We start from the raw sequence: 144,179 nt of genomic DNA on the forward strand, positions 1-144,179 counted from the left end.
CCAAGAAAATAAGATTTTTTTTTTTTCATTTCCACAGCTACTTGGTCATAGGTGGAAAAAAAACATGGCCTGTTTTCCCCTCAAAATCTCCGAATGAGGACTGCACACCCTGCATCAAAAGCCTAGAGAAATAAAGAGCCCAAATACAAATATTAGAATTTTTTTTCTTCTGGCCACTACAATCATTTTTTCTTCAAAATTCAGGTTTTCCCGCTGAAATGTTCTGATGATGTCAGCAGCAGTAACGCTGTCCTAAGTCATTACAATAACAAAAAACAAACTTAATAAAATAAATAATTATGGCTTTTTAAAAGTATGGTTGCATTCTTACATCAATTTCACTGTTAGGATACACAGGTGAGGTCAACATGACCACATCCTCCTCATCTTCAGAATCTAATTCGTAGACTTCACTGTAAAGTACAAAAATTGAGGTATTTTTTTAATTGCGTAACAGTCTAGACACAAAACCACACAACAAACTGTATTAAACTTAGGGCCAGATTTACTAAACAGGGCAAATTAGCGTGAGAGCACAAATCCATAAAAGTGCCGATGGGAGTGGAAAGCGATGATCTATTGACGACACACAAATCAAAGAACGCAGATGCAGATCATTTCCATAATGACCAACTATGAAGAACAGAAAATTACTTTTTTGACCTTTTTTTTTTTGGCCTGTAAACAAAGGCACAAATACCAGTAAATTTATAGTGCAAAGTGAAAACCTTAGTAAATCAACTTGCATGATTCCTTTAAAATATAAAATATTCTCCTCCCATAAATTTTGCGTCTGAAAGGGAAACTCCTACAAATGCATATTGAATAATGTCAACTGCAAAAATAACCCTGTCCACACCTTTTCAGAGCTAATCTTTCACTGCGCGTCTTTGGTAAATCCTGACAGTAGTTTTAACAGTTTTAATGCCAAAAGAGGGTTTGCACTGGAGCAAGCTGTTAGTAAATCTGTCCGTAAGTCTTACATTTTAAAAACAAGAACAATCGTTTTCAATCCCACAGCTCTGGAAATTTTGTATTTCTCTCTTATCTGACACAGTTGGTTCAGTTAATGGAGCTTTCACTTAACAAGCTGATGTGAATCAAATGTGTAAAATAAAAGAGACAGACAAAATGTACAGAGCGGCAGGTTCCCGGTATGAAGACCACTGGGCAAGGAAGTGTGGCAATAGTAAAGGGAAAAAAGAAATCAAAGACCATGGTGGTGTCGAGGGTGAAGAACCAGTATGCAGTTGCATAAAGGGAGAAGAATTGTCAATTGGTAGTCAAGAAGCTGGAACAGGGCAGGGGGAGAAGCCCACATCCTGATCACTGGAATGGATGGGAATCGGGATGCTTCCTGTGACTGTGTTGGAGTACCCCACATCCTGATCACGGGAATGGATGGGAATCGGGATGCTTCCTGTGACTGTGTTGGAGTACCCCACATCCTGATCACGGGAATGGATGGGAATCGGGATGCTTCCTGTGACTGTGTTGGAGTACCCCACATCCTGATCACGGGAATGGATGGGAATCGGGATGCTTCCTGTGACTGTGTTGGAGTACCCCACATCCTGATCACGGGAATGGATGGGAATCGGGATGCTTCCTGTGACTGTGTTGGAGTACCCCACATCCTGATCACGGGAATGGATGGGAATCGGGATGCTTCCTGTGACTGTGTTGGAGTACCCCACATCCTGATCACGGGAATGGATGGGACTCGGGATGTCCGAGTGCCATCAGGGTACTGAAACTGTATTGCAATGCCGTGCTCCGGCTCAACAATCTGACATACATGTGCCCTCCTTTCAGCAATTTTCTTTGAAAAGATGGATAAATGTTAAACACACACATACGTATACATTATATCATATTAAAACTGAAAAAATAAATAGAAAAAAACCTCTCCTCGCCTTTGTTCTAAGGATTCAAACTGGCACCACTGATGATCCTTTTAACATAATGAACAGATAATTAAAATCATTACATTTATTAAGTTTATAACATTTTTCAAAGTTATCACAAAGTACAAAACAAAATCTTATTTTGAGAACATAATATTCTTTAATTAAACAGTACAGCAAACTACAAAATAAATGTACATGTTTCACCTGATGGATGATGAGAATGCTGGTTACCCAGCTACTTGTTCCTGCATTACCTAAAATTTCTACGGTTCCACAGATTGGATCCTATCAACAAAATGACACTAAATCAGAATACAAAAAGGTCTGAGAAATAATGAATATTTTACACTTTAGAATGAACATTTTAAAAAACAATCACAGTTTGAAAAGAGGTGGTTTGTCTTTAGCAATATTGTAATAAATAAACGTATCATGTATATGTGAAGAATCACAAAGTGAGAAAAACTGTGCCAGCCGAACTGGATGTGTTCTGTCAAAAAGGCAGCATCGTCTTTCAAACAACAGTTTTCTTTTTAATTAAATATAATTAGTAACAATAGTAATAGCATCCCAGTAAAAGCAATGCAAGATAAGCAAAAAACATTTATTTTTCCCCAAAACCAAATACTTTGCTATCCACATTAATTCCAGAGCTCTATTCTTTTACTTTACATCAACAATTACCTTGTTTGTGTATATTTATTTCTCATAAGCAATTTTATGAGGACCATCTGAAACAAAGTTGATACTTTATGAGCTCCAGCCCCCTAAGATATGAAAAAGCAACCTGTGAGCAAGAAAACTGTCTTCTGGGAAGCTTCAAAATAGGAATCAGAGGTTGGATCTGTTGTCAGGACCATTCAATGGTCTGATATGTAATCAGGGAACTTAAACCAAAAAAGGGGTTTCCAGTTGTCCATTTACATGAAGATCCAGGATCTGGTTCCAGCCACATCACTGATAACAGCGGCTGCAAAGAGCTCAGATGAGTCTTTGTCTGATCTACATTAGCTCTCTGATTTGACGAGTATCTATGTAAATAAAGAAAGTGAGGAAAAACTTACAGTAGTACTGCTTTGACAGTTCACCTCATTACTGCTCTCATGTTGTGTGCCAGCCGAACTGGATGTGTTCTGTCAAGAAAAAAGTCTTTCAAACAACTTTTCTTTTTAATTGAATACTAATAGTAACAATAGTAATGGCATCCCAGCTAAAGCAATGCAGGATCAGCAAAAAAAGAACATGTTTGTTTTTATAGCATAATAATTAATTTGGGATATATATTTGGTTGAATACTTTGTTGTTCTTACCTTAAGCCTCACATATACCGCTGACCTGCCAAACTGTGGGCATGCTTTTATAGCTGAAGGGCAAACTGAGCTCAGCTCAACAGGTATTACCCTTCTCCTCCTGTTAACTCTGCAGATTTCAATTCCACCCTCTCCTATTATTGGAAAAGCTTCCCTAATTTTCTGATGAAATGCTCTCTCATCCATTGAAAATGGCACAACTAGTTTTTTAACCGTTGTACCTGTTTAAAGAAAAAAAAAAAAATGATGATGTCAAATATGAATATCACAAATAATGATAATAATGGTCACATAATAACCACATTTAATAATGTCTCATTAGACACAACAGAAAGCACTTATGTTGTGTTGTGATGAGATGCTCCCCACTATTTTCAATGATAGAAATCCTAATGATGCTCTGCCTAGCAGCTCTTCTCCTTGTCGTGGCTGAGGCTTCATCGGGGATGTTGCTTTGGAACATTCTCAGTCTGATAAGAAAGCATTTATTTCATAATGCGTGCAAAGACATGGTGGGTTATATTTTTGAAGCCCAATGCATGTACGTCTTATAAGTGTTAAATCCATGTGTATTTGTTCTTATTTTTCAGCTTAGTAAACTGTTGTGGAGGTTTGGACATGTTATGAGAAATGATCAACGATAATGAAGGACTGTACTGCTGTAAATCCATTCTTACGATATACTTGGTACCATGTTAATAAATTAGGTAACACTTTACTTGAAGGGGTGTGCATAAGACTGACATGACACCTTCATAATCATGACATGGCAGATGTCATTAATATGAAGAAGGTTTTATGCATGTTTATGACAACTGTCATTAAGTGTCATTCGCTCAATTGTGTCATTTTTAATGCAAATATGATATTGTTTGAGATGTCTTTGTTATGACAACTTGACATAAACCAATACATCATAACCTGTCAGTGTCTTTGTCATGACAACTTGACATTACCAAGACAACATAAATTGTCATAAACATGACATAGCAGATTAACTATCAAACTTAAGAAACCACTTAGCTTTATGGGTTAACATTTCATTAAACTGTCAGGTGGTTAGTTTTGACATTGGCTGTCATGAGGCCATTATAACTGTGTCATGAATGTTTTTCTTGACCTCAACTACAGTGATACAAATTTAACTTGTCATTATAATGTTTTATACTACAGGGCCGTTGAATGCTTGAATCTGATTGGTTGACGAACGTTCTAAGGTGTGCATTATTTTCAGGGAAACGCACGGCTAAAGTAGTTCCAGGCAGGTCTTGACCGCATTACAGCTCCATATCACTTCGCGTAGTCAACTGTAATAACGGAAAATAGGATACAATTCATATCAAGAAAAAACATTTAGCCCCATGCGCTTGATCTGCAATTTTCAATGTCTAGCTTCACAATCAATGGAAACATGCAGTTTAATTTTAATAAAAAAAGTATATAGTCCTATATAATCAATAGAAAATTAAACTGAATATAGGCTAAATAAATGGATAGTCCTGCAGCACAGATTTTTATTGCAGATAATTTAACAAATAAATAATTATTGATAGGCCTTACTTGTTAAAAGGGCTTTGTGTTTCATTTATTTGGCTAGTCTACTGTTATCTGTCAATAATAGAAACAAAAGAATGAACGAATTAATTAAAACGAATTGAATTAATAAATAAATAATAATATTGACGCACATGCTTTTCTGTCTCATTATTGCAACATCTCTCTCTAATAACTGCATTAATAACTGCATAAAGCCGGGGACACACTTTAAGGCCGGTTATGAATGTTATTTGATTCTTATGACTGATCATGCCCAAACGCGTGTTCAAAGTCGATGTTTAAAATCTGCTGCAGTCGATGAAAACAGTGTCAGCTAGTCATGTGTCCCAGCATTAGTCTGCTATCAGTGGCTCAAACCTCCGTTACTAACTCTAAAATGACGTTTTGTAATTAGCAACGGAGGCATGGGATTAGATGCGTAAGAAATTAGTCCTACATACAAGAGCTTTTTAATGACAAAAACATTACAAACGTCTTGAAATACATAATCTGAACAATGTTTCGAGGTGTGGTAACTGCAGTATAAGCGGAATAATTGACTTCAGGCCGTTGAATTATTAGAAAAATAATGCACACCCGAGGTGAACGGCCACTCCGCTTCGCGTCGTGACCGCATTACCACCTCGGGTGTGCATTATTTTTCTAATAATTCAACGGCCTGTCGTCAATTATTCCTTACATAATGGCTTCATGACAGCCAATGTCAAAACCAACCACATGACAGTTTAATGAAATGTTAACCCATAAAGCTAAGTGGGTTCTTAAGTTTGATAGTTAATCTGCTATGTCATGTTTATGACATATTTATGACATATTGTGTTGTCTTAGTAAAGTCAAGTTGTCATAACAAAGACATCTCACACAATGTCATATTTGCATTAAAAATGTCATAATTGAGCGAATGACACTTAAAGGGATACTCCACTTTAAAATGAAAATTCTGTCATCATATCTACTCACCCTCATGTTGTTTCAAACCTGTATGAATTTCTTTCTTCTGCTGAACAGAAAGGAAGATATTTAGAAGAATATCAGTAACCAGACAGTTTCTGGTCTTATTGACTTCCATAGTATAGGCCTATATTTTTTTCCTACTACACTTTCTGGTTCCCGTAGTGACCGCTCATGTGGTGTTTGCATTCTTTACCACAGCTGAAGTGAAATATAAATGCAATATTTGCCAAATAATACACAGATGTTTCAGAGACATTTTCATTCAATACTTTATGTAGGCTACTGCTTCATATAGCGTCTGTTTGAACAAGAATAAAGTTCAAACAAGAATAAAGTTCAAACATAAGCTACTATCAATGAAGTGGAGTCTATGTTTTTTAATCATTTTTATTTGATAAACATGACACAATATAACATCGCAACTACATGTAAAGAGTGTTTACTGTTATTAAAAAAAACTGATTTGTGAGCTTTAGAGGAACTAAATGACAATGTATGTCTGATGATGATCATGATATTTTACATGTGCGTAAGCAACTTCTGTCCGCTCCTTCTGGTTTACACAGATCTTCTTCTTTGCTTGTGTTTGGATCTGGAGATTCTCTTCCCTTTCTTATTCATACACGCACACTCTCTAGTCATTATTTTCCCTCCTGACGCTGGCCACAAGTGACAGACTGAACCTCCTACTTCTGGTTGTAAACTTCCGACTTTAGTAGCAGAAACTTCCTGCAGTGCAAGTATTGAGAAATAGATGCATGCACATGGACATGAATGCGCTTCCTGCGATCTGATAATGCTGTGGGAACTTCCCGATCCCGTAAAGCTTCAGTGGATTACAGCAGTAAATCAAGTCATGCTTTGAAGACGCGCCGCTGACTGGGAGCATATAATAGTGTGTTGATGGATGTCATTCTTCTGATTCGTCTCTTTCTGAAAAACTATTTTCTTTATGAAAGTGAAAGAGATTTCAGTTCAACACGACAGCTCAGAGGAAACAAAGTTCTACAACATTATCTGAAGTGAGTGTTTCATCTTTCTTTAGTTGTTTTCATGTATGTGTGTCGTCTTATGTGTCATTGATAACTTTGTGCTTCTGAGACTAATGATATTGATGATTTTATTTTAACTTCCTCATGTCATGATCGAACAGATGAACAGAAGTGTGTCTTAGTGAATGAATCAAGCCGATATTGTTGTCACATACTGTGAAATCACTGTTTCGGTGTTCATTAGTGAGATTTCTCAAACAGTGTTTCTTAAAATGCCTTCTAATCTCTTTGACGCAGAAACTATCACTCAACAGCTTCATGTCCTTTGCAGACAGTTTTGATATAATACTGCCTCCTTCTGTCTATATGATAAACTCTATAACAAGAGTCATTCAGTGAAACCAGCGAGTAGTATGAAGCTGCAGACTCGGAGCCTGCTGCACCCAGAGTCCCGCATTCTCAGACCCCTCGTTTTTCGAGACAGCGCCTCCTGTCAAATTAGATCGGATAAACATGTGAAGAACGTGAGTAGGTCAATTTTATTTAGCGAATCATACCTCATTCGGTTTCTTTTTTAATCAAACTACTTTATAGCTCATCGATACACCAACATATGAATAGTCAATTTAATATTTGTAAAGATAGTTTGTAACAAAATTTGAGCCGTTAATGTATGTTTTTTTCACCTTTTACTTAAATTAGTTCTTATAAAACGTAAGTATTAAAATGAATCAATATTAATTTAACTGATATGAAGTTGTTGCCAGCCATTTCCTCCGTGGCCCGACTTATCACCCTAGATATGCTTGTAATTTGCATTTGCAAAAAAATATTATTTATTATTACACAATATTTTTGACAATGGCATTCATCTTTTATTTTAGTGAAGTCGAGGAATTTGACAGAGTGATTGCAAAAAGAATTAAAAAAGAAGGAACATTCGCCTACCAGAAAATATTTTACCTTATGCATTTACATTAGCCTACATTTTACATTTATTCATTTAGCAGACGCTTTTATCCAAAGCGACTTATAAATGAGGAGTTTTTTTTTAATGCAATTGAAGACGAAAAGTAAAGTCACTAACACAATTCTTTCCTTTTTTCTTTGCTTTGTCCTGTTTACAGCAAGATGATGTTTAGGTGATCGTTAAATAAAGTATAGAATTGTTTATTAGCCTATTGGTGTTTTGTCTATTCTTATTTGAGTTTTGCTTCGCATTCAAAATATCAAAAAACAGGTTTTGTAATGTTAGCATGGTATGGTAATTACCATTATAGGTTGAACTGAAAGAAAAATTGGAATTTGAAAAAAAAAAACGTAGCAATATAATAGGCTATCACATAATATTTTTCAGAAGATAGTTCAATCTGCAATTGCGACTTTATTTCTCAGAATTACGACTTCATATCTCGCAATTGCGACTTTATTTCTCGCAATTCTGACATCATTTCTCGCAATTCTGAGAAAAAAAAAGAGTCAAAAACTCTGACTTGATATATCGCAATTGTGAGGAAAAAAAAGTCAGAAGTGTGAGATAAAAAGTCACAATTATTATTATTTATTTATTATTCAGTGGCGGAAACAAGCTTCCATAGTAGGCTAATTGTATCCCTTCCATCAGTAATTTTCTTTCAATTACACCCACGCTCAAAAACTACTGGGTAATTTGTTAGTCAGAGAACACAATAAGTTTTTTTGGCACATGCAGGGAACGCAAATATTTATTTGGATAACTTTAAAAACGAGACTGTAATATTGCATCCTATTGTTTTCAATGGCATTTGGATAAGGGTGTTATACGATCTTCTGAACAGCAGGAGGCGCTGTCTCGAAAAACGAGGGGTCTGAGAATGCGGGACTCTGGGTGCGGGACTGTAGATGCAGGCTCCGAGTCTGCAGCTTCATAATATTGAAACCAGCAGCACTTAAATTAACTGTAAGTGTTGAACACAAGAGAGTGGTAAAAATATAGAAGTACCTCTCAAATATCATTGCGAAAATAAAGCAACATAAATACATACAACATGCAAAATGTGTGATTGGAAATTTATAGCACAAAAAAGCATAATCTGTGTTTTTACACATTTGCTGAAAACCTGTGCAGTTTAGAGGCATTTATCTGAACTTAAACTAAAACTGACAGTTATGAGATAAATCAACTACTTTGATAAAGAAAACATTTTGATCATGTGAACTTTCTCAATGCCTAATAAACAATACTCTGCCATCTTAAAGGGATAGTTCACCCAAAAAGGAAAAGTTGCTGTTTATTTACCCACCCTCCGCTCATCCAAGATGTAGGAAGGGTTGCCAACTTCAGAAAAGGAAAATATGGGACAATCATGGATCATTATAGGAAAATAAGGGACACTCAACCACATGGTGTATGTCATTTCAGTGTCTGCAGTTAAGTGTGTGTACAAAAGATTATCAGGTATAAGCACATTTGTTTTGCTTAACCTATTTATGGACACTTTAATTCTAAAAAGAATTTTAATGTCATTAAAAAAATGTCACATTACACACAAACCATCCTTAAAAACAGCATTTATCTGAAATAGAAAGCTTTTGTAACACTACCGTTCAAAAGTTTGGGGTCAGTAAGAATTTTTTTTTTTTAAGAAAGTAATACTTTTATTAAGCAAGGATGCATTACATCGATCAAAGGTGGCAGTAAAAATAATTATAACTTACTAAAGCTTTCTTTTTCAGATAAATCTCTTTTGAGCTTTCTATTCATCAAAGAATCCTGAAAAAAATGTTGATTGTTAACATTGGTAATAATCAGAAATGTTTCTTGAGCAGCATATCACATCAGCATATTATTCCCTCGGGTAGACTGCATGTTTTCTGTTTATTAAACCAGCTAATAAAGCATTACAGTAATCTAGTCTTGAGGTCATGAATGCATGAACTAACTTTTCTGCATCAGAAACTGATAGCATGTTACGTAGCTTAGCAATGTTTCTAAGGTGGAAAAAGGCTGTTCTTGTAACATATGAAATATGATTTTCAAAAGACAAGTTGGGGTCTAATATAACACCCAGGTCTTTTACTGTAGAGGATAAAGTAACAGGACATCCTTCTAAATTAAAGTTGTATTGTAAGAGGTTTTGTGGGCAGTTTTTTGGGCCAATAAGTAGTACCTCCGTTTTATCTGAATTTAATAGCAGAAAATTACACGTCATCCAGTATTTTATATCTTTAACACACTCTGTCAATTCAGATAATTTATTGTTTTCATCTGGTCGTGATGAAATATATAATTGAGTGTCATCAGCATAACAGTGGAAATTAATTCCATGTTTTCTTATAATATTTCCAAGTGGCATCATATATACTGAGAATAATAGAGGGCCTAACACAGATCCCTGCGGCACTCCATAGTTTACTGAAGTTATCTTCAATTTTTCCCCATTTAAACAGACAAAATGGTAGCGGTCTGATAAGTACGATCTAAACCAGCTTAATGCCTGTCCCTGAACACCAGTGTAGTTTTGTACTCGATCTAAGAGTATTTTGTGATCTATAGTGTCAAACGCAGCGCTAAGATCGAGTAAAACTAGTATTGAGATACAGCCTTGGTCAGAAGCTAAGAGTAAATCATTTGTAATTTTAACGAGCGCAGTTTCAGTGCTATGGTGCGGCCTGAATCCTGACTGAAACTTTTCATAGATATCATTTTCTTCAAGAAAGAGCCCAGTTGAGCGGACACCACTTTTTCTAGTATTTTAGACATAAAAGGTAGATTTGAAATGGGTCTATAATTTGCTAGGTTATTATGATCTAATTGTGGTTTCTTAATGAGAGGTTTTATAACTGCCAACTTGAATATTCTTGGAACATGACCTGAAGATAAAGATGAGTTAATAATATTGAAGAGAGGCTCTTCCACTACAGGTAACACTTCTTTCAGTAGTTTAGTGGGTATTGGATCTAATAAACATGTTGTTGGTTTAGATGAAGTGATAAGTTTATTTAGCTCTTCCTGTCCTATAGTAGTAAAGCGGTGTAGTTGTTCTTGAGGGATAATTGAGGCTGAATCATAAGACACCATTAAAGATTGTACATTTACAATTGTGTTTCTGATGCTTTCTATTTTCTCAGTGAAGAAATTCATGAAATCATTACTACTAAACTGTAACGGAATATTTTGCTCAGGTGACATCTGTTTATTTGTTAGTCTAGCCACGGTGTTAAATAAAAACCTTGGATTGTTTTGGTTGTTTTCTATTAGTTTGCGGAGACGCTCAGCCCTGGCTGCTTTTTGGGCCTTTTTATAACGTGACATACTGTCTTTCCATGTGATTCTAAAGACCTCTAAATTAGTTTGTTTCCATTTACGCTCTAAATTACGGGTTTCTCTCTTGATAACATGCGTAGCACTGTTATACCATGGTGCTTTAGTTTTCTCTCTAACCTTTTTGGTGCAACGATGTCTAATGTACTAGAGAAAATTGTGCTCATAGTGCTAGTCATTTCCTCTAGTTCATCTGTTTGTTTGGGTTCACTGAGCAGCCGAGATAGATCAGGTAAGCTATTTGAGAATCTATCTATAGTGGTTGGAAGGATTGTTCTGCCTGGTCGATAACATGGCGCAACGTGACAAATTTCAGCAGTACGTAGTATGCAAGTGACCATGTAACTTTGGTCATCACTTTGCGGTATAATATCTATATCGGTTGGATTGGTTCCATGTGATATAATTAAAGGAGCCGTATGTAAGATTGTGGCCAAAACTGGTACTGCAATCACTTTCAAATTACTGTAGAGCAGTGTATCCCCTCCCCCTCCCCCCTGACTTGAGGTTGCCAGATAGGCTGCAGGATCCAGCACGAACATTTGTAGCTGCAGCTGTGGTAACTAGAGCAGAGCTGGCAACCTGGATGCCGAAACACTACTGACTTCGTGATTGGTAGATAGGTGGAGGGTGGAGCATCAGGCCAAAACACAAGATGACAACATCAACATCAGTTGAGGGCTGCAACTTCACTTTTTAAATGACAATATCCTGGCCGGACTACTGTTGTCAGTGATATAAGTATTTGAAATGAACATGATTTCTTAATGTCTAGTGACATATCAGGGCCATTTTATGATTAATTGAAATACATTTCTTACATAGAGAAAGTCTGCAAACTCTTTTAGGAAATCAGCATAGGGCCCCGGAGGTCTATATACAGTAGCCAAGGCTAGAGATAATAGGGATTTCTTTCTTACATCTAAGAGCGTAACATTTAGCACAAGTACTTCAAACGAATTAAACCTGTGACCTGTTTTCTGAGTAACATTGAGAATATCTCTATAGATTGTTGCAACACCGCCGCCACGACCAATCAGACGGGGCTCATGCTTATAGGAGTATCCTGATGGAGTAGACTCATTTAGACCGAAATAATAATAATAATAATAAACTTTATTTTAATATAGCGCCTTTAAAAGTAGCATCTCAAAGCGCTTTACATAAAAATATTAAATGAAAAAGTACACATAATAGTGCAGTCAGTAAAAAACTAACCAAACAATTAAAGTAAAAAGTCAATAAAATAGCAAGCATAGTAATGACATGAATCACACAAGCGCTACCCTAAAAAAGTAAGTTTTAAGGGACGATTTAAAAACACTAAGGGATTCTGCATTCCTAATCTCAGAGGGCAGGGAATTCCACAATTTAGGAGCCGAAAAAGCCCGATCACCCATAGTTTTTAGCCGTGTTGTTTGGACAGTTAGAAGACCATCTTCAGAGGAGCATAGGGCACGTGTAGGAGTGTAGGGGGTGAGAAGCTCACACAAATATTGAGGGGCCAGATTATTCAAGGCCTTATAAGTGAGCATGAGAATTTTAAAATCAATACGGAAACTAACAGGAAGCCAGTGCAGTTTCTCCAGGACAGGTGTAATGTGCTCCCTTGCACTGGTCCTTGTCAGAATTCTAGCAGCTGAATTTTGTACCAACTGTAATTTGCTTAGGGTAGCTTTAGATACTCCAGCCAGCAAAGCATTACAGTAATCAATACGTGAAAAAACAAAGGTGTTGATTAATTTTTCAGCTACAGAGAAAGTCAACATGGGACGCAATTTGGCAATGTTTCTGAGATGAAAAAATGATGTTTTGACTGTGTTCCGAACATGATGGTCAAATGTTAAATTGGCATCAAATATCACCCCCAGACTTTTTTGTTTAGTTTTGAATTGCAAAGCAGAGCCATCCACACTTAAGGTTATGGACTCTATTTTACGCAACTGATGAGGTGAACCAATAAGCATCGCTTCAAGTCTTGTCACTGTTTAAACAGAAAATTTTCAGACATCCATTTTTTAATCTCAGTAAAACATTGAGAAAGGAAAGACACAGGCATATTGACATCAGGTTTTGAATGTATATAGATCTGAGTGTCATCAGCATAAAAGTGAAAGTTAAGACCAAGTGTTCTTAAAAGTTGGCCAAATGGAAAAATGTAAATACTAAAAAGTAAAGGGCCCAAAACTGATCCCTGGGGAACACCAGAGTGCACCACACCGACCTCAGACTTGCAATCACCCATCACAACAAACTGCTTACGATCAGAAAGGTAGGACTTAAACCACTTTAATGCAGAATCGGAAACTCCAAAGATAGTCTCTAAGCGGGTGATTAAAATAGAGTGGTCAATAGTGTCAAAAGTGGCACTAAGATCAAGATGAATCAGTATAGATAGACGGCCAGCATCAGAAGCCATTAACAAGTCATTAGTGACTAACTAGTGCTGTTTCAGTGCTGTGGAGTTTACGGAATCCAGACTGAAGTGGCTCAAAAAGATCATTGGAGGAAAGATGAGAAAGCAATTGAGAAGCCACTGTTTGTTCTAAAATTTTGGCGAGGAATGGAAGATTAGAGATGGGACGAAAATTATTCAGATTATCAAAGTTCATGTTGTTAGTTTTTGGTACAGGGGTGACAGCAGCAATTTTAAGTGCTGCTGGCACAATACCAGGGCACAGAGAGTTATTGATAATTCTCAAAACAACAGGAGAGAGGGAATCAAAACATGATTTAAAAAGACAAGACGGTATGGGATCAACTCTAGAAGTTGAAGCTTTCAGTTTTGAAACCATATTACATAGAGGCTGGGGGTCATGAATTGCAAAATTAGAGAGAGAGATACCATAAAATGCAGCAATATTTAAGGAGGCGGCAGCAATAGTATGAGTGGTAACAATGTGGTTACGTATATTATCAATTTTGGTGCTAAAAAACTCCAAAAACATATTACAAAGGTGAGTTGAAGCAGGAACATTAGAGAGGCTGTGATTTTTAAGCAGCTTGTTGATTGAGTGAAACAGTTGTTTGGGGTTTCTCTGATTGCTGACAATTATCTGAGAAAGATAAACAGATCTAGCTGACACAATTTCAGCCTTATACTCAAGTAAGCTGTCTTTCCAGGCTTGGTGATGAACAGTTAAACCTGATATGCGCCATCTACGCTCCATCTTGCGACACAAAGCCTTCATAGCACGCAGATCATCATTGTACCAAGGAGCGGAGCGTGCAAAAGAAACAGATCGTGATTTCAAAGGAGCCAGCGTGTCCAGGCCAGACAACAGCACAGAATTCAGCACAGAAACGTTATCATCCAGATCATCAGATAGAGAATCACAACTTAAAAAAGTGTCAATTAAATCTGAAAAGTCAGTGGGTTCAATCGATCTCCAATTGCGATAATTAATGATACGAGAAGTGGAAGTGTTCATGACAGGTAATTCCATGTTAAAGAAGACAGCCTGGTGATCAGACAGACCCAAATCAGAGGTTGACAACTGAGACACAAATGAACCACTGGTAATCACAAGGTCTAAAGTGTGGCCTTTGTCATGCGTAGGACAGTCCACGAGTTGGTCTAATTCAAAGCACTCCAATATGGACAAAAAGTCTTTTGTTATTGCATTGTCTTTTATATCCATATGGATGTTGAAATCCCCCAGGAGAAGAATTCTTTCAAATCTGAGGCAGATAAAAGACAACATATCTGATAATTCAGACAGAAAGTCTTTATTTGTCTTAGGAGGCCTGTAGACTGTAGCCACTGCAGTAGAGAGGGGCGCAGAAACACTTAGAACAAGACATTCAAATGAGTCAGATTTGGGAACAGCCACGGGACACATGTTGAACTGTTGACTATGCAGCACAATTATACCCCCACCTCTACCAGAAGAACGCGGGAGATCAAATAATCCATAGCCAGCAGGAGTCAGTTCATTAAAAAGAAGACTGTCAGATTCTCTGTGCCATGTTTCAGTTAAACAGATAAGGTCCAACTTTTGCTCTAAAATAATATCAGATAAAATAACGGCTTTATTGTTGACAGAGCGCGCATTAAACAGTGCTGATTTCAGCAGACGCGGGGGAGAAGATGAATCCGATGCAATCTCCACACGCCTGAGTGCTGATAAGTTATTAAAATTAACCCCTATAGGTCGAAACAGCAGTCTATGGGGTTTGCGCAGCAATCTCGGATAAGCGACAGGTTTAGATGTTGAACATAAAAAACTACGCCTTGAAGAGCGATGTAAGTAACGCTTAGGTCGCAGTATTCCAACATGACTGCAGAGAGCACGTATGTCATTTGCCGTATCTAAATGTCCGTTCAGGTTCAACAACTGGTGAGCAGTGTACCTGAGAGCCATTCGGGGAGGGTCCACACCAACAGCAGCCTCACAGCGGTGTAAGCAGTGTACGTCCTGGGCCAGGCGACAGAAGAGTAAATTTCAGTAAACAGCACTCAGAGATAGAAGCAGTAGTCCAGCATGCAAATCGTGATTCCACATCACGGTAAAATAACAACGACAGATAGTCTTCACTGGTTTCACTGGCTCATAGCCAAATAAACTACTAAGAATAAATTAAATAAATAAAAAACGGGGGAAAGGAGCGGCAGCCAAACGCGCCAGCATGCCCTTTCAACCGGTATGAAATAATTCAATGAAATAATCATTTGGTTTAAGCCAGGTTTCAGTAAGGCAAAGTACATCGAAACTATTATCTGTGACCATTTCATTTACAATAACCGCCTTAGGTGTGAGTGATCTAATGTTTAGAAGACCTAGCTTTATAAATTGTTTTTGTTCATTAATATTGAGATTTTCTGGTTTAATCACAATTAGATTTTTCCTAGATCCTACAGTAGATTTAATGTTTGACCTCACTAAACGAGGAATAGACACAGTTTCAATATAATGTTCTACATTGGTACTTATATCAATTAAGTTTGGACAACAAAGAGTGTGATTTGGACTTTGACTTACTAGTCATATGGTGTGTAACGCCTTGGAGATGTTGTCCGACAGAAGAGCCGCTCCGATTCTGCTGGGGTGAAGGCCATCAGCACGGAAAAGCCTAGGTCGCTCCCAGAACAGATTCCAATTATTTACAAAGAGCAGTTTCTGTTCATTACACTATGACATTAAGCATTCATTTAGAGCAAATAATCTACTGAACCTTTCATGTCCTAGTCGGTACGTGGGAAGCGGTCCAGACACGATGATTGTTGTTTCAGGCGATGTGCTGCGTACCGTCTCGATCAGGCTCCTGTAGTCCTTCTTTAGAACCTCCGTCTGCCACAGCCTGATGTCGTTCGTTCCTGCGTGCAGCACAACAGCTCCGACGTGCTTGTCACTGTTCAGGATCTCGGGGACCTGCGCAGCGACATCGAGAACACGAGCACCAGGAAAGCAGTGAGTGCGCACCTTACCTTTACCTGAGGTAGCGTGGACATGCCGGACGATGGAATTGCTGATGATCACAGCGTTGCGTTCCGTCTCGCGTAGAGGGGAGAAGCGGTTCCGGGTGGAGATCTCGAAGGCCGGGAGGGGCGGAGAGGTCCTTGCTCTGGTCCTGGCTCGCGTCTTCCGCTGTGGAATCACCCAGGGTCCATGGTGTTGTGTCGGTGCCGGAGTACTGTAATGACACTAGTCTACAGTAATGTTTAATCAGGAATTTTGAATTGAAATTCTTCTGTTTTGCTTGTGGTGTACTGGTCAAAAATGACCAGCCATTAAAAATGAGACTGAAAATAAGAGAAAAATTTAGTTTTCAGGAGCATGTTCATCATGTTCACTTTACATATGTACATGTGTGCATGCAAACATACAGGCCTTGGTCCTGTGCGTGTGTGGATACATGCATACACACACTACCAAACACACACACACACACACACAAACTGCAGTTTGACTAAAAATAATGACTAAAAGTTGACAAAAATGACCAAAATGTGACTAAGAATAATAAGCATTTTCATCTGAAGATGAAGACTAAGTCCAAAATTTTCGTATGTGTTTTTTCGTATTCGTCATTTGATGGCTGAATGTCAAAACACCATTCAAACTGCTTGCTACGGATGCGAAAAACGCAGAAAATTTAACATGATCCGATTTTTTTTATGACTGACGAAAGTTTCGGAGGCAGTGTGTAAACGTGATTGACAAAACGTGAGGTCGTATTTATTTTTTAACATGCGCAAATTTCGAACATGGATTTCAGACTCCTTAAGAGGTCCTTAAGACTAAATTAAAAAAAGTCTGTCAAAATTAACACTGATAGTGAAGGATGCCTTACACCCAAAAATTAAATATTTGTCATCATTTACTCGCCATTTACTCGCCATGAGTTTCTTTCTTCTGTTGAACACAAAAGTTATTTGGTAAATTTGTATTTGATATTTTTATTAATATATTTATTTTCATACAATAATAAAAATGAAAAATGCAAAGGCAAATTAACCAAAGAAATATTATAATTATATAATAATACTAAAATGCACGGAGCCCATTAGATACTGTAAAGTATGGACTAGTGGTTCGTTTTAGGATGGGAGCACTACAGAAAGAGAGAATCCAGAGCCAGAGAATCCTTTATCAGCTTTATTTTTAAGATCAGGATGCCAATATACAAGTTCAAGTGTATGTGGTCTAAACAGGGAGAAAGAAAAAGAAATAATGCAATGGTAAGAATAACTGATTAATAAACAAATAAAGGAATACTATACTATACTATGCTCATTGTCATCATTCACAAAACAGTACAGTACAGAAAATAATAATTGACGTTAATACAGTGCAACAAAATATGTCACTATATGCCCTTTAATATCTGTACTGCCGCACCTTTAAGTGGCTATGCAGCATGACACTGTATCACTATAACACTCAATGCAGGTAGCACCAAATAAACAGTAAATGCACTGCACTCGAACACAGAAGCATATCTCTAAATAACTAACACAAATAAGGTCTACATCGACATATAGAGGGCTAATTATTGCACACAGGAAACATGTCGCATATTACAGCACACTCTGGCATCATGACTACACTAATTGGTCACGCAGTTCAACAAATAAAACTAGTTCGCATGAACATACATAAATTTCACAACATTAATCACAATGCAGTACAAACATGCGATAGTAGTAAAACTTACTTGCTTTTCATAAAACGCACACGGAAGTAAAGAAAAGGGTCTCTCATCATCCCTGTGAGCACGAACAACTGAGCCGCCTGTCCAGGCGCAGTTCACGTGATGGAGCGTTCAAACGCACTTAGGAAACCTCAGCGCTGAACAAATAGGCTTTCAGACAGATACATTACATACCGTAAGGAACATGGTGATGGAAAAAATATGTATAGAAAAATATATATTTCAATGCTTTTGCCTTTGTGTTCTTTGGGAACGGCCACAAATTTTCTCTGGGGAACTTTTGCGAGAGATCATAAAAACATTGACATATGATTTTTCCTCCCATCTCATATGCCTTTCTCTGTAAATGTAATGAAGACTACTTTTGTTCTGGTGGAAAGTGAGCAGTCACAAGACGTCCGGTCAGTGACGTATCTCTTTAATAGGTGGTAATTTGTAGCCACATTTGCACAGTAGTGGTTCTAAATGAAATAGGAAAAAACAATATTCAAATTATAACATTTTCAAGATAACATTGTTCATATGGTTATATGCACAGAAGAACATAAGCATTGTAGTACTATGGTCATGTTATCCATACATTGTAACATCTAGAGTCATCAAATTTGGCTGAACGTACTCGCTAAATAAATACTACTATTAGTGATATTATGCATGCAATGACTCAATATTTCACAGATATACAAGTATCATCACTTAACATAATGACTGAAGCCCCTTTCACACAGCGCGATGATCCCAGCAAATTGCCAGAACGCTTTCTGTATGAACGCAAATGTGTTCAGTCCGGTACATAATGCGCAAGTTTTATGATCGAATCAGAGAAAAAAATGCACAAGCGTGGTTTAAACAAACTTAAGACGCCGCTGAGACATTACAAGTCACATCGATGTCACGTGTCTTACGGGATTTTTACGGGTTGTGTGTGAATGCACTCTGTGAATGAACCAATATCAAACGAACCCGGGTCAAATCCCTGTTTACTTTATCCGTGTATTTTCCGGAATCTCTGAGTGAAAGGGGCTTCAGATTGCTTGAGTGAAATAACACCGATAAAATAGTGTCACGTTCTCTGACACGTGATCTCAATCGAAGCGATCGTACAGAGATGGTATTAGGGTGACCAAATGTCCTGTCTTCATGTCCTGTCCTGGCCATCCTGGCTGTTTTTTATAAAGTGATGAAAATGTCCTGGTTTTCATTATTTTTCATTGGGCCATTAAATTGACCGGCACTAGGGCGATCTACACCTGCGGTGCTGCATGTGACGTAATCCCTGAGAGGCTGCCGTGTGGGCGGCTCTCTTTACACTCACAACGAGCGAGCAGACAGCCGTACGAGCACTTCTGCCTGCAACATGCCGAAGCGCAAATGCACATTTACCAATGAGTTACAGAAGAAATTCCCCACTTAAAGCTAAACTTTTTTTTTTTTTTCTTTAATAGTATTCTATTGTTGCGGGCCAAACATTGAATGGAAAGGATGTATTACTTTATGTTCTTTATTAGTAATTTTTTATGCATTCACCCCCCAACCACGCCCCCACCCCTTAACCACGCCCCGTCCTCTTTTCTGAAAACTAAAATATGGTCATCCTACATGGTATAATCATCATATATCCTTATTCTATCATAATCTTATATACATGTACATACTCAACTTTACTTAGAAATTGAGATTATATGCTCACAGATTGAATGCTCACATACTGAACTCTCTTTCACATGTATTTACTTCAGATTAACTCAGCGATGCAATAAACAAATGCATGTGTCGTAACATCAAAAGATATCAAATTACAGGTTTAACATAGTAATACTTGAAATACAACTCGTATGAGGTAATCAATAACTGAACAAAGATTACTCACTGTTATATGAACGCACTGTCAAATCGATCAAAACAAGCAGCATAACTCCATCAAACTTTCTCTGTTTATGCACTACAGACCACGTCCCAATAACTAGACTGTCCCGTTAATGCACTTCTTCTATCTCTTAATGTAATATTTATCTAGCCACAAGGGTAAATATAATACAGATTGGAGAGCCTTTTCAACAGTAAAAATGTGTATAGTAAATATTTCACAATTAAAGTGTCATCAGCTGCCGACTTCTGTCTGAAATGCTGGCGTTTGACAGGTTCATGACAGCAGAAATCTTCCTCTAACCACACATGAACATCGACTTGATTATCAAAGACATAACTTAATGATACTGTGACATTACAGAATGATAATGTGTCAATTCAATTTTCAATTAATATAATTTGTAACTTTTAAGTGTTTTGCATATAATAAATTATGTTTTGTTTGGAAATCCTGTGTTCTTTGCCTTTGACTGCTTGGTTCCTCACAGAGAGTATTTGTTTTTGAATGGGTTGGTTTAAAAGTAGACATTTTAAGCTTTATAAATCACAGCTGTAGATGTAATTAGTCAGTAGAGTTAGAAGAAACCAAAAGAAGCATTACAGAGGGACCCATAATCTTGTTAATCACTGCAAAGTATACAGAGGTTTCTCTTGTGATAGCCATGGTGTGAATAAAGGCTTTTTAACTTTTTGAACCAGAAGAAGTGCCTTGGATTCCTTTCCATAATATATGTTTGCAACCCAGCCAAAGAGCACCTTTTGGGATTATTTCACAGGATCATTCCAGCAAGTTGCGTTCCTAGATGCTTTCTTTGATCTGCTAATGAACTGATCCATATTAAAGATACAGAAGTGATTCAGTCAAAAGCAGTAAGTGATATTCTGTTGTTGTTTTGGATTAATATTAACTAATAAGTCTTTAATAAGTCTCCCTTTAAGAATGAATGCACAGCTCTAATATTCTGTTACACATCTGATAACAGACTGTGTTTATGTGAATACTCAACACAATGTGCATTTTGACAACTGTGTGTGTATTTGACCATTCAAGTGCAGTAATAAGCTGTGTAAGAGAACTGAAGTCGGGATCACATGCATCTGAGAGGCGGCATCTGTTCTCGTGCTTCGGTGTCTGTCAACGCAAGTCCTTTTCATGGCTTTTTATTATGGTATTTATTATTACCAACACTTTGGGGATATTTTAGGGATATTTAATTTGATTTTATCAACCAATAAATTCCACTAGAAACAAACCTTGTTGTATTATTTTAATTTAATACTGTGAAGCTGCTTTGATACAATCTGTATTGTGAAAAGCGCTATACAAATATACTTGACTTGACTTGACTTTGATCCACTTGGTATAGTTATATCAACCTAAAAACAGCAAGAACATTCAGGTAAACAAATACGCTTGAAACAGAGTGGAGTTACTTCTATGCTCTCTTATGGTTTTCTTAACATGGCTTGCTTAGTCACATTTCAGCATTCATACTACACTTATTGGGGACTTATGGTTTAAAGGGATACTCCACTTTTTTTGGAAATAGGCTAATTTTACAACTCCCCCAGAGTTAAACAGTTGAGTTTTACCGTTTTAGAATCCATTCAGCCGATCTCCGGGTCTGGCGGTACCACTTTTAGCATAGCTTAGCATAGATCATTGAATCGGACAAGACCATTAGCATCTCTCTCAAAAAAATGACCAAAGAGTTTCGATATTTTTCCTATTTAAAACTTGACTCTTCTGTAGTTACATCGTGTACTAAGGCCGACGGAAAATGTAAAGTTGTGATTTTCTTGGCTGATATGGCTAGGAACTATACTCTCATTCCTGCGTAATAATCAAGAAACTTTGCTGCCGTACCATGAGTCCAGCAGGCGTAATGATATGACGCAGGGCCTGATAATTGGCTACCGAGCTGGGGACTATTTTCAGGCGCTGCGTCATATCATTGCGGAGGGAGTGCTAGTGCTAGTGCCAGACACACACAGATACTTTTACACCAGCTTGCTAAATTGGCCTTATGAATTCCCCACAAGAACAGTATCGGTTAAATTCTGCTTCAACGATTGCTTGGTCAGAGGATTCAGAGGTTCATCTGTAATCTCCTAAAGAGGCTTCAATGCCATCACCCGGTACCCGTTATAGTTTCATAAAATTAAAATTGTACTATAAATAAAAATTAATTTTCATAAAACTGTTACATCTATAATTTAACTTATCTTTAATGCTTTATTAATTTAAATAGTATCAACACTAGAAAAGGTGTGACAGAATATACAATAAAACATGTTAAAATTATGTTAAAATAACTAATTAAAACTACTGAAATAACTTCACACTTACCAATAGCAAGGTGTAGTCTGTGGCCGAAGCACTGAAGTCGGGTCAACCATTTATTAACGCAGCTTTGATCATATTAGTTGCATTGTCCGTGGTAAAACACACTAGACGTGCCTGACTCCAATTCCCAGCAGAAAAAGCCTCTCGCAGTCCCAGAACTGTGTTTCTGGAACTAATGTACGGCTCTGTTGTCCTAATGGAGGAGAGGTCTGTCGTACACGCTAAATGTTCGACATCTCTCAGTTCCAGCATGACAGTCGCGAGTATACTCGTATATTTGGGGGAAAGCAGTGTGGGAAACATAGGACAGAGAGGGAATGTTGTACCGTTTGTCTATAGTATTCATCAGATGCACAAAACCTGGTTTCCCGACTGTGGCGATCGGAAGCAGACACTTTGCCAGATAGCGTGTTATGGCCTCTGTATCTCTCTATGACACCGGGAGCTTGCAGGATATGGTGTTCAAAGCTTGATGCTATTGTTGCTTAGGTTAGGGAATGAGGGTTGATTCACCTGTGCTTGAAGATTTTTCTGCCAAGTATAGCGGATACAAATTGTTGTGCTTCGCTTTGAGGTGATTGTAAAGATTTGTAGTGTTTCCCCTTTGCTTTGCCACTCAGGATTTACATGTTTTACATATAACTTCAGTATGCATGTGTTCATCTCTTTTAAAACTTTCTTTGAGGTGCTTCTTCATTTTGGCACCAAATCATTGGCCGGCTCATCTTATCAGATTAGCTTGTCATGAGAGCATCACAGGATTGTTGATTGTCTTGCTTCAGAGCACGCGCACGTTATCATTCACACGTGGTGGAAAGAGTACTAAACAATTGTACTCAAGCAAAAGTATTACTACTTAAGAAATAATTTACTTGAGTTCAAGTAAAAGTAATGGAAAATAATTTGACTATGAATATGAGTAAATAAGTAGTTTGCTGAAAAACTACTCAAGTTACTATGTTATTTACCTGGTAAATATATGGTAAGTTATAGTTGGTTATTGGTAATTACCACCGGTAACAAGTATGTAAATGCAGAGAAACTACAAACTAACTACTAAGTATTTACCTGGTAAATATATGGTAAGTTTTAGTTGGTTATTGGTAATTACCACAGGTAACAAGTATGTAAATGCAGAGAAACTACAAACTAACTACTAAGTATTTACCTGGTAAATATATGGTAAGTTATAGTTGGTTATTGGTAATTACCACCGGTAACAAGTATGTAAATGCAGAGAAACTACAAACTAATTACTAGGTATTTACCTGGTAAATATATGGTAAGTTTTAGTTGGTTATTGGTAATTACCACCGGTAACAAGTATGTAAATGCAGAGAAACTACAAACTAACTACTAAGTATTTACCTGGTAAATATATGGTAAGTTATAGTTGGTTATTGGTAATTACCACCGGTAACAAGTATGTAAATGCAGAGAAACTACAAACTAATTACTAGGTATTTACCTGGTAAATATATGGTAAGTTTTAGTTGGTTATTGGTAATTACCACAGGTAAGTATGTAAATGCAGAGAAACTACTAAGTATTTACCTGGTAAGCATATGGTAAATTATAGTATTTTAGTGTGTAATTACTTAAGGTGATTAGTATGCAATTACAGAGAAACTACCAGGGAAAAAAACACCACTGTTAAATATCAACTCAACAAAGTACTGTGTACTTGTTACCTGTTTAGGCTGGTAATAACTCAGATTTAATTGTGTACTTCCTCAGAATGTAGGCAGACTATTTTTAGAAACACCTCCAGTATTACCCATCAATTCAAGTTAGGTTTGTAGTTATCCTAGGGTTATGTTGGTAACAATTTCAAGATAGTAATAAATAAACATGGACTAAGATGTAGTTTCCAATAAATTACCTTGTCTTACATAGTTGTTGTTCATTGCTACACCCATTTATAGAGGGTTTATCAAATAATTTACCTTACACTTACCTGGTAACTACCCCGCAGGAACAGTTTTTCATAATGTCATGGCACATCTTAAATACTGGGTATGTTCTTGCAGATGTTTTTACAATTTACTCAGTAAGTAAAGTGCAACTGTACTGTAAAATGAAGCCTTGTTTATTTCCATGGTATTACCGGAATTGTGCCATATAACTTGATCATTCCCTTTTCCATAGTCACATTTTTTTTTTTTTTTTTTTACCTCGTATGTCCTGCAACGTTACCAAGGAAAACATGACAATTTACTCAGTAAGTAAAGTGCAACTGTACTGTAAAATGAAGCCTTGTTTATTTCCATGGTATTACCGGAATTGTACCATATAACTTGATCATTCCCTTTTCCATAGACAAATTTTTTTTTTTTTTTTTTTTTTTTACCTCATATGTCCTGCAACGTTACCAAGGAAAACATGACAATTTACTCAGTAAGTAAAGTGCAACTGTACTGTAAAAGGAAGCCTTGTTTATTTCCATGGTATTACCAGACTCTTACCACATCCTTTGCTACTGCTTAAACATTTTTGAAATCACAAACTTTTACCGTGTGTTCTGCAACTTAACTAAAACATTCCAGCCTGGTCTCATTAATACGTAGTATTAATACGTAATTTTCAAAGATAGAAAACTACATAGGCTACAGTTATGAAGAAAAACAACATAGGCTACGTGTAATCACAATAATTTATTTATTGCGAAAATGTCAAAACCGGTACCAAAAGTCGTTCACATGACGATGTGTTGCAGTCACAGTCCTCTCTTTCAGTATATAATAATTTTGAATGAGGTACAGAGCAGAATTTAAATGATTAATCCATGAAAATGTTAATCCGGCTTCGCTCTGTGTGAGTCGCGCGCGCTTCTCCATTTCAAATATAGTTTACCGACTGAAATACGACATGTCGCAATCTGTGACGAACATAGACGAACAGGCGAGAGCCAATGAGCGTTTGATATCACTGCCGTAAAACATATCGTAACGCTTCTTGAGGGCGCAATTTTTGAATTTGAATTCATCAACGAGCGCGGGTCCGCGGGATTTGACAGTTACAGACTGCGCTGTTGTTAAAGCCTGTGGAATGGAGATGAAGATCACTCACTGGATAAAGGGCTGAATTTGGATCTCTTTCTTGCAAACGTATGGATTCTAAAGATTTGGATTATATCAAGTAGGCTATAATAAAATTGATGTCTTTTGTGAATTTATGTTGGGTTTTGGTGTATTATTGTTCTATTGGAGAAAACGCATTTTGTGTCTCACTGTAAATAAACTAAATATTAAAATGGTTAAACGATTAAATAAGGTACTTTTAAGGTTTTAAAGTGTATTCTTGTTTAACTGCATGTATGCTAATCCTCCGAAACGAGTTTGCAGCAGAAGGCACGAACAGAGCGAAATGTTATTAGTCTATTTCTTGAGTAAACTGCATAAATGCGACTGAAAACGTAATTGATAAGACATTTGAATGCAATTGTCACGATGTAGTTTTGTGTCCTGTCATGTTTAGTGGTTCCCTGTTTGTCTATTAGTCATCCCAGGTGTTTCTGATTAACCACACCCCCTTGTTATCTTGTTTAGCTTGTTTGTCTGTGTATTTATACCTCTGTGCTTCAGTGGTTTGGGTGTCGGTCGTTGAAGTTGTTTGCTGTTCTTTGTAACCGTTCCTGAGTTCCTTGTTCTGAGTTCTGCTGTTCACCCTGTTTGTTTTCATTAAATTTAGTACTTGCATTTGGATTCTCTGTGCTGTATCCCTGCCTCAGCGTAACAGAACGACCGACCAAAATTATGAATCCAGCAGTACGGATCTCGCCTGATCATAACAGATTGATCCGGGAGTTCGCTGGACAGATCGCAGCCTTGGCTCTGGAGAGCTTTGATCTGTTCCAGTACACATGGGGTTTTGTTCCTCTCGCTGTCTCTTGCTCTCTGGGAGACGAGGCTATTAAGATGTGTTACCGGCTGGGGGCTAAGGAGGTTGACCCGAGGGAGCTCCCCGATCTCTCCGGTCTGGATTGGAGAGAGGCACTCTCCAGATGTCTAGAGAGCTTCCTCCCGTGGCACGCAAGGTCAACACCTGATCTTAACGTCCCGTCCAGCACAGAGCCTTCACCGCTGGTCCCGTCCAGCACAGAGCCTTCACCGCTGGTCCCGTCCAGCACAGAGCCTTCACCGCTGGTCCCGTCCAGCACAGCGCCTTCACCGCTGGTCCCGTCCAGCACAGCGCCTTCACCGCTGGTCCCGTCCAGCACAGCGCCTTCACCGCTGGTCCCGTCCAGCACAGCGCCTTCACCGCTGGTCCCGTCCAGCACAGCGCCTTCACCGCTGGTCCCGTCCAGCACCGAGCCCTCATCGCTGGATCCGCCCAGCACCGAGCCCTCATCGCTGGATCCGCCCAGCACCGAGCCCTCATCGCTGGATCCGCCCAGCACAGAGCCAGCTCCAGTTCCAGTGCCAGTTCCAGTTCCTGAGCCGGTGGAGTCTGTTCCAGTTCCTGAGCCGGTGGAGTCTGTTCCAGTTCCTGAGCCGTTGGAGTCTGTTCCAGTTCCTGAGCCGTTGGAGTCTGTTCCAGTTCCTGAGCCGGTGGAGTCTGTTCCAGTTCCTGAGCCGGTGGAGTCTGTTCCAGTTCCTGAGCCGGTGTCGTCTCCGCCGTGGCCGCCCGAGCTGCTCGCACTGCCTGCACCACCCCAGCGATCCGTCACGTCTACCCATCCAGAGACTGTTCACGTCACTTCTGCCCATCCAGAGACTGTTCACGTCACTTCTGCCCATCCAGAGACTGAGCTTCACGTCACTTCTGCCGATCCAGAGAATGAGCTTCACGTCACTTCTGCCGATCCAGAGACTGAGCTTCACGTCAATTCTGCCGATCCAGAGACTGAGCTTCACGTCGCTTCTGCTGATCCAGAGACTGTTCACGCCATGTATGCGCCGCCCGAGCCCTCAGTGACCGCGACACTGGCCATTATGGCCACAGCCATGTGGTGTGTGTGGGCTGCGCACACACTTGAGCCGGTGTCTGTTCTGGTGTCTGTTCCTGTTCTGGTGTCTGTTCATGAGCCAGGGTCTGTGTCTGTTCTGGTGTCTGTTCCTGTTCTGGTGTCTGTTCATGAGCCAGGGTCTGTGTCTGTTCTGGTGTCTGTTCCTGTTCTGGTGTCTGTTCATGAGTCAGGGTCTGTGTCTGTGTCTGTTCCTGAGCCTGAGCCGGTGGTGTCTGTTCCTGAGCCTGAGCCGGTGGTGTCTGTTCCTGAGCCGGTGGTGTCTGTTCCTGAGCCTGAGCCGGTGGTGTCTGTTCCTGAGCCTGAGCCGGTGGTGTCTGTTCCTGAGCCGGTGGTGTCTGTTTCTGAGCCTGAGCCGGTGGTGTCTGTTCCTGAGCCGGTGGTGCCTGAGCCGGTGGTGCCTGAGCCGGTGGTGTCTGTTCCTGGGCCGGTGGTATCTGTTCCTGAACCAGGGGCTCCTCCGTGGCCGCCCGAATGGTCTTCTCCGCCATGGCCGCCCGAGGGGTCGTCTCCGCCCTGGCCGCCCGAGGGGTCGTCTCCGCCCTGGCCGCCCGAGGGGTCGTCTCCGCCCTGGCCGCCCGAGGGGTCGTCTCCGCCCTGGCCGCCCGAGGGGTCATCTCCGTCCTGGCCACCAGATGGACTGTCTGCTCCGCCCTGGCCGCCCGATGGACTGTCTGCTCCGCCCTGGCCGCCCGATGGACTGCCTGATCCGCCCTGGTCGCCTGGACTGCCTGATCCGCCCTGGTCGCCTGCACTGCCTGATCCGCCCTGGTCGCCTGCAGTGCCTGATCCGCCCTGGTCGCCTGCACTGCCTGATCCGCCCTGGTCGCCTGCACTGCCTGATCCGCCCTGGTCGCCTGCACTGCCTGATCCGCCCTGGACTCCCATCCTTCTGCAGTCTCCAGGTCCTCTGCCGCCCCATGGGCCTGGCCCTCCATCCCGCCCCCAGGTCCGCCTCCGCTCCACCACCCTCCTGAACTATTGTTTTTTGTTTTGAGGGGCGTCAGGAGCCGGCCATAGGGGGGGGGCTATGTCACGATGTAGTTTTGTGTCCTGTCATGTTTAGTGGTTCCCTGTTTGTCTATTAGTCATCCCAGGTGTTTCTGATTAACCACACCCCCTTGTTATCTTGTTTAGCTTGTTTGTCTGTGTATTTATACCTCTGTGCTTCAGTGGTTTGGGTGTCGGTCGTTGAAGTTGTTTGCTGTTCTTTGTAACCGTTCCTGAGTTCCTTGTTCTGAGTTCTGCTGTTCACCCTGTTTGTTTTCATTAAATTTAGTACTTGCATTTGGATTCTCTGTGCTGTATCCCTGCCTCAGCGTAACAGCAATAGAGTCAAAACATTAATGCCACGATTTTAATATGCATAAATAAGAATGCGTACAAATATGTTATGTCGGTATAGAGTTGTTCATACGTAAATAATTTATGTTTTTGTGCTGTTAAAGGGTTAGTTCACCCAAAAATGAAAGTTCTGTCAGTAATTACTCACCCTCATGTTGTTCCAACCGCGTAAGACCTTCGTTCATCTTCGGAACACAAATTAAGATATTTTTGATGAAATCTGAGCCATGTCTCACTCCTCCATAGGCTTCTATGTGACCGAAACTTGCTGGCCCAGAAAAGTTATTAAAGAGATCGATAATATAGTCCAAGTGACTCCACTTGAGCCACTGGAGTCACTTGGACTATATTAACGATCTCTTTAATAACTTTTCTGGGCCAGCAAGTTTCGGTCACATAGAAGCCTATGGAGGAGTGAGACAAGGCTCAGATTTCATCAAAAATAGCTTAATTTGTGTTCCGAAGATGAACGAAGGTCTTACGCGTTTGGAACAACATGAGGGTGAGTAATTACTGACAGAATTTTAATTTTTGGGTGAACTAACCCTTTAATGCAAACATTTTACGTTTTAGTGCTGTAAATACTATACGTTTCTGTGTGTATAAAACGTAAGTAAATGTACGTATGGTAGAATGACACTTTACATAAAAATACACACGTATTCTCATGAGATCACGTTGAACATTCTCAGTAAGTAAAGTGAAACTGGAACGTTACTGTAAAAGGAAGCCTTTTTATTTCCATGGAATTACTGGGATCTTACCCTATAATCTGTAATAGGTACAGTTACGTAGCTATAACAGATTATAGGGTAAGATCCCAGTAATTCCATGGAAATAAAAAGGCTTCCTTTTACAGTACAGTTTCACTTTACTTACTGAGTAAATTGTCATGTTTTCCTTGGTAACGTTGCAGGACATACAAGGTAAAATTTTGTGACTATATGGAAAAGGGAATGATCAGGTTATATGGTACAATTCCGGTAATACCATGGAAATAAACAAGGCTTCATTTTACAGTACAGTTACACTTTACTTACCAAGTAAATTGTCATGTTTTCCTTGGTAACGTTGCAGGACATACTAGGAAAACAAATAAATAAAAATGTGACTATGGAAAAGGAAATGATATGGTACAATTCCGGTAATACCATGGAAATAAACAAGGCTTCATTTTACAGTACAGTTGCACTTTACTTACTGAGTAAATTGTAAAAACATCTGCAAGAACATACCCAGTATTTAAGATGTGCCATGACATTAGGGAAAACTGTTCCTGCGGGGTAGTTACCAGGTAAGTGTAAGGTCAATTATTTGATAAACCCTCTATAAATGGGTGTAGCAATGAACAACAACTATGTAAGACAAGGTAATTTATTGGAAACTACCGTCTTAATTTCAAGATAGTAATAAATAAACATGGACTGTTACCAACATAACCCTAGGATAACTACAAACCTAACTTGAATTGATAGGTAATACTGGAGGTGTTTCTAAAAATAGTCTGCCTACATTCTGAGGAAGTACACAATTAAATCAGAGTTATTACCAACCTAAACAGGTAACAAGTACACAGTACTTTGTTGAGTTGATATTTAACAGTGGTGTTTTTTTCCCTGGTAGTTTCTCTGTAATTGCATACTGATCACCTTAAGTAATTACACACTAAAATACTATAATTTACCATATGCTTACCAGGTAAATACTTAGTAGTTAGTTTGTAGTTTCTCTGCATTTACATACTTGTTACCTGTGGTAATTACCAATAACCAACTATAACTTACCATATATTTACCAAGTAAATACCTAGTAATTAGTTTGTAGTTTCTCTGCATTTACATACTTGTTACCTGTGGTAATTACCAATAACCAACTATAACTTACCATATATTTACCAGGTAAATACCTAGTAATTAGGGGACTGTAAAAGGAAGGGTTACCGACAACTGAGTGATATAAACAAAAATAAAGAAGTGTGAAGTCCGCACACTGACATTAACTGCTTCCAAATGGATTTTTTTAACTTTAACAAGGCAACGTTTCGACCCTCAGGTCTTCATCAGGCACAATATCAATGTGAAGTAAAAAACAACCTTAAATAGACACAGGTGATCACCCTAATTGGGCACACACACGCAAAAACATGACAAGTACAGATCATGTGACAAGTACAGATCATATTTAAAAAAAAAAAAAAAATAATAATAATAATAATAATAAACTATAATAATAATTAAGTCTATTCACTAAAGAAATAGTGAGGAAAAAAAATAAAAAAATTATAATAATAATAATAATAATAATAAACTATAATAATAATTAAGTCTATTCACTAAAGAAATAGTGAAAAAAAAAAAAAAAAAAAACCAAGGGGGAAATTAGTGTCAACAGATGAAATAAGTCACTATAAAAAAGGCTTAATATCAAAATCCTCATTCAATCCTAAAGGTTCCTAAAGTCCTAATGTTGCTACGATGTTCACTAATGCGAGTACGCAATTGTCTGGACGTTTTACCCACGTATGCAAGACCACAAGGACAACGGATTAAATAAATCACATGAGTAGAAGCACAGGTAATAGTACCCCGTATCGGAATATTACGACCAGTGCGTGGATGACTAAAAGATTTACATTTGTGTGTAAAAGCACACTGGGCGCAATTACCACACCTGTAATTACCTGGAGGAAGAGTAGGAATGCATTGTTTTATACGTGAAGGATATTCAGATTTTACAAGCAAGTCACGAAGATTGTTTTGACGTTTAAAAACTAGTTTCGGACCATTTTTAAAGACACCTGATAATTTAGGATCACTTGAAATAATATGCCAATGATTATTTAAGACTCTGCGAAACTCTGCACCTAATGCGGAATACTTCGTAGTACAAATGGGGGCATTAAAAAATTGCGTTTTATTATCATGCTTTGTTCGTAATACCTGCATTTGAGATGTCTCGTCGAATTTCTTTTTGGCATTCTCAATCCATTCTTTTCGGTAACCACGATTCAAAAATCTTTTTGTTAAATCAGTGGATTGTTGAGTATAAGATTCATCTGTGCTGCAAACTCTGCGCACACGCTTAAATTGACTGATAGGTAAACTCCTAATTAAAGGTCTAGGATGGAAACTATCGCCCCTTAAGATAGTATTACGATCCGTTGGTTTTCGATACAGATCGGTATGGAGTTTCCCATCACATATGTACACACGAACATCAAGAAAACTAATGCTTACTGGATCACATTCCATAGTGAAATTCACATGCTCAGTCCTTGAGTTAAGATAATCCAAAAACATCAACATCTCTGCAGGTGTAGCCTTAGTGATCATAAAAATGTCATCAATATACCGCTTGTAAAGCAAAATCTTAGGAAAAAAAGAGTTTGACTCATTTAAAATGAAGTCATTTTCAAAAACTCCCATATACAAGCAAGCATAATTAGGTGCCATTTTACTACCCATCGCAGTACCTTTCACTTGTAAATAAAAATCATCTTGAAAACGAAAAAAATTATTAGTCAAGACAATATTAGTTAAATCCAATAAACATGCTGTGCTGGGTTTTTCATTCACATATCTTTGTGTTAAGAATTGTTCTAGAGCAAGTAAACCTTCAGTGTGAGGAATGTTGGTATATAAACTCTGAACATCAAAAGTAGCAAGAAGCACATCATCAACAGAAAAGTCAACACCATATAATGATTCAATAAAATCCATAGAATCTCTTACATAAGATGACAACCTAGGTACAAATGATTTGATATAAAAATCCACATAAGAAGAAATATTCTCAGTGAGACTACCAATACCACTCACAATAGGACGACCTTTCAAAGGGGTATCTAGTCCTTTGTGAACCTTAGGCAAGGTATATATAATGGGTGTAATTGGAAAATCTACTTTGAAAACGGAGAGTTCAGTAAAAATGAATATGATTTTCTCAAAGTGTGACAATAACTTAGAATGAATACTCGCTTTCATTTTATTAGTAGGGTCAACAGGTAAGGCTTCATAAAAAACATGATCATTCAATTGTCTGCGAATTTCTTTTTCATAATCTGAAGCTCGTTGAAGTACAATCGCTCCACCCTTATCTGCAGGACGCACTATCACAGTATTGTCTTTGCTAAGATCAAATAAAGCATCCCTCTCCATTTTCGACAAGTTATTGTAGACTTTATATTGCCTTTTGTTCTTAAGTAAATTTTTTACATCAAATTCCACAAGCCTACAATAAGTATCCAAGGACGAATTTCTATTCTTAGATGGAATAAAGGTAGATTTTCTTTTGAAAGGAAGACGAGCCATGGACTGTTCAAGAGTAACACTGCCCTGTGTGGTAACAGACGGAACATCATTAGATGGGAACGATTGTTCATTTGTACCAAAGAACTCCCGAAGTCTCAGGGTTCTGAAGAATTTGTGAAAGTCAATCATAGTATCAAAATCATTGGTTTCAGTAGTAGGAATAAAGGAAAGCCCCTTGCTCAGAGCAGTAATACAAGGTTTTGAAAGTAACTTATCTGAGAAGTTCATTAACGTGTCCCCTGGTTGCTCCTTGTCATCCGTGGAGGTAGAGAAAAGCCTTTTTCGCTTGCCCCTTCTACATCTCTTCTTGATCTGTTTAACCTTCGATCCATTCGCTGACTGTTGGGCTGAGTACGGCCTAAAAAATTGGATCCATTTCGCCGTCGTCCAACAGGATCAGAGTCAGCGTCAGAGTCTTGCTTGTATATGGGAGTTTTTGAAAATGACTTCATTTTAAATGAGTCAAACTCTTTTTTTCCTAAGATTTTGCTTTACAAGCGGTATATTGATGACATTTTTATGATCACTAAGGCTACACCTGCAGAGATGTTGATGTTTTTGGATTATCTTAACTCAAGGACTGAGCATGTGAATTTCACTATGGAATGTGATCCAGTAAGCATTAGTTTTCTTGATGTTCGTGTGTACATATGTGATGGGAAACTCCATACCGATCTGTATCGAAAACCAACGGATCGTAATACTATCTTAAGGGGCGATAGTTTCCATCCTAGACCTTTAATTAGGAGTTTACCTATCAGTCAATTTAAGCGTGTGCGCAGAGTTTGCAGCACAGATGAATCTTATACTCAACAATCCACTGATTTAACAAAAAGATTTTTGAATCGTGGTTACCGAAAAGAATGGATTGAGAATGCCAAAAAGAAATTCGACGAGACATCTCAAATGCAGGTATTACGAACAAAGCATGATAATAAAACGCAATTTTTTAATGCCCCCATTTGTACTACGAAGTATTCCACATTAGGTGCAGAGTTTCGCAGAGTCTTAAATAATCATTGGCATATTATTTCAAGTGATCCTAAATTATCAGGTGTCTTTAAAAATGGTCCGAAACTAGTTTTTAAACGTCAAAACAATCTTCGTGACTTGCTTGTAAAATCTGAATATCCTTCACGTATAAAACAATGCATTCCTACTCTTCCTCCAGGTAATTACAGGTGTGGTAATTGCGCCCAGTGTGCTTTTACACACAAATGTAAATCTTTTAGTCATCCACGCACTGGTCGTAATATTCCGATACGGGGTACTATTACCTGTGCTTCTACTCATGTGATTTATTTAATCCGTTGTCCTTGTGGTCTTGCATACGTGGGTAAAACGTCCAGACAATTGCGTACTCGCATTAGTGAACATCGTAGCAACATTAGGACTGGAGATATGCGTAGTCCTATAGCATCTCATTTTAGACAAGTAGGTCACAATGTCAGCGTCTTGCAATATATCGGTATCGAAAAGGTCATAAAACCCTCAAGAGGAGGAGATTATGAGAAGAAATTATTACAAAGGGAATGTTTTTGGATCTACACCTTAAATACTTTGTCACCTTTAGGATTGAATGAGGATTTTGATATTAAGCCTTTTTTATAGTGACTTATTTCATCTGGTGACACTAATTTCCCCCTTGGTTTGTTTTTTTTTTTTTTTTTTTTTTTTTTTTTTTTCACTATTTCTTTAGTGAATAGACTTAATTATTATTATAGTTTATTATTATTATTATTATAATTTTTTTTTCTCACTATTTCTTTAGTGAATAGACTTAATTATTATTATAGTTTATTATTAATTTTTTTTTTTTTTTTTTTTTTTTTTATATGATCTGTACTTGTCACATGATCTGTACTTGTCACATGATCTGTACTTGTTACATGTTTTTGCGTGTGTGTGCCCAATTAGGGTGATCACCTGTGTCTATTTAAGGTTGTTTTTTACTTCACATTGATATTGTGCCTGATGAAGACCTGAGGGTCGAAACGTTGCCTTGTTAAAGTTAAATAAATCCATTTGGAAGCAGTTAATGTCAGTGTGCGGACTTCACACTTCTTTATTACCAGAATTGTACCATATAACTTGATCATTCCCTTTTCCATATAGTCACATTTTTTTACCTCGTATGTCCTGCAACGTTACCAAGGAAAACATGACAATTTACTCAGTAAGTAAAGTGAAACTGTACTGTAAAATGAAGCCTTGTTTATTTCCATGCTATTACCGGAATTGTACCATATCATTCCCTTTTCCATAGTCACATTTTTATTTGTATTTTACCTCATGTCAAGTCAAGTCAAGTCAAGTATATTTGTATAGCGCTTTTCACAATACAGATTGTATCAAAGCAGCTTCACAGTATTAAATTAAAATAATACAACAAGGTTTGTTTCTAGTGGAATTTATTGATAAAATCAAATTAGATATCCAGAATATCCCCAACTGAGCAAGCCAAAGGCAACAGTGGCAAGGAACCGAAAAACTCCATCAAGTGACCTAATAGTGTCCTAAAACTCCATCAGGTGACCCAATGGAGAAAAAAAAACCTTGGGAGAACCCAGGCTCAGTCGGGGGCCAGTTCTCCTCTGGCGTTTATTAACTAGAGGCCGGATTGTAATTTGGACTGTAAGATTAAAAATATTATATGAATGCCTGGCTGAAGAGATGCGACTTTAATCTAGTTTTAAACTGGGAGAGCGAGTCTGAGCAACGAACAGTATCAGGAAGGCTATTCCAGAGTTTTGGAGCTAAATGTGAAAATGCTCTCCCTCCTTTGGTGGTTCTGGATATCCTAGGTATGACCAAAAGCCTTGAATTTAGTGATCTTAAAGAGCGCGATGGATTATAGGGCGATAGAAGATCCGTTAAATAGACTGGAGCTAAGCCGTTTAGGGCTTTATAAGTCAGTAGCAATACCTTGTAATTAATACGGAACTTTATAGGTAACCAATGCAGTGATGATAAAATCGGTGTTATATGATCATATTTTCTTGATCTAGTAAGAACTCTAGCGGCGGCATTTTGGACTAACTGTAGCTTGTTAATTGAGGATGCAGGACAACCGGCTAATAAAGCATTACAGTAATCTAGTCTCGAGGTCATGAATGCATGAACTAACTTTTCTGCATCAGAAACTGATAGCATATTACGTAGCTTAGCAATGTTTCTAAGGTGGAAAAAGGCGGTTTTTGTAACATATGAAATATGATTTTTGAAAGACAGGTTGCAATCGAGTATAACACCCAGGTCTTTTACTGTAGAGGATAAAGTAACAGGACATCCTACTATATTAAAGTTGTATTGCGAGAGGTTTTGTGGGCGGTTTTTTGAACCGATAAGTAGTACCTCTGTTTTGTCTGGATTTAATAAAAGAAAATTACGCGTCATCCAATCTTTTATATCTTTAACACACTCTGTCAATTTGGATAATTTATCGTTTTCATCTGGCCGTGATGAAATATATATTTGAGTGTCATCAGCATAACAATGGAAACTAATTCCATGTTTCCTTATAATATTTCCAAGTGGCATCATATATACTGAGAATAATAGAGGGCCTAACACAGATCCCTGCGGCACTCCATAGTTTACTGGAGTTATGATCGATTTTTCTCCATTTAAATAGACAAAATGGTAGCGGTCAGATAAGTATGATCTAAACCAGCTTAATGCTTGTCCTTGAACACCAGTATAATTTTGTAGTCGATCTAAGAGTATTGTGTGATCTATAGTGTCGAACGCAGCACTAAGATCAAGTAAAACTAGTATTGAGATACAGCCTTGGTCAGAAGCTAAAAGTAAATCATTTGTGATTTTAACGAGCGCAGTTTCAGTGCTATGGTGCGGCCTGAAACCAGACTGAAACTTCTCATAGATATCATTTTCTTGCAAGAAAGAACACAATTGAGCGGACACCACTTTTTCTAATATTTTAGACATAAATGGAAGATTTGAAATGGGTCTATAATTTGCTAGGTTATTATGATCTAATTGTGGTTTCTTAATGAGAGGTTTTATAACTGCCAGTTTAAATGTTCTTGGAACATGACCTAAAGATAAAGACGAGTTAATAATATTAAGGAGAGGCTCTTCCACTACAGGTAACACTTCTTTCAGTAGTTTAGTTGGTATCGGATCTAATAAACATGTTGTTGTTTTAGAGGAAGTGATAAGTTTATTTAACTCTATTTGTTCTATAGTTGTAAAGCACTGTAATTGTTCTTGCGGGGTGATAATTAAGGCTGAATTATAAGGCGCAACTGAAGATTGAACGTTTACAATTGTGGTTCTGATGTTTTCTATTTTCTCAGTGAAGAACTTCATAAAATCATTACTACTAAACTGTAATGGGATATTTTGTTCGGGTGATGTCTGTTTATTTGTTAGTCTAGCCACGGTGTTAAATAAAAACCTTGGATTATTTTGGTTATTTTCTATTAGTTTGCGGAGGTGCTCAGCCCTGGCTGCTTTTAGGGCCTTTTTATAACGTGACATACTGTCTTTCCACGCGATTCTAAAGACCTCTAAATTAGTTTGTTTCCATTTACGCTCTAAAATACGGGTTTCTCTCTTTAGAACATGCGTGGTATTGTTGTACCACGGTGCTTTAATTTTCTCTCTGACCTTTTTTAATCTAATAGGTGCAACAACATCCAATGTTCTAGAGAGAATAGTGCTCATAGTGCTAGTTAGTTCTTCTAGTTCATCTGTTTGTTTGGGTTCAGGCAGCAGCTGAGACAGATCGGATAAGCAATTTGAGAAATTATCTATGGTGGATGGAAGGATTGTTCTGCCTGGTTGATAACGCGGCGCTGCATGACATATTACAGCAGTACGTAATATGCAAGTTACCATGTAATGGTCAGTGACTTCATCACTTTGCGGTATAATATCTATATCGGTTGGATCGGTTCCATGTGATATAATTAAATCGAGTGTATGATTAAGACGATGAGTTGGTCCGGTGACGTTTTGCTTGACCCCAAATGAATTTAATAAATCTGTAAACGCAGCCCCTAACGCATCATTTGGATTATCTACGTGTATGTTAAAATCTCCAACAATTAATGCTTTATCGACATTGACTAATAGGTCTGAGAGAAAATCTGCAAACTCTTTTAGGAAATCAGCGTAAGGCCCAGGCGGTCTATATACGGTAGCCAAGGCTAGAGATAATAGGGATGTTTTTCTAACATCTAAGAGCGTAACATTTAGTACAAGTACTTCAAACGAAATAAACTTATAACCCGCTTTCTGAGTAACATTGAGAATATCTCTATAAATTGTCGCAACACCACCGCCACGACCAATTAGACGGGGCTCATGCTTATAGGAGTATCCAGGAGGAGCAGACTCATTTAGACCGAAATAATCATTTGGTTTAAGCCAGGTTTCAGTTAGGCAAAGTACATCGAAGCTATTATCTGTGACTATTTCATTTACAATAACTGCCTTAGGTGTGAGTGATCTAATGTTTAGAAGACCTAGCTTTAGAAATTGTTTTTGTTTACTAATAGCAACATTTTCTGTTTTAATAACAATTAGATTTTTCCTAGATCCTGCAGTAGATTTGTTATTTGATCTCACTAAACGAGGAATAGACACGGTTTCTATGCAATATTCTACACTAGTATTTATATCAGTTAAATTGGTGCAGCAGAGACTATGATTTGGACTTTTGGTTACTAGTCAAAAGGTATTTAACATTTTGGAGATGTTATCCGACAGAAGATCTGCTCCGAATCTGCTTGGGTGTAAGCCATCGGCACGGAAAAGCCTAGGACGCTCCCAAAACAGATTCCAATTATTTACAAAGAGCAGTTTCTGCTCATTGCACCATGACATTAACCATTCATTTAGCGCAAATAATCTGCTAAACTTTTCATGTCCTAGTCGGTACGTGGGAAGCGGTCCTGACACTATGATCGTTGTTTCAGGCGATGTGCTGCGTACCGTATCGATCAGATTCCTGAAGTCTTTCTTCAGAATCTCTGTCTGGCGCATCCTGATGTCGTTCACTCCCGCGTGGAGGACAACAGTTCCGACGCGCTCGTCACCGTTCAGAATCTCGGGAACGTGAGTAGCGATTTCAGAAACACGAGCACCAGGAAAGCAGTGACTGTGCACCTTACTTTTACCTAACGTTGCGCGTACGTGCCGAATGATGGAATCGCCGATGATCACAGCATCGCGTTCTGTTTCGCGAAGAGGGGAGAAGCGGTTTTGTGTGGATAACTCGAAAACCGGGAGGGTCGGAGAGAGTCTTGGTCTAGACCTGACTCGCGTCTTCCGCTGCGGAACCACCCAGGCTTCGTGGTGGCGTGTTGGAGCCGGAGTGAACGAGACCATGGCTGATCGCGACCTCGGCGCTCGGGACCTATGTTGAGAAACGCACGGAGTAGACGAAGTCGGAGTCAGCGGGTTAGTAACGTTAATCTCTGATTTGTGTGCATCGGCGCGTGATGTTTCAAGAGCTAACCGCCGGTCTATCAGCTCGGCTTGTCTCAATAAAAGGTCGTGGATCTGTTTCTCAACAGCTTCCAGCTCAGACTGCAGTGCGTGCAGCTCAAATGTGTCCTCACCTGCACCAAAAGGTAGACTACTTTCATCTGATATATTCGCCATTTTAACAGATGGACAGTAAGTTAGCAACGAAGCTACCAGTGATGCTATCAATATTAATACTAATTTATGACTGAAGTTTTAGATATAATCCGTCTTTTTAGTGGTACGGGTGTAGAGTAGACGCACGATAGGCGAAAAATGTTTGTAAGTGAGTGTTGAGAAGACGCGTTCAGCCGTGATCCACGGGAGTAACCTATAGGAGTATCCAGCGTTGGATCATGTGTCCTGCAGGCTGCAACGTTACCAAGGAAAACATGAAAATGTACTCAGTAAGTAAAGTGAAACTGTACTGTAAAATTAAGCCTTGTTTATTTCCATGGTATTACCGGAATTGTACCATATCATTCCCTTTTCCATATAGTCAAAATTTTTTACCTCATATGTCCTGCAACGTTACCAAGGAAAACATGACAATTTACTCAGTAAGTAAAGTGAAACTGTACTGTAAAAGTAAGCCTTGTTTATTTCCATGGTATTACCAGACTCTTACCACATCCTTTGCTACTGCTTAAACATTTTTGAAATCACAAACTTTTACCGTGTGTTCTGCAACTTAACTAAAACATTCCAGCCTGGTCTCATTGTTAATACGTAGTATTAACACGTAATTTTCAAAGATAGAAAACTACATAGGCTACAGTTATGAAGAAAAACAACATGCGTGTAATCACAATAATTTATTTATTGCGAAAATGTCAAAACCGGTACCAAAAGTCGTTCACATGACGATGTGTTGCAGTCACAGTCCTCTCTTTCAGTATATAATAATTTTGAATGAGGTAATTTACAGAGCAGAATTTAAATGATTAATCCATGAAAATGTTAATCCGGCTTCGCTCTGTGTGAAGGCGCGCGCGCTTCTCCATTTCAAATATAGTTTACCGACTGAAATACGACATGTCGCAATCTGTGACGAACATAGACGAACAGGCGAGAGCCAATGAGCGTTTGATATCACTGCCGTAAAACATGTCGTAACGCTTCTTGAGGGCGCAATTTTTGAATTTGAATTCATCAACGAGCGGGATTTGACAGTTACAGACTGCGCTGTTGTTAAAGCCTGTGGAATGGAGATGAAGATCACTCACTGGATAAAGGGCTGAATTTGGATCTCTTTCTTGCAAACGTATGGATTCTAAAGATTTGGATTATATCAAGTAGGCTATAATAAAATTGATGTCTTTTGTGAATTTATGTTGGGTTTTGGTGCATTATTGTTCTATTGGAAAAAACGCATTTTGTGTCTCACTGTAAATAAACTAAATATTAAAATGGTTAAACGATTAAATAAGGTACTTTTAAGGTTTTAAAGTGTATTCTTGTTTAACTGCATTAATCCTCCGAAACGAGTTTGCAGCAGAAGGCACGAACAGAGCGAAATGTTATTAGTCTATTTCTTGAGTAAACTGCATAAATGCGACTGAAAACGTAATTGATAAGACATTTGAATGCAATAGAGTCAAAACATTAATGCCACGATTTTAATATGCATAAATAAGAATGCGTACAAATACGTCGGTATAGAGTTGTTCATACGTAAATAATTTATGTTTTTGTGCTGTTAATGCAAACATTTTACGTTTTAGTGCTGTAAATACTATACGTTTCTGTGTGTATAAAACGTAAGTAAATGTACGTATGGTAGAATTACACTTTACGTAAAAATACACACGTATTCTCATGAGATCACGTTGAACATTCTCAGTAAGTAAAGTGAAACTGGAACGTTACTGTAAAAGGAAGCCTTTTTATTTCCATGGAATTACTGGGATCTTACCCTATAATCTGTAATAGGTACAGTTACGTAGCTATAACAGATTATAGGGTAAGATCCCAGTAATTCCATGGAAATAAAAAGGCTTCCTTTTACAGTACAGTTTCACTTTACTTACTGAGTAAATTGTCATGTTTTCCTTGGTAACGTTGCAGGACATACGAGGTAAAAAATTGTGACTATATGGAAAAGGGGAATGATCAGGTTATATGGTACAATTCTGGTAATACCATGGAAATAAACAAGGCTTCATTTTACAGTACAGTTACACTTTACTTACCAAGAAAATTGTCATGTTTTCCTTGGTAACGTTGCAGGACATACTAGGAAAACAAATAAATAAAAATGTGATGATGGAAAAGGGAATGATATGGTACAATTCCGGTAATACCATGGAAATAAACAAGGCTTCATTTTACAGTACAGTTTCACTTTACTTACTGAGTAAATTGTCATGTTTTCCTTGGTAACGTTGCAGGACATATGAGGTAAAAAAATTGTGACTATATGGAAAAGGGGAATGATCAGGTTATATGGTACAATTCCGGTAATACCATGGAAATAAACAAGGCTTCATTTTACAGTACAGCTGCACTTTACTTACTGAGTAAATTGTCATGTTTTCCTTGGTAACGTTGCAGGACATACTAGGAAAACAAATAAATAAAAATGTGACTATGGAAAAGGGAATGATATGGTACAATTCCGGTAATACCATGGAAATAAACAAGGCTTAATTTTACAGTACAGTTTCACTTTACTTACTGAGTAAATTGTCATGTTTTCCTTGGTAACGTTGCAGGACATATGAGGTAAAAAAGTGTGACTATATGGAAAAGGGAATGATCAAGTTATATGGTACAATTCCGGTAATACCATGGAAATAAACAAGGCTTCATTTTACAGTACAGTTGCACTTTACTTACTGAGTAAATTGTAAAAACATTTGCAAGAACATACCCAGTATTTAAGATGTGCCATGACATCAGGGAAAACTGTTCCTGCGGGGTAGTTACCAGGTAAGTGTAAGGTAAATTATTTGATAAACCCTCTATAAATGGGTGTAGCAATGAACAACAACTATGTAAGACAAGGTAATTTATTGGAAACTACCGTCTTAATTTCAAGATAGTAATAAATAAACATGGACTGTTACCAACATAACCCTAGGATAACTACAAACCTACCTTGAATTGATGGGTAATACTGGAGGTGTTTCTAAAAATAGTCTGCCTACATTCTGAGGAAGTACACAATTAAATCGGAGTTATTACCAACCTAAACAGGTACAGTAACAAGTACACAGGACTTTGTTGAGTTGATATTTAACAGTGGTGTTTTTTTCCCTGGTAGTTTCTCTGTAATTGCATACTAATCACCTTAAGTAATTACACACTAAAATACTATAATTTACCATATGCTTACCAGGTAAATACTTAGTAGTTAGTTTGTAGTTTCTCTGCATTTACATACTTGTTACCTGTGGTAATTACCAATAACCAACTATAACTTACCATGTATTTACCAGGTAAATACCTAGTAATTAGTTTGTAGTTTCTCTGCATTTACATACTTGTTACCTGTGGTAATTACCAATAACCAACTATAACTTACCATGTATTTACTAGGTAAATACCTAGTAATTAGGGGACTGTAAAATAAAGGGTTACCGATTTATCTACCTATAGGCCTATTGCCAATCTCGAACGGGTCGTTGTTGGCCAGCTACAGCAATATCTGCACAAATATTTATGTCTTGATGTTGTTTCTACATTATTTTGGAGATTTAATGTGAAAGTATTACGACATCAAAATATATTAAAAACTTTATTGTTTATCGCGATTACCAAAAAATGACCAAAAATCCCCCTAAAATTATTCGTTTATTTTTAAACAGATTGACAGCACTTATACTCTGCTCTTTTTTTTGGTATTTTTGGAATGTGTCTGATAACATACGATTCATTATAGACATGTGTTCTTGTCCAACAGCTGTAAGTCAGTAAAGGACAATGGCATCTGTTGAACAGCATGATGATAACACACTAGATGAGCCTGAAAACAAAAAACTAAAAGAAGGTAATAGTGATAAAAGAAAAAAATATCTGAAATGTTAAAGTTGCGATTAAGCAATGTAATTAATCTCTCTATCTCTATTCCAGGCCAGATGAGCAGCAGTGTTGATATGAAAGCTGAAACAGGAGCAACTATAAATGCTCCTATACTCACTAGAAACACCTTCACAGCCCCAGTGACCTTCAACTACATCAATAACACTGGAAATGGTAATATAGTTTATATATATATATATATATATATATATATATATATATATATATATATATATATATATATATATATATATATATTAGGGATGCAACAATACAGTTCGCCCACAGTTCATTACATACCTCGTTTTTTTAACCACGGTTTTCGGTTCGGTTCTGATGGCTTGACACATAAGAGTGTTTTTTGTTATTCTATGCTTAGGCAATAGGAACAGTAAGAGGTTAAGGAGAAAAAAATTAAAACGATTTATTGCAATGCTCCTTTATTTTACTTAAAAGCTAAGAAAAGTCCACTAGTTCCTAGTGTACTGTATAATATAAAATTAACACTGACATCTCACAGCTTCTGGTAGCCCATGTACAAACTGGGGAACACCTGAATTCCTAAATTTTTAAAATAAACATACATGCAAAGTAGAGCCCGACCGATATATCGGCAGGCCGATATTATCGGCCGATATTAGGCATTTTCCAATCTATCGGCATCGGCATTTTTAACGGCCGATTTAAAAAAAAAAAAAAAAAAAAAAAAAACGGACGAAACGGCCTTCAACCATGTCATGAGTGTTTGCGTTATATAGTTTGTCGACCAGAGGGCGCTCTACAACGTCCTAGATGACAACACTCGTGTATAACGCGCCACATATCCTGCAGCCTCCTGATCCAGCCAGAGTCAGGCAGAGAGAACAACGGTTAAGTGAGTTCAGGCCTTCAGGGTGACCAGAAGTCCCGAAAAATTCGGGACAGTCCCGAAATCTGAGCTGTTGTCCCGAATCCGGCCTTAATTGTCCCGAAAATTACACTTAAGCAAAATATTGAGTAGATATTGTCTGATAAAATATTAAAAACTGTCCGTGGAGATTGAGTCGTCCTGCAGCCAGCCCCCGCCGGCTGCTCATTGGCTGCGGCATCTTTTTTGTTTCTTTTTTCAAAGATACAGAAAGGCGCGAATTTAGATATGCATTGATAAGCTAATTTTAGAGAGCGCAAGTTGCAGCCGCCGCGAGGACAGTGAATGTGCAGGCAGTCATAAAGGAGTGAGGAAACAGAATTGGTCGCGGCACTGTGTGCAAAAAATACTTCGGCCTAATGTCTGATGTCGGGTTACACGAAGCAAATCATCTACACAATTATTTAGTTTTCTTATTTAATGACGACAATTTAGTTGTAGGCTAATAATAATGTTGGCATAAGGCTTATTTGCGTTCGCTATAGCCTGAAAGGTCTGATTTACGCACTGTAACAACAGTGATTTTTTTTTTTTTTTTACAATTTGAGACGCAGAGCAAGCGAGAGAGAGAGAGAAGTGCGCGCGCGAGACGCAGAGAGAGAGAGAGAGAGAGAGAGAGAAAGAGAGAGAGAGAGAGAGAGAGAGAGAGGTGCGCGCGCGCGAGACGCAGAGAGAGAGAGAGAGAGAGAGAGAGAGAGAGAGAGAGAGGTGCGCGCGAGACGCAGAACGAGCGAGCGAGAGAGAGGGGTGCACGCGCGAGACGCAGAGAGAGAGAGAGAGAGAGAGAGAGAGAGAGAGAGAGAGAGAGAGAGAGAGAGAGAGAGAGAGAGAGAGAGAGAGAGAGATAGATTGTTGTTGTTACTTATCAGAACTTAACAGAATTTGTCTCCAGTCCTATTCAAAGTTATATTTATGAACCAAGTCTTTTAAAACTGGTAACTTTGATTTGGTTGTTGTTGTTGTTTTTTTGTTCAAAGGACTTTACGTTTCATATCTTAAGTTTGTATTTATACAGCCCACATACATAGAACAGGCAGATATTTTGAATGTTGTGTAAGTGCAGTTTATAGGAAATGGGTCTAATATCCAGTTTATTTTCAAAATCTAAATATCGGCTTATAAATCGGCTCTTTTCGAGTTAATATCGGCATCGGCATCGGCCCCCAAAAATCCATATCGGTCGGGCTCTAATGCGAAGTTAGTAAACATAAATTGACCATTTCAAATAAACATATGTGCCTTCAGACAGTGATATTGTTGGGTAATGGCGCCGCAGATGTGCAGTCATGTTGGAAGTGTTTCCGTTTGAGTCGGCTACAAGTGTAAAACAATGCTTGCACGCAGTCATTTTTTTGTTTACCGTTTTTTCTTCCTCGGCATTATACTCAACGGCAAAACCGAAATGTCCCCACACTACGGATTTGAAAGACGCCGGCGCTTCCTCGTACTGTAGCCTCACTTCACCGCCACTCGCCATGTTAAAGTGTGGAATGATGGTTAAGCGCCCCCTAACTTTAGAGCATAGTGATTGAATATTTACTCGCGGGGAGGAGTTTCCTCATCTCAGCTCATAGACTTACAGGCACACACAAACAGTCAATTCGGAGAGAAATAAAACTCACATAAATTATTTAAACATAAAACAAACAAAAAACAGAATTCACAAGCGCGTATTGAACCGTGGATGTCGTACCGAACGGTTCAATAATATATTGAGAATTGTGGCATCCCTAATATATATATATATATATATATATATATGACTATAATACAATTCATATAATACAAATATAATATAATAAATTGTAATGTTTAAAAAGACACAATAACTGTGCTATCTGAGACACACTGCTTATTAACAATCATATATGAAATAATGCTCAGTAGTTGTGAATCCTATTCTTAAGGAAGTTTAGTGTGTAGCCATATTGTTCAGAAATGCTTTAGGGACTTGTCACGTAATTGTATCTATTGTCTCTTTCCTTAGTATAAAATTACTCATTTTCTCTTTCCTCACAGAGCTACAAAAAACCTTAGTGACGGAGACACCAGAGAAACAGTTAGAAGGTGCAACCATCATTTCTTCATTATAGAGGTCTTAAACGATTTAGACATGAAGAACGGGAACAGATACAATAGGTGCCTCTGCACCTTCGGTGCTTGGCCCCTAATAATAGGAATGGGAACAGATACAATAGGTGCCTACGCACCTTTGGTGCTTGGCCCCTAATAAAAATCCTAACAATTACAATAGGTGTTCAGCACTTCGTGCTTGAACCCCTAACTACGCATACTTGTAATACTATCACCAATAAGTGGCACAGTGAACAAATTTCCATTTTAAGGCATGATTACAATGACATGCGAAACATGGTGAAAATTCAGCCTCACATTCTGTTTGGTTTCTTTTTGTTGTCTTTTTCTCAAAGTCTCCACTGCAGAGGACAATAAAGCTGCTCTTCATCAATACAGAGACATCAGCTTCAGACTGAAAAACAAATTAAAAAAGGATTACACACGGATATTGGTTGGTAATTCTCTGACCGGCCATAACCAGTACCTGAATAATATCTACACTGATCTATATGTGGTGGAAAATGAGACCGGAGGAATAGTGAGCGAGCACGAGGTGAGACAGATTGAATCAAGTCACAATCGATCTGCTGCCACTGACAAAACAATACAGTGCAATGACATATTCAAAGTCCAGAATGATATGGGTCAACAAAACAGAACAGTGCTGACGATGGGAATCGCAGGGGTGGGAAAAACTATCTCTGTCAATAAATTCATCCTTGACTGGGCTGAAGAAAAAAAAAATCAGGATATAGTATTCATTTTTCCACTCCCATTCCGTAGACTAAACTTGATTAAAGAAGAGTACAGTCTCATGGAACTGCTTAACAATGACTTCTTTAGTGGTTGTAAAAAACTGCCCTCTCTTCCTGAAGATGATGGTAAGGTCATGTTCATCTTTGACGGGCTGGATGAATGTCGCTTCTCCTTGAGATTCAATAAAAGTGATGGATTTACAGATGTTCATCAAAAAACAACAGCGAGTAAGATAGTTACAAACCTAATTGAGAGACACCTGGTTCCCTCTGCTCTCATCTGGATCACATCCAGACCAGCAGCAGCCAGTCTGATACCCCGTGACTACATTGATCAAGTGACAGAGGTGCGAGGATTTAACGATGAGCAGAAAGAGAAGTACTTCCTCAAAAACAGTCCTCAGGTTGCTGGAAACATCATCCGTCACATCAAGAAATCCAGGAGTCTGTACATCATGTGCCACATCCCCGTCTTCTGCTGGATCTCTATAATTGTTCTTAAGCCTCTACTGGATCAAGAGAGCAATGACAAAACTCCCACAACTCTCACAGGGATGTACACAAGCTTCGTACTTTCTCAGATGCAGCAGATGAAAAAGAAGTACAGTGAAGATCCTGCATCTGATCCAGGTCCTGAGATCCTGAATCATGAAGAAAATGAAAGGTCTTTTGATCAGATTATTTTAAAGCTTGGGAAACTGGCCTTCCAACAGTTGGAGAAAGGAAATCTGATATTCTACAAAGAAGAGCTTGAGAAGTGTGGACTAGATGTCCGTGAAGGGTCGTGGTACTCTGGGTTATGCACTCAGATCTTTCAGGAGGAAAAGTCTGTTTCAACAAGAAGTGTTTACAGCTTCGTACATCTCAGTGTACAGGAATTTCTTGCTGCTCTTTATGTGTTTTTGATTAACAAAAAAAAGAAAGCAAACCCATTTGTTCAATGGTGGAAAGAAATGACACAGAAATTCTCCAAAAAGCCACTGTTTAAACTTCATAAGGCTGCAGTCAAGAAGGCTTTAGAAAGCAAGAACGGACACCTGGACCTTTTCCTCCGGTTCCTCCTGGGTCTCTCACTGGAGTCCAATCAGAGTGACCTGAAGGACCTACTGCCAGGACTGGAACTCATAACAGAGAGCGTTAAAGACACTGTTGCCTATATCAAACAGAAAATAGAGAAGGAGGAATCAGTAGAAAGGACCATCAATCTCTTCTTCTGTCTCAGTGAACTGAAAGATGACTTTGTGGAGGAAATCCTGGAGAATCTGAGCTCAGGAAATCTCTCAGCACAGGATCTCTCCTCTGCTCAATGGTCTGGTCTGGTGTTTGTGCTTCTCATGTCAGAAAAGACTCAAGAGATGTTTGAACTGCAGAAATACAGAAGATCTGATGAAGCAGTGATGAGACTGCTGCCAGTGATCAAAAACACCAGAAGAGCACTGTAAGAGTCTACTGTATTCATTTATATACACTGTTAGTAATCTTTATTGGATCTTTATTTCACACTGGTGACTTGTTGGCCAAGACTGTTTAAAAATTAATAAATATTCTTTATTGTATCATAAATTAACTTTTACCCTGCCAGTGTTTTTTTATTATTTATTATTATTATTCAGGAAAATTTCATCTATGGTTGGGAAGCCTTGTGTAATGAATTAAGGAAGATCTGCAAAATGGCAGGGAATGAGTTAAGGAAAATGAAAATACTGGTTTGAAGTTTAACAAGATAATTTTTTTTTAGCTTTGCTTACATAACTACAGTCAAAGGTTCTTCTAAGCTATGCTCCAGATTATAAACCCTACCCCAGTAAGTATAAATATTGCTGTTTGTTTTGTTCTCTACACAGGCTACATAGCTGTAATCTCACTTCGCAGTGTTGTGAGAGTTTGTCTTCAGTTTTAAAATCCTCAAACTCTTTCCTGAGAGAGCTGGACCTGAGTAAAAATAACTTGCAGGATTCAGGAGTGAAATTACTTTCTGATGGACTGAAGAGCTCAGACTGTCAGCTGGAGACACTGAGGTATGCGTTCAAATACTTTACTTGTTTATCTTGCATTAAATTAATTAATAAAAATCACTCTAAAATTTATTTTGTTTGCTATTACTATGTGTATTTCTTGTTCAGAATTTTCCAATGTAACCTCACTGCTCAGTCCTGTGAGAGTTTGTCTTCAGCACTACAATCCTCAATCTCTGTCCTGAGAGAGCTGGACCTGAATAACAATGACCTGCAGGATTCAGGAGTGAAATTACTTTCTGATGGACTGAGGAGTCCAAACTGTCAGCTGCAGATACTGAGGTTTGGTTTTTAAAAACTGTAATTAATTAATAAAAAAAAAGTTAATATTTCTTCTATAAACAATTATTTTTTGTATTTCTTTATCAGATTTTCCAAATGTAATCTCACTGACCAGTGTTGTGAGAGTTTGTCTTCAGCTCTTCAATCCTCAAACACCGCACTGAGAGAGCTGGACCTGAGTAACAATGACCTGCATGATTCAGGAGTCAAGCTGCTCTCTGATGGACTGAATAGTCCAAACTGTCAGCTGGAGACATTGGGGTTTGAGTTCAAATACTTTTTTTTTTCAGTAAATGAATTAATACAAATCAAACTAAAATGTATTTTGTATGTAAGTACTGTATGTATTTCTTGTTCAGAATGTCTACATGTAATCTCACTGCTCAGTGCTGTGTGAGTTTGTCTTCACATCTACAATCCTCAGTCTCTGCCCTGAAAGAGCTGGACCTGAGTAACAATGACCTGCAGGATTCTGGAGTGAAGCTTCTTTCTGATGGACTGAAGAGTCCAAACTGTCAGCTGGAGATATTGAGGTAAATGATTTTAAAATTATTAAATACTATCACGATAAATTATTTTTGTCACAAAATGTGGCATCTGCTCTTAATGAAATACCAGAACAAGAGACATTTGCAGGAATGTGGTTTTTTTTCTCCATCTTTATGCTGAAATAAGGCCAACTCACTGAAATAAGGCCATAAACCAATACTGAATATTAATAGGGAAATATTAGGGAAAAATATATGAATTATCATGTTACTTCTTTTCATACTTTATGAAGTGAATTTGGAGTAAAAACGTGATGTTTGGTGTGTTTTGCTTTTTTAAAATGCACATCGTAAGTGACTAAAATTCAGTGCGTGCAGAGACCATTTACTCCATGAAACATTATTGTTTAATACATTATAAACATCTACATGTCTATGTTTCATATTGCAACATGTTTCAGTCATTTTCACACATTTTAGTCTGGTAATAGTTCAACTAGTACAATGTGGAACAATAACATGTTAACAAATGTAAGTGAGGATAAATGTCTTACCTACGCTGGATCAATCACATTCTGTTTCTTAGGTAAATCCAAGGTAAGCTCGCAGCATGTCTTACAAAACCTGATGATGGAGTTAACGGGGGCGTTTACAGGTTAGCGTTTACATGTGGACAATTAGCATGTGAATCGCGTGTGCAGCAAGTGGGTGTAGTCACATTATGGACAAATGAAGTTCAAAACGTAGGTTTGGGAGGAGCCTAAACATTCAGTCCTGTCAATCATCATTACGAGCATACTATATAAGCAGCAGACACCACGTCATCCCATTGACAAATTCTTCCGGCAGATGACCCCGCCCTGCCTTTTGAACCATGTCCCAACCTACCCGATGAGCTCCAGCAGCATTTTACTTCAAACGAAGAGTGTTCTGCAGAATACTCTTCCTTTGCCAAGCCAACACCAGGATCCTCGGCTCCCCTTCCACATATAAACAAGGGAAATCGAGCCATAGTCCTCGGCGTCCTCCTGCCAATTCGTTCAGGCGCCGCCATAAAAACACGGTTCACCTGCCTCCTCTTCCTAACCCATGCTTCGGAAATGTACTTTGTAGGTTAAGCTCAGCCACTTCCGTTTAGTCAAGTGGCTGCAGCACGCTCTCGTCGCTGCAAACATCAATTTCCCCACAATCATGAACAAAAATCCAGCTCTACTCATATTCTCGAGTTGTAAACTGGCGAATTTATCCATCTCTCCTCTCCTCACGCTCCCAGTCACCATTCCAAGCGATTTTCAAGGCGATTTCATAATGATTTCATGCCTAAGTGGTACTTAAACGTATAATTATATTAACCTGGGCCGCTCGCTGTGTTCTGTCTTACGGGTTGTATTTCCACAGCACAAAGGTAATTAAGATCTACGTTTTCATGAATGATCTCCCGGTCAACTGGCATTTGTAATGGGTAACGTTAGTCAAACTGCACTTTCATTCCATGGACTTCCATTCAAACGCATACAAGCTTATGTGAAAAGTTTGACATTTGACCTGTGAATTCGCATCACATGACGTGTGACCAATAGAAGATCGATACGTCATGGCATGACCCTTCGGCTTGCAGTAAAGTTGAGTATATTGTATATTTTCTACATTTTGAGTGTATTACCGTTTTTGTGTTGTTGAATTCATGTTTATAAAAAAAAAAGACTCTTCAGAGAGTGACGTCATAAATCTTGCACGCTCAAAGTTTAGTGACCATGGTTAAAGTGTAGCATCATAGCCTACTGTTTACACTTGCCTATGTAAGATGTTTTCTTCTTACAAAAAACTGTGTAGTTTGAACTCTAATTCAAACTAATATGTTTGTTCTATTCTGCTAGTTATCCCTCTGGGGTCTAAGGTGTTTGGGGTCCTTGAGATGTTTTGACATGCCCTGACATTTGTGTTTTTTTCAGTTGCTTATAAACATATTAATGGCAAAGGTGTCATTACACTCTATTCAGCACAAACAGGGCTACCATAATATGTGAGCAATATGTATGTACATGTTTGTATTTTTTAGAGAATAATGTTTATGCATGGTTATTGAAAAAAACAAACAAAAAAAAGTTTCTGAAATAAGACTTCAAAACACATACTATATATGTGTCCACAAGACTTTTGACTAATGGATGTTGTCGCCTAGAGTTTTTGCTTCAAAGTGATCTGAAAATCATCCTGCCTAATCATTCACATAAACAAATACATTGATTTAAATTTTGTAAGACACTTTTGTTTAGAAAGGCAATATGCGTGAATGATCATGAATAATGCTGTGATTCACACCTGAGAAAACAATGACCCACATAATGAGCTGCATAATGAGCCTTTATGATATATTAATATAGGGCATATAAATGTTAATTTGCAGTTTAACCTATTAAGGCGAGACACTACAGGTGAATAGGGTAAATTTTTTAACTAGCAGATATCACCATGAAACTTTCAAACTTTTTAAACGTTAAAAATTATTTTTTCATTGTGTTCACATATTAGATGGGAAAAAAATTACAGAGGGATTTATGGATATCTACTTTTGTTATCCTGTAAATCAGAATATACTGTCAATAGCCTTAAAAAATTATTTTCGCCATGTTTTTTGGAATAAAATGTTATATAAATCAGGCTAGGAATAATATATTTACAAATCCCTCTGTAAATGTCTTCATAATATAACTAGGTACAAGTCTGGAAAGTTTGGTGTATATAAGTGCTACTGAAGTGGAGATTTCGTCCTTGGAGTATGAGAGAAAAGTCATTTTGAGAAAACGGGCTTTAAAGATTTTTCATCAGCCAATGAGATTGCGCATTCAGCCCTTTTACTTTCACGATTGGTTGCTGATAGAAAGGAAATGACCATATTTGGATCCAACAGGATTGTACACAAGAGAGAGAGCTTCCTAACGGTGCTTCTGATGACAGGCTGACGGCAGAGATCGCGGAGCAGCGGGAGGATTAAGAACGCGAACTTTTGTTGAATTTATGAGAAATCTACAGACGCAAACAGACAAAGTGTAATAAAATAAAGACCTAAATGTGTATTTCGGACTTTTTTTCAACACAAGTCTGAAAGAAGACATGTTATTGAAGACAAATATCCCCAAATCTCAAAATTGACCAGTAAAAAACAACGATGTTTTTGCCTGCCGTGTCTCGCCTTAAGCTGCAACCCCACTTTTGAAAAATCCCCAGAAATGACATACCCAAACTGAAACACATACAGTTCATGAACCCTTTGTACTAAAAGCACAAGTATGATCTCATTTGAAAGCTGACACCTGGCAGTTTATTGTAAATGTAGAATTAATTATTGTCATAATGAAAATTTTTTTTATAAATAGCTTCAAAGTTTTGTAAAGTTATTATAAATTATTTTTTATGAAACATCCTCATGAAAATAAAATTGAAGTTGGCACTGTAGCAATCTAGAAATGCACTACAGCTAAAGCCACATGTCTAAACATTTTATGTTTAAAATCTGAAGATAATAAGTCCAAAACTCTGGATTTAGTTAAATGTTTTTCAAGACCATGTCAAATGACTTTATTTTTAACGTCCTGGAATGTCACATGATCATGGCTCTTCTTCATGTTCCATATATGGACTATTATTGTGCATATAGCGCCCTCAGGCTGTTGGTATGAATTAAAAACACAGTATCAGAGTATCCAAGCGCTCATAATGATTACATCGACGCATTTGGGTATAAATTCAATAAATATTATTCCTGTCTATAGAAATCTGATGTAAACCTATAAGTATATATCAATATTTCTCCAAATCTGCACATTTTTGAGCTAAAAGCCCTGAAGGACGTTGTTTTGTGTATCGCTGTCATGACGACAGCACGGGAGTTTTTTTATGAATGAAAGCGGCTGACACGCATAATTCATATTAAAGGTATCGACTCATTTTTTCATTTCATAACTCCTGACACAAATTAAGAAATAACTGTCGCTATAAGTTTCTCAGAATACAATAGTGGTCAAATACTGAAACTTGAGTCTTATATCTTTTTAATGATGTATAGTTTGTCAAGGTATAACATTAAATCTGATAGTAACTTTGAACTATATATTTAAAAAAAAACGCTTCAGTGCGCCCGCGCACTGGCAACGGTTAACAGGTTAATACATTGCTTATACAAATACATTTTATTTCAACATATTTCAGTCGATTTTTTCCTCATCTCAGTATAGCAATAGACCAATTTTCAGTTGGTAAACATGGTGACGTTTTTTTGTGGGCGGAACTTAGGTGGTGGCAGAATGATCCCTCTGGCCGCTTTACTAACGTTAGTTTGCAAGTTTTGTTAGCTTGTTTTTTAATAATGATTGGAGAACTTTTTTTTTTAACAGATACGCTCAGTCAATGGATGGACGATCTGGATTAAATGGATTAACGTTAACGCTACCTCCGGTTGAGTGGCCTGACTTCTACACCTACCTGATAGAGAAACTAAAGAGCGTAAAGAGAAACTGAGGGCATATAAATCTTTAGATTCCTATAACTGTACTAAATGGTCACGTTACGTACAAGACTTGTGTGGTAGCCTATGATCTGCAGTTCTGCCAAGCCAGCGCCACGGCCAGACACAAAGACGACAATTTAAAGAGTGACATTACGGTGCAATTTTAACGATGTGAATATTTTCTAGAAATAAAAATTCCTGATACAGCATATTCATTTTTTAACTATGTATCTGATTACCCTTTATTACCAGGTTCTTCAAAAAGTAACTGTTATAGTCACAATCAATCAAAACAATGTATAAAATCATAGATGATTCACAAATAATCACAATCATTTAGAAAACATTATGCGATAAAATTTCAAATTGGAGCCTGTACTCTGTCGATTCTTGCACCCAACAACACAACAAGATGACATTTAATAACAATAATAATAATTTAAGCTCCTTATTATGTAGCCGAATCTGTGCTGGTTTGTATTGGCCGCCTCCAGTTTTCCGTTCGTTTTGCCACCAGCTAACGCTGTGACGTAACTGTGACGTAGGCTTGAAATTGGTCTATAGGCTATAGTTTGGGAAAAGCTAAACTAGTATATGTGTTCATTAGAACAAAGCCCTGAAGTATCCTCAGCTGGATCCGTTGCTCCTCGAAATGAAACCGATCCAGCACTTCTGAGGTAAATTTTTTCAGGATTATATCGCTATTATTAATCCTCACAGCGACGACGTAAAGTACATGAATCTGATTAAACTTTATATTTTATCGAGTTGATCTGGGCATTGACATGTTTGCATGGATAGCCTCAGATCATTTGCGTTTGAATAGCGCGCGCTCTCTGTGGGCGTGTTCACATTAGCGGATAATGATTTGCCATGAGAACGACTGACATCTCTCTCTTTTCTTACAGATTACATAAACAGAGAATATTTGTTTTTGTTTTGAATTAGATAATTTAATAGCAGACACTTAAATGTTCATAAAGATATATTGCCTGTGTGACTAGTATTCGCTGAGTTTTGGTTAAGTTTAGAGACGTGCTCCAGAAAAAAAATTCACTGAGACGGAGAGGCAGAAAGCATACCCTGTTTATTATCTTCATTTTACAAAAGCACAATGTTTTGTTTCGATTGTAAGTGTACACATAAAAAAGAAAATATAATTTTTACAGTTTATTTTTTCATATTTCTTAAGTCTGTATGACCATAAACAACGGAGTATTTTAAGTCTATTTTGCTGCTATGTGAAAAAAATCCAGTAAAACACGCTGGCGTGGCGTGTTTGTCGACCCCAGAGGGTTAAGATCTTCCCAACTATATAAATAACACAAAACTATCTGTTGAGTGATGCTTTTACAAATCACATTTTTCAAGTTAAGTGGAAATTTTTCATGCCATGAAAAAAGAGCATTCCTAATATGTCAGCAAATTTAAAAGCTGTTGTTAAGAATGGGTCATATTCCTTATATTTACTGAAAAAGCAAGTTTCTAAGCCTTAAATGACACCCCCTTTATGGCTTGTCAAACAGATGGACATGATTTATTTTAGATAAAGATGGTGCACTCATATTACTTATGAATGGTAGAAATTGTCACTGCCAAGCTCCGGTTGCTATACAAACAGATAGTGTACTGAGATGCACAAACTGCACATGCGCATTGACTCGTCGTATCCGGCCCAAATTATAAGCCTTTTTAATGCTATTTGAACATAAAAACAATATTTATGGTATAGTTCAAGTCAGATTTATCGCTGTTATTTAAATATGCTTGGGTCAAGCAGTTTTTTTTGTAGATTTCTGGATTTCCTTATTCAAATAGATAGGACTTCATCTTGGATGCCCGAAATAACTGCCTAGCGACGTTGCAAATACGGCCGCCAAGTCAACAGAATTTCCTTGACTGAGTCTCGCTCCTACCCATTGGTGATTGGTACCCAACTGGTACCCATTGATACCCAACTGCTCTGACTCCTCCTTTGCATACCTCTTGTTTCCTCCAATGACTTTCCTTTCAGTAGTGATGAACCTAGCGTGAGGCTTCCTCCGCAAAAGGTTCCTGCCTCTGCTCTCCTCTTCACTAGTCACTGGTCTTACATCAGCTTTCAGACAATTTTATTCCCCACTGCCGCAGCAGTGATTTCAGCCACCGCTCTCAAACCAGCTTCAGAGTAAACTTTGTTTCTCACTGCCGGAGCAGTGATGTTGGCATCTGGTCTCACACCAGCTTTCAGAGTACATTTCTTTCACTACTGCAGTAGTGATGTCGGCCACCGCTCTCACACCAGCTTTCAGAGTAAACTTCTTTTCTCACTGCCGCAGCAGTGATTTCGGCCACCACTCTCACGCCAGCTTTCAGAGTACATCTCTCTCATTACCACAGTAGTGTTGTCGGCCACTTGTCTCACACCAACTTTCAGAGTTCATCTCTCTCACTACCGCAGTAGTGATGTTGGCCACTGGTGTCACACCAGCTTTCGGACAATTTTTCTGATTTTGCACCAACTCTCAAACAAAATGAAATTTCTAAAACATGCTGGCTGGCAGCAGGCCAAATTAGTCGCCAGACCACCGGGAATTCTCACGGTGCTCCAGATGGCCAGTCCGGGCCTGTAGCACATTATAAACATCTATGTTTCAGCAGATATTCACAAACACAGTATTTCACAGTAAACACTGGTCTAAACATTCTAGCATTCATTGTGTTACAAGTTAATATCATTCTGTCTTTTATACATAAAGCATCAAATATTCACGTGTCGAACAACATTTATATGTATTTAGACATGAAAGATTGCCTACCTGCCTAAATATCTCATATTTCAACATTTTTCACTCATTTCACACATTGTATTCTGGTAATATAGTTTAGTAAAAGTCTACCAAGTAAAATGTATATACATTTATGTTAGCTAAGAATAACACATTAACTAATGTAAATAAGAATAAAAGACTCACTTGCAGAAATGATATCAGTCAGTCAGTCATATTTATTTATAGAGCACATTTAAAAACAACAGCTGTTGGCCAACATATCTTCCGCTGGATCAAGCCACGCGTAGCATCGCATTCTTCTTCTACTTCTTCTGAGGTAAATCAAGGCTTATTCCACACAGCACGTCTTCTTTCAATCTTGATAAAAAAAACAGATGAATGATTTTTATTTAATTGTTTCTTTGTTTGAGGTGATGTGGGCTCATATGGACAGTGTCTGTATGAATAGTCCACGCTGCTTGTGGGTGTGGCCACATTACAGATAATGAGCAGAGATGTGATAAACCGTGATAAACCGTACCTCTCATGGTTTCATACAGATAACATAAATGTAACCAGTGGGCCTAGTAGCTTTGTGGAGTTAGACATGGGACAGCAGGCAGCAGTTTTACTGGATATTTTATTTCCTGAAATAACACACAAACAACCTCTGCCCTTAGGGCCCTATTTTAACAATCTAAGCGCATGGTCTAAAGCGCATGGCACAAGTTCAGTTTGGGGAGAAGAAGAGGAGCATGAAACAAACTGGGCAAAGAATAATCACATTAAACAAGAAAATACAGCAAGGAAAACATACCTGATGTAACATTAAAATAAGCAGCCTCTGTTCCTGCACCCTTGTTGTCTTTATAAAATAATAATGATGTGCTCCAAGAGTTCACTGAACTGAGACATGTTGTGCTGAGAGAAGTGATGAGCACGAGTAGCTGATACTGAGCATGTGCGTATTACCGAACTCACAGGTACAGTAGTTCTCGGATCACCAGTGCAGAACCGAGAACTGTTTCTTTCGGACACATTCGACATACTGAGAACCGATGAGCTGATGAACTAGCATGCGTGCAATTTATTCAGAGGGACAAAATGCATTCTTTAGTATTGTGTTGAATAAGGGTGTCACGATTTTGATTTTTAATCGAAATACTGTGACTGAATCTACAGAAAATAACAGTTGCAAATAGAACACAGATCAGTGTGTGATAGTGACTGATCTGATTGCCAAACTAATACCATGTGGACTGTTACTGTATGTCTTTGTAGGTTGTCTGGCTGTATGGTGACAGAGGAAGGCTGTGGTTTTGTGTCTTCAGCTCTGAGTTCAAACCCCTCACACCTGAGAGAGCTGGATCTAAGCTACAATCACCCAGGAGATTCAGGGGTCAAGTTGCTCTCTGAAAAACTGGAGGATCCAAACTGCACACTGGACAAACTCAAGTAAGTCAAGCAGGAAGAGTTCTGATTAAAAGTCCCAAAACAGCATTACCATCTTCACATATTACAAACAAGGTTGACTTTATTTTTATTACAAAAGCTCTTGTTGAGACTTAAGGTTCAGCTCTATTTATAATGTTGAATGCTTTATTCTGATTGGTCGACAAATGTTATAAGATGTGTCATTATTTTCTAAATAGTTACAGCTAAAATAGTTTGTCGCTCCTCCTTTTATGCTTCCGCTCCTCTGTGAGAGGTACAAGACCTGTGTGTCGTGCAGGTGTCGCTCATTAGTAATAACGCCACCGGCCTCTCGCCGCTCTCATGGCTCTCGACGTCGCCCTGCTCGCCACATGATTGTTGACAGCTAGTTGGAATGACGGGATGATTGGAATGACGTGATGATTGGATAGATAATTTGAACGTGGTCCTCCCGAACTTTGTTAATAAACCATAATTTCATTTCAATATGGATAGTATCCGACGAAACAATAAATGATAAAATGAACAAACAGAGCCAAATCGTGGAAATTGTGAAGACTGCCCATTTTAATTTCAGTGTCAGGAAGATTTTGGCCATATTAGTACGGGATTAATATTATCTGGGGACCTTGTGTGATTTAGAAATAACCCCCCTCACATCTGAATTTCGTGTGGCGCATTTGCTCGGGATAAGCGAAGCCTGTGATTTTTCTAAAATGTATTGACTTATCTCTCAAATATGATGTCGAGGCTTTGCTTAACATTGAGAGTCTAGTTCTATGGTCCGGCTAGATGGATAAAAAAAGAAACAAATATAGTTTCTTGCCCTGTGTCATTTACATTTCACTAGGGCTGGGTATCGTTCAAAAAATTTCGATACCAATACCGATACCGGTACCTTGATTTCGATACCGGTTCCTGAACGATACTTTTTTCGATACCAATTTTATGAAATCCATTTTAACAAGATTACATAACACATTACCTCAGAAAAACTTTGGTTTTATTTTTTCAGTTTGACTCATGCTCCTTAGTCAGTGCACAAAGGAACAAAAAAAGCACAAAGGAACAAAATATTCCTTATACATATACAATAAGGTACAAAATATTTTTTTTATAAAGAGCTCATGCTCACCAAAGCTGAATTTATTTCATCAAAAATACAGTAAAACTTGTAATATTGTGGAATAGTATTACAATTTAAAATCTTATTTGAATATATTTCAAAATGTAATTTATTCCTGTGTTGTCAAAGCTGAAATATGAAAACAGTTTTTGGAAGGTCATTTTTGATCACTAATGCATGCTTACTGAAAAAAAAATTCTGACCAACACGTTTTTGAACGGCAGTGTACATTCAGTAGGTCATTATTGCAATATAAACACAGTCAGAGTGATCAACAAGGTATCTATTCATTTACCAGTCGAAGACGCAGCAACTTTCTGCTCTTATGTTTACTCCGTGCACTGTCAAGGGCTTTATCATATCTGTCGCGGTACCGTCTTTGCAGTCATTATTTTACTACAAATACTGCATCGCGCGCTGTTGGCATCGAGCCTAGAGAAATGTAGCCACACTTTTGATCGACTTTTCCACATCTTTAGGGTATTGTGAGTGTGTGTGCTTGCGTGTCATTGAGTATGTGCGCGAGTTTGTGTGTGTGTGTGCTCGCGTCCATAGGCTCGCGTCTCATGAGAATGTGCGTGGACAGTTTGTGTGCGCGCGCTCGTCTCATAAGAGTATGTGCGGAGACTTCCGCGCGTCTCGTGTGTGTAGAGTTTGCGTGTATGTGCGTGAGCGAATTTAGGCGTGTCGTTGTGCATTTCATATGTATTTGTTTGAGCACTGACGTTGACGAGTTAACCCCTTAGGTATCGAAATCTGGTACCGAAAAACAAGTCATTTTTCGATACTCGATAGTATCGAGGCAATTCGGTCGGTACCTAAAAAGTATCGAACTCGGTACCCAGCCCTACATTTCACCAGGTTAAAATCTAATAGCCAGTGTAGTAATGGACAGTAACGAAGTAATAATACTTTTAAACAATTTTTGGGAGAATCTGTACTGTACTTGTGTTTTTTTATTTCTGTCAACTTTCACTTTAACTCAACTACATTTCCTAAATAAAATGTATACTTTCACTCCGAATACATTGCTACATTTCCCCAAAGCATATTTGCAGAGCTGCAGAGTGGGGCACTTCAAAAATGGATTTAAAACTTAGACAACAAAACTGTATGTATACAATACACTACAGTACATGTTTTCATATATCATCATGCAGCTGACAGAAACATGAGCAGTTGGCTGAATTAGATTAATTAGAAATAGATAATGAATAATTTATTAGATGCACATTGAGAGATTCATTCATCATAGAGTGATTGACTGTTTTTGTTCTATTTCAGCAGCGAAAATAGTTTAAAACAAAGATCACAGCAGAACCATAGAGCATCTGATGTAACTGGCATAAAGTTGTCTTGATGTTGGATGTTCAACACAAATTTAGGGACCGTCTCTAAAGTTTTTTAACTTCAACAGCATTTGAAGAGAATGCCTTACAGTCATAAAAAAACAACTGTAAAGAGTTCATCTAGGTGTCAGGTATGATGCACACCTTTTAGATTTTTGATATTTAATTTGAAAAAAACTGTCAAATCACATGAAAATATGGGTTTTTAATAATGGGTTCATACAGAAAATATGCAAATTTAAAGGTACAATCTGTAAAAATGTTCGCCCCCAGAGGTCATATTTTCAAAATAATAACAAAGGCAAAGTTTGATGAGGCTATGAAGGAGAGTGGAATGATGGGAGATGTCGTTTTCACCATCCAGAGATGTATATAATTCACAAATCATATAAATTATATTGGATTATAAATTAGTTAGATAACAACTGTAAGTTTGATAACACTATTTTATGTAATTGAAATGAATTAGCTGCAAGGACTGTGAAATATATTGCTATGTAGCATGTTACTAATAAGTGATTACTTGTCAAATGATTTTGTGGGTTGCACGCAGTTTTACACGTTTAAAACAATCATACTAAAAATAAATTTGAACAAAGCCACTGTTACGGTGGTGGTGCTCAGAAATGCTCATGACTTGGAAGAACGTTTGAAGGAAGACTTTATTCATCAAAAAACAGTGGAACAAGGAAAACACAGAAGACACACAACCAAACATTGATGAGAACCGTCGAAGACTGAGGGAGATCATAGGGAATATATACATGGAAAACAAGGGGAGCTAACGAGACTGATTAAAAAGAGACAGCTGAACTAAATGAAGTAATGAGAATGGTGATTATGGAAATAAAGAGTGGCGGGAAATTGAACACAATGAACACAGAAGGAAGTCCAGAATCAAACTGACATGCAACATTAGCCCCCCCTTCCGGAAGATGCCGTGTAACATCCCAGGGGTGGGAGGGTGGTTGCCCTGAAGGCTGACGAGGAGGTGGAAGACTCTAGGGCAGAGTCCGTGGTTCAGGAGACCATGGCAGGCCAGTGCAGAGCCGACAGTTCAGGGGGCTATTGATGGAAATGACTCAGGACTCGGGACGAGGACGGACACTGGAGATTTAGGTGAGTCGGCCATCTTGAATGAGACCATCTTGAATGTCATGGTGGCGGCCATTTTGTGACGAGACAAGCCTGTCTCTGTCTGTTGTGTGGAAAAAGACACTCAATGCATGATCGGGGAAGGAGATAAGGCACGCCGGGTCGAGGAATGGCGCGGTATGAGCCTCGAGAGAAAGCTGGTCCTGCTCTAGGCAAAGCAGTTGTACTGCTGGATCCATCTTTTGTTTTGGGTCGGTTCTTCTATTACGGTGGTGGTGCTCAGAAATGCACACGACTCGGAAGAATGTTGGAAGGAAGACATTATTCATCAAAATACATTGGAACCAGGAAAATGCAGGAGACACACAACCAAACATTGACGAGGACCAATGAAGATAATCTTTGGACCAAGCTGCACAGAAATGGCTGAACAGATTTTTGATATTCGCTACCATTTCTGAGAAATTCGTCTCTGAAGTTGATGTTGTTAGCGTCAACTGAGTGGCGTAAGCTGCTAAACCACGTGCAACAAACCCGAACCATTCCGGTCGTGGGTTCGAATCCTGTGTGGCACGTGCCCAGACCGCAAGAGGTACTGTGGCCAAAAGTGGTGCAAAAGTTGCTTCTGTTCCAGACATGGTGTCTTTCTGAGAAGGAAATCATTAAATATAACGTTGTGCATTTATATAAAAATTCCTCATTTTGAGTTGATTCTCACTTGAACTTTGGAACTTCGGCATCTTGGTGAAAACACATTTGCCCAGTGGGGCAAAGAGATAAGTGACAGGCATCTGACCCAGAGATTGTGGGTTTGAGTCCCGTGTAGTACAACGTTATAAAATTGTGTGTAATGTTGTGTCATTTTAATTGCTTTATTATCAGAGTAAGCATTGTACTAGTTAATCTTTCTTCCTCTAGTATTAGGAATAAGTATTTTTTTTGTTAATTCTGTGTTCATTCTCATCTGAACTTCTGTTCATTTTGAGTTCATTTTCACCTGTACTTCTGAACCAGCTGTTTTTCCATGTATGTTCAATTTCTGCTGTTTTTGCTCTTCCTGCTCCGTATTGCAGGCTTGTCCCCGAAATTCTGCTTTCAGCTATATTTTGATGTTGTGTTTGTTTACTGATTGAATGTGACTCTGTGTGTTTTATAGTGTGGATCATGGAGGAAAATCCAGGATTACAGCTGGACTACACAAATGTATGTCTAAACAAATAAACACTCACACACTTTCTCACACACTTTCTTACACACACACACACACACAAACAAACACACAGTTATAACACAACAACAAAGACTAAAACTGTGTATCTCATCTTTTGTTCAGATGCCTATTTTCTCTCACTGGATTCAAACACAGCACACAAGCGTATCAGTTTGTCTGAGGAGAACAGAGAGGTGACATTAGTGGAAGAGTCTCAGACGTATCCTGATCATCCAGACAGATTTGACGTGGTTTCTCAGGTGTTGTGTAGAGAGAGTGTGTGTGGACGCTGTTACTGGGAGATTGAGTGGAGTGGTCCTGGTGTTTGTATATCAGTGTCATATAAGAGCATCAGCAGGAAGGGATATGGGAAAGACTGTGTGTTTGGAAATAATGATCAGTCCTGGAGTTTGTTCTGCTCTCCATCCAAATACTCATTCAAACACAATAGCATAGAGTCTAAAGTCCCTGTAGAGTCCATCAGCAGTAGAATAGGAGTGTATGTGGATCACAGTGCAGGAACTCTGTCCTTCTACAGCGTCTCTGACACACTGAGCCTCATACACACAGTCCAGACCACATTCACTCAACCGCTCTATCCTGGGTTTAGTCTTTATAATGTTGGATCATCATTGAAATTTAATGAATGTGTTAATGAATCAGAATAGACTGTAGAGAAATTCTACCCATAATGCTTTGCGCTGCATGATAAATCAGTGACAGTAAGATGTTCTAGATGTAGTCTGTTATTTTATTTTCATTACATTAATACTGTATCAGTAAAATAACATGTCAGAATAAAAATGTGTGTAATATATCCTGACTGTAAGATCAGTGTGTATGTGTGTGTGACGATCTGTGTATCTGTGCTTTAATCAGCCTACAGTTGTTTTTACTGTAGTGTCACATTTATAATTTGTATTATTACTATCAAAATTACCCTGCATTTGAAAAGTACCTTTCACAAACATCAATCATGAAGAACATGTAATTCTTATATTTAATCATTATAAAATATTTTTTCTTTGTTTGATTATTCTCTGTTGGTTCTAATAAAATGTCAAATCATCTTTAGATCGGGTTTTAATTCATGATGAGTATGTGAAATGTCTGAATGTTGTATGACTCATGAACATTATCGTTTCCCCACATGACAGAAATGATCTTCAGGAAAGTTTCTGATATTATAAAATATGACATTAATCAGGTAATTTAATAAAATGTTTTTAGTGTAACTATGGTAAAGCCATATTAAATTACTATAGGATCTATTTCAAGCATTGAAAGAAGCTGCCAGAATATTTACTTTTTAAATTATTTATTTTTCTTTTGAATTAACATAAAATAATTATTTTATTTACTAAAATGTGTAAAAATTTTCAAATATGTATAAACTTTACTTAATTGAACTGAACAAGTATTACCTTGCAATACCATGCAAATATTACTTTAGCTGAAGTATTTGTCAATTCTGGGGTCCTTTTTATTAATTGAATATTTAAATTTGAACAAATAACTCAAGAAATATGGGATAATGAAATGGTTATGCTGTCAAAATATAGGGATGAGTATGATGTCGATGACAGTTCAGATGAGGAATATGTGCCACCTTTATGTTTGCGGTATGTTCTTTTTATTCTTAATGAATGTAAAACCAAAAAGTTACACATTTACTTTAGTTCTGGTATAGGAAATGCTAAAAAAAAAAAAAAAAAAAAAAAAAAAAAGATTCACAAAGTATTCCTTTTAACATTGATGATTTCCCTGTGATTGGGCTTGATGAAACTGTGCATGACGAAGTGGATTGTACTGAGTCTGCCTTCACTGAGCAGGAACATATTCTTTGTGGGAAAGCATGCTTGAATTGTCTATGATGACAATTTGAAACTGCTTGCAAATGTTCTTCAGTTTCCATTGAATGCGTGTACTTTCAAAGAACACACCCCAAATATAAAATATGATGCTCTTCCACCCTTCACAATGAAACTAACATCAAGAGGAACTGCTACAGTCTTACAATGGGTAATACTATTGGTTGTTTTCTTGTAACTATTAATTCACAGAGTAGTTTAAAGAATTTAGAATAGATGTTTGAGAGTTTTAAGTTAAAACACAGTTCTCAAATGCAAGGAGGGGATTTCATGCTGGCAAGCAACATCTTGCTGTCTGGCAACAACTATGCAAAGATAAAACTTATTTTCCAGTTCATGAACATGGGCGTTGTTGCCAAAAACACATTTTACAGTATTCAAGATGCATACTGCACAAATGCTGTAAAGGAATTCTGGAAAATTAAGAGAGCTGAGGTGATTCAGCGCCATCAGTCCAAAGATGAGGTTGTGGTCCTAGGTAAGTCTTAACCTTTGCTGACATTTTTTGCATTGTTGTTACATTTTTTTTTTTTTTTTTTTTTTGAACTTACATTTTTATTAATTCTTGACAGAGCAGTTACATGCATCAGCAATAATTAACATATATGTTACTAGTGTACAGTCTTGAAAAGAAAAAAGAATATATTTCAGCATTACATTTTGCATTTCCATGTGATTTCAGCATCACCATACAACCCTAAGAAAAAGATTCACTTTTGGTGGCAGAGCCGGGACCCATAAACCAGAACCCTAACTTGTTGGACCTTTACATGAATAAAACTTCTGCTGGACCCCATCGTAGACTAAAAACAGATTTCTGAAGTCGTAATGAGTATGTTATCTTTTCCATTTGATACAGTTCCCGTACTTTTTGAACCCAATCGTTGTAGAAGGGAGGCTCTACTTGCATCCACTTAATTGTGATGCATTTCAAGGCTGCTGTGAGCAGAACATTTAATAGATATGATTTAGCACGTCCTTGCACACTAGCTGGCATAATACCGAGTAATGCAACTGTTGCATCCTTCGGAATGACCTCCTGAAAAATCTGGTTTATAGCCTTGTACACCTCATCCCAGTAGTTTTGTAATATAGGGCATGACCAAAAAATATGTGTATGATTGGGCACTGCTGACCCACGGTTTCTCCAGCACAAACTTGGAACTTTGGGATCTATCTTAGCAACTACATCTGGGGTCCTGAAATATCTACTAATAATTTTCCATTTATATTCCCGCCACGTGTTTGAACTTGTAACCCGATGTGCCCCAGTCCACACTCCCTCCCACATTTCGTCAGAAATAGTTTTGGCCGTCTCTGCTTCCCATCTTTGTTTTGTCCGAGTGGGCCCATTAAAATTCATTGACAAAAAAAATTTATATAACTTTGTTATCAGTTTCTTATCCCCTTCACCTTTTTGGAATTGAATCAGGATGTTCTCAATTGGTGTGGGGTTTAGTATTTTTCCCCAGACCTTATGTGAAGTCAAAAAAGAGCGCAACTGTAAATATCTAAAGAAATCACTTTTCTTGAGATGAAAGTGCCTATGTAACTCTTCAAATGACATAAGGTTGTTCCTGTTGATTAGCTGATGTAAAAACGTAAGCCGCTGTTCAGCCCATTTTGAAAAACTTTTGTCTAAAGAATTGGGAGCGAAGGATTTAATATATCCGATGCTTGTTAAAATTGATAAACCTCTTGGCAACTTAAATGCAACTCGTACCTTGTTCCAAATGTTAAGCGTGGTTCTAGTCCACAACGGCAGTTCTTTTATTGGGATATCTAAAAATGGCAATACATTGAATGGTTCAGAGCATGTTGTTTGTTCAATACTAAGCCACCTCGTCTGAGAATCTCCTTGGATCCAAGAAATTAAAGGTTTTAACTGTGCTGCCCAGAAATAATATTTAAGAACTGGAAGATTAAGCCCCCCTTCTCCCTTAATCAGTGGGGTTCCTACCTTCTTTATGTAATACAACTATTGTCGCATCAGACCAGGATGGTGCCATTGTTTTGGTTTCTAAACTGTAACGATATGCTTCTAATAAGTGTGGAGTAAGGATATCTATAAAACATTTATAGAATTCATTGATGAAACCATCCGGGCCAGGACATTTATTATTCTTAAGGTATGAAATAACGTTTTCAATTTCCCCTTCTCGGAATGGCTCGTCTAATTGTTTAGCTATTGTATCAGATAATTCAGAGACATGTATATTTTGTAAGTAATTTGCTATTCTAGTTTCATCAGAACAGGTATCAGTGTCTTGGTATAAAACCTTATAAAACTCTGAAAATGCTTCAGCTATTTCTTTAGGTTTTAGGATGAATTTATTGGCCGATTTTAGTTTTTGAACTACATTTGATGACTGTTGTTTTTTAAGTCTAAAGGCCAAAAGTCTGCTCGCTCTATTTCCATTTTCATAATACTGCTGTTTGGCAAAACGAAGGTTACCCTCAATCTTTCATGATAGTAAGTCTTGAAGCTCTCTGCGGGTCTTATTTAAATCATTCTGAATTCTTGGTTCCCTACCCTTTTTATGTTCATGTTCGAGATCTCTGATTTTATCTTCTAAGTCTTTTTGTTTGGCTATCTTTTGTCTTTTTTTTGCCGTCGCGTAGGATATGATACTGCCTCTTAGATAGGCCTTTGCACAGTCCCACAACATGATAGGAGATGTTTCAGGAGTGTTGTTAATATCCAAATAACTCTTAAACTCAGCTTTAACAAAAGTAATGAAATCCTTGTCATTAAGGAGAGAGGCATTAAGTCTCCATTGCTTGAAAGATGGTGTCAAGCCTATATCCCACTGGAGAGTAACAGGTGCATGATCAGAGATTGTGATGGGCAATATTGTGATATCTTCAATTCTATGTAGTTCGGCTTTAGCAGTAAAAAAGTAATCTATTCGTGAGTAGGATGCATATCGATTTGAATAAAAAGTAAAATTTCTCTCCTTTGGGAATTTGGATCGCCACACTTCCACTAACCCAGCTTCTACAGATACATTTTTAAGCATTTTACCCATCTTAGATATGGGGGTTTGAGAAGCTGATTGTCTATCTAAGTTTGACATCACGCAATTAAAATCTCCCCCCATAATCAGAAGGCTGGAGCTGTACTCTGCAATCATATTGAAAACTGACTTAATAAACCCTGGTACATCTTCATTGGGAGCATATACATTTATAAAGGATACTGCTGTTCCATCAATTGTCCCATTTACCAATAAAAATCTACCCTCCCTGTCTTTATGCATTAATGTTTCAGTAAAGTTAATTTGCCTATGTATTAAAATGGCAACGCCCCTTTTCCTACCAGAACAATGTGACGAGAAGTAAACTATCCGCCCAAGACTTGTTTAATTTCTGATGTTCAGCATCTGATAGGTGTGTTTCCTGTAAAAGTGCTACGTGACACTTTAATTGTCTGAGTTGCAATAGTACTTTCTTTCTTTTGATTGGACTATGCAGACCCTTCACATTATAACTTGTAACAGTTAATGTACTCATGGCTAATTTAAAAGATGTATTGTAATATTAAATTGTACTGGGGGCAGAGACCTGACAGAGCACCAATAATTTGAGCGAAGTGAATGCTGGAAACCATGATGATTAAATCAAATGAAAACACTAATGCTTTGTTGTACATTTTTTCTAAAGTTAGCAAAACTGAAATACAAATGCTCTGTTGTTTTTTTGATGTAATTATATCCCCGGGGAACAAAAGGATCAGAACGCAAAAAAACAAAATAAACATTAAAGGTGTATGTTAATAACATAGTGCAAAAAAGTGGGTTTAAGTCCCTAGCCACTATATTAAGCAGCAACAAACACAACCAAAGAAAGTTGGCTGTGTACAATAACAGTTAAAAGGAGAGAGATTAAAGAGAGAGAAAAAAAGGTGTTGGAGCTCAGGCTCCTGCAGGTATACATAAAAGTAGGTAATTAAACACATAAAAATTACCAATAGTATTAATACCAACGGTATAGATGATTCTATACTCAGTTTCAGTTCTAACTGAGAGTTTGTAGTATAATAAAAAAATAAAATAAAAAAAAAACCTGGTTAGAAGCAACAATGTTAGACACATTTCCACTAATAAAACCAGTTAACAAAAGCAAAATAGCAGACCATACTCACAGTTAGTGGTTGGACAACTTAAACCAGTATTTCAGTCATGAAATTTACTGGTCCAATTCGTACCAAATCAGCGTTTAAGATTCAGACACAGTCTACGTTTCAGTTTCGGTGGTTGTAGCGAGGATGGTCTTCTTGATGTAGTCCATAGCCCTAACGGCGTCGCTGAACTCTTTACTGTCCTCCTTGTACGTGATCTTAAATCTTGCAGGGTAAAGTAGTCCAAAACGCACGTCCCTTCGACCTCTTAGAGCTTTCCGTGCATCCGTGAAGGCGGCGCGTGCTTTGGCCACACTGGTGGTGTAATCTGGAAAAATTGCTATTCTTTTACCATTGTAGATCAGCGGTGATTGGTCTTCGGCGTCTCCATCATAATGCAGCTTGGCAATGATGACACGGGGTCTTTTTGTATCTCCCGGTTTTTTAGGTGCGAACGCTCGGTGTGAGCGGTCGATTTTTACATCCCGGTCCATCCGCAGAGCCTCTTTAATAATTTTAGAGACCTCTTTAGGGCTGGCAGAGTCCGGCTGCTCCTCACCGCCGACTATTCGGATATTTCCGCGTCTCAGCCTTCCCTCCATGTCCTCACACTTGTCCCGTAGTTTGACCAGCTCACTCTGAAGTTCAGTCACAGTAGTCTTAAGTGTATTCACCTCATCAGACCATGATGACAGACCACCTTTCACATCTTCAATGTCCGTCTCGATGGTGGCGATTTCTGCTCGAATAGCAGTAGCATTGCTGGCTATTTCGGCCCTCGCAGCGTTAATGTCGGCCCTAAGTGTAGTGAACTCCTCAGACAGTGCACTCCTCATTTCCTCTCTTATAATTTTGGAAAGTTCTCCTCATATAGAGGCTAAGATATCAGCTTTTATCTCCTCGCTCATACCAGAGCTCGTAGATTGTGGAACGTTGTCTTCTGGAGTGTGCTGCCTAGTGGATCTGGTGTTAGCCTCTAGCTTTGATGCGCTACCGTGATACTTGAATTTGCGAAGTTTATCCGCCATTTAACATGAAACGTCGGCAGGAACCGACTTCTTTAAAGTCCCAAACTATTATCGATCCAGTTTAAGTCCCCTTTAGTTATAAGTTGCCATTTTTAAAACATAAATGTTCATAAACCTGCAGGAGCTATGAAATATCCGTCTTCACTCCATCCGCCCCCCCATTGTTGATACATTTTAATCACGATTTTCCTTTTTATTCACTTTATCATGTGTTTGTACAAATTACAGCTGATGGAAGAATGGACTCTCCAGGTAATCTTTTTTTTTTCTTCAACAAACTGCTTACCAAAAAAGTGTGTGGATGAATGTTGCATGCCTATATTTCTGCTTCCAGGTCACTGTGCACAGTACTGCACTTATACCACTATGGAAAATGACTCAAAGGACATAGTTCATGTGGTAACAATAGATAAAAGAGAGACCCAGAGAAACTCTGTTATCATGGAAAAAGAGGCTTTTATTCAGACTGTTGACCAGCTTCATAAAGCACTGAAGCTGAAGGAGGTAGTTACAGATGCACTCAGGCAGATATCTGCTTTGATGGGTAAGCAATGTGTACCATTTGTAATACATTACGCTATTAAATAATTTAAACCTGATGTGTCTAAAGTCAGTCCTGGAGGGCCACTGTCTGCAGAGTTTATCTGCAACCTCTATTTACCAACACTTCTGAACCAGCTTATAAAGATCTAACTAGGCACACTAGTAGGCACACTAGTAGGCACACTAGAAACTTCCTGGCAGGTGTTTTGGAGCTGGTTGGAGCTAAACATTGCAAGACAGTGGCCCTCCAGGACAGAGTTTGGACACCTGTTTTGAAGGCAAATACTGTTAATATTACATACTGTTATGATGTCATGTGCAGATCCAGTGAAAGGCAGATACAAGGATCATGGGATTGTACATTCTCTGGACATGTGGCATGGAGCAAAGAACCTTGCAAAAAGACTGCATGCTGTTAGTGTTGCAGTGCTGCATATGTTCTTTAGTCACATTGATGTTCACAAAACAGGTTACTAAAGACCTTTTTTTTCTTAGGCTGGGATGATAGCTGGCCAACACATAATTTTGATCTGGATAAAAGACATCGTAAACCATTTTTGGTTGTGTTGTTAGGAAGCAGATAACAGAGAACAGTTCATGGTAAGACTTGTGGTTTTTGTTTTGTTTTTCTTCATAATAATAATTTAGTATTACTGACAGTATTTGTGTTTTTTAGGGTCTTTGGACTGGTGTGCTTCATCATGTGATTAACAAACATACATGGGCCTTTGGACAATGTCATCATGGCAGCGTGGAGGCTGACCACAATAAGGAATGGATGAAACCTGGCTCTTTTGCACATGAGGCCTTGTCCAGGATTGTTCTTGATGCAAGATGGCTCAAAGGAATTGACAAGTATCTTAGATTCAGGTAATTATGTGCTAATATTTCATTTTGCAATAAGTTTGTCTATTATGAACTTTATCTTGTGGTCACAGCCGTTTATTTACACTTATTGTTAAAGGTCAATAGATAATGTTTGTTTGTGTTTTACATGTAACTCCAGGACAACTGCTGAACTAGAGTCATTTCAAAATCACATTTTGGTGTACGCCAGCAAGAGATTTGCATTTTCACCACCTGTTTATGAGGCCAGAACCTTACTTGCTGCGCTGGACTACAATCATCATAATCATCGTCCAGTATTGGTGAATGCAGAGGGCAACAAAATGTGAGTAAACTTCAATGGTAAATTGTCAATAATAAATGTATTGCGGTCTATACCATGCCAATAAAATCTTTTGATTTAACTCTACCTTCATGTCTTAGGTACAGGAGGCAGTACAACAAAAAATCAAAAAGGAGGTTTGTTTATGCATTAAAAACAACCAAAGACTACATGTACATCCCAGAACTGCAGAGGTCTATTGTCGTGAAAAGACTAGATTCTGCTTCAGGTTTGTCAAGAAGGAGGACATTGAAGCCTGATGACCCCAGAGCCCTGGGCAACTTACCAGACGTTCCTCCTCCACCAACTGCAGAGTTAGTTCAAGCTCAACTTCACAGAGGAGATGCAAGTATGACATAATTACATAAATTGCTTGAATTGTGTATGCTGCATAGGAACAATATTTACTGTGTTAATGTTATCTTTCTTTCAGGATCTTGCATGATTTACCCAGAGCTGTAATCACCTATTACAAAACAATGTTTTCAAGGTAAACATGACTAATATGACATTAATTTACATTATGTAATATCATTGTGTGTTTTTTTTCTAGATTATATCCTAGGTGGTTTGCTGTTATACTCCACTACTGGAATATCATATATTTGTACAGATGCCAATGTGCAGTTTGTTTTTAATTTATTAACATACTGTAGGATGTGTGGATCTCACCAAGAGCGTGACATATATCTATGTAGTTTGAACAGTGTGTATTAAAAAGCATTATTTTGTTTTTAGATTGTAATGTTACAATGTTAGAATGTAATGTGATTTGACACCTTTTTGCACATAATAGATAGACTGCAAGGCTGCATCTCCTCAACAATAAAAGCAGCAACCAATTTGTTGAGTTCAGTTGAACTAATTGTTTTACCTGGTGGTGAACGTGAACTGAAATCAAGCTTTTGTTGTTTAGCTTGAGGCGGGGAGCAGGTATATCATTCGGCTCCCTCTCTCTTCCAACCCTGTAGTGCTGTGCTTTGCAGGCAGATGTTTTTTTTTAAATTTGAAGTGGTGTTTTTTGCAGTTGATAAGAGCTTTTCACCTACACATAATCTACATTTAACGACTATTCCCTTCTCCTTTCCTTTGACGATTTCAAAAATAGTGAGAATACTTCCATGGCAGTAATGTAATGCTCTGGCCTGCCGTTTCCGTTTCTGACTAGCGTCTGCTACGTGCGCGATTCTGCGTGACTATGTTCATTTTAATTCAGTACTTAATTGTTTTTGAATGCACATTAATTTAACTGAAAAGTAACTCGCATTACTTTTTTTAAAAAGTAACTCAAATATTAATGTGTACACATTTGGCAAGTTATGCGTTACTTTACTTGTTACTCAAAAAAGTAATATTATTACGTAACGCACGTTACTTGCATATAACACATATGAACCACAACACATATTCTGTCTAATTTTCTAGGCCTACATGCTTTATTGAAATTAAACTCCACGTTTCCATTGATTGTAAAGTTAGACAATGAAAACGGTAGATCAAACGCAGGCGGCTGCATGTTTGCAGAGTTTGTTTTCACAAATACTATATTGAACTACTAAAACTAGCCTAACATAATTTAACAAAAAAAAAGAAAGAAAACCCTCTCAGGCTAAGAACAGTAGGACAAATGAATACAAAAGAACAAAAACACAAATGAAATAGACCAACCTGAAAACTTCAAGCAGAAATATATACTATACAAATTGATAAAAGTAAAAATAAAAAAACTGCACAGTCCTTATTAAGTTAAATATACATTTATGCTTATTAAGTGATTCAGTTAAGAGCAGTGATTTTCTCTTTGTCTTATGTTGTTTGGTTAACATTTATTAGACAATAATAATAAATAAAACGAGTGGTCAATCATCTACAATCTCCTATTGGTTGAAGGGTCGCACGGTGCCGGAGCTAAAACCCTTTGTACAAAACTGCTTTGCACAGCTTTTTTCTTGATTTGCCACTCGGCACTTTAAGAGTTTGTTCTGTTTGATGCATTCTTAGTTAGTGGAAGAGACACAACTAATAACAAGCGTAAAAAATGATGGCTCTGTTTCCTGAATGTGCTCCTTGAGAAAAAACATGCTCAGCTCTGACAAACTGACTGATCAAGGACATCTTTCCCCGAAGATGACTGGAGAATAAACCGCTCCGCCGATCTGACCACCTTCACTGTACCTTCATGGGGAATCATCAGCCTCCATTGGTTTTCACTGTGAGTAGCTCTGATCACATGATGCAGATACAGCGTCTGCCACCAAGCACTGATCACAGGACAGCTTGTCAGCCATGTTTCCTGAAGCCGGACCATGAGATGGTGGACAATGGCCTGCAGTAGGATTGTTATTCCAGGCCCCTAAAAAAACAAACACACACAACACTTGAGGAATGATCCACCTAAAAATGAAAAATTTGCAGACTATGTCCCCTTAGGCAATCCAAGATGTATAAGACTCTCTTTCCTCATCAGAACAAAAAAACTTTATCAGAAGTAACTTTAATCAGGATATACACGTCAGTTTTTTTTTTTTAAACTGTATGAAGTAATATCACCTCACATCAAGACCCAATTGCTTAGTGACAGAGATGTCAGTGGTCTTCTCAAACATTATTCCCACACTGGGGATTTTTTGTCAACTCTGCCACTGAGGATTTCCACCATTTCTTCAATGATATGGCTGCTTGTATATTTGCTGTTGGCACTGACCTAGAGGCAGAAAAGTAGTAAAGATGGCCTACTTGACAGTGATTATGTAGAAATCTTCGATTTACAATATCATAACTATATTTCTGCAGTATTTACATTCAAACCTTCAAAATAAGCACAGCCCAATTGCTTGCGTCAGGAAATAATGGGCTCAAAGCTGGTGTGCTGGGGCCACTTTAGATTGAGGCAGTCATGTATTATTTTGAAGCAGCCTTCAAAAAACCCTTGGTCCATGTCCACTTGTGCATCTTTGGCACGCTGCAGTGTTCTCCCTAAAGACACACAATAATTCATTTTGAAAACAACCAATTACATTTTTTTTGTAATTTAAGGCTTTTGTAAAAGTGTTACTGAGTGATGTTAAAATTACATAAACATCAGGTTTGCGTTAATACACTCCTAAATGACCTGGCAACTGAATACCCTCGCCTAACTTGATCCTCTCCATCGCCGCTCATTTCCACTATTTGCATTACTTTTAGACTTGATAAATCAGTAACATGAATTATTACTTTTGTAACTGCTTCTTGTAATTATCAGGTGTCTGTACTGGTTCAACTGCTCTCGTGATTCTCTATTCTCTTCCTCACAAAATCACCGATCGCTGATTCTACAACAAGCCATATCTGCAAAGCTGAAAGCATTACACTACTGGGATGTAATGTTAATTTAGGGAAACTTTTTAAGAAATTGAAGATACTTGGATGCAAAAGAAACAATATTAACCTGAATATTCACCCGTTCACAAAAAGACAATGCTCTTTAGCATTCAATAGTTCTACATATACTCTGCTATTATTAACTTTAATGTGATTACTGATTAAATGAAACCATAAATATGAACTAAAACCGCCAGTATGTGGCAGCAAGTCTTTGCTTGGAACTATTTCTGTTGGCGATATTGACAATATTGTGCCTAAAAATTGCTACTTAATATTAACTCTTTGTTTATTGAACTAATGTATAAAATAGTGTTTCTCGTCTGGTGGGTTGCAAGACCTTTTTGAGTGGGTCGTGGAGTGTGTAGTCAAATAAACAACAACAACAACAACAAACGTAAATCTATTTTTCTGATGCAAGACTTTTATTTTGAAAGATTTGCTGTTGACTAAAGCATGTCTGAGAAAAATGCATTGCCTTGATTCAGTATCTGCGGTCATATGAGATTTTTGTCAGTCTATATGTCAGTGTCATTATCAGAAAAACACACTTTCCTGTCCGGTCAGACATTATATTGTGCTCGTTGTTCACACTCTTCAAATACATGTAACTTACTAACTTTAACAAAAACTTGTTTGGGACTGCTATTTAATAGCCTTACCATATATGCCACAGTTTGTTCATCAGTATAGGTCATATTCTTACAATTTATGTGTATGTTAAGTAATGTAGGATGGTACTTTTTAGATCAAATTCCTAAAATAAATTTAAATAAATAAATGGGAGTGTCATGGCGAAACCAGTTGAGAATCACTGTAAAATTAATATCACATTTGCAATCATGCTGATATTCGGGAAAACAGCACTTTTGCATGTGTGATATTTCTTAACTATGTTATGGTATTATTAAAAAATAAAATAAACAAAAAAACAGGAGCAATTTAAATCTTTAATTATTTCTGCACAATGCTATTTTAAGCCAACGCCAGAAGACTGGCTTGCTTGTTGTTAAGCTTAATGGAGGGCTATTGCCTAAAGCCGGGTGCACACTGTGTGATTTATTATCGTCCTTTACGATTGTTGCTTGTCAGACTGTACAAACATGATCATTGCTGTGAGCCATTTCACAGTGTAAAATCTCAGTTGTCATTAATGTCAGACTGTACAAGTTAAAAATGGATACACACAAGAAAACTTGTCCAGAGTTTTACATCATCAATCAATAACACGTTCGGTGATGTGATCTGCATTACACGCAGTATTGAAATGGTGGTGTAGATTTAAAAATCTTGCTTTCCCCTGTTGGTTGATTTCATGGAAACAGACACCAGTGATTTTGCCAAGAGATCTCTCGATTTATTTTATATAAGACACAGGAGGAAGAGACAATGGACCAAACAGACGTCTTCATTCAGTAGCTTTTCCATCTCTTCCTGATTTCGGACAAATGAGCTCAATCTTTATACTGCTAACCAAGGGTAAAAAAACTACATCACCATAGGAACACATGCATTACCAGAGGAACATATGGTTTCCATTAACGTTGGAATGTATATCCTTATTCTATGCTTGTGGAAAACACTGCATACACATTTCAGTCTCTCCAGCACACACTCAAAGTCTCCCGAAGTCTCAAAGTCTCTCCCACATCCTCACAAAATACAATGATTACAAATGATTATGAATGTATATAAAAAGAATAAAACAGATACATAATACTACTGATTATGAATATTAATAAAGAGTAATAATAATACTAAAAACAATATTAAATGATGAGATTTGAGTCTTCAGTGGCTATAAAGAAATCTTTAACGTTAATTACTTTCACGGCTTTTCTTGAAAAACTGGACACAAGCCAGGAACCGAGTCAGTGGAAAAGATGATCTTGAACCGGATCTGGATATATAATCCAGTTTAACACTCATTATTTCAATCAGTTTGTAATTTTAGAGATACATTGAGGCATTTCACAGCAAGATAGAAGCCTAACTAATATTTTGATTCTAAGGTATCAATATATGAAAGGGAGTACCGCCTACATATGATTGAAATTAGAGGGCGTCTACCGCAACCGCTCAATATTTGAAACCATAATAAGAGGTCAGGTGTGGATACTGGAGTTATCACGAAGTGGTCATATTCAGCTGCGGTGTCAAAGTTGCCTTAATTTCACACAGATACACATTTTCTGATGCAAGATTAAACTGTGAAACTCTTTCCACACTGATGACGTATAAAACCCTTGTGAGAATCCTCATGTTGGTCTCTTTACATCATGTCTCCATCATTTTCAAAACATATGAATGGCTTCCCTCCTGTGTGTTTTCTCATGAATGGCTTCCCTCCTGTGTGTTTTCTCATGTGAGTCTTAAGATTTCCTTTTTGTGAGAAGCTCATCCCACACAGTTTGCAGGTGAAAGGCTTCTCTCCAGTGTGAAGTTTCATGTGAACGCAGAGGCTAGTGTTATAAGTGAAACTCTTTCCACACTGATGACATGTGAATGGCTTCTCTCCAGTGTGACTGTTCATGTGACACTTAAGGTGTTGTTCTCTTGTGAAGCTCTTTCCACACTTGCCACATTTGAACGGCCTCTCTCCAGTGTGGATTCTCATGTGGACTGTAAGACTTTGTTTTAGCGTGAAACTCTTTCCACACTGTTGGCAGGTGAAAGGCTTTTCTCTAGTATGAACTCTCATGTGTTTTTCAAGGTTTGCTTTTTGATAGAAACTCTTTCCACACTGTTGGCAGGTGAAAGGCTTTTCTCTAGTATGAACTCTCATGTGTTTTTCAAGGTTTGCTTTTTGATAGAAACTCTTTCCACACTGATGACATGTGAACGGTTTCTTTCCAGTGTGACTTTCCATGTGACACCAAAGGCTTTGTTCTGTTGTGAAACTCTTTCCACACTGTACGCAGATGAAAGGCTTTTCTTCTGTGTGACTTTTCATGTGAGTCTTAAGATTTCCTTTTTGTGTGAAGCTCTTTCCACACTGTTGGCATGTGTAAGGCTTCTCTCCAGTGTGAACTCTCATGTGAACGCAGAGGTTACTGACATGAGCAAAACTCTTTCCACACTGATTACATGTGAATGGTTTCTCTCCAGTGTGACTGTTCATGTGACACCTAAAGTTTAGTTCTACTGTGAAGCTCTTTCCACACTGATCACATGTGAACAGGTTCTTTCCAGTGTGGATTCTCATGTGGTAACGAAGAGTTTTTTTATGTTTAAAACTCTTTCCGCACTGATTGCAATGGTAAGGCTTCTCTCCAGTGTGGATTCTCGCATGGACTTCAAGGCTTTGTTTTTGACTGAAACTCTTTCCGCACTGACGGCACGTGAAAAGCTTCTCTCCAGTCATTAAATCATGATGTTTCTCAAATTGATTTTCCTCTTCAATTTCATTCAGTTGTTGACTCTCCTCTTTCAGCACCATCAGGTCTAAAATGAAAAAAAAATAATAATAATTTGAACTCCCGTCTAATGGCACAAAACAACAGAAATCAAAACCACAATAAAGCACCAAGATAAAAACCAACAACTTGTATGCTAGATCCGATATACACTAAGTTACTGAAAGAGTAATCTCAGAATCTCTTCTCAATATTAACTGTTCACTTTCATTAGAACATAAAAAAACTGTAGTCCATGAAAGCTGGAAGTTATCAAACCCCTTATCACTTCACCCAGAATAATTGGTTTATTATAGATCAATCCCAAAATGTTAGAATAAAATATTGTCCACTCAACTATGCTCAGTTTTGCAGAAAAACAATATTTCAGTCAGAATTTAAGCCCCATCGTAGCACAGAAACTAAAGATGAAAACAATATTTCAGTCAGAATTTAAGCCCCATCGTAGCACAGAAACTAAAGATGAAAACAATATTTCAGTCAGAATTTAAGCCCCATCGTAGCACAGACACTAAAGTTAATTAGATCTTTTGACAACAGAGACCACAACGTTCTCTGATAGATTGATAATTATGTTGGCATGTGGACAAGAATTAACATGGTTTAGGTCCAATCTGTCAGATTTCTACTACTTGTATATTAAAAGATGTCTCATCAAACCAAGTATGGTGTGCCACAAGGCTCAGTATTAGGTCCTCTGCTTTTCTCATAGTTTATGCTTCCCCTAAGGACATTGTCATTCACTGTTATGACAACAATACTCAGTTTTACACTGCTAACTTAGAGTAGTGAAGTTTTGTCCGGTTATATTAATGAAAATGATATAAATGATGGGATGACTAAGGTGTTAGATCTTAGCAAATGTACTGTTATCTGGGTGTCTAGAGATATAAACAAGTTAAATGTAAGACTTTTTAAGACCTTTTTAATACCACCTTATATGACATTTAAGACCAAACCTGCAATGGAAACCATATAATCAAAAAAGTTAATTTTACTCAACAAGAAACTGCAAATTTTTCCATATATACAGTTGCAATCATAAATATTCAACCCCCTAAAGATTTTAAGGATTTATCAATTAAAGTTTTTTCAAAAAGCAAGATTCTGCATTGGATGGCTTCTTGATGAGTTGAGTGATAAATAAAATCAGCACAGAAAATGCATAATGTAGTATTTGTGTGAAACAGGATATCTTGCTAAGATAGCCATGTCACAATTATTCAACCTATATATAATGTTGTTGTTTAAAGCTTTCTAAAAGTTTTTATGGCCTAAAGTGGAGTTGAAACAAAATTAAAGGGATAGTTCACCCAAAAATTAAAATTCTATCATTGTTTACTCACCCTCAAGTTGTTACAAACCTGTATGAGTTTCTTTGTTCTGCTGAACACAAAGGAAGATATTTGGAAGAATGTTTGTAACCAAATAGATCTCGGTCCCCATTGACTACCATAGTATATATTTTTCCTACTATGGAAGTCAATGGGGACCGAGATCTGTTGATTACAAACGTTCTTCAAAATATCTTCCTTTGTGTTCAGCAGAACAAAGAAACTCATACAGGTTTGGAACAACTTGAGGGTGAGTAAATGTGACAGAATTTTCATTTTTGGGTGAACTATCCCTTTAAGCCTTTGGGAACTCTATAATGATCCTTCATTTGCTTCAGCTGTGAAGTCGACTAAAATATGCCAGGAGGAATTTGGATTAGACTACAGAGTTTTGGGAGACAGTTCTATGGACTGGGCAAACCAAACTGGAACTGTTTGGACAAGTGGTATGTCTGGCATGTGAAAGGCCAGGCTTATGACCAGACGAATATCATCCCCACGGTCAAGCATGGAGGTGGGTCACTGATGATGTCGGGCTGTTTTTCTGCGGCAGGAACTGGCAATATTGATCGTATACTTGGCATCATGGATTCCCAGAAATACCAGGCCATTTTAAAGAGGAACGTGATGCCTTCTGTTGACAAATTAAACCTGGGTGATCATTGGACTTTCCAGCAAGACAATGATCCCAAGCACACCTCCAAGTCAACCAAAGCTTGGTTGGAACGTCCTAGAATGGCCTTCTCAGTCACCAGAGAAGCTCGGTCACTCGGGAGGAGCTCAGAGTAGAGCCGCTGCTCCTCCATATCGAGAGGGGCCAGCTGAGGTGGCTCGGGCATCTGTTCCGGATGCCTCCTGGACGCCTTACCGGGAAGTTGTTCTGGGCGCGTCCCACCAGGAGGAGGACCCGGGGAAGACCTAGGACACGCTGGAGGGACTATGTCTCCCAGTGTCCCCCCGGAAGAGCTGGAGGAAGTGTCTAGGGCAGGGTTCACCAATCTCGGTCCTGGAGGGCCGCTGTCTGGCAGAGTTTAGCTCCAACACACCTGTTTGAAAGTTTCTAGTATGCCTAGTGAGACCTTGATTAGCTGGTCCAGGTGTGTTTAATTGGGGTTGGAGCTAAACTCTGCAGGACAGCAGCCCTCCAGGACCGAGATTGGTGGACCCTGGTCTAGGGAGAGGGGAGTCTGGGCATCTCTGCTTAGACTGCTGCCCCCGGGACCCGGCTCCGGATAAGCGGAAGAAGATGGTATGGTATGGTATGGTATATAAAACCTTCATTTATATAGCGTTTTTAACAATACAGACTGTTTCAAAGCAGCTTTACAGTGATAATAGGGAATTAATTTAATTAATCAAACACAACTGCAACATACAAGATAATCTTTGGCTTGGGAAGGACCTTTTCAGAGAGAATGTTTAACAACCTGAGGAAGAGATCATTTTCTAGTAACTTATGGCGCTTTTCCATTACCAGTACCAGCTCGACTCGACTCGCCTCGCCTCGGCTCGCTTTTCGCTCCGTTTTCCATTGCAGATAGTACCTCCACAATAGTACCTGGTCGTCATAGCGACGCCGCAGGAAACTGCCGTGACTTAATCTTTTACGCGAGATGCGCGAGACACACCCGCTACCCACACACACAGGACAATGGAGGAAATCGAGTGTATGCTGTTTTTGGATGTTTTTGTTTTTGCTGTTTTTTATTCAGGATACTGTGTCTGGCGCGTGCAATGATGACGCAGTGAATAGTGACGATTCTCTCTCACCAATCAGCAGTCTGCCATGATTTCAAGTCACATTTTAGTATCGCCTCAGCTCGCCTCAGCCCGCTTAGAACTTCGCCGGAGGTGGTACGAAAAAAAGTACCTGGAAGCAGGTACAGGTACAACTTTTACACAGTGGAAAACCAAACAGAGCCGAGTCGAGTCGAGCCGAGCCGAGGCGAGCTGGTACTGTGTAGTGGAAAAGCGCCATTAGATGAGCCCACCAGTAACAGCAACAAGACTGCTGGTGAGCTACTACCATGAAGATCTGGAGAAGGTTGTGGAGGAACACCTGAGGTCTACTGAGGTGATGCACATCCATCAAGTATAATGTGGATCCCGGTCTGGCCACTTACAAGCAGGGAGAAATGTGGTGGAGTGGTGATGAAAACAGGGAGGTATCCAGCCCTCAACCAAGTGGTGAAAGCAGCACTCTCAATCGTCCAAGGTCCTGTAGTGGAGTCATCATTGAGCCTGATGTACAGTATAATCGACACCAGACAAACAAACATGAACATGTCAACCTTCAATGTTCAGCCTGCGCTTCTCGTCCGGTGTGACGGACTTCTTCCCCCCTTCAGACCCCCGAGGGTTAAGGTGAAGCTGCTTTGAAACAATTTCTGTTGTATAAAGTACTATATAAATAAAGCTGACTTGACTTGTTTATAACTGGCTGTCATGTCGTTCTTCTGTCCACATGAGGCGACCGGCTCCATGTCAAATTAAACCACTTTAATTAGGACACTCTTCAAAAATATCATTTATTTCTGTAGAGCTGAACATTTCACTGAGGATCAAATGACTGAGTTCAACTTTGAGAATGAAACTAACCTGTTTGTGTCTCAGTATCATCCTGTTGGACTCTGAATGTTTCTTCAATCTCCACGTCTTCACTCTCCTCTTTAATAAACGCCATCTTTATAATAGTGTGTCACGTGGATCTCAGTCGCTTCACCAGGAGTTTTTCTGTGTGTTTGGTCCTGTTTAAGAGGAGAATAGTTAACAGAAAGAAAAACACTCAAAACTAAATCTCTGAGAGCGTCTCAATCAGATCTACTGCCATCATTTCTTGATGACGTAAGGAACCGATTAATCAGTTTTTGAAACGAACTGTCCAAAAGAACCGTTTCGCGGAAATGAATCAGATTTGACATTTCTACTCAAAACTAGCACTACAAATTAAAGGAACAGAGAATATACAAGCAATTCATATTTAGGCTTTTATAATTCACATGTATGTATTGATTTGTAGATTATATTTAATGGATTACACTGTCATTAAAACATTGTCATTTGATTTGTAGAAGTTGTCATTCCACATGTGTGTTGTTGTTCTTGTTGCATTTACATGCTGTGAATCAAGTGCTTCCAAACTCTACATTATTTGATTCAAATGAATCTCAATTGGTTTCGAAAATCTCTTTCTCTATCATAACTTGCCAGAGAGCAAACAGCGTGTTTATGATGACCTGATTCACAACATAGGGAGCTTAGGAACTTTTACTGCTACTCATTTGTGGATGTGCTTCACTGAAAACGGTTCATTATTTTTATTAGATACATTATAATTTTACATTAAAAATAATTAATTTCAAAGTACTGACGGGTTGTATTGATTTAAACACTTTAGATGATTAAAAGCACAAACCTTTCTTCAGCAGAATCACAGATGCATCAGTGGCGCAGCCTTATGACATCATGTCACCCCACCAAAATAAAAGTCCCGTTAACATTAAATAGAAATTCACATACAGAAAACAAATTCAAATGATAAGATAAAGGATTCATTCAAAGAATAAATTGCTGATTTGTGATATTCTCAATCATGAATAAAGTCAAGTATCTTGATCTTCATATTCTAAAGGATTGGGAAAAAGTTTGTATTTGAAAACTAGGTTTTTGGTTGCAGAGTGCTCAACTATTTAACTGAGTCCTTATCATAATATAAATATCCACCTGCTCACGGTTAAAATTCACTCAGTGTTCACCCGCTACCCACCGACCCCCCCGTGCCGACGCCGCTGAATTTAGATCTCCTTTCCAGAGTCTCACATTAAAATTTCCCCTAAAGAAAGAGTGACTGAGGATAACAAGTATACAATAATCGTATTGTAATTAATAATTATTTTTATCGGTAACACTTTATTGTGATGGTCTCTTTTAAACATTCTGTTGACTATGAGTAACAACTACATGTCAACTAACTCGCCTTAGAGAATTAGTGGACTGACTTCTTTATATCTGCTAACTCTTATTTTGATGCTCCCCAACAGACATTTTACTGACTATAAGAACATTTGCAAGTACTGTACATGTGAACTTTTTCTAACCCTAACCCTACCAGTCTACTAATACTCTACTAGTACTCGATTGAGAGTTAGTAGACATGCAGGTGCAACGTTACTTACAGTCAACAGAATGTGTTGAAGGGACCATAAAAATAAAGCGGAACTGTTTTGTCTTATGATAATGCTAACACCATAAATAATGTCACAGAGAAAAATGGGCTAAATCAAGTCTGTCACTCAAAATGAAATCTTCAGCAGGACTGAACTTGAGCTGGGTGGGCCCAGCGAAGATAAACAGACATTCATAAGGGATGACACGGATGGCTCACAAACCTGGTCAGCTTTTCATTGCCAGCCAGCGGCAGCATTTTTGATAATTTGCACAATTTCATGGTTCCTAGAATATTTTGTTGTATGAATGTAAGAACATGTTGTTTATAAAAGAATGAACAGAACCTCAGCTTTTAAACAACCACAACAACAACAAAAATTATTCTAATGTCATACATTCTTTTTTTAATCACCACTTGAATGTGGGTAAGTTTCATTAACAAAACAACATTTTGAACAAAAAGCTTAAAAGAAATCTTAGCCAAGACTACATTCAGATTGATAATCAAAACATAGATCACCCTCAAGGTTTTACAGTCATTTCCTCTTCATGGGGGGGGTCAACATTTCATTCGGTGACGTTCTGCAGTTTTAGATTTATAAGCTGTTTAATAACTGATGGGCCTGTTAAATTACATGTGCATTGCTTCCTTTGATTATTCCTGCTTCTTCTCCGCATGTGTAGACTTCCTAATTAAAGCATACATACTTATTTGGGGTTTAAAAGTAGTATACTAATAGCACACTTGAATAAACTTCTTTTTTAAAGGGTACTCTGATACAAAGAACACAGAAGGTCTCACATTTACATGACTTTTTTCATTTGTATTTCTAAGTGTGATGATTTTATTACACTGATCACAATTTAATTGTTTTTCTCCAGAGGGAATGTGCAGATGATTGCTGAAATTTTTATTTTGATTGCGATTTCTTTCCAGAATGAGTTTGCAAATGCTGTGTCAGGTTTGCGTGAAATGAGAAACTCTTCTCACACTGAAGACACTTGTAAGGCTTCTCTCCAGTGTGAACTCTCATGTGAATCTTCAGGTTTCCTTTAATCGTGAAGCTCTTTCCACACTGAGGGCAGGAGTACGGCTTTTCTCCAGTGTGAACTCTCATGTGAGTCTTAAAGTTTGCTCTATATATGAAACTCTTTCCACAGTCTTGACATATAAAACATTTCTCTCCTGAGTGATTCCTCATGTGAAGATCAAGGTGTAATTTATATCTATAACTTTTTTCACACTGATCACAAGCAAATGGCTTCTCTCCGGTGTGAATTCTCATGTGATTCTTGAGATGTCCTTTTAGTGAGAAACGATTCCCACACAGAGAGCAGGCGTAAGGCTTCTCTCCAGTGTGGATTTTCAAGTGAGTCTTCAGATGACTGCTTTGTGAGAAGCTCTTCCCACACTGAGGGCATACGAAAGGCTTCTCTCCACTGTGAACTCTCAAGTGGGTATTAAGGGTTTTTTTCTGTGTAAACCTCTTCCCACACTGAGGGCATATGAACGGCTTCTCTCCAGTGTGAACTCTCAAGTGGGCATTAAGGATTCTTCTCTGTGTAAACCTCTTTCCACACTGAGGGCATATGAACGGCTTCTCTCCAGTGTGAACTCTCAAGTGGGTTGTAAGGGTTTTTTTCTGTGTAAACCTCTTCCCACACTGAGGGCATATGAACGGCTTCTCTCCAGGGTGGATTTTCAAGTTTTGGCAGGTCAAAGGGCTCTCTTCAGTGTAAACACTCATCTGGACTTTAAGGTTTCTAAATTCTTCTTTATGAGTCTGTGAGCAACTAAAAGATGTCTCCCCAGTCATGAAATTATGATTTTTCTCTTCCATTTCATTTAGTTCTTGACTCTCCTCTTTCAGCTCCATCAGGTCTAAGGTGAACAGAAACAAAACCAAGTTAACACCAGTTTAATGGCACAAAGATATGAAAACATTTAGACATGTAAAACATCAAATCCAACAACATGTATGCTGAATCCTATAACCACTCAAAAACTGAAAATGGTGTAACCTGTAATCTCAGACCCTCTTATCAATATCGTACATTTTTTGCTTTCTTTAGGACACATCCCAAATACTTAAAAGCTGGCAGTTATCAGACTTTCATTAGGCTAATAAAAACAGGCCCAGTTATTTGTCATGTGTGATGCTTTACTTTAGCTTGATATTTATGTATTTTCTATACAGAAACTCCGCCCTTGCTTGTCCCTTTTCTTGAGGGAATTGGGACAATCATCTGTGGTTTGTATTCGGGACCAGCTGAGGTGAGTAGGACATCGAAATCATGGGGCTTGCAGGGCTTTACAAATTTTAGAAAGGTATGAATATCTCTCAATCTTCAGGGGCTGATGTGGGCACTCCTGGAGGACGATGGTGAGTTATCTCTTGCATTGACTGAGGTCTATGAAACTTCCCCCAAAACTAACATCTCAAACGAAGCTAACACACTGGCAGAACCCGGTGTCCTGTCACAGGACATACTGAGATAAGAGTTTTACGACCCCAAAAGGAATTTGCAGAGGGCAGTGACGCTCACTTAATTCTTGCTGAGAAGAAGAAACAAACCCTTTTAATCTTATATATTCTATATATAACCACTTGAGAAATGTGTAAACATGTATACAAACTTTTCCCATCTCATGATTTTCCTTTTATGTGGTTTGGCCTATGTCTTCATTTTAAACTCTTTTGGGTTAATGTTTCAGACTTGCATACTATGGTTAACCAAATCATATGTGTGGCATGTTTGGTCTCTATAAACTCCAATCTTTGTCCCCTATTTGTTAATTCACATTACATTTTGCTAACTTTGTGACGCATTAGTATTATAAGAATCTTGAAGATTCTTGTGTTAAACATCCAATCAAACTACATGTTCAAAGGCTTGCTTGAACAAAGGGTCGTAAAGAAATTTCCTCCAAAGGAAAACACTTCTTATTGGCTCACACACATCTTCACGCTTTAAAAATCACTGATCACAAGATCAGCTCTCTAAGCCTCTTACTCTCTGTCTGTATGTTTCTGTGCTATTTGATGTTAGAAATCTAGCTTAGTTTGATCAAATGGAGGACAATCAATGTTGTCAGCTGGTTCTCCAGGCATGTGTTCAGTTTTGCAGCGAAAAACATAGGCGATCTTCTTTCTTAATACTCCATTATTGTGACATGTTTGTGGCTGCCAAGTTTCAGCTATGGAAGCACACAACATCTGGTAGGTGACGCTCACTCGCTCCAAGTGGATATTGGGGATATAACGTTAGAGGCACCCCGATCAACAGTCGAAATATCAGACGAGTGATATTTACGATTTGGGATCGTGGGAGCTCTGATGCAATCGGGAGCAGTAAAATAATCGTAATGAGACCACACAAATGAGGACTTTTGGTTGGTTGAAACAAGTCTACAGTACATTGACAGCGATGAAATAAGCAACCAGTTGACTAACGATGCTTTTGGGAAATGCACCCCTTGAGCATTTAGATCAACCCAATCCTATTTCTTAATTGTTTTTCCCAATTTAATTTGTACATGTCATTTATTTAGTCACAAGTTGTGTAGTAGATAAAGAGCATGACATCCATGACATAGAATGATTGAAGATTTTGAGAATGAGACTAACCTGTTTGTGTCTCAGTTTCTTCATGTTTGACTCTGAATGTTTCTTCAATCTCCACGTCTTCACTCTCCTCTTTAATAAACGCCATCTTTATAATAGTGTCACATTGATCTCAGTCGCTTCACCAGGAGTTTTTCTGTGTGTTTGGACACTCTGTCCTGTTTAAGAGGAGAATAGTTAACAGAAAGAAAAACACTCTAAACTAAATCTCTGAGTGTGTCTCAATCAGATCTAGTTCAGTAGTTCAGTTCACTGGTAAGAGAGTCAGTCAGAGAGAGAGTTAATGGACTTAAATGATCTGATTAGACTAAAAACACTCTAAACTAAATCTCTGAGTGTGTGTCAATCAGATCTAGTTCAGTAGTTCAGTTCACTGGTAAGAGAGTCAGAGAGAGAGAGAGTTAATGGACTTAAATGATCTGATTAGACTAAAAACACTAAACTAAATCTCTGAGTGTGTCTCAATCAGATATAGTTCAGTAGTTCAGTTCACTGGTAAGAGAGTCTTAAAGATGGACTTAAAGGGCTCATGACATTTTTTTTTTATGTTCTCTTAGATGCAATTATAATATATATAGTTTTTGGACGAAAAGCGTAAAAATGTGTGAGATTTATGACCTTTTTCCACCCTGTTTCTCATCCTCTGACTCAAACAATACCCTTCTCAATAGGTTGTGAGAAGAATTAACCGGGTCCCAGTACCAGCTGCCTGTACGATTCATCACCCGCCATTTGAACTCGTTTGCCTAAATTTGTATTCGTTACAGAATACACACAACATTTACAGGGCAGACTACGGTCCTTTGAGACTCAGAGGGTTACACCAGTAAGAAAACACACTGACATACACAATTTTATATGTTAATATGGAATATAAATATTTAATGTAACAAAATGTATATTAAAATTACAATATTTTCGCCATATATACACACACACAAACAACACTTTCCGAATTTATATTTTAGATGTCTTTCCTCTATTTCCATCAGGCGCTTGGCTGGCAGAAGTGTTGTCAGTTGGTGCCGGGGCTTTTTAGGCAGAAAGGTCAGGGGTGTAATGCCATCATGTTTAGTCCTGACAGTTCCCAGATGTGGGAATCAAACTGCCCCTCGACTAACCCTTGACACATGCTCAGCAGTGAAGGTTCGTCACACTGTGCACATAGACGTCTGGCTCTTTAGTTTTATGCAGATCCTCCATGTCAGGAAAGGGATCTGGCATAATAAGTGATTTTATAGCTACGCTTATGCTAAGCTTCCTGTATTACATTACAATTATGAAATTATAGGACTTTGGGGTTCATTAAATGTCAATAACATGCTTTTACAAAACTTTACATTGCATCCCTGCACAGCAATCCAATAAAAGGATATACGGGGGGTAAAAAGCGTAAAATAACGCTATGAAAGGCGTCCAGGGACGAGGTCTGGTAGTGAGGACTGAGCTTTGCTACATCTTTGAGGACTCTCTCGTTAGTCAGCAACATTTCGACTGTGTAAAGTGCTTTTATATTAATATTATATACTAATATTAGTTATATTAATAAAAGTCCAGGCTCTTCCAAGCTTTATAAGTGAATGGGCACCATTATTTTGAAACCCATCAAAGCACATCTATCCATCATATAAGTGTCCCAAACGGCTCTGGGGAAAATGACCTCTCACACACACACACACACATCTCCCTCTGAACACCAGAGGACGTCTCTCTCACACACACACACACACACACACACACACACACACACACACACACACACACCTCCCTCTAAACACCAGAGGACGTCTCACACCAGAGACCTCACTGCTCTGGGGAAATGGTTATCAGAGCAGTGACAGTCAGAGACTTCATTCCTTTAAGACTTGAATCTAGCCTGGGTGCCAGCCTGAACCCCGCCCACAACAATTTTTGGTCGGGAAGTTCGGTCTTGAGGAGTAATTAAGCTCGGCTCCTAGAAGGCAGAGCCAATCAAATTGCCAGGGCGGGCTTTAATCGATGATGGACAGATGATCTGCGGTTACGTAATCACTAGAGATGCACCGATTACAATTTTCTAGGCCAATTCCGATTTCCGATTTTTCATTGAGTTTGACCTGCCGATACCGATTTTAGCCGATTCCGATTTAATTTTTTTCTAACCACTTTACAGCACACACAAATATTTATTTTCGATCTTTTCTTTAACCCTTTCACGCGCAAGTTTAAAATATTCTAACTGACAACCCCACTCCCAGAGTGAGTTTTTTCAAGGCGAACGTTCCCTTTAATGTTTCCATGGCGACGCGTCAGGCGATACACCGCAGCCACAATAATACTGTATGACAGATGTGTTGCTCTTATTTCGCTTTTCCTTTTTTATTCAAAATATTCACAAACTTGCTTACCATGTCATCAACTAGCCTATCTGATATTCCGATTCTCAAATACATGTAAGTGAGTGTGTTTGGTCGTTTAAAACCCTTTATGTTGTCCTGTCAGTCGGGTTTACAGCACGTGAATTCATCAGTTTCTCCCGAAAGAAAGTGGCCGGTGAACTGAGAAGAATAGAGTAAACTTTATAGTTACTTCCACTATGTTTGTCTGATATGAATAACACATGTCGGCAAATTATATTTGAATAGATTGTTATTGCTGCTTCCACAGACATCAGTGTGTATTTTACAAACTCCAAATGTATTGTTTTACTCGTGCTTATAAGTATTTAAATATCTGAAACCTAAAATAAACATTATGAGGTTGAAAACACTGCTTAGTTGTGATATATGACAGCGCTGAACGCGTCTGGCTCTGGCTCAGCGCGCGAAAGCACAGTTTGAGTCTGGCAGTGATGCGACGTCACAGAACATCCTAAATGTGGCACTCATGCTCTCAGGGGCACAGAAATAAAATCCCATATATGAGACTGTACCGCTCAAAAGGTTAATCATGCGGCGCCCGAGTGCATTTGACCAGCATAAAATCGGCATATGTCAGACTGACCGGCCGGTCGCTGGTCATGGCCGATCACGTGAAAATCGGCCAATTCCGGTCACCAGCCGATCAATCGGTGCATCTCTAGTCACCCACGTCACCAAAGAGCGCTTGGGTTGAATTGGTTTTCAACAAAGACGACTGCAGCTGGAGAATTCAGATGTTTAGATTCCACTATCGCGTCTGTTATAAAAGAAATCGACAGTGCATTAATTTTAAAAGACGAACAGAGAACCGCAATCAAGGCATTTGTCGATCGGAAAAAGATGTGTTTGCCGTCCTTCCTACGGGATTCGGCAAAAGTTTAATTTATCAGCTGACTCCGATGGTCGCTAAGAAGATGGGACGTAATGAAAACCCTGTGGTCATTGTGGTTTCTCCTTTGGTCGCACTCATGGAGTGCTTTATTATTACTTTACTCATTACTTTACTACTTCTTCCTGCGTGTGTGCAGGTGAGCTCTGTTGACAACTATGCGTCGCTCACTGCGTTGCTCTGATTGGTTGTAGGTCTATCCAATTGAGTGCAGAGTTGTTGTTTTTTCCTGGTTCGGTTAAGACACGCTTCATAATGAAAGCCCTATGAAGCAGTATCAGACTCACATTCTGCCTAAAATATCAGTATGACGAAGTCAGGCTAACTTCAATCGTGACTAGGAGTGCACAATTAATCGCAATGAAACCACTCGCGATTTGGCAAAGGCTGTGATTATTTTATGTGCAGTTTGTCAGTGCCGCGGCTGAGAGCTATTAAATGCTCCATATCTGAACACCAGAGGGCGTCCACACACACACACCTCCCTCTGAACACTAGAGGGCGTCTCACACACACACACACACACACACACACACACACACACACACACACACAAAGTCTATGTCTATAAAGTTAGAAAATACAATATAAAGTTCTCTTTTATCAAATGTAATTGCAGTACTACAAAAAAATGGACTATAAATAATTCAGTATTTAGTCAATAAAGCTTTTAAGCTTCTTATGAATAGAATTATGATGACACAAGGTATGATAATAAATAATACCTTTGCGACGGTACTTGGCTCTCGTGGTTTGAAATGCCAGCTGTGTATTTCACACACTGATGTGTGTGTGTGTGTGTGTGTGTGTGTGTGTGTGTCGGTCAGCTTGACAGGCTACATCTTTCAATACCGGGCCTGAACATGACAGACTCTGAAAACATTATGCAAGAACACTAAGTAAAAACACTGTGATTATTCATCATGAATTAAACTGCAATTAATGTTTTAATAAGTAGTTTTTACATTACTCACAGTTTGCGGCGTCGTTGTTGGGTCCAGAATAGTCGGCACGGCCTGATCTCTGAGCAAAAGTGTCCTGGCTAAGCCAGCATCATACAGTCATCCGTTAAGAGTAGTGAACACATGCATAAATTAACACTGACGTGACTGGGACATCCGCAAAAAATAAACTGAATCCATTTTTCCCTGACGTCTGGATCCTCCGGCAGCGTATACAGACATGCTGTTTTTCCACAGAGCCAGGAACGCGGGACGCATCAAAATCTTACTGTAAAAAGGCACTTCTTCAGACCCGAAATCAGGCGTAGTTAACGCAAGGTGACGTCAGCTAGCACCCTTAGGATCCACGACCAGCCGTGTTTGGAGCTCGATTAAATAAATACTTATTTTATAATAGGGAGGACGTCTTAAGTTATGAAACTTGCAGGAAGTTTTAAATGGTACAAAGATTGTACCTTTTATATGCCAAAAGATCAAGGCAAATCTGGTTTCTCATGTCATGAACCCTTTAAATGATCTGATTAGACAAAAAACACTCAAAACTAGCACTACAAATTAATAAAAGAACACAGATCATACAATTATTATTTTGTTATGATTTATATTTGGTATCTAATAACTCTTATATTATATTTAATGGACTGCACCTTCCGTTAAAACATTTTCAATAGGTTTTTTTTCAGAAGTTGACATTAAAGATTGTTGTGTTTGTTCTCTTTGTATTTACACTTTTAGTATTCACAAATACAGTATCCATAATTATTTGTTTAAGTTGACTTGTTTTTTTTTTTTCTAAAAAACCTCTCTGACATTTTCTCTATCATTACTCTCCAGAGAGCAAACAGCGTGTTTATGATGAACTGATTCACAATATAGGGAGCGAAATGAGACGCACTGTTTCTGTCAGTCGCGTGTGGATGCGCTTTACTCACACGAACTGTTCATTAATGCTATTCATGCACTCTACTAAAAAAGCAATGCTCATTAGGCTGCTATTAAATAGAATACAGTGTTATATTAATTAACAATTAACTTATTTCACAGTTTTCCATATAAGTGTTTGAACAGGGTGTATTGATTTAAACACTTTAAATGATTAAAACACAAACCTTTCTTCAGCAGAATCACAGATGTAGAAGCGCGGCGCAGCCTTATGACGTCATCTCACCACACCAAAATAAAAGTCCCGTTCAAAATATAATATAATAGAAATTCACATACAGAAACCATACTCAAATGATAAGAGAAATAATTGATTTAATGTATGAATTACAGACAGATTTCCAAAGCTTTCAACACCACTGAGATTTTTCCAAAAGCTTCTGGCTTATATAACAAATTATAATACAAAATACAGAGCATTTGTGATACTCAATCATGAATAGTCAAGTACTTTGATCTTCATTTTATAAAAGATTGAAAAGAACTAAATACCTAAATATTTTAATTTTATATTTAATATAAATATTTATATCTAAACTTAAATATTTTAAACAAATTAAGAATTTTGATACCAAAATCAAATTTGTGATAGGAAAGAAATCTTACTACTTTTGACGTAATTTATTAACTAAAGTAGAGTCCTTATCATGATGTACATCTTATTCCATCTCAGTTTCTCCACAGAATATGAGGGCAAAACAAAACTATATGTGGAAAAACAAAGTGCATTGTAGTAAAGGGCCATGACCGTGAAGAAATAGCTCCTTTAACACAAGCAATTTGATGTATGTTACAAGTTGTGTATATATATATTGTATATTTACTTTGTTACAGTCAGAAAGTGAAAAACATCTAATGAAAATAAAACATTGTTAGAAGAACTGTATGGTATCCCTTACGAAAATTAACCATGGTTTTACCACAGTTATATTGTAGTAATACTACAGTAAAACCATAGTAACCATGACTGTAGTAACTGTGGTTTTCTCCAAAGACCACGTTTACTACAGTCATAGTTACTATGGTTTTACTGTAGTATTACCACAGTGTAGCCATGGTTTTATAAAATTATCTTGAATAACATTTAAGCCATTTACTTACAACAAACATCTACAAAATAACAACAGAAAGAAGTTACCATTCTATGATACAGACTTTATTACAGAAATTACATAATCTGAAAAAATAAATAAACTTGCATTTGTTCTCACATGTACATTCATTTGTAACTGTAACAGAATACATTTTTAAAGTAACCTTCCCAAGCCTGCATGTGACATAAAACAATAAACTACAAAGTTATACAAAATTATTGGTGATAAATGGTAAAAAATTCAGTTGCTAATTTACAAATAAAAAAATAGCAATTTGTGCCACTGTAATAATGAGTTATATACAGTACAAAAAAAAAACATTGTACAAATAAACATGACTTAGAGCACCTTTAAATACACAGCATCTACCTCCTCTAAAAATGTCTATAACCTGTAAAAATGTGTCCAACACAAGCATGTTTGCAATTTATACTGTACATACATTAACAAGATGACAACAACATTACTTAATTAGTTACTTCATTACTTAAAAACATTACTAAAAGTTTAATGGAAAATTCTTACATACACTACTAAACAAATTCAGAAGAAATTAGCAGTTCTTTGAAGAATGTTTAAACTGATATCCACTCACAAGAGATGAAGACATGGAGTCCCCTCAAGGGATGAAGACATGGAGTCTCCTCAAGGGGGATGAAGACATGGAGTCCCCTCAAGAGATGAAGACATGGAGTCTCCTCAAGGGGGATGAAGACATGGAGTCTCCTCAAGAGATGAAGACATGGAGTCTCCTCAAGAGATGAAGACATGGAGTCTCCTCAAGAGATGAAGACATGGAGTCTCCTCAAGAGATGAAGACATGGAGTCCCCTCAAGAGATGAAGACATGGAGTCCCCTCAAGAGATGAAGACATGGAGTCTCCTCAAGGGGGATGAAGACATGAAGTCTCCTCAAGAGATGAAGACATGGAGTCTCCTCAAGAGATGAAGACATGGAGTCCCCTCAAGAGATGAAGACATGGAGTCCCCTCAAGAGATGAAGACATGGAGTCCCCTCAAGAGATGAAGACATGGAGTCCCCTCAAGAGATGAAGACATGGAGTCCCCTCAAGAGATGAAGACATGGAGTCCCCTCAAGAGATGAAGACATGGAGTCCCCTCAAGAGATGAAGACATGGAGTCCCCTCAAGAGATGAAGACATGGAGTCCCCTCAAGAGATGAAGACATGGAGTCTCCTCAAGAGATGAAGACATGGAGTCTCCTCAAGAGATGAAGACATGGAGTCCCCTCAAGAGATGAAGACATGGAGTCTCCTCAAGAGATGAAGACATGGAGTCCCCTCAAGAGATGAAGACATGGAGTCCCCTCAAGAGATGAAGACATGGAGTCCCCTCAAGAGATGAAGACATCATGGAGTCTCCTCAAGGGGGATGAAAAGTCTAGGTGAAAAAGTTTTTGTTCAATAACATGTGATGCAGCGTACATGCTAGTACGCTGACCGATTTTATCATCACTGCATTGGTTACCTATAAAGTCCCGTATTAACTACAAGTTATTGCTACTGACTTATAAAGCCCTAAACGGCTTAGCTCCAGTATATTTAACGGATCTTCTATCGCCCTATAATCCATCGCGCTCTTTAAGATCACTAAATTCAAGGCTTTTGGTCATACCTAGGATATCCAGAACCACCAAAGGAGGGAGAGCATTTTCACATTTAGCTCCAAAACTCTGGAATAGCCTTCCTGATACTGTTCGTTGCTCAGACTCGCTCTCCCAGTTTAAAACTAGATTAAAGTCGCATCTCTTCAGCCAGGCATTCATATAATATTTTTAATCTTACAGTTCAAATTACAATCCGGCCTCTAGTTAATAAACGCCAGAGGAGAACTGGCCCCCGACTGAGCCTGGGTTCTCCCAAGGTTTTTTTTTCTCCATTGGGTCACCTGATGGAGTTTTAGGACACTATTAGGTCACTTGATGGAGTTTTTCGGTTCCTTGCCACTGTTGCCTTTGGCTTGCTCAGTTGGGGATATTCTGGGGATATCTAATTTGATTTTATCAATAAATTCCACTAGAAACAAACCTTGTTGTATTATTTAATTTAATACTGTGAAGCTGCTTTGATACAATCTGTATTGTGAAAAGCGCTATACAAATATACTTGACTTGACTAGTAGCTGTCAGTATGAAGTCAGTCATATAGGCCAGTGGGTTACAGTCCAGCTTTGGTTTGGTTCTGTCTCGACCTTCTGCCCAATGGACGCAGGCTAAGGAGCTGTGCTAAGCTAGGCTAGCGGTGGGTGCGTCAGACAGAGTTACAGCACGCACGGAGATGAAAAAGGTATGTATGGACTTGTCTAACTCTGGGGGATAAGGTGAATAAGCTAAAGTCCCAAAAAGTCGAAGTGTTCCTTTAACACACGTCTTGCTGGAATACTCAACTGTACTATTGGGTAGCCGAGTAATAATGTCCAAGTGCAAGTGAAAGGTTAAACAGAACAAAAAGTACAAGTCTCATATATACATAATTTCACAAAAGAGAAAAATTAGTTGGAATAAAGGACAAAAGAGATGGAGAAAGTATTGGTTTGAGTAGAGTCATCTGTAAGCAACAAAGGGATAGAGCTCTAGACACTCAATTCAATCGTAAATGCAGAATAACAGAGAATTGAGAAATACCCAGACAGATAATCAAGAAAGGGTTTTCCTCACCCAAAGCTATTGTATTGTTTCAACCTGGAAAACAGTGCATGAGTCACGTGGACCTATTCTATGGTGATTTTTCATTCCTTTTACAGTTAAAAAAAAGATTCAGTTAAAAGAAGTTCAACCCGTGGGGTGGGGTTGACAGGCCTGACCTGGAGGTGGTTCTAGACAAGTAGTGCCAAATGATCGGGAAATCACTCCTTAAACCCTCTCAGAGGGTGGTTCTCCTTAATCAGTATGCTGTGCCACGGCTTTTCTACCAGGCTGACCTCTGCGAAGTCAGAGAAGGTGTACTCCAAAGCCTAGATGGGATAATCAGGAGGTTTGTGAAGAAGTGGCTGCACCTTCCACAGTCCACCTGTGACGGGCTACTGTATGCAAGGAACCGGGATGGCAACCTGGGGATCTGCAAGCTCTCTCGACAAATCCCATCGATTCAAGTGAAGAGACTTCACCGTCTCTCTCACTCCACAGATGTGTTGGTTCAGGATATGATGGATAGCTCTCGCACAAGATCCAAGTTTAAGGGGACGTGGCGGAGAGCCGGTGGATTGGAGGACAGCCTCCCGCATCTGGGTGGGGAGGATTCGAACGCAGGAGGAGACACCACCGACTCGTTGACAAGCCACCACCGGGTGTGTCCAGTCCCGAGTGACTGGAGGAAGGATGAATTCCTAAGATGGGCAGGCCTACCGACTCAAGGGATGGGGATACTTGGCTTCCACCGCTCTCCAGTGAGCAACGCATGGCTGGGAAACCCCGTTGGTTTCACCCAGAGACACTACATTTCTGCCCTCCAGCTCCGTGCATGCATATACTCCACCCAAGAGTTTCTATACAGAGGCAGGAGCAAAGCAGGTGCTGCCTGCAGGTGCTGCTCATACAGGTTGGAGTCCTGTTCACACATCCTTGGGCAATGCCCGGCTATGCAGGAAGCCAGGATTGCCCGGCACTCAAAACTGTGCCGTCTCCTCAGAGCTGAGGTTCACGGATGTGAGGTCCGCCAGGAATGGGAGTTCAGGACCCCCCAGGGGGAACTGAGGCGACTTGACTTGGTGCTCATCCGGGATTCCAAAGCCTTGGCTATTGATCTAACTGTGCGTTACAAGTTTGCTCCTGACTCTCTTTCCAGAGCTGCGCAGGAGAAACTTGATTACTACGGTCCCCACAGCGAGGTGATTGCGCGAGAGCTGGGCGTGAGCGAGGTGTAGGTCCTTGGGTTTCCCTTGGGAGCCCGGGGCCTGTGGCCTACCGGGAACTTCAGGATTTTGACGGCTATTGGTCTCAGCGGGGCAAGAGTTAAGTCTTTCAGTAGACTGAGTTGGAGGACCCTCCTCTACTCGTTGGACCTGCTGAGGACTTTTCAATTGTCCTTAAGAGCCTGAACAAGACAAGTGGCGATAACATGATTTGAAAGTTGATGGAAGGTGCAGAAAAGGCTGGAAGGATCAATTGAAGGATTGGAGGGCCTAGGCCAGAGGGATCAACTTGGAGGCAGTTGAGGAAGGTGCAGAAAAGGCTGGAAGGATCAATTGAAGGATTGGAATGTGTAGGTTACGAATCAACTATCAAACTCATGGGTTTTGAGATGGGTTTGGCGTCCCATCATCATTACCAGGCGAATGATGGTACGGACAAGGCCAGATAATATATTAGCCACTACTCCTGAAAGACAATCAGATGTCTACGTTATAAGTAGATGGAAGTTTTAAAATAGACTGGACTACAGTGGATTGATGGTGATGACGAGATTCGGACTAGTAGAGTTTTTGCAGTTGGTAGTGCTTGTGATGCTGTTGACCAATGCTAAAAGACAGCACACAGTTTAATGGCAAGTATGGATGTGACTGGTGTCTTCTTTCATTTGTTAAAAGACAATAAGATGTCAATGTACTAGCTGGATGAACATGTATGAATGTTAAACATTTTAAGCCATACAATTATTTATTTATTTATTTATTTATCACTCGTGTCATGAGAAAATTAAATCCATATGTACAAACAAGAAGGAAATGTGTGTGTATTTTAAACATTGTAAACAACACAATTATCTGTTTACACAATGATTTGTTATTGTACAGTTATTAAACACAAGTAGACCTATATACTAGTGTTAAAAGACAATTAGATGTGCATGTTAAAAGATTTATGGAAATGTGTATGTGCTTTTAAATATTTTCTTGGCTTTATATGTCTGGATTATACATATATTTTGACATGGCGCTTAAATTTGGATGTTGGTTTAGTGTTAAAATACTGTCATAAACCAAAAGTAATAAAGAGATTAAGTAAAATGGTCATACGTTTTTTGTCTTATTAATGAACTGCTGCAAGATGATTTAGAAATATTTTCAAGGAAGTTTAAACATGAATGTGTATACATTTTGTTAGTTCATTCATTGATTGTTCATTTTAAAACATGCATCTGATATGGCTGTATTTTCATATGAGGGGGTCTTATCTAAAAAGATGCCTTTTCAGATATTTTGGGCTTTTATATTTTATTGATTATTGTTAGCCCTAGATTCCATGTTTCCTGTTAATTCCTGTAACGGCTTACATCCTTTGCATGCATTGTGTCAGTGTCTTTAAGCTCGTTGCTCTTTGTGTATAAATAGCCCAACACCAGATGACCCAAACTCTGAATCAACAAGCACCAAATCTACAATTACTATATCTCATAATCATTTGTTACAAACAAGTATTCATTACTTCAATGATATCATTGTTTCTGCCTTTAATTATTACATTGATCAAATTAAAAAATGTTTTGCTAACTGTGATTTTGTATATGTACATTTCTGAAATGCATAATTTAGACATTTACCTCTGATAACAGATCACATTTTCTGTAAAGCTGCTTTGAAACTATGTGTATTGTGAAAGCGTGATATAAATAAATGTGAATTGAATTAGATGGTTCTTGTATCAGTTCTCTTTGTTTTTCATGGTTTCCGGTTTGTTTTTTTGCTTATTTTAATAAAAACCTCCTGCACTTAAATCTGCGTTTTCGCCTGCCATCTGTTCTGTTCCTGCCAAACATTACAGGTGGACTGACCTAGTGGGAAAACGTAGCGGCCGGGAAGTGAACTTCAAGGAGAGTAGAGTAGATGAGTGTGATGTGCGATGATGGATCAGGACGCCGACGGCCAAAATCAGCAAATTAACCACCAACCAAAACCGAGGACATTATGCCGATATTTGAGTAAATGGGAGACACCAGGAAGGGTGACAAGGTTGTCTTGTCTCTATCCATTTGTTCAACTGCCTCTTACACACATTCTGTCAGTCTGTCTGTCTCTTTCTCTCTGTTTCTTTCTCACGTTGTCTCCCAAACATTAAGCTAAAACACGTTGTAGCAAATAAAAAATGTGTAAGTAATGTTTACTTTGTTCATAAATAAAGCACTTTAAACATATCCATTGGTCTGTCATTCTTTAATATATATTGTGTAGTAATAAACTCTTTAGACTGTTAATGATTAGTGCTTTTTTTTAAGTTTGTGGGTAAGAATCGTGTAAAAAAATTATTTTATTCTATATATTATTTTTATTTTTTTTTACTTTTTATTTACTTTATTTATTTTATATTATTTTAAAATATAATATAATTATTATAGTCCCTTATTTTGGGGATGGATTTCGGGAAATCTCCCATATTTTCAATGTTCAATGTTGACAGCTATGGGCGACACCAAGTATTACAGGAATTCCCCTCCCCACCCCCAAAATAATGATTGACATGACGTCCGCATATTAATATTAGTGGAACAAACTTTCGTGCCCATAGATATATGTTCCGCGCCGATGGGTAGCAGGCTAGTGTGGGCAATAAATAAATTGTGCAATGCAAAACAGGCTCATTGCAGCCACTAATGCAGGGATAAATAGACCTGTCTTGCCAAATGGATTTATTAAGTCGGCTTGAGAAAGCCAACTTACTGAAATCCTATTTAAACTTATTATTATTATTATTCTTACTCAGAAGTTTGGGACACTAACTCCTCCTAGAGCTTTAACTCTACAAACTCAAAACTCGGGTCAGACCTTCAGACTGTGCTATATCTTTTCAGACTGATTTGACTTTCAGTTTTCTTAAAAATTAATATTAAACATCATAAAAATCCCATTGACTTTCATTGCAAAGTGCTCAAATTGAGCCAAGGCTACGGTGGCCCATTAGTGTACAAGCCAAAAACTCAAATCTAAAATCCTTGAAGCCCTAGACTCAATTAAACTACCATTCTAAATCTATCTATCTATCTAATCTTTCTTTCTTTTTAACTTATATATCTATCTTTCTTTCTTTCTAACTAATCCATCTTTCTTTCTAACTAATCTATCTATCTTTCTTTCTAACTAATCTATCTATCTTTCTTTCTAACTAATCTATCTTTATTCTTTCTTTCTTTCTAACTGATCTTTCTTTCCTTCTTACCTATCTATCCATCTTTCTTTCTAACTAATCTATCTTTCTTTCTAACTAATCCATCTATCTTTCTAACTATTCTTTCTTTCTTTCTTTCTAACTAATCTTTCTTTGCTCCTCCGTCCCAAATAACATCGATCCACTCCAGTTTGCCTATCGTCCCAATAGGTGTACTGAGGATGCTGTCTCTCATATTCTACATGCCACTCTCACCCATACTGACAGCAACAAAGGGAATTATATGAGACTACTATTTATAGATTACAGCTCAGCTTTTAATACCATAGTTCCCCTCAGACTGGTCTCCAAGCTATGGGGTCTTGGTATTAATGCCCAGCTCTGTGATTGGGTCCTGGACTTTCTCACGTGCAGAACACAGGTAGTGAGAGTGGGTCAGACCATTTCTAACAGCATTACCCTGAGTACAGGAGCACCACAAGGATGCGTTTGAGTCCCCTGCTCTACTCCCTCTCAGGGCCGTGCACAGGGGGGTGGCCCGGTGGCTAGAGCCACTGCCCTTCTGCCCTCATCAGCTGAGGTGCCCCTCTCGCCACCCTCCAGAAAATTCCCATAAAAACGTTCTGTTATCACTCCGCTAAAGATCCACTGATTCCGCTAATCCGCTCCGTGTTTTCCTGCTCGCTCCGCAGCGTCACTCGTAGACAAGCATGTGCCCGCTCTCCGACGACAGTTTCAGAATAGAATGTTGTCCCATTCACAGGTCGATTACAAATTACAATCCACATTACAGACAATAGTCGATCCACAAAATTAGTATTTTGGTAATATGTTTTGTATTTCTGTCGCAAAATGTTTTGCTCCTGTTCTTCAAATAGTGCTAACAACTCGTGCAACATCCATGTTCTTGGAAGAAAAGCAAATGTGTTTCGTGCCGTTAGCCCCCTTGTAACCTACTATACTAAGGTACTATTCATTTAGATTAGAACACATTTAGATAATATATAGTATATTACCTTTTTATTATGTATAAGGTTAATATGGTCTCATTAAAATATTATAAATATGATGTATGTTATAGATATATACTAGTATATCAACTAAGGCAACTGATTATAATGGGAAATATATTTACAGGAGTTAAAGTGGGAAAAACTGTCTGCCAAATATTCTATACATAATGATTTACCCTCTGGCTTTCTAGAACTTTGATTACATTTTTGCAAGAATAGGCTTTGTCTTTGCTCTTTCTCACTCTGTTCTTCTAATTTTGTGAAGGCATTGTTTTTTTTTTTGTCTACAAAATCTGCCGACAACAGAAAATGTTATTTATTTATTTGTGATTTATTTATTAGTGTTATTTAGATTAGATCAGGTTAAATAATTTGATTGAACAAGAATTCTAATTTTCACTACTCCGAGTGTATGATTGCAGAACAATGTATGTTTGAAAATTGATGGAGCAACAGATTTTGTGTGAAAATAAATCAGAAAGGTGGTTTGTTTAAAAATCGTATTAATGTATGAGGTGGCAAGGAGGTACACACGGGGTAAAACCAGCAAGGTAAAGACACAGTATTGATAAAAATACTTAAGCTAAATTAATATGCTTTTAATAATGTCTAAGTCGATACTTGTTCAAACCAATCATTTTAGCAAAGTTTATAACATTTTTGGAGTTATTTTGATAAATTAAATAATAAATGTTTGTTCAATAAATATAGGCTATCTGTCATAATTTTCATTTTTTATGATCATTTTAAAAATACAGAAACAAGATTCTTGAGATCTTTGTATTTAAATTGCTACATAAGTCTAAAACATTAAAAATAAAAATAAAATAGTAGATTAAATTAGCACAGAATCAACTTTGATCAAGTCAATGATCAGCCAAATTTCCAAGTCCATCATCAAAAGCGTTTATGAAAAAAAGTGCTGAGCAGAATTTGTGCCATCGAGTGGTAAAATAGAGAATTAAGTCAAATGCGCATTTCTTCCCCGGTGTGACTTTATAACTGTTGTAACCTGTATATCATTTCAATATATACTTTAACTGTATAATATTAAATTAAATGTCTATACTACTTCCATAGGATGAGGCAGCTCAGAGAGTGAGAGCCCACTGAGCATCAGACAGTTAAACTGGCATTGACATTGAATTATTTAATTGGAGGAGTAATTATAACAACATAAATTGATTTAGCACTAAATCCTAATTGAAATCTTATTGCCCATATAAAAGAGTGCCCCCTTTTTTGGTTTAAGCCACTGCCCCTCAAAATGTCTGTGCACGGCCCTGCTCCCTCTATACGTACGACTGTGTGTCCTCTCATAGATTGTTAAATTTGCAGATGATACAGTTTTGATGGGTTTCATTGCTGATAACAACGAGACTGCATATTTGGATGAGGTGGAGAAATTAACGACATGGTGCCAGTTAAACAATCTATCTCTGAACATCAGTAAAACTAAGGAGATGGTTGTTGTTTACACAAAACCTTCTTCACTCAGCTGGTTTTCCTGACCGTTAACTCCATGTGCCTTCTTTTGTATCAACAGTCATCAGATTGGCTAGATTAGATTCAACTTTATTGTCATTGAACAAAGTAACAGGTACTTGGACAACAAAATGTAATTCATCTTCTGTAAATTATTTACAAATGGCCATCTCTAACATATCTGGTTGCACGCCTGTCTGAACTTTCATAAACCAATATAAGTCATCAATAATTAATAATAATAAAACAAGCTTCACATCAAGAGCAAAAAAATAATAATTCCAAAATATCCAGATTATTTACAGAGGTCTTGAAAATACTTAGAAAGTAAAGATATGAAAAAAGAAAGAGAGTGAAATCTTTGAAGTACTTCCTCTGAATCCCCATTTGGCTCTACTTTGGGAGAGTTCATCTATGTCGCCGCACTTTGAGGGTGGCAAACCTGTCAGTGACCCTTTGGTGTTCAATTTTTTCAAGCAACTCCTTCTCAATAGACATCACAGCTAGGTGCTGGAGTCTGCTTTGGCCTGTGGTCATGTTATGGAGACTATTTACAGATTCTAAGGATATGATCAAAAGGCACACAGAGGCGTGTCATTTTAAATGTCTTTATTATTATTATTATTATTGGGCTTAGAAACTTTTTTAAATCACAAATTCCTTTCAAAAGAGAAGCTGTATTCTCCATTGTGGGTTTGAAAAAAAAAAAAAAAAAAAACCAGGGAACCATTGCCTAGAAAAGTAATCTTATACAACAACAGATAGCTGGTTTGCATTATCTGTTACTTTAGCTTAACACTTTTCAGAAGAACAAAAAACAAACAAAAAACCAGACAGAGGTCATTATGGACAGTCCCTAGTCTCTCACCTGAATCTGTCTTTTTTCTTTAAAAGAACTGTCCTATGTCCATTGCTCACTGGCAGGTCACACACACACACACACACACACAGACACGCGCGCACACGCACACACAGAGAGAGAGAGAGAGAGAGAGAGAGAGAGAGAGAGAGAGAGAGAGAGAGAGTAATGCTAGGAGTTCAGGAGTTAAGCCTGGTTCAGGTTAAATCCTCTGTGTGTGAGGAATGAATAAATACAGCAAAATAAAAACATTAAATTTTCTTTTATTGTCTAGTTTGATAGTCAGCCACAACTGAAAAATAACTGATATAAATCTAGGAATGAATAACAATTCATTTAAAAAGCCACAGTGACTGTTTTCACACATACTGGTGGTATATGTTTTCACTCTGGTCCAAACGCCAGGGCTTCATGTTTCCGTGACGACTGACCAGAAAAGACGCACATGACGTCATGTTTACATGACTCCCGATTGTTAAAATGAGTATCAAATTAACGATAAACTTTAACAACAGAGACACACGTACGCACTACACAGGCACGCAGTTTATTTGTCGCGCTGCTGTTTTTGTTTCACGCTCTAGCAGTTAATAAACAGAACTGCATGTGTCTTGTGGAAGAACATTGTAACCGGCACTACTTCTGTCCGTTTATGACTATGGACAGTCACCCAGGTCCTGTGCTACTCCACAGCGGCGGCGACCCGACGGACTAAAATAGTCAGAAAATAAACACTTATTATAGGTGTACCATGGTGATTCAGGATACTGACTCCAGTACTCACCGATATGGTTTCGGAATCGGAACAACTCTAGGTAAAAGGAAAGAAGTGTGAGACACAGCTTTGGAGCAACTTAGTTGATTCACAACACTACATAACGGGTTCTCACTTTGCGTGTGTTTCGCGCTGGATGACGGTCGTGCTGAGCGGTGCAGGTGCAGAGAAGTAGTGCTAGAAGAAGAGAAGAGGATGACACCATTTGCTAAGCGGGGATGTTTTCATTTTCATCCTTAACACATAGATTTTAAACCACAAACTACAGAGTATGTTTTGGACATTATTTAACCTCGTCAAAGACGAACAAAATTTTTTAGAATAACAACATTTCTTACTCCAAGTTTTAGGGGTGCTGAAGCGCCTGCCACCCACCCGATTTTAATTAAAATATAATTTTTCGTCACGTCATCCGCCCGATCGAGTCCGTGGCTGTAACCGCCAACCGCGCATCTCTAATTGGCACACAATTGCCTTATAATATACCAGAGGTTACACGTCTCTGTAGCGACTAGGTGTCTCGCTCAGGGACACAATGGCGGACTAGAAATTGAGAAGAAGACGGAATGCCAATGATCCTGCATCAACGATTTTGTACCTCCAGTTCTTCGAAGAGAGAGATCCATTGTCAACCTAATTCAAACTGACTCAAAGATTGGATGATTGAAGGTCAGGTATATTTGCTTTACAACATTATATGGTCAACCTCTTTTGACAACATTGAGGTAGTGGATCATAAGCCTCATCTTTGAGAGCAAGCGGGCACACACTATGTCAATGCATCACATGCAGAACAGGGTCTGTGTTTAGCAGGTTGATGGGAATAGGCAGCTATAAGCATAGGGCCTCTAGAAGTACTGTAGATTAGATAGAAAGACTGCAGCAGCAGCATGCCAAAAAGGAATCTTAAAGTTAGAAATAAATAAAATATCCAGGTATTGTAAATAATAGCCTATATAAGCCAACAAACTGCAAAGGTGAATGGGTTGGCCCTTAAACCAATCTCTTCAGGCCTGTAGTAATTCCATAGAATTATGTATTATTATTATAATTATTACATGAAGCTGACTCATTTTGCTCACATAAAAAGATAAAAACAAACAAAAAACAAGCAAAACGCTTCAATGTATCTTCAAAGTGCTCTTTGAAGCGTGGCCCTAGATATCATATGGACCTAGAATGCCAAAATTAAAACTTAAAAAGGTTTTAAAAATTAAAAGTACATCGTTGGAAAGCTCTCACCCTGGAGAGTAACAGATGTCAGGAAAAAGATTATTCATGGCTCCTGCTTTGATATATTGACCTTTGAACCCTGACCTCGGTGCATATATTAAGTTCTATAATTAAGCAAAAAATATATATACAGACAAGTGGCCAACTGTTATGGAAAGCTCTTGACCTCATCTAACATGTCAGTGTGGTCAATAACAGGGGGCGCAATCACATATATGTAAAATAGATTTTCACCCATTTCACAACTATATATTTAAAATCTGATTACACACATGTGTGTATCATCCCCTTAAATACCACTGTAAACTCTCATTTCAGTATTTACAACTTCCAATTCTAGGAAGAACAGTAATGTAGACTAAGAACTACAATTCCCTACAGCCGCGCTATGCAGCTTGATAAAATAAGCGCTATATATGTAGTTTTTAGGTTTATAAACCCTAGTTTATAGCAATTAGGGTTGTAAAAACATATATCAGCTTAATATCTAAAAAATATATTACAGTCAAACTAGTGATTACGCGCAATCTATCAAAATAGCACAATTGCTGTTAACTTAAATATCACGGTTGATCTAAGTTATTTTAGCAAAAACACAAACTTCCGCATGACGCAAGTGAATATCATCAGCCAATGGGAAGAGTGAAAAACTCACCGCGCCATGGGGTTCGTCCGCGTGCGTTTTGTGAAGGTGCACGTCAGGCTACGGCATAGACTCGACTCAGAAGTATAAATCAGAGATTGAAAGTGCCCCCGGATCACTGACAATCACAAATCACTGCCAAAAAAAACTATGTGGCACAGACATAGACTAAAATATTTGAACTATGACTACCTATTTAGTAGCTAATTTTCAATAGATAGTGCGCTGTGAAAATGACTGAAACATGGTCAGATATCATTGTGGGTACAGTAACTTCCCCATTCCTTTTTACAAATTGAAAACAGTAGCAGTACCCCACAACAGCCCAAGCATTGTTTACAAATGTGTCCTTTCAAAAACATGGTAACAGAAACATTATATAAAACATGTTTCCCACATTTGGCTTTACCAAGTCTTTAGAAAGCCAGAGATAACATCTTATTATTGTTCAATAACATCAAGTCTTAACCAAGTTTTTTTGGGGTCGATTGCCAGGGCAAGTTCATAGCTCAGGAAAATCAGACTGGTAGTTAGACTAATCAATTAATCTGCAAAATGGCATCATAACATAGCAACATATACTGACAAGGTGAAAACACACGCCTCTTCCATCTTTTAATGACTATACAACCAAGGTCTGTGGAATTTACTTTCAGTACATCATGGTAAGCTAAGTTCAGTGTCAGAAACTATGAACCTAGGCAACATAGTAAATAACACACATTAGACATAATAAATAATTATCAGCACAGAAGACAATATACTGTACTCACAAGTCTAAAGCATTCTCTGACAGTATTAATAAAATTTGCCACAGGATATTTAAGTGCTGCTTCCTTAGTCAGGGTTAGAGGAAGTGTCCTTTAATGCAATGGGTATAAACTTTTAGATACAGGATGTATTTGCCGCGGAAACCTATAAGGTTGCTGACATTATTTGGTAGAATCAGGAAGAAACTATTTAATACGATGTAAGTTTACAAGTCACGGTCATGAGTGCTTCATAATGATCATTATTATAATAATAATAATAACCATCATCATAGTATGGCATTATGTAGCTTTCTTTCCAGCTGTTTGACATGCCAGTGGCGGCTGTGGCTCAGGAGTTAGAGCGGGTTGCCCGTTAACTGGAAGATCGGTGGTTCAATCCCCAGTTACTGGGAATACTGAACCCCCAATTGCCCCTGGTGGCTATGGCTATGAATGTGTGTGAATGGTGAATGTGATGTAGTGTAAAAACGCTTTGAGTGGTCGCAAAGACTAGAAAGGCGCTATACAAATACAGAGCATTTACATTTACAGTGATGACAGAGCACAGAACGCCATTGGTCAATTACAGTTGTCATTTCCTGGTAAAGCTGGAGCCGGTCGTTAGCGTCTTCATCTGAAAGGCATCTTTTCAGACTCCTCTACAGTACATCAGTCTTCATCAGAAATGCTGGAATCCAAGTCAGCTGCATCATCTTCTGACATCTCCTCCGACGAGTCCATTTCCAGAAGTGGTTGATGGCTGAGGATTCCCCTGTAAAAGCCCTTGACTTTTACCATTTCTGCTTTCAGTTCAGTTTGTTTTAGAAGAACCAGAGACTGTAGTCCTCTTTGTGCATCCTCAGACCGGTCAGCAAAAGAGACTGTAAAAACAAAAGATTTTCATATTATCATAAACACTATTCTTAAAGTCAATAATGACACTTTAATAAGTATTTACAAAGTAGGTTTCAATAGTCATATTACAACAGGGTTGTGAAATGAAATTTAGATACAAGCTTCAGGGGGCAGTTTTTATAAAAAAAAAAACACTTGCTGGTGCAAGCTATTGCTCTGTCCGCTCAGTACTCGAGGTTGAGTACTTTGGACGGTGACATTTGCTAGACAGTGACAGCCTGTTGGATTTATTACGTTCCTAATCTAGTTTGCCTGGTTTATGTTTAAATTTCGGATTTCAGGAAAGTAAGCAGACATTTCCCTTTCAGTAGAAGTATGTGAAAAAAAAACTCTAGTGACAAATTTTGCACAGATACAAATTAGTATAGTCCAGATCTGATATTTCAGGAGACATACATACTTTCAGTGGAGGGGATCAGTAAAAAAACTGTTTAAGGAGAGGAGAGAGTTGCCAGCATCATAGATTGTGCCTTTATTGCTGTCCAGTGTTGCTGCATCTCTTTACAGAGAATCACTTCCTCCTCCTTCAGGCGTCCCACAGCCATAACCTTCTCGAACACTGTTCGTTTGGTGTGAAGGTCTGCAGCAGCTTCAATTCATTAACATCAAAACAGAAGACATTAGAGTTAGAAGTTTTGTTCTTTGGATTAATACAAATAACATTATGCAAGAAGTGCTCAGATATAGATTTTATTTAATGGAGGACTTACTTTCACTTATGTTGTTCCAAGGCCATGCATCAGTCAGGACACTGGCATCAGTGGACACAATTTGCTCAGATGGTTCAGCCAAGTTGTTGTACTCACAAATGGTCGCTGCCAAGCGTTTTTTCTCGTCAAGAATTACTTTTCGAATCTTGTGACACCTCTTGTTGCTATCTGCAAAAACAACAACAAAAAAGTCAGAGTATGTATTTAGAATCAAATCCCAATTGTGACACTTTTAGCAGAGTTTCATTTTCGGACAATGTGCATTTTATTCCTTTAACCAACCTGGATCAGATTTTTGGGGGGTTTTCTGAACTCCTGTATAGGTTACCACGTGCATTTTCTAACTAGGAAAGTGTCAAATGTCTGCAACTGTGACCTACCAGAAGATCTTGGGTTCGCACTTTGATGATGACTGCTAGTTCCTCTATTCGTGCCTGCAATGCCCCAAGGCTGCCATCACCTGGATCAGTTTCTAAATCAGAGTCACATTATTGAGTATACACATAACCACAATCATTCTATTACATTCAGCAATCATTTTTCTTTAAACCTATAAATACTATAAGCACATAGTAAGCATGTCTGTAATTGATCAAGTAACGTTTGATCATTAGCTTTTATGCTATTATGATCTTTTATAATATGATTATACTGGGGGACAGGGGCAGGGAAGTTGGAGGTCGAGTCCAATCAGAATAATTTATTATTATTCGCGAGAGCACAATTTGAATTTGCTCAGCGAGTTGCTCTGGCATCGAGTAATGATGCTCATTTACTATGCCCTTGTAGACGAGCTGCACCAATCACATCACTGTATCTGATATAGGCGGGCCAGAGGCGAGCTAAACAGAAGACAACGCTGCGACGTCAAAAAAATTAGTAAACATTGCCAGATGGCTGTGGATGAACACCAGTTGTTTTCAACGTGTTCACACCAAACGCAAATTTAATTATTTGCGCGAGCAGATTACATACAAAGTCCATGCAAAGATGTGAATTCGCACAGGGCGCAAATGATATGGAGATGAGGATATGCATAGTAAAACGAGGCGTTGTAAGCTCCATATATGGTTATTTCGGGGAGGAGACGCATGTACGCACAATCTTCTGCTGACTGGGATTTATAAACGGAGTTTTGCGCAGGTTCTGGCGTACGCCATTTTTGGCTTTCGGGCGCACGTACACTTTTAGTAAGGATCTTACGCACAGTTTTATAAATGAGACCCCATATGACAGTACGTCAATTCATGTTGTTGTTGGTCGGCATCTGCAGTGTCAATTTTACTTCTTGGTTCTAAATTCACCTTTCGTTTATGACGGAAGTTGCTTTCATCAAGAACGGCAAATTCTTGACCACTCCCAATCATCTGTCCATGTCTTCTTCTGAATCGTTTCATGGCACAGCGGCAAACTTTCCTCAGGACACGAGCCATTTTAGAGAGAGTTCTTGAACTTTTTGCAATGCCATCTTGCATCATATCAATTTGTTTGATGCGCAATCCCTGAGTGAACCTGTGAAGTACACAGTGATGACTCAGAGAAAGCAGAGTTGTAAAAATAAAACTTTTAAATGTGTAGTAGGTTGAAAAATGTATGTATATATGTTAAAATAAAAGAGGGAAAAAGGACACCCCTTTAAAATTTAAATTTGTTCATAAATGCATGTGCCGTCAACATTTGTTTATTGATGGGTAAATTCATCATTTTCATTTTCATTCATCAGTTCATTGTGTAGAAAAGAATGCTTTGTTGCTATGTATGCTTGCTGCCTGTAGAGGGCGCTGAACGCTATTGTTTCAAGGTAATGCACCAGGCGAGTGCGAGTCAGAATCAATTAAATATTGTTGAAGACTGCAGCCAGTACTCCTGTTTTATAGCGTCTCTTGTTATTATTTTACAGGTGGTGAGCCAAAACGTTTCAGAAACTGTTTGAAACTAATGTAAAACTGCTTCAAAGACATGTGTTTATTTTTGTTAGATTACTGAGAAAGACTGTTTATTAAAGCTACACTGTGTGATTTTTACCCCCATCTAGCGGTGAAATTGTATATGACTACCCAGTGAATATTTATTTTTTTTCCTCTCAATTCCGAGGGCGTTTTAACTCCTACGGTGGCCGTATTATTCCAAGATTAACATGGCTTCCAGTTATCGACTTCGTCCATGACAATAATAAACAATACGTCTAAAATGAATAAAACTACAGGACAGATGTCAGGAGGTAAACGTCACCCTTGGAATCGGCTATCCCAGCATATTCAGATTAGGCTAATGTTACAATGTGTACAAAGTAAAAGCTATTAAAAATAACAAAAATTTACAGTGTCCTTTTTTTATATAGCTTAAAAAATTGCGCCTTTAAAACTATTCATCACCTGTGATCCGTCGCAGCACAGATTTATGTTACAAGGTAAACAAAACTTTTTCACCATTGACGCGAGGATGAAGTTATACTAGAGGTCGTTCTGGCGTTATGCACAAACATGCTATGGTTAGACAAGCAACTATAAAACTTCGAATTTACACAAATGAATTACAACAGGCTGAATTACCTGTCGAGAAGAAAGCAGGCAACCTCGGTGTCCGTTTTAAAATCTTTGCTCCTCATGAGCTCTTTCCATCTGGGAAAAGTTACTCCAATATTGACTATGGTCTTGCTGATTTGTCTGTCGCGTTGACGTTTTAATTCTCTTTCAAATGTGAGTACACACACACACACACACAGTATCTTTCAAATCTGCCGGCACTCGCGAGCTCGCGAGTAATCTCCGCCCCGCATTCGTCACGGTGTCACTGAGTGAAAACCGCAAAAGGCGAAGCTTGAATTTACAGGTATGTCCCTCTTTGGCTAATGTAGTTTCAAGATGGAGGGGCAACATGGCGACCGGCATTCGAACCCCTCCCCCGTATGTACTTTCAATGGCAGATTATAAACTTAAGAGAATACTTTATTACTTGAAAGAAGTAAATATACATTAATGAGCACATATATTTTTGAAAGAACTAAGTGTTTTTTGCTAAGAATCAACTAAAAAAGTTACACAGTGTAGCTTTAAGACGCATTCAGTATTACTGGGTTATGTATTAGACATAAGAGGGACAAATAGGTGAATGTGAAGTGAAATATGAGAAAATATACATGTGAAAAGCGTTCATGGATGTTTTTAAATAGTTTATAATGTTGATTGTTATCGGATGAGAAAGTTTGAGTGAGTTTAATATGCGTTCGCAACTGGAAGTAGGCTATCTCGAGCCAAAATGGCGGTGTAAGCATGAGTGAGTTAGAGCCAAAATGGCGACGTACACGTAAAACACGAGGATTGCGTGAAGCAAAATGCAATATTCATTTGTGACAGTTCAAAAATGAGAGTAATGTCTCGTGAATGTTATTGTGATGTGAAATACATGATATTCGGTTGAAAAGCCTGTAAAAGGAGAATGTATCTCTGAAAAGCCTTTATTAAAAATGTAACTATCTTTACTGAAATGTTAATGTTATTAATGCATTGAAATTAGCAGTCAATAAAATATTGTCGAAGACTGCAGCCAGTACTCCAGTTTTACAGCGTCTCTTGTTATTATTTTACAGTGCTGGCCAGTGTTATACATTCAGCTTACTCTCTCAGGCTTCCCAGACTTGAGGAGGGTAACAAATGCATTGTAACATTTTACTATTCCTTCTCTGCTGTCTGACAATAGAGTCACCTGTAAATGAATATTAGCCACGACGACAAGTTGAGTTTTGATCTCTCAAAGAGAGAGACCCTACTTGCACTGATCGCGTGGTTTTCTTGTCTCGATGACTTTTATGTCTGCACATCCTGTGATGGCGATAAATGGCAAAATATGGTTATGCAGACAAAAGTATTTTACCTGGACTAAGAATGAATTTTTTTTATAGAAAATTAAATTTTATTTAATTTCCAAAAAAGTGATAATTGACATGCCTTTGGACAATATACACACCTAAGACCATTCTAATTATTAGTGTAGCACCCATACACCCATGGCGCCGACATTTGGTTTTGCAAACGACAACAGTGAGAGTTCTAATGCAATGGTAAAAATTCTAGCAAAGCATGAAACTGTTCTGTCGTTGAGCACAGACGAACACTGAACACAACTGACCAAAACATGTCACAGCTCTTATAAAGACCTCAGGGAACTGTGTCATCCTAACATGAATTTAAACGTACACTATGTAATTTTTCACCACTAGGGGTCGCTAACCTCTGCGAGCTCCCGCGGATATAAAAGGAATATGGACATTTCATTCTACCGAACTACATGCAAGTGCAGAATTACAACTCACAGGTCAGTTTATTAGACAAATTAAACTTGTGAGGTAACGCAGCGCTGTTTCACTTGGTCTAACATTACACTATCACACTAAACTGCATTTGAATGTGTTGAAATTTGTGTTAGTTTGTCTGTATGAGACTAGCAGTGAACTAGATCAACATTAGAATAACTTACAGATCATATTCTAACATTTTATCATTGTTGAACTATATAACATTGATTAGTTTTATGTAAATGTGCTCACCTGTTTAATAAAGTACATGTAGGAGCGGTCGAAGTCTCGGACGTGGAGCTCTCGTTTATATACTGTCTATGGGAGCTCTCGGCATCTCGAAAACACCGCGCTGATATTGATTCTCGTTTTAGTTCTCCTCTTTTATCCAAAGTCTGCTTGCCATGGTCCATAATGTTTGAACGAAACAACAACAGCGTGCAAATAGACATTGCGAACTACACAGTTGTCCACGTCTGTCGCCTTGGTTACTATCAAAGGGCTCTGGTTGCTATGGCAGTACGAGTGGAAACCAGGGACAACGCGGATATGACGCCATTGACGGCGACAAAACGGAAATAAAAAAACGTGCCGTGTCTTCGAATTAAATTACAAATTTCTCCTGGTTTGAAAGTTGTTGAAAACAGTCGGGATAATGTAAGTACACAACTAAAAAAAAATATATAACATAGATATAGTGATTTTTGCTATTTTTAAAGCAAAGCTTTATGCTATTTTTAAAGCTGTCTGGCAGACTGTAATTATTAATCACCTATTAGCTCAAACTGACTTGCTGAATCAAAACGTGAGGTCTAGCCAATGTGTTTACCTCTTTTGCATAAGTTCCACCTACTGGCAAAGCAACAAGCAAGTCTTTTCTTTAAAGCAGTTTTTGTTTTATGCGCAGTTAATATTGTTACACTGAATTTTATGACAGTTGTCTTGGTCTGAATTGTGTAAATGTTGCATAACATAATCATTTAGTTTCCATTTAAACTAAATAGAAATAAATTGCAATGCAAGGACAAGGTAGTCTGTTAGTTTACCTCAACTCCTGATCTAAGCCGTTTATTCAGCATGTGACAGCAACTATGCAGTCGGCACCGGATACAGAATTGATCAGTTCATCTCGAGTCTTCGGGTTCGAGTCATTCGTTCATCACGTTACATAGGCCATAGGCTATGCAGTCAGTACCAGTACAGAATAGATTAGTTCACCTCTCGGGTCCTCAGGTATGAGTCATTCTGTCTTTAGTCACGTAACAGTATTATTAGGCTTATTATATGTAGGTATTTTGCTTTATCGAAGTGATTCTTCCCATCATACAGATAAATTGCATTACCAACTATATTCTTACCACATAAAATTTTGGAAAATAACCATCATGACAGAAATTCAAAAAGTTATAAATTGTAAGAAATAAAAAAGGCTAAAATTTGAGACAAGAAATGCAGCATGTAACTGTCAGAGTAAAAAAAGAAAGGTAGATAGACAGAACCGAAGACTCTGTGAACTAATCGAATCACTATCTGAGACAACGGTATTCCCACCCAATTGAAAATGACCGAATCGTTCACGACAAGGCAAGCAAACCAAGCAATTGCTTGGGGCCCCGAGCTGGCCTGGAGCCCCAAGACAACAACTGGTTAAGAATAAAATGCAACGACAAACTGTGTGAGCGCCCCTTTGATAGTCAATGCAGTAAAGTGCAATGACACTGTTATCGGGATCCCCCTCAAGGGGGCCCCTCTCAGTAGTGCTGAATGGGAATCAGAATGGGATACCTTCGGATAATGCGCATGCGCAGCAGTGAAATTTGTGGAATTGCGCATGCGTTAAATTTAAACCATCATTTCAGCATACCTAAGATTACAAGCGGTAAGTGTTGGTGTATTATATCGCATATATACACATTACCTAATTGCATGCCTTGTACAATCAAAAGAAATGTTGACAGACGTTTTCAATATATTATTTTTAGCAAATGGAGTCGTAAAGTCGCGTAATGTCGTGTTAAAACGTTAAATCTGGTGTTAACTCGAGGTTCTAGCATTTGGCGCCATCTGACCGAGATTAAACTCATCGACTAATGTTTTGCTTTTACATGATTAATGCTTATTTTTCTGCTAACTGTAGTTTAACCATGGAAAAAAAGTGGGAGGAAATTTTCAATTACCTTTTAAAGGGTTCAAACCCTGCAGAGCTAAATAAAGGACAGAAGCAAAGCCTAAGGAAATACTCCTCGAAATTCAGGATTCACGGTCAGTATTTACCATCAAAATACGTCTATAATACTGACAGGAATATGCACGTGTTCATATTTTGTATTATTTATTATTGGTTATGTCAATATTCCTTAAAGATGGAGAACTACTCTTTGGCAGTCACAGAAGAGTCATAAAGACAAAGTTGGAGGAGGCTATGAATTTATTTAAAGAATTTTTTACCTCACCTATTGGAGGACATACAGGAACCTTAAAAACACGAGCTGCCATGTGTTCACGGTTCTACTGGTATGGCATGACAGTGGACATTGACAAATATATATATATATCTCAAAACAGCATACCCCTTTATAAACTGTATTTTTATTAAACCAGGTGCTATTAAACCACGTAAAGCTTTTTAACGCACATGAGAACCGTGTGGAGTCAACTCACAGCCGCTCCGCTGCCCTGCTGAAAATGTGAAGCAGAAACGCATCAGATAACGTCCATAATAATTGGACTCTGGGTTCGATTTTTTTTATCATTTTAGGTGGTTATGTGGAGCAACATGAGAGGGGAATTTGGTAATCATTGTTTAGGTACATTAAACCATGTAAAGCTTTTAACGCACATGAGAACCGTGTGGAGTCAACTCACAGCCGCTCCGCAGCCCTGCTGAAAATGTGAAGCAGATTTTTGAATACATTTTTATTTATTTACATTAGTAAGCTACAGGACATCGTCTTTCAAAACATGACCTGAAAAAATAAAATAAAAATGGTACCCAGCCCTTCTGAAAATGCGAATGCGTCTCTGTCCCTAGCACATTTCAAACCAAACTGACGCCCATGTATTCGACTATGAGGTTCATAGTCGAATCAGGCCTCTCCGAATCGAATCGTCGAATCCTCGACTATTAGAAGTCAGCCCTACTTACCACTATCTTGTTTTTTCTTATCCTCCTCTTCCTTTCTCTAATTTGTTTTTTTCCGCTATAATTATATAATATAATTATAATCTATAATTCCGCTTCATGATGACTGCCGAGGAGGTTTTGTATTTTGCCGGTGTTCTGTCGATGTAGCATACTTTGTCAAAACAGCATACCAGTGTTTGTGAAGGGTATGCTGTTTTGACAGCCCCTGGTTTAATAAAAATATAGTTTATAAAGGGGTATGCTGCTTTGACAGCCCCTGGTTTAATAAAAATACAGTTTATAAAGGGGTATGCTGTTTTGAAATCCCCTGGTTTAATAAAAATAAAGTTTATAAAGGGGTATGCTGTTTTAAGTACATTCGTGAAAAAACAACATATAGTGGATTAGATCTCATTAAATGTCTAAGTAAACCCAGTGCACTATTTAAATCGATTGCAGGACATCGTAATGTTATTCTACATTATTCTACATACATCTGAGCACGGGCACGAGGCTACATTGCGCATGCGTCAAACCGTCGAATGTTTTCGGATGTTTTTTCATGTTCCGTGCCACCCCTAATATATAGGCCTATATATATAACATACTATTTAATATTACTATTTAATATCTATTATATAATTGGGATTAGGAGTGTCTGGGGTGTTTATGAATGGCCAATTTGACCTCGGGCTGTTTAGCCTTGGTTATTTTGGGCATGGTTTATGGTCCTTTTGGTGTGAGAGATTATTGCTATACTGTTTGTGAATGCATTTCTTCTCTGGCTTCCTGATGGGATAGTTCAAGTTCACATACAGGGTGACGAGAAGCCAAAGGTGTTCAGGTAACACTAACTGTTAAATGTGTGTCTACAATTATCTAATTATTCTATACAGTTATTACCCGCACACTACCTTTAACGGGAAGCCTCCGACAAAGACACTCGCAGCAGAGGCAGGGTTTAAGGACCGCAGCTATTACCACTACTGGAGGAGGCTTCAGTACAAGCTGCCTGACAGTATATTCTTGGTAAGTGCTTCCAATAACGCTAGTGACTTTACGGCCTATGTTTTGTGAGGTTTGTTAATGCTAAAACTCACCTGATGCCTTTTCCCCAGAGCAGTCCACTGGCAGGAGTGGCCAAAAACACTCCTGGCTATTGACAGGACAGTAATGGCTTTAATGAAGTAACAATCAAATTAAAATGATGAACATTTATTGTTCACAATATGGAAAGAGGAATTAAAACATAGTTCGGTAAGAGCTTGACTCAAACATGCCATTAACGGACTTATTCAAGTCCTCTTTTATTTTTTGAATTATTTTTATCCATTCCACATCTCCCACATATGTGTTTTAGCAAGGCGGGATGTGTTGCAACTGCAAGATGCCGCAATATACCGAAAGACATGTGGGTCACACATGATTTGACCACTTCATTAAGTTTTGTTTTGAAAAAAAACTTTCTTTGAAGTGAATTTCGTTTTGTATAAATTGTATTTTAATATTATTAATAATAGTTTCATCAACCAATTGCCTGGCTTTTAATAAATAAAAAGCAAATATAGCAGACAATATAATCATGACGTGGAAGCGCCAGCGCAATTGCATTGCTCATGGAGCTCAGCGTAGCTATAAGCTGCCTCGCAGCACTAGAAATATATATATATTAGAGATGTGACGGTGATAATATTCTCCCACCGGTTAATCGACTTGTGACAACACCGGTATTACCGGTTTCATCGTGGGGTTGGGGGGTATAGAGTGATGTAAAAAAAATTGTACATGGCGTCAATTCATCATTCGTATTGAGTTTGATTGACATGCTTTCTGACCAATCAAATTCCACCATTTTTGTGCGACAAAGCAGTCAGAAGAGTTATTGATTAACTTCGGTGGATTTGAACTTGGCTTTAACTGAGGCAATCTGTCACAACACATTAAAGAGCCAAAAAAAGGTATGCCTATTTTATATTTGTTTGACTGACCAAATTTGAAAGTTGAGACTTTGTTTCATATTAAATATTACCTGCTCGGTCCTGTCTTTCAGCGCGTTGTCAGTGTCCTCTATTTTTCACTGCTTGAGATTATGTTGATAACAATAACACCCTATTTGAGTGTATAGGGCGCGATTTCGGATTCAACCACAGTGTTTGAATGGTGGGTTCGTTATTATTCTTGAAAAATGCAAACGCTTATATTAAACACAAAACATTTATTAAAAAGAGTAAGAATAACATGTAAGGTTACGTTTCAGCACTTCGCGAATGGACAGCGATTCTTTAGTAGCAGGAACGCGTTCTCGCGCATTCATGTTAAGTGCATTTTTGGGAAACGCACGTGGAATTGCGGAGTGTGACGAGCGTGCACATAGAGAACGCTCTTAAGAGCTTAGATACATTGTTATAGGGAAACCCGGCCCTGGTCTCCGCACTAGCCTAACTGTAAACTATGAAAGCCGTGTGACCGGCCAACCGGTAAAACATAAAAGAAAAAATACATTAAAGAAACTATTCCCTCTGATTTTGTTTCATTAATAAATTTTGACTAATCGCAGCAGGTCACATTCGTTTAGAGCTCGTGTGAATTTAACGAACAACCTCGTTCCAACAGGAAAGGCCACATGAATTTCACTGCGTTTTATGAAGAGTTTTTCTTTTGCTTGAAAAGTTCGCCGGAGATGTGTTAAAAGATTCATTCATGCACACAAGAGAGTGCATTCATGATTATTAGGCTACCGGTATACCAATCCTTGTTCAAGGCCGAAAAGAGAACTCGATACTGACGCGCGTCTTTTTCGTGTGTGTGTGTGTGTGTGTGTGTATGCATGTATGTGTGCGTGTGCAATAGGCAGAACTTACAGCGCGGCCTTTTGTTTTGTCACGCTTGAATGGTTGAGCATGATCATACAACGCTAGTCAAAGGGTGACAGAAAATACGGATACTGCGTAATTGCTTTAAAAAAAAAATTTTGCGGTGCTGCGGTGGGCAAGTGATGAAACCGGTGTTGCGACTGAACACCGTGTAACACCGGTAACACCGACTATCGCATCAAGCCTAATATATATATACAGGTGCTGGTCATAAAATTAGAATATCATCAAAAAGTTTATTTATTTCAAGAATTCAACTTAACAGGTGAAACTAATATATTATATAGACTCATTACATGCAAAGTGAGATATTTCAAGCCTTTATTTGTTATAATTTTGATGATTATGGTTTACAGCTTATGAAACCCACGAAATCAAAATCCCAGAAAATTAGAATATTACATGAAATCACACAGTACTTACACAGTAATCCCATGGTCATTGAACCAAGTTTTCGTTCTTTTGGCAGTGTGGGCAGGTGCAAATCCTGCTGACACAATAGACTACATAAATTGTTTCCATGTATTCCCCCCAAACATTACACCCTCTTCATACTGGTACTATGGAAACACCACAAACACTCAAACATTGTAAGGAACTTTTACTGAAACAATTAAATCATTATAAAATGCAGTACAATAAAATAATGACCACAATTTATTAAAAGAACACCTTAAAATATAAATGCATTAAACACTATATTGGGCTTTAAATAATGCATCTTCAAAAGTTTTCTTTTTTCAAAAGAAATCTAAACACAAATTATACATGTTAAACATGTTAAATGCAAACATTTTTGCATAAAAAAATAAAATTTCCACAATTACTTCGACAAAAAAAAAATGCTTCTATGAAAATAAAGTATATTAATAAAAAATAAATGTTTATAAATGAGCATGTTCAAAACAAACTTGGCAAATAGTAATGCCCCCCCCCCCCCCCCTTTGACAAATTGACAATCTTTTATTTTTTGTAATGTTCAACTGGGAAAAAAAAAATAACTGGGTAAATAAATTAACAGCAATTTAGTCTGTTTTAAGTAAAGGATCCCACCAAAATTAATAAAACAACATGTTCACTCCCCGTTTTACTGCGTCACACTTTCAGATGGCAGACAGGTTTCACTTGAGACAGGTTTGTCCAACAAACTATTAGCTTCAGCCAACACCGTCTCAGCCACCAAAACCTCACTTTCAATTTCAGCACACTCAAACTGACTTTCCACCTCCCCTTCCTGACCTCCTTCAAACAGATTGGCTGCTTCTCCAAGCAAATCTTCGACTTCAGGTTCAGCTTCAGCCTTATCATCATGCTTTACCTTGCTGACTGCAATCACTACACTCTTTTGAATCTTGAATGAACACATCCCCATTTCCAGCAAATACTCCTCAACATTCTGTGCATCCAAGAGCAAGTTGCATAATCCCTCTTCCTCTAAATGATTTTTCAAAACTGAATTGGAAAATTTGAATTCACCTTCCCCAAAGTTACCTGACACCGAGATTTTTGCTGTGACAGTTGGCAGAAAACTGATCATCTTTTGCAGCAGCCCACATTTTACACACCGATTAAACTTTGCTTTTGAATCAAAATCAGCCTGCCAAGCACGGCACTTGATACAGCAGCGACGGATGGTGACCTCGACACCACTAATCTCACCCGTCACTGTTGTAACTTCTCCTTCATCGACTGTAAATGGAGAATCTATGGCCGGAGCAGAAAGAGCTGGCACTTCTTTAAATTGTGTGAATCGGGTGGCTGTCAAATAGAAATCACCCTCAAACTCCCTAGTGCAGATATTGGTAATTTCATACAAATTACCATTCACCAACGCTCCCACTTGGGTCTCCCACAAATTCAGCTTTATACGATTGGTGTGATCAGCCACATAGCAGATTTGCATATCCACTGGTATTCCCTTGATTGAAGCAGTTTCACTTGGGGAACCAACATGAACTACTTTCACCTTGACAGCAGCAACCTGAAACAAAAAGTCTTTATTTAATTATGCACACAAACGCAAAAAGACAACATCTATTACATATTCATACATGTTTTGTTCTGTACGACAGAAAAAACATTTAAAATAATGAATGGGAAATTGACAAAAACACAAATTCTGCAAAAAAAAAATTCTGTGTTCAATCTACAAATCAGCCATGATGCAGAAAAAAAAGTGCAAACAGACAATATATAATCATGGAGGCGCTCGCGCGGTCACTTGCATTGCACATCAACTTGAGTGCATCTCATCATAACCCAAACTCAGTGTATGCCTCACACAGACATGAGAAATACATCAAATACACAAAGCTTGAAATGTCTTTAAACGAAATAGCCTAATTCAAAACAAAAAAAGAAAAAGGCTACTCTCTGATTATGTAATCCATTATGTGCATTTCTCTCTAGGCGCGTACACTACGAATATGGCGATCGTCAACTTCATTTTTGCAGCCGAGTCGACACTGTCAGAAAACACTAGTATTATTAATAAAAATCAATGCACGCGTCACCGGATTTACAAATGCACATCTTGCTTGTTGAACGCACACATATTATGTTTAAATAACGAGATATTATGTTGAAATAACATTATTATTAATAATACATCTTTTAGAATATTTGATTGAATGCTGAATGTTGCGCTTGTTCAATTTAATAAAATTAAAACTTTAATTGTGTTAATTAAAATAATTGAATATTAAATATTTAGTGGCCAAGTTTTGCTCAATAATATGCCTAAGTAGGTCATATTAAGACAAGGTCTATATTAAGTTATTTTAGCTGTTATGAGAAAAATAAATCTAACGAAATCTAAAATCTAAATCTAATAAATCTAAAATTTTTCTAATGCCAATTCAACATGCCAGAATAAAACCTTATTTTTGAACAATGCGTAACGCCACTCGGCCTGGTGTGCCAAAACACTACATTTTAAACTTCAGTATTTAATTCAAAACAATCTCAAAAAGCAGTAGCCTTTATACATTAAGGGCATTGAAACCAGGATCTTAACTAAAACGCGCTCTGCGTAATCTCTCAAAAATTATTTCTGGAGGCTATATGGTAGGGCTATAGGCCTACCCCATGTAGTTTTTTTTTTTTTTTACAGGACTGCTTTTGAAATCACTATAAATTACTATGCAATTATATTGCTCACAAGAGAGAAGCTCTCTTCATTCATCTAATTCCTCAATAGAATAGTAAAAATATTCAGCGTCATTGCTCCTAATATCGTCTCTATTTTTAACTTTTGATTCTATTTTTTCAGTTCTAAAATTGATTTTGGTTCTATTCTGTTGTAGCCTAATAGGCCTATTTATATATATTTAAAATATGCCTACTAGGCTTAGGGTTTTATATTTAACCCACTTACATTTTAAAATACGGCAATTGCTGCTGTTTTGCACAATGTCCCTTTGCGCCACCTGGCGGTCATTTCGCGAACGACTTTGAAATGCGGCTGGTTTATTTCCGCCAGCCACCGCGGCGGTAATAGGCATTCTGGTTGCGTACCATCTGTATGAGCTGCTTATAGAGCTGCAAAGACAACAAAGCTACTTTGACTCTATTACTCTTATGGTTACTTCAATTAGAGTTGTGGAGTATGAAAATAATGCCATATTGCATAAAAAAATCCCAAACATATATGCACAAATGTAATATAAATGTTATTAGCTGACAGTGTTCAGGTGGGTCCAGATAAATTGTGACAAATGCAGCGGTACGGAATGCATCGTATTAACACATGGCCCCTAGAAATGTCCTTCGTGGTAAATTGAATCTGTGCCCTCCAACAAAAGGGCTTGGACTGTGTTTGCAATTAATTACTTTTTCTTTATCTTTTATTTGATTTAAAAAAAAAGTAATTATAAATACATAAAGCTAACAATAAGAAGATTATCTCCCATTAAAATTAATTTATATTTTAGACCAATTTTATTTAGCTTTATAGGTGAGGAACATAGTTAATGGTCCAATTCACTATATACAGCGAGTGTCCCATCCCAAAAAAGTTGGAAATATCAAAATAAATAAATAAATAAAGTGTGAGTTGAAACTACACAGTCAACGATATTTATTAATAAATAAAACGTCTAAAAACAAAAATAAAAAACAAGTAGGCATAGAGGCATAAGCACCCCCATTAGAATATATATACATTTTGCAGAATAGTCCATCCAAACAATACAAACAATAATTGATGCAATGTTTGAATGGGTCCTCAATCGTTGCAAGCCGCACAAACAAACCATACTGTGGTACCAGCGCAGGCAGGAAAGACAGCTAATCTGAAAATTTGGATCAATAAAGACAACTAAATGATAACACCACTGTTAACTTTAAGGATACATGTAAATGTTTGCACATACTAACCCAGGTGGGGTCTCCGCTTTCCTCTCCACAGAATGAGCACAACCGGTTTAAATAATCTAGAAAACAATACAGAATAAAAGAAAAAATAGGAGGCCAAAAACAATTTATATAGATGTAATGCTCTCCCTGTGTCATGTCTGGGAAGAACTGCAATAATCATTACGAACATTTTTAATAGCTTCTCGAGACATTCACAGCTTAAGGATTTTACTGCCATAAAGTCTACTGTACATACTAAATCATAATTTAAAGGAGCTGTATGTAAAAAATGTATTTCAATTAATCATAAAATGGCCCTGATATGTCACTAGACATTAAGAAATCATGTTCATTTCACTGACAACAGTAGTCCTGCCAGGATATTGTCATTTAAAAAGTGAAGTTGCAGCCCTCAACTGATGTTGATGTTGTCATCTTGTGTTTTGGCCTGAAGCGCCACCCGCCACCTATCTACCAATCACGAAGTCAGTAGTGTTTCGGCATCCGGGTTGCCAGCTCTGCTCTAGTTAGCACAGCCTGCAGCTCCTTGTAGCAGCCTACGGTCCTGCAGCATATCTGGCAACCTCGAGTCAGGGGGGAGGGGGAGGGGATACAGTGATTGCAGTACCAGTTTTGGCCACAATCTTACATACAGCTCCTTTAAAGGACTGGTTATGCATCAGTGATTTAAACGATGTGTCCTAAAATGAATGGTGCTCTGTCTGAACTTGAGAACTTCTGTGAAACGTACCACTGTCTTGTAGAAGAGTGACAGCTATGTGTTTCCTGAGGTTGTTAACTGATTCTTCATCACTGGAAAAATCAGTTGGCTGCTGACGGAGAATACATTCCGCAAACTACAAAAAAAAAAGAAAAAAAAAGTATATATATATATATATATATATATATATATATATATATATATATATATATATATATATATATATGTTGTCATTTTAGGACAGTGCTATTGAATAAACAAGAGGAGTGGCTAGCCGCACACTGATCCACTCAAGACTAGAAGTCTACAAAAGCATATTTTATTTTTCCAATTGCATTGTGCAAAAAAAGTGCAAAGTGCATGTGGGTTAAAAACAGACTAGACACCAGCAAACGTTTCAGCACATTGCTATCTTCAGTGCTCATTTAGCAAACAACATTCACCCTTTTAAAGCAAGTCAGCAATTAAGGACAATCAGCTGAATGCAATTAGGCACCTGTGTGATTATTTGTTTCATAACATAACACAGTGATAGATTATTTGTTTATTTAGTTAAGGGTGACAACACAACTACACTTTTAAATGTGTCTTGCCTTATACCAAATAAATATAAATAATGTTAAAAAAACATATGTGAATGTATATTTTACTGTTTGCACATTTGCCCAGATCCAGCAGACGATGCTCTAGCATCCTCATGTCTTCCTTGCTATCTTTAATGAGTTGGACAACATGTCGTCTTACATCCTTGTATTGCCTTCTGATGTGTCTCACGGACTCTAGAAAGAAATAATGAATGTGAATTATGAGATGGGTTATTGTCCCAGTGCCAACTTATTCCATATGGTTTTCACTCAAAGCAATTATCTAAAAAAAGGACTCATTTGATCTCTCTCTCTCTCTCTCTAAAATGTAATTAAGTTATTCATTCATTCATTGACGATGTCCTTAAAGACACTTGATGAAGTGGGACCAAACTTTGCATGGCAGTTTTCTAGTGAATCGGGCCTTACCTTCGTCCATTGTCACACGTCAAAAATCAATCTGTTGCAATAATTGATTCTTTTTAGAAAACCTACGGATAAGCATCATTCAAAAAGTATAAATTAAAAAGAGCCAAAGATGTTGATAAATTACACAATCAAAAATAAAATTTAAACAAGAGAATAATAAAGACTACAAAATTAATCATTGTTTCGCTACATGACTTTCAAGCATGGTATTTTTTTTAGTAAAAAATGTTCTTGTCCAAATGGTATTATATATGGCAGAAAAAAATGCTATAGCAAAAGTGTTACAAGGTAACAACAGTGTATAAACGCTCGATCACTTCAAAGCCACATGAATCTTTGAATGTGAGAAGGCAGACTCACTGGCTCCAATTTATATTTAAATGTATTTACTTTGATTATCCTAGTTATCTACAACAATACTTTGTACTCTTTTCTTCAAACCACCAAGTTAGGCATTCTGTCCAGACTTACTTTCTCGTTCCTCGTGTTAAAAAAACAATTGGTAAGAGAGCATTTATGTTTAAAGCTGTATTAGACTGGAATAATTTGCCTGTAGATATTAGATCCATTACTTCTTTTCGGTTGTTTAAACAATCTTTATTATCTTATTTTAAAGTAGATTGCACATGCTATCATTGAAACTGTCGTTGTTGTTATGTGTACTGTTGTCTTTTTTTTTTTTTTTTTTTTGGGTGGTGTTTTGTTGTTTGCCTGTTTGTTGATGTATTGTTAATTGTAATCTTGTTATGTTCTTTAAGTTGTAATTGTGTTTCATTGTAAGGACCCCCTCGAAAACGAGATGATACATCTCAAGGGGTTAATCCTAATAAATTCTAATAATAATAAAATGTTATTTATCCACTCAGTAGCCCAGTTTCGAAACCGCTCACGTGATGTCATAAGTACACACATAACTTGAAATATGCAAATAATTAAAAAAGTATCACCTTGATCAGCAGAAGATCAATCACACGGTGTAAAACAACAGGTTTGATTGACAGTAAGACATCACAGGTCACAGAGGGGGATGGGAATTAGTAGAGTAGCGGTGGCCATATAATACACTGTGTGCTGAGTTGTAATCTGCTACAATGTACATAATTCTAGTGGGAACCATTTATGCAGAATATTGTTGTATATGGGGCACAAATTGGTGACGCAAATGATACCTCGTGCGAACAGCGCCATCTTGAGAAGCACATTTGTGCTGACTGGGTCCGATGTGCTCTCTCTCGCTCATCTGACAAGCGTGCTGGTAGGGACATTTTGATGTGTATTAAACAATGTAATCGATTTATTTCATGAGATAAATGATGGTTAAGTGAAATGAAAAGCTGTGATGTCATGAAATTGAATGCATTTAGTTGTTTTTGATTGTTTCACTGACTAGTTTTGCTTTCTAGCTTTCTCTGTGCTGTATGAGTGAAGGGGAGAGACGTGTATGCCAATTAATTGTGCTCTGTATTTCTGTAGAATAAAGATCCTGAGACCTCTTTCATCAGTGTCGTCTTCACTGTATAGAGAACAAACACAACCAGAGTAAAACTGTTACACCAACATTACAGTGTCTATGTGTAGTTTTGTTCTGACATGCTCTGACATTTCTGGTTATTTCTGTTACTTGTGACATTTTCATGGCTAAAGTCTAATTACACTGTATTCAGCACAAACTCTGCTACAATAATATATCAGCAGCATGTATGTAAAAGTTTGTAGTTTTGACATAATGACATTTATGCGTGGTTTGTGAAAATACAAAAAAAAAATCTCACTGAAATAAGGCCATGAAACCCATACTGATTATTTCTTCACAAGACTTTTGAAAATTGTATCACGTAGCCTAGAATATTTGCTCTAAAACTATGTGAAAATCACCCTGACTGCTCATTCAGATAAGACAATATATTGATTTAAAAATTTTACGACGTGTTTTGTGTGAAAAAGCTTTATGCGGAGGTAATATGTAAGCTTTTCACACCTGAGAAAGACAAAGACACTCCCCTACCGGCCCTATTAGGAGCTATCAGGCCCCTATCATTCTGAGCAACCTTGCACAATACTGTAAATGAGGAGATTTAAAAAAGAATGGCTTTTAAATTGTTTGGATTTGTTTACAACACAACATAGTCCAAAGATACACAACAAATGCCAAAAAAGCACTTATTGAAAACAATTATCCAAAGACAGAGACCTTTGTGCCATTCCTAAAAACATTGTACATACCTTTCATTTCCAAGGTGTTTGATTTTCACTTTACCATGTTCATGTTCACTGAAGTCCTCAGTGGCATCTGGGCCCTGAAAAAAAAAGTGAACATACTGATATCAAAAGAAAGGCCTGCACGATTTTGGGAATAAATTTTAGATTTTAACAATAACCTACAGCAGTATAAATCTTCCAAAAGATTTCAGTAACAACTAAGCTAGAGAAAAATATATTGATTACTTCAAATGTTTCCATTTGTTATGATGATATGAAATGAGATAATAGTAAAAACATGAAGTCGTTTGCTTTTCAAACGCGATCGCAATCCAAATATGATACATTCAAACGCGATTGCGCTGCAAAATATAAAACATTATGGTTATCATATACATATCTACGTTTGAGCAGATATCCACAAACACAGTAACAGTAAACACGGGTCTAAATATGATAATATTCACCATATATCTAGCAACAGTTCAACTGCAATGTGAAATTTATGCAACAATAGCAAACTAATATGTAAGAATTTCTTACCTTACATCTTTCTTGTCTTCAAATCACGTTCTTCTGAGGTAAATCCAATGTAAGCTCAGGCACATCTAAAAGCAGAGACTTGTAAAGTGTTTTGGTGTTTTGTTTTTGAGGTAATGAGAGTCCGCGTTCCATGTGGAGATTTGCATGTGAATATCTTTTGCGCGAGTGGGCGTGGTAAATTAAAAAATAATGAGCAAGCGTTTGAGAAGCTGGACATCTTGTTGGTTTTATACAAATTACTTAAACAGAGAATATTTGTTTTCGTTTTGAATCCGATCATTTAAAAGTACACACTTAAATGTTTATAAAAGTATATGGCTCATAAATGTGTGACAAGTATTCGCTGAGTTTTGTTTCAGTTTATAGACGTGCTCAAGAAAAAAAAGTTCACCGCGACGGAGAGGCAGAACGCACACCCTGTTTATTTTACAAAAGCACAATGTTTTGGTTTGATTGTAAGTGGACACATACAAAAGGAGAAATATCACAGATTCTTTTTTTATATTTCTTTTTTCTGTATGACCATAAATGACCAAAAGTAATTTAAGTTTATAGTGCTACAATGTGAAGAAAATCCAGCAAAATGCGCCGGCGCGTTTGCCGACCTCAAAGGGTTAATACTTTTCGTTTTATTGTATTTTTTTACTAAAAAGCCCCAAATTATGTTGTTAAGTAAAGGACTGCTGTCGCTATTGAACTTCCCACAACTGGATTCAGTTCATTATTCAAATATTGAATTGAGAGGCCGGCATGTCCAATTTAAAATTAAATAAATAAATAGAAATCTAGTTTCTAGGATAATTCGGATAGCACAAGAAGTGATGAGAACACTTTTTTTCTCTCAGTGCAGGCTCATATTTTATGGTACAAGCCAATATCTCGTTACAAAACTGATTTCACCATTTATTTTTTTATATATTTATTTTTTTTAAATAATCTCAAGCTGTGCACCTTTAGACCTTGTAGACCTAAAATATCCCTAGAAAATATTTCAGCAATACATGTGAACAACAAATCTTGATTTTTTTTTTTAACCGTCAAGATGTCTTGTTTGCTTCATTCTCATATTATGGCCACATCTTGAGCACTTTACACTCTTTGCTAGTAACTGTTTGCTTTGACACCATTTAATGAGCTTCAGTTTCCTAGTTGTTGAGCGTTTTTGAATCGCAAAAAGCAATAATTTTGAATGTAGCATTGCTGCTACTCTTCATCAAGATGAAGAGCATGCTAACGAATTAAACTCGGGTGGCCCGAAAAACACCAGAGATTGCCCCGCCTAAAAAAAACCCTGTGCATTAATCGGTCAAGGAGGCTTAAACATAATACATACGTTAACCCAAGTCAAACTTTATGGCATTGCACCGTCTTCGGAAGTATATACAAACTGGGATAACTGTAAAGATATCCAAGACCCACCAGAGCTTCACGTGGAGTTTAGAGGTGTAATTACAGTAATAAAGATCCAAACTATGTCATTACTCGATGAAGACGATGGGGTGGCGCCAACAGCGCCATTAACTGTAGCTTCGCGCCAATCAACAGCAGATCATGTAGAGCTTGACCTTGTCGATAATTTGAGTAAGATGGATGAGAAGAGAAAGGCAACGCGGAGTGGGAGGAAAATTACCAACAAAATCCGCAAATACAGCTCGGATGAATATGGTAAGTACTTGTATCATGCTATTTGTAGTTTGAATGTGGTACTATTTTGTCAGGGTTGCCTGTCTGAAGTGAGATTTTGATAACTCATGTCCCGGTTTCACAGACAATTGCTTAAGCCTCAGACTAAAATCCATGTTTGAGCTGTTTTAACTGAAAGCAACTTGCAGTTACATCTTAAAATATGCCAGTGCAATTGTTTTGTACACCAGTAATGTTTATTTCTAAGTCATGTTTATAAAAGATACTTAAAATCCTAATTGAAATAAGGCCACACGGATCTAAGTCCTGTCTGTGAAACCAGGCCATTCTTTAGCCTAACGTCACAGTGCTTTAAATTACTAGATGCACTTTTTTAGAAACTTGTTATTAACATTCCCTATGCTGATTAGTGTAACAGTCACCAGCTGGAGTGCCCTTTAGAGCCACCAGAGGGCACTCCACATAAGACTAGTATCACTCACAAACTACATTTCCCATAACTCACTGCCCGGACTCATCATCACTTATCACTGATCACATTCACCTGTACCTCATTCACTGATTGCATTCACCTGTGTCTCATCATCCTGTTAGTCTCAGTCTATTTATACCATGTTCATTCATTCACTCACCGCGAAGTCTTGTTAAGTGTTACACTGCATTTCTGAGTGTTTCCCTGGTTTTCTTGTTTCTTGATATCTTGCCCTGTTTATTCAAAGCGACTTGCATTGCGTTTCAAGGTACAAATTTACATTCTTTTCAGTTCTAAATATGATTATCGTATTGGCATATAGCCTACAATTGGCATACCTTACACTTTCTAAGTCAGAAAGACATTTTAACACTGTCAGCTCCCTAGTTCACTAGGCAGGGCACTGGTCAGGGAATAGGCTGTTTTAATGTAGCTAGTATTATCTTTCTTTATCAATAACTAAAAAACCTTTATAATCATATATATCATATATAATTTAGTTTGTTAAAGAATTTGTCAGAATTTGTGCTGCTTAAATCAATTCAAGAATCTGTGTTTTGGACAAATGTAGTACGTAATGTAGTAAATTCCTACGTGTAGGTTTTGTGTGGTTTTATATGTTGTTAGAGTGTGAGACAAAGCCAAATGTCTGAGAGTTGGCGACCCTGCTCATGTACACATTTTCAGGTGTTTCTTTAAAGGGTTAGTTCACCCAAAAATGAAAATTATGTCAGTACTCACCCTCATGTTGTTCCAGCCTCGTAAGACCTTAACCCCGTAAGCGTCGAGAATACGTTTTGTGCGCAAAAAAACAACAAAAATAACGACTTTATTCCACTATTCATTTTCTTCTCTCTGGGCCTCAAGTCATCTTTTCTTTTTTAGGGAAGGGAAGGGGGTAAATAGAATAATGAAATTCAGAATGGTAATAAACGAAGTTGTAACGTACATGTTGATGAGCTGTAATGAATATCATAATAAACTTGTTCAATGTTCATCCTAACCTAAAAACACAAACCTTTAGTGCCAGGGGTATCAAGGAGTAGGTTTCCTTGACTATCGGTTAAAATTGTGTATTCATCAGCACCCATAGCAAGGGCTTCTTTTACTTTTGTTGCCATTGTAGACAAACAGGCTTCAGACTCTTCAAAATGGATAACCAATGCCTTGTCCTGTACTATTTTGTCACCCTCAAGTTGACCAAGGAAAATAGTTCTGTGAAAACACACACACACAAGCACATTGTGTTTAACACCTTTTTTTTATACATACTCTAAACACTGACATTTACATTGCTTTGAAATTGCAACAGAAATAAATTATTTCAGCTAACTGTTCATTTCTGCAACCTAGAAACCAGACTCATACATTCTTGTTATGTGTTTTTTCTCAACACACACGTACATTGCACTATTGGAATATTTTTCATTTTTGCAATTGGCAGATGCTTTGAGCCAAAGCCAGTGCTTTCAGGTTTCACGGTTTATCAGCATGTGTGTTCCCTTAGTATCACATCCATAAACTTGGCTACTAACGAATGCCCTACTCATTAAGCTACAGGAACAGCAACAGGTATGCATGAGCAAAATGATGTATTTGTGTGTCATATCTATCAGTTTTGTTGGACTTTTTTAAAGTTGGGTTCCTTTTCCTAAACACTTTCTTGATACACTTCATTAATGTGTATTTTATCTTGATAATTTAAACTAAGATCTTGATAATTTAAACTAAGATCTTATGTTCTTTCTATCCTTTGTCAGATTTTGTTGGTTTTCACCATCTTAGGTTAATTATTTTAGTTTCTGGTTTTGTAGCTTCTTCTGTGTCCTGTTGTTTTGTATTAATACATATAGTACTATTACAGGTTATAGACGACTCAGGGGTGTTATCTTGTCAAACATAGGTTGCACAAAGTATTAAATGAAGAATGTCAGTAAAGGTCACATTGTGGTTTCATTAATTGTTTTATTTTAAATAGAGAAAAGATTTTTGTGAAAACGTTGAATGAAAACCTAAAAAAAAAAATATTCCAGTATGTTTTTCTTATATTTATCAATGCTGACCAACCGTCATCCTACAAATAGGTAGCAACTTACCTTTGGTAAATTTTTGGACAAGTTGCAGGATGGGGTGTGCGAGCAGCTGTAGCAGTGGCTGATCTCGAAAAACTAAAACGAGGTCTACTCTGTCCAGGGTTTGGGTGAAATGGGGTTGTGACTGGGCTTGGTAATGCCCCGCACATTTCATCACCTGGAAGGTACCCCCACCATTCATGAGATCCACACAACTAAAGAATCCAGATGAAGCTGGGAAGATTGAAACTCCTTGATCATTGATCAAGTAAACACTTGACTGAGATACCTACAGAGAAATCAAGGGAACAGAACAATATCAGAATAGGCCTACAACACAATAAGCATAATGAATTTAATCCATACTTTTAACCAACAAGAGTTGGTTAGTTTTCCAGTCCTACATGATTACTGGATTTTTAAACTCAGGCTATATATTATTCTCAGCATTTAGCCAATAAAACATTTTAAACCTGTACATAAAAATAGTCATTTATATTTCACTATTTATTTTACACTTAAAATATTTGAAAATTATTACTTTCTATGAGGACTGGACAAATTTTGAGCCCGGAGAATTCCGGGGTGGAGGGGAGGGGGGTGTCTTTTAATATCAAAGATTAAAACAGTTTAACGAGAACAAACCTTAAAAATTCTCGCCAAGTTGTCCACTGTAATGTCATCCTCTCGAAGTACTGCAGACAAACTGCCCCTTCTGAGTGTATAGGTTGTTGTTCCCAATGCCAAAGACATCTTTATCTTGCAGCAGGACCGCGACAAGAAACTGCGACAATTTAAGCAAAAATAACCGCCTTGCGTCACATTACATCCATTTGATGTGCGATAGTGCCAGTACGCCGCTTAAAGGTTGTTTTACGTCAATACTTTGGTAAAGCATTTGACTGAAATAATAGCTATACCATTGTTTATTACCACCATAAAGCCCTTAGACTGCATTATTTCTTAAATGATTATATAAATGTATTGTTTGACCTAAACATTTACAATACGTTGGCATATGTTTGTAAATGTATATTCGCTTATTTATCCGATTTAAAGAACTTTTAAAATCATTTTACATTACTATATTCTGCAACAGTAACCATACACACTGTAGCCTTTGCCTACCATCTAGTGCACATGTTTCATATTCTTAAAGCTTCTACGTAGGAGTCTTCTATGGATCTGAGAGCAACTCTGAGTGAGGAAAAGACAAAAACTTAAATATGTGATTTTTGTATAACTTTATGTCTGATAACTTTCAGTATATTGATATTCTGTTGGTCGAAGTCTTTTTTATCTGATGATATGTTATGAACTATATAATTTTTCATAAGCCTATCAAGTGTGGCTCATGATCACCAGTTTGAGAACCACTATTAGGTTTAAATCTATAGACTGTACAATTACATTACACTGGTGGTGTGCACTTAAATATATAAGAAATTCTATATTTTACTAAGATATCACAAGAATGGGGTTGTCATGCCACTATATCTTATATCGTTGGATTCTTTATTGGATTAATAGCTATATTCTAATGTTCCAAATATAATTGCGTTCTAATAATTCAGCTATAAACAATCAATATTTGACTAAAACTTGTCTATTAATACCTCTTTGCGTGAACTTTAACTTTTACATTTTTTTAACTGGTGCCCCGCCTCTTACTTCTTAACCCTCTTGCTTTATGCCGCTCTATGGTACCATGCTGGGAGAACAGAAAATAACATTGTGCTTTGCGAGTTACCCATCGCGTGTTGGTAAATGGGGTGTAGCACAGTTAGCTTTGCCTATTGCTAGACGTAGTTGACAAACAGTTTGCCAGAATATACCCTGACCACTTAGGGATGAGTCTAGTGATTTCTTCGTCTGAGGGAGGCTGGAAAGTCGATAGAGTGGAGAACGGTGGGTCCAGTGAGGTAGTCCAGGATGGGCAGAGGCAGAAGAATTCAACTGGTGATGAATATTGGTAATTCTGGTACTAAAGAAAATCCAAAAATGTGTTACACTGAGCGATGGAGGTGAGGTGAATTGAAGTGTCTACAGGCTTAAGTAGATTGTTGATATTGGAAATACAATCTGAGTGTTATTTTCATTGACAGTGATAATGTCAGAATTAAAGGATGATTTAGCAGCAGTTATGGCACTTTTATATAAAAAGAACGTGATCTATATACATTTGTTGATGAATGGTTAGATCGGTTTTCTTTGATAGTCTCTCCAAAAGTCAATGAGTACTTAATAATCCCTTACGAAAATTACCATGTTTTTTTTGTAGTAACTGATTTTTTTTTTGTAGTAACCATGGTTTAACAATTTTTTTTTTGTAGTAAAATCATAGTAACTACAGAATTAATAGTGTAAAATCCTAAAACCTTATTATAAAATTCAAAATTAACTTACCAAATTTCCAGATATCCGCAGAGTGAGATCCATTCATCCAGCGAGTGATCTGCGTCTGCCTGCAGTTGTGCTCTGACGTCAGTCACGCGGCGCGCGCGCTCTCTGTTTACAGCAACCCTGTATTATTGCCAGGCATATTACAGCCAGGTTACAGCTAGGTTACAGCAACACTAAAATGTACTGTAAAATGTTCCCGCTCAAACAAAATTACCCACAATACAATGCAAATTACGGTACTTTACTGTAATATAGAAAAGCAGTATTGTACTGTAGGTTATTACAGTACTGTGCTGCTTAATCTACAGCGACATTTAACAGTGTGGTCCATGAACCCCATTCTGTCCTCCTCGTGGTAATGCCAGCATCTTCATGAATGGAATATGTTTTGCTATTAGATGTTCTTCAAGAGAGTTTAAACAGCTCAATTCAGTAGGAATTGGATCCAGAGCGAGATTATTTGCTACACTTTCAGCAGGCATTTTGCCTTCACTAATCTTTCTATCACATGTGTGACAAATCCACAGAGATTCAGCTGGAGTATTTTTATAAACACAATCTTCACTGCAGGTTGTATTACATGTATGCAGATAATTCAGTGTTATACATTTTTTTTTGCAATATAGCTAGCCTGGACCAATTTTTGTAAGAAGAATAATTTATTTCAATGCTTCGCTTTATACTTTACTTTATACTTTATCTTTATTGTCCCCAAGGGGGAAATTCTTTTCCACAGCACTGTACTTGTTTAACACACACAACAATATAATACAGATATACTTAATACAAATAGACATAATACAAGAAAAAAAAAAATCCTACCAATCACCGGTGTCGATTATTGAGGTATGTAATGGTTGCAGGAATCAGGCTTCTTCCAAAGCGAACCCTCCTACACCTCAGAGTCCTGTACCTACGCCCTGAGGGCAGCAGGGCTAGAAACTCATTAAGTGGATGTGTGGGGTCCTGTTCTATTGAAACTGCAATGCGTGTAATAGCTCTCTTATTAAGTTCTGTAAGGTTAAGTGTAGGAAGACCTATGACTTTCGAAGCAATATGAGAATCACGCACGTTCATTGCTTTGCATGTAGGGACCCTCATTATGCTACAGTGTTAGTGTGAGGCATAGATAGACAAGATGGCCGCCGGGTGCAGGTGTGGTTTGTTGGGCTCCACACTTGCTCCTTTGTTTAACCTTTTTTTACAATTCCTCATCAACACTAAAGAAATCTTCGGCCAAGGATGGATCTTAAACGCTGGAAAGAGGGATAATGAGTCTTGTTGCATGTGGATGCTTTGTTTGTGGTTCCTGATAAGTCCATGTGGTTTTGCTATCAGTGCTGCTGGATATGAAACACAGAATACATCTTCCAAACTCATGCCCATGGTTGATACACCAAGACTGAACTTCTTCACCCAAGGATACCACATTATTTACTCTATTTGCTGGCAAAGTAACCATCATCATCGTAAAGGAAAAGAAAGTCATCGGTATGTCAAGAGAAGTAAATGGTATAATGCAAAGGTTCTACTGATTCTTCTCTTGCTCAGCGGCGATATACAGATGAACCCAGGACCATCAACAAATCAACAAATAACTGAACCAGTAAGTGGATCGATTGAGTGTAATTCAAACTGGAGAGTGAACTGTGGGGAAGAGATCAGTGGACCTTCAGGGCACAAGCTGGGAGATGTTGGGTGTTTGGCCAAACTACCTTTGGATATCTTGCAGGATGCATATATGTTTGAAACATCAGAGCTCTGTAGTAAACCTGTCCCTGATTCAGAGAACTTTGGTGAGTCTAAACAATCTCTTTTCCATAGACAAAATGATATGTTGTCTGGAGCAAAACAAACAGACGAACTACAAGTACTTCATGAAAACTTAAAGATGAAAGGAGCCATCAACCATGTTGCACAGAAACAGAAACAGTTTAAATTATTTCAGACTGTGAATCACGCCAGAGTGATCTGGGACTCAAAACTCAAACCAAAGGGTATTTTAGGGGGGCACCTGAATATCCGAAGTATTATATCAAAGAGGGACCAAATTGAACACCTGCTTATGAACTCAAACCTGGACTTCTTAGCGTTAAGTGAAACTTGGTTGTCTACCAGTATACCATCATGCATGATTGATATTCCTGGTTATAGTTGTTACAGAAAGGATAGACCATCACGAAGAGGAGGGGGAGTAATGATTTATATTAAGGATACTTTTAAATGTGCTGAGGTACAACTAGATATTGTTGGATTAGAATGTTTGGCGTTAAATGTTATATTGTCCCCAAAAATGAATTTTAATCTTGTGATCTTGTATAATCCACCTTCATATGATATGTCTTTTTATAAAAATTTAGAGGAAATGTTGAAATTTTTAAATGGGCGTATTGAAACTGTTATATTTGGAGATTTTAACATAAATTGGTCAGACAAACATGGTAAGCAAAAACTGAAATCAATTATAGCAAAACACAAATTTAACCAGTTAATAAAAGGACCAACAAGAATAACAAAAACAAGTAAAACTCTTATTGATTTGGTATTTACAAATAAACCTGAACGAGTAATAAAAACATATAATCTTTTGACAGGTTTGTCTGACCATAACATGATCCTGGTTGTTAGGAAATTAACAAAGAAACGTTTGCAGAATAATTTTCATCAAATTTTTAAACCAGGAAAAGTAGGTATTCCTCAGAGCAAAATGTTAAAATTTGAAAATGATATGAAAAACATAAATTGGGATGATGTATTACAAATTGGTGAATTGGACAAAAACAGTGAAACTGTGATGAGAACTATTGAAAAAACTATTCAAAAATACACACAACCGCTAAAATGTAGACAAAATGCATCTCTACCATGGTTAAATTCAGATATCTATCAACTAATGAAAAAGAGAGATATAGCTTTGAAAAAGTCATTGCTTACAAAAACGCAGACAGATATTATACATTTTAAATCATTAAGAAATAAAGTAATTAGTGCTATGAGGAAGGCAAAAACTGCATATTTTGAGCAATTGATTACAGAATCAGGAGGAAATAGCTCATCTCTTTGGAAGTGTATAAATAAACTTTCTAAAAGAGAGGGTACACAAAGAAAACCTTTAGTGGAGCTGAACATAAATGGTAGATTAAGTACTGATAGCACTGAAATTGCCAATGAATTTAATAGATATTTTACTCAGTCTGTGGAAGAGCTTGCTATGCGTTTTAAAACTATACAACTACCTCAAAATGTAATAAATGGCACACCCTCATCCTTTCATATTTCTGAGGTTGATGAACATAAGATACTTTAAATTATTAATCAACTGAATAACTCAAGGGCTAAAGATATATTTGGAATGGATACTGCTTTTGTAAAAACATATAGTGCTTGTTTGATAAAGCCCTTGGTAAATCTGATAAATTTATCAATTAGAGAAAATAAATTCCCTTCAAATTGGAAAACTAGTATTGTAACTCCAATTTTCAAAGCAGGATCAGCTGATGAGGTTCAGAATTATAGACCAATTTCTATTCTTCCTGCAATTTCAAAAATTCTGGAAAAATTGGTAGCTGAACAACTTATCAATTATTTAGAAATACATGATTTACTTTATTCTAAACAGTTTGGTTTTAGGCCCAAGTATTCAACAGAAATGGCAAACTGCTATCTCACAGAATTTATTAAGGAATCTTTAGATAAAGGTAATGTAGTAGGTGCAGTGTTTTTAGATCTCAAAAAGGCATTTGATACTGTGAATCATGAAATTCTCCTACACAAATTAAATTTATTTAACTTCACTCAGCAGGCAATGAATTGGTTTAGATCATATTTAGAATCCCGAGATCAGTGTGTTAAAATTAATAATTCAAGATCAGCTTTACGAAATAATAATATGGGTCTCCCTCAAGGGTCAATTTTGGGCCCATTGTTGTTTTCCTTATATGTTAATGATTTTCCAAACTGTTGTAAGCAAACAAAATGTCAGTTATATGCAGATGACACAGTCATTTATGTATCTGCAAAGACTCCAAGTTTAGCTGCAGAAATATTAACAAATGAAATGATTGGTGTGTCACAGTGGTTACAGAACAGTTGTTTGACCCTGAATTGTACAAAAACTGTCTCAATGTGTTTTTCAATTAGAAAGAAGGAAATGAGTGGTTTTATAATTAAGATCAATCAAAAGGAAATTGAAACAGTTAATAATTTTACATATTTAGGTGTTATTTTAGACTCTCATTTGAAATTTGATATGCATGTTAAGAAGCTATGTAGAACAATCAAAACAAATCTGAATTGTTTTTACTTGATTAGACCATATATATCCTTGAAAGCAGCCAAGTTATACATGCATGCAATGATTTTTTCACACTTATCTTACTGTGTGACTGTCTGGAGTCAGGTTTCTCAACTGACTATTAAACCTGTTAGATCCCTATATAAACAAACACTAAAAGTTTTGGATAAGAAACCAACCAGATGGCATCACTGTAGCATTTTACAAAAATATAGTTTACTTAGTTTTGAAAATTTTATAAATTCATCTCTTATTAAAATGTTTTTTAAATGTTTAAATAATCTTGCGCCAAAAGTTATATGCAAATTAATATCAAAACAGAGTAGTAAGGGGATCGCTACGAGAGGTGCAACTACGCAGAACTGTATAGCACCACAGAGAAAAACTAAATTTGCACAATCTACATTTTCAGTTCAAGGTACGTTGTTATGGAACAGCTTGCCAGCTGAATTGAAAATGCAAACACAGTTGAATATTTTTCAAACAAAACTGAAAAAGTGGTTCAAACAAAAGCAGATATGTGAACATTGATGGTGGTACATAGTCTTAGTTGTTTATTTTATTCTATTTTATTTTATTTCATTTGTTTTTTTTGTTTTTTTTAGCCCAACCAGGGACTGGGGCTGCAAATTAGCCTCCGGCTAGAAGCCTATATGTAGAGCATCGGCTGCATGAAATTGTAGCAATGTTATACTGCATTGTCCCTGTTAAATAAACTAATAAATAAATATTTTGAGCCTTGTTAGTGGTATTATAGCAATTTACTTTTACTTAGTCTGTGCCCCATATACTAGCGTTATAAGCTAATCTGTTTTTAGAGATAAAACCCTTTACATTCGATTATCATGAAAACGCATCCCAGGGAACGATCGACTCGGTAACCATGTGTTAATTACCCCTAGGTTAATTTTTCACCGGAATTGTCTTTTAATAAAATGTTGTCTGAATTTAATCAAATGTTATCTGAATTTAATAATAAAATGTACCTAACCTAAATGCTAATAATTTTCCATATAAAAAAGCACCTGTTCTGTCTTGTCTATCAGTGTAAGTGTCCTGTTTGCTCAATGACCATTGTTATACTATGTGAATTGTATACATCAGACTAGTGCAAACGTGCTTTGCGCAGCATATGGGTGGTTGACGTGAACTCAAATCCAAAGTGGAAAAAAAAAGAATTTCTAAAATGTATGTCAAATGTCTATGTCTATAATTATATTGCTTAATATATATCTTTATATATATATAAACTCAAAACTGAATGTGTCCCTTTTTAATTCCTTATTTATTTTGCATTTTATTAAATTTTTTGGGTGGTAGTTCCAAATATTGTCCACCGGTGTGACAACATTTTTTATGTTAATATTTAATTCAGAGATTGTGTGACAGATAAGACAAATAAGCACAATCCTTATCAATTTGTCCTAATTACATTCCCACATCAAAAGTAACCAATAAAAATTCACAATCATGTTATTATCCCACTATAAGATGTACACATAGGGACTTTACCCAAACGTCTGGATTATATTTATTATAATTAGTATAAAACCTAATGAAGCTTCATTCCATCCTTATATGTGCATTGTGATGATATCATTATTATACTATTAAGCACCTTTTACATAAATTTGTGCATTTAAATGCCTTTTCCACTTATAATTCAGTTTGTCACACCACAGGACATTTCGTCACACCATTGGACAACAAAAAGTACCGGTATGCCCCTGTTTTGTACAAAGTCACATTTATTATTTCTTGTTCAAATAATTAAAAAAATTCATTAAAATAAAGTTACAACTTCAAGGTCAAATGTGTTTTGTACAATAAAGTCAGAAGAAAGAAGAAGAAACCAACATTCCCATAAAAAAGACCTGGGAGCCATCATAACATTTAGCAACATAACATGAACATGTAAACAAAACTAAAAAATTTAGTACAACTAATTCATAGTAAATTGATTCTTTTCTTTAGGAACTGTGCTGTACAACAGAGTACACCATGAAACACAAACAAATAATAAATAAAAAAACAGTAGTGTTTTAGAGTTTAAGGAGTTTAAGTCCTTTCACACCTCATTGAACAGCAGCCAGTCATATTTGGTGAGCTGGGCTCCACACTGGTGGGGCTCTGGCTCAGAGATGACACTGACAAGTTGGTCCTTGCTGTACATAATGCAATCTCGCCTAGCAGGCCACTTGAATGTGTTTTTCCAGCCAATTTGCACCATGCAATTGACCTCAATGTGCTCTGCATTTAGTTGTGTGATCTGGCCAACAAATGGCTTTTTGTCATAGCGTACAATGACGAATTTCCCTACAGTGTACTTGTCGTCAAACTTTTCCTCCTCTTCCTCTCCACTACTGGGACTCTCAGGCTGGGTCTCTTGGACTTCACAGGCAAGCCTCATCTTGCTTGGAGAGAAGCAGTCGCACATCTCTGGGTAGCGGCAGAAACAGCTTAGAGCCCTATAGAAGATCTCTCCAGCAGAGAAGGAAAGTATTTGGTGTGTGTTTAAGATGCCAGGTACTTTCGGGACAGAAGGTGGCAACATCTCGTTGAACACCTGGATATCTGCGTCATCGATCCATTTGAATTTTATGTTTGGGACCTCTTTTCGGGCTAGGAACTCATAGAGGTCCTTAGGGCTTTGTATGTCTTGCGCCCCCATGGACATGGTTGTCTGCCATGCGTTTCACTGATCCCCCAACTCCATCGGGTGCACCTTTCCCATGGGCTCTCTCTGAGTAATTCCAGGTGATTCGCTTCAGCCTCCATGTGTAGGGTACACTGCTCAAAAGGTAACAATTTGCCTTGTTTCTGTATTGGGTGACTGGACCATCACTCAACACATGAAGCGTGTCAATCTTGTGGCCAGAGTTTGCTATCATTTCCTGTACCACTGGTTTGAGGTGGGCCCACACAGCACGTTCGTTGTGGCTGACAGAGTCAGAGATTGTGGCATAGGATTGTGAGCCTGTGAATGTGTAAGCCATTGCTGCATGGATGGATGCCTGCTGCCGGTTTGCTCCAAAATGAAATGACTGAATTTCCGTGTTCAGTTTGCAGGCATAATTTTCTGAAAAGTCCACATGCAGGACCATTTCGTTGTCTTTTAGATTTTCTTTAAGATGCCTGAATTTCTGGGCCTGGTGAAGCCAGTTGAATTGATGGATAGCAATACCGTCCAACTCTTTGTTGAACTCCTCAACCAGTTTTCCGATTGTACCATTTTCAGTTTTCTTCACCCAGTTTTTGTATGTTTTGTCTCCTACGACCACATCTTCCTTTACCCAGTGTTCCCATCTAGCCCGATCATATAGATTAAATATGGCAATCTGGACTTCATCATAGCAGCACTCGGTGCATGTGCGCTCCATGCATTTCATGTTGTCCACATTACAGGTTATGCTGGAAAGAAGATATGATAGGCTTTTTGAAGGTAGGATACCACGCTGTGACCAGGCATCAATAAGAAGACGCATGTTCTCATGCTGGTAGCAGGCGCATGTATTACGATCATTTGCCTTGGCTTCTGTTACATAAAATGGCTTATAGCGTAGAAACTGCCTGTAAGACATTCTATGTTTGAGTTCAGCTGTCTGGGAGTATTCCTTGTGCAAGTCCACCAAAGACTTTACAGTGTCCCTTTTCCCCGGAAGAAGCCAGCTGCTTTCGTCTCTCAATAGGAAGGACTCCACTTGTTTCTTTCTTTCTTGAGCATTGTTTCTTCATTTTGACTGTTTTGCTTGTGTGTTTGTGTGTGCATTTTTATCCACCTTCCGTCTTTGCACAAGGCGTTGATTCTTTCGTCTAAACCTGTCCACTCTTCTTTTTTCAGCTTTAAGTTGCTTCATTAACTTCTCATTTTGCATTCTTAGCTTCCTTAGTTGTTTGTTCACAGATCTTTTTCGTACTCTTTTGGGTGTACTTTGGTCTTTGGTAGACATCTTTTTAGGTGACTGTGTTTGTGTGCTACACAAAACAGGCACTGCCACTGGGGCCTCATTGACCTCTTCATGATTGAATGGCTGGTCATGATCCTGATCCTGAGGTGATTGTGGCGTTAGATCAAGGACAGCCTTAGTGGCTTTATCCCTTGCCCTACATCTCCTCTTGGACTCTCTCCATTTTTTTTGTAGCTTCTTCCTTGTTGCTGGCAACACAGACTTCACACTGAGCTCAACAATTTTCCCGCATGCTTTATTCTCCTGATATCTGTGGGGAAAATTATGAAACCAACCATGACTATTGTGATACGATGAAGCATTAATCATGT

At 37.8% G+C, this 144,179-nt stretch overlaps 2 protein-coding genes across 5 annotated transcripts; one reads left to right on the plus strand and one right to left on the minus strand.

Annotated features, from left to right (window-relative positions):
* Nucleotides 1-6,457: 6,457 nt before the first annotated feature.
* On the plus strand, nt 6,458-64,603 carry LOC311289534 (NACHT, LRR and PYD domains-containing protein 3-like). Its single transcript, XM_084407611.1, has 12 exons — nt 6,458-6,753; nt 43,417-43,503; nt 43,587-43,709; nt 46,462-46,509; nt 46,872-48,711; nt 49,118-49,291; nt 49,397-49,570; nt 49,658-49,831; nt 49,930-50,103; nt 58,597-58,770; nt 63,476-63,522; nt 63,653-64,603. Exons 2-12 carry the CDS (start codon nt 43,437-43,439, stop codon nt 64,195-64,197), a joined length of 3,540 nt encoding a protein of 1,179 aa, XP_084263737.1. The 5' UTR covers nt 6,458-6,753; nt 43,417-43,436; the 3' UTR covers nt 64,198-64,603.
* Nucleotides 64,604-76,983: 12,380 nt separating this feature from the next.
* Nucleotides 76,984-93,589, minus strand: LOC311288855 (uncharacterized protein). 4 transcript variants are annotated; one of them, XM_084406470.1, is made up of 3 exons: nt 88,316-88,352; nt 82,971-83,119; nt 76,984-79,066 (listed from the first exon to the last, which is right to left on the minus strand). In XM_084406470.1, the coding sequence occupies exons 2-3, from the start codon at nt 83,053-83,055 to the stop codon at nt 77,895-77,897; spliced, it is 1,257 nt and encodes a 418-aa protein (XP_084262596.1). In that variant the 5' UTR covers nt 83,056-83,119; nt 88,316-88,352; the 3' UTR covers nt 76,984-77,894. The 4 variants fall into 4 exon arrangements, with proteins under 4 accessions (XP_084262596.1, XP_084262595.1, XP_084262597.1 ...); XM_084406469.1 differs by lacking the exon at nt 88,316-88,352 and adding an exon at nt 83,788-84,295; XM_084406472.1 differs by lacking the exons at nt 76,984-79,066; nt 82,971-83,119 and adding exons at nt 84,923-86,421; nt 93,525-93,589 and having other exon boundaries at nt 88,169-88,323.
* Nucleotides 93,590-144,179: the final 50,590 nt, after the last annotated feature.

Source organism: Rutilus rutilus, assembly GCF_951802725.1.
Source record: "Rutilus rutilus genome assembly, chromosome: 4".
NCBI lineage: Eukaryota > Metazoa > Chordata > Actinopteri > Cypriniformes > Leuciscidae > Rutilus > Rutilus rutilus.

Bases quoted from the DNA above. Each gene is read 5' to 3' on its own strand.
- LOC311289534 (XM_084407611.1), top strand. From the start codon at position 43,437: ATGGCATCTGTTGAACAGCATGATGATAACACACTAGATGAGCCTGAA. The intron at 43,504-43,586 runs GTAATAGTGATA...TCTCTATTCCAG, and splicing joins AAACAAAAAACTAAAAGAAG to GCCAGATGAGCAGCAGTGTT. The intron at 49,292-49,396 runs GTATGCGTTCAA...TTTCTTGTTCAG, and splicing joins TGTCAGCTGGAGACACTGAG to AATTTTCCAATGTAACCTCA.
- LOC311288855 (XM_084406471.1), bottom strand. From the start codon at position 88,253: ATGGCGTTTATTAAAGAGGAGAGTGAAGACGTGGAGATTGAAGAAACA. The intron at 79,067-88,168 runs GTTAGTCTCATT...TTTTCATTTTAG, and splicing joins AGAAACTGAGACACAAACAG to ACCTGATGGTGCTGAAAGAG.